Below are 131,297 nucleotides of genomic sequence, written 5' to 3' on the forward strand. Positions count from 1 at the left end.
CTTAAATTGAATCTAAATATACTTCAAATGAACGAACTAATTTATAAAAAGTTAAAATTGTTTTTTTTTATAATTTTTCATTATTTTATTTCTGCTTAATATACTGTAGGTTTAGATATTCAACATAAAAAAATATATATACTTAGATAATATAGTACATAATTACGTAATATACAAACTGATTTTAAAAGAATCATTGATACGGAACTAACTTTAAATTATTAATAATCTAAAATTAGAACAAAGGTAAAAAATGTAAGAGGGCGCTTCGAAAAACCTACGCATGACGTAGATATAGAATTATCTAAGGTTGACGTGTACTTGAAGATAGACTGTTTGTTTGTATGTGTAAGAGAGGTTCCTTCTGTTATTAAACATTACTTTGCTCAAAAGTAAACAAAAGATATTGGCAGATTAGAAGATAGATTGATATTTATATTAGATACTACCAAGTTTCTTGATCAAAGTGAGTTTTTTATTTAGGCTTAAAGTTATTCATTCCATTTAAGTAATCAATCTTTATTATTTTATATTTTATTAATTAATTTTTATTATTCGATTTTGATTATTTTCTTCTGAAACGATTATATTTTCGAATAACGCTTGTCTGAGTCAAAAAAACTTTTCTATATCTGGGTATATTCGTCATAAAAGGAACTGATCAGAATCCAGATTGTAAGACATTGCTCTAATTATTTGCTTTCCTTTTTATGTAATAGAAGTAGTAGCATTAATTGCTCTAGACATAAGTTTCATAATTATTACTGAAAATAAAATTGTGTAACTTATAAAACATTATAACATCTTTTAAAACTTGACTAAGTTTTAAAAAATGTTATAATTTATCTTATAATTCTAGAAAATTCAAGTAAATAATAATAAATATAAATATATAAGATATTGTGGTAATGATCTGTTTGCATTAATCTGGTATAAAATATGCTGAATTTTTACATTTTCTATCAGAATCATCAATTTTTTTTCTTTTCAGTTTATAGAAGCAGAAATACTTGTTTATTCTGAAGTTAATTTTACACTTAGTATAGTTACATTTATATCTGTATTTTTTCATATTTTGTATATCCTTATATATAAAATAATAAACAAATCATCTAAAATATTTCAGTTTCAAATAAATTTTTATATATTGTTAATTTGATCTACACAATTACATAATTAACAAATTAAAAAAATAAAGGAAAAAAAACAGCTGACTTTTTTGTGGATTATCTTTCATAAGTTGCAAGGTTATTTAAATATTAGATAAAGTTTTTAATAACTAATTTTTTTACTGTAATTTAGTATTAAAGCTAGTGCAAATTGTATTTAGAATTTTTATATAAATTGGAGTTTATTCTATAACAGATCATTTATTGAAATTATATTGATATGTTCTCATTTTTCATATGTTCTCATTTCTGATACAATTGCTCAATTTATACACGGAAAAGAGCATTTTTAAAAATTTGGTTACCAGATGTTAAATATTAAAACAACAGATTAATTACAATTAATTGTAACAGTTGAAAGTATGTTAAGTTTAATAGAAAATACTAAAAATGAAATTCTTTAAAATGTAAATTACATATTGATCACAAAACATATGACTAAAGCATCATTGAAACTAAATATATACAGTAGGCCTATGTGATTTTTTTTCTTGTGAAAGTAAGCCATAATATTTAAAAACATATTGCTGTGTGTAATCTACAAAACAAATATAAAATTTAAGTATTTCAAAATGTACAAAGTTTTTAAAATTATATAAGAATTAATTTTTTTTAAATAAAATGTAGTCAAATTGTTGATAAATACTGTCAGGAAATAGAAACAGTGATATACAAACAATTGGTTAATAAAAAACTGTTGGCAAATATTGAAAAAAACAGCAAAGATTTTTATTTGTGTAAAATACAATTTTCAGAATAATAAATCAACAAACTCAAGTGCACAAAGATGCATATTTCAATTCTTGATTTGTATCTATTTGATTCAAACAGATTTTCTTACATTTATTTTACATTTCAGATGACAGTTGCAAAACAGTTATTGTAACAACATTGCAAATATATTCTAATAAAGTTGTCTATAAACATCTAAAATTACTGATATAATTTGTAATATCTTATAAACTGTTATAGGAATATTATATTTAAATTTTATGAATATGCATAAATTATATTTGCTCATTGTAGTAATAAAATTGCTAAAAATTTTCATTTAAAAGCATTTATGGAAGCAAATGTAAAATCTTGATTAATGTGTTTAAAGTTTATATATTAAAAAGTAAAATTTATAAGATGTAAAAAAATTTGTTAAGATTTGATGATGGTAACAGAAAATAAAATAAAATTTCAAGTATTATAAGTGAAAATAATAACAAGAAAATAGCTAGTAAAAATTTTAAAATGTTAGATAAGAAAAAACTATACGAAAGTATTTCAAAATTCAAAATAATAATCACTTAAGAAAATTAAATGCTGTCTGATATTAATTCGTTTGATAGCACAAGTTTCATAAATTGTATTTTGTATTATTTAATCAAATTTATATATTACTGTAATTATTTGTAGATACCACAGTGATATATATATATACCCTGTAGAAAATTCCTAGAACAGAAGTAAAACCTTTGCATAACCCATATCACCACATATCCCACACTTTTGATGTTGCCATTGAAAGCATGACACTTACGTGTAAGCAGTTTAGAAAATAAATGCAGTTATGGTACCACAGAAGGAAAATAAAACATAAAAACAATGTTTTTGTTTATATTTTCATTAGCATTATTATAGATGTAATTATAAAATAATTGAAACAGAATACTGATAGAAACTCGTAAATATTGTTGTGTTGAAAATACAAAATGGCTGATGAATCAAACATTTATTTATCATATTATTTTGTTCTCTATTATTATTATTATTATTATTATTATTGTATATTTTGATAGTTATAATTATAAATGATAAAATAAACTTATTAAAATTATTTTCCATTTAATTTTTTCTGTCAATAATATGTAATTTTTTCTGTCAATAATATCTAATATTGATTTGAAAGTTGATCACTCAGCAATTATATGCCAAAAAAATGTGTTTCCTTATATGGTAACGATCTGTAGATTGTGTGGTCAGGCAAACTGTTAAGATTCTGAAATCTGTTTTGTTCATTTAGTTAGCATATTTCAAGACATGTATGTTAATGATTTTAATTATTAAGTCTTCAAGTTATACAGTTTTTAATTGTTTTAGCAATCCATTTAATGTTGGAATCAATTAAACCAGAATTTCCCCTAATTATAATCTTGTTTCATTATACTGGTTAATGTTACCAATTTGTTATTGTCATCAGTATAGGCAAGTATCAAAGTGATTACAATAAATGGATTCTATTGTATTTGTTTTATAAATTGTACAGTACTTGGCTATTTTTATTTATCAAAAAATGAAAATAGTACAGAACATTATGGAGTTGATTAATGGCCACTGTTTAAATGATAATTTAAATTCTGAAACTTTTTCCAAGGAAGAAAATATATGAATTCTTTTTTAGCAGTTTCATTTTGATTAGTTATTGTTCATTCAGATATATTAGTTGAAGTATTTTCTTGCTTGTTATGAGTTTTTTCTCATAGTAGCAAATAAATATAATGTTAATTTTATTTATTGTATGTTGTATAATCTAATATAAGGTAGAGAAAACAACAAAATTGAAAGGTAATAAGATTTTAATACATAGAACAGGATATTTAAGACAAAACAGAAATAAATCCTGTCAACTAGGAAAGCAGAGCATGAAGAGAATTATATCTATGTCTTGTAAACAAGAAAGAAAGCTTCAGTGTTAGAAAATAAGTATCTTTCATTAAAAATATATGTCTGAAGACATTCTAAAGATTATATTGTGAAAGAGCATCATTGTGAGGATAACTAATCCAATGATATAGAAGTTTACATCTACATGACTAGTTCTAATGCAGTTTAGGTCACTTCAGAATCTGTGGAAAAAAGAATTTTATTGAAACAAAAATATATAAAATTGGATTTCTCAATATGAAGTTTACAATTTAATATTAATAATTAAATATTAATATTTTGATATTAAAATACAAATACCTTTTAATTTTACATAATATATGCTTTAGGAGTATATATTTAGAATGTGAAAGTAAAAACAGACTAAATATAAAATTTTTAAAATTTTAATTTGCTAATCATATAATTTTTTCAATTAGTTATACATCTTTATCTGTTTAGTATCAAAAGAGATAGGATTACTTTTGAATAACTTTTTTGCTTAAACTTTCTTAACGTTTGTAAGCGTACAGTTGTAAAACAAACATCAGTAATATTAGCATAATGCAACTTAAATGTAAGAGATATATTACTAATAAAATATAACTGTTAAATTTTTACTGTTTAATAGAAATTTCCAGCTGTTTACAATTAACTCTAAATAACAGGTGTTCATTCCTTACCTGAATATTCTTGCTTTATATAGTCTCAATTTATGTTTTAAACAGCAGTTTAGTAGCATCACTGTTCAAACTTTAGCTGTTCAAACATCAGTTTATTTCAAAAATGTCAATATTTAAAATTCATTTTTGGATTATATTTTCAATATATTAGTGCTCCAAATTTTCATATATTCAATAAATTAATATTATAAAACATTCATTATATGATTGTATAAAAAATAGTAAATAAAGATTTGGAAATTACAGTATTACATTTGTAATAGTGATTTAAAATTATTAGATGAACATCATATGCTCTTTTAAATCATGAAAAACTAACATTTATTTAACAATTTAAATGTACATGATGCCTGTTAGTCAAGTTAATCTATTTTAATATTTCTATCAGATTATTTATAAAATCAATAATTTTATAAAACTGTATCTAAGAAAATAAATTAATAACAAAATTAATTTTTTTCTATATATCAGATGAAAAATGGCAATTTTTCAGCAAAATTCTTAGAAAAGTTACAGAAATTAACAGTTTTAGATTTTACAAATGTTTAAAATGGAAACAGGAAATATTTATAAAGTTTAATAATAAAAAAAGTCTCATATCATTCTTTTTATCTAGTTTTTTTAAACTTCTGAACAGGAAATATTATTAAAGACTAACATTTTACATAGACTGATATAATTTGGTTTTAGTTTTCTTTAGATAGTCATTACAGTATTTAGATTGATAGTAAATTTAGATAGTTAATTGTCTGTTGGATTGGTATATTGTACTTAATCCAAAATAAAAGATCAATGCATATTTTGAATGTAATAACAAATGTAGATGTACGATTTGTAGATACAATATACATGTCTGAATATTATATGAAAATCATTGATATTTGTGATTTTCAATTATTTTTTTTTATATGAATGATATTAATTTTGCATTTTTATTGATTTTTTTTAATAATGTATTCAATGGAATCAATAAAAGTATTTTCACTTGATGGAAATACTTTTGTTGATATATGGAATCAATGACACACAAAACCTTACACACATTTCTAGCAGTTTTTTTTGCAGGGTTTTTTGTGTCATTGATTTTAAATAGTTCTAGTTTGAGTGAAGAGATTGATATATGGAACTAATATGTTTGAATAATTCTTCTTATAATCACTTTTATAAAATTAACAGTTTTTAAAACATTTGTGATAAGCAATATTTTTATAGAAGTATCAGAATAACTAAATTTTAATGATAATATAATACAAATACAAAGTTTGAATAATACAAAATTTCAATAATTTTAATATTTTTCACATGAATCCTAACATTCATCTTTGTGAATGAATTTGTGACTATTTTTATATATCTTTATAAAGAACTGCTATAACCTAATTGATTTGGATATTTTTTTATATGCAACTATACCCTTTTACTAATATGAATTTACCCATATTATCATTTTATCATATGGGTAAATACTTAAACTGATGCAATAATTGGTGATGTTTTATTAATTTTAAAAATAATAAAATTAAAATTCTGCTAAAAGCAATTTTTTAATAGTTTTTCCAGTTTATATTTAAAAATACAATATGGCTGAAGGTGGTTTTGATCCTTGTGAATGTATATGGAGTCATGAACAAGCTATGCAACGGTTAATATCATTGGTAAGATTGAAATAATTTTATTTATTTATATATAATAAGTTGTTTTAGTTTAAACATTGTATTTTTTTTAAAAAGTATTTTGAAAATTATATTTAAAACTTTTAAATTCAAAAGTTAATTAGTAATAATTGATAAATTATAATATTTTATAAGTAACAGATATGTAATATCAATGGTGTGGCTTCTTTATATTGTTTAAAATTCAATTTCTTTAAAAAAGATCTTTCTTTCTTAGAAATAATAGATGAAACGTCACAGTTAAGAACAATAAGTTCAACCGTTGTTATTTTATCTGGACCGCATTTCATCAGAGACAAAGACTACAGGGTTTTATCTTCGTTATTCTTTATTTTACTATGCATTTCGGGTGCAATCTTTTGGTCTAACTTGCACCCCTCATCAGGTGTTACATTTCTTTTTTTACATTTAGACATTCAGTTACGAGGTGTTGGTGTTTTGTCCCCTAAGGCATTTAGAGAATGCCTTTAGGGGACAAAACACCAACACCTCGTAACTGAATTGTCTAAATGTAAAAAAAGAAATGTAACACCTGATGAGGGGTGCAAGTTAGACCAAAAGATTGCACCCGAAATGCATAGTAAAATAAAGAATAACGAAGATAAAACCCTGTAGTCTTTGTCTCTGATGAAATGCGGTCCAGATAAAATAACAACGGTTGAACTTATCGTTCTTAACTGTGAAGTTTCATCAATTATAATATTTTAATTATTATTTACATTTTATTAATACCCATATTAGACATTAGAAATCTATAAAATCACAGTTGTATTAATTATTGGTATTAGTCACTGGATTTGGTTGATATTACAGAAAATTATTAAAGGATAGGAATAAATGCAAACAAATTAAATATTCAAATGATCAGTAACAATTTTAAGTTTTCATTTCTTTGCTTTATTATGAAATTTTAGATAAAAATAATTTAAAATATTTAAATTTTTGAACTAAAAATATCAAGGATAATGATAAAATTTGTGATTTTAAATTAAAATTTTGTTAATTTTTTAAATGTATTTTGTCAAATATTTAGTAAAAGTATCGTAATTTTTTCTATGATCCACATTGGCATATATCCTTCAGAAAATTGCTAAAAAAAAAGATAAAACATCATATAACTAACTCATACTGTTGTATATCCTCATCCTTTGAAAACATGTCAACTGCAGTTCAGAGTGCATAGTCTCAAACATTTCATTTTTCTCCCGTTTCACTTTTTCGTTATTAATTCATTGTAGTTGTAATTATAAAATAAGTAAAACAATAATTAGCTTAGCTATAACACTTTCTAAATAACATTCTATTAGATTGTTACTTCTGATTGGATAATAGAAAGTCGTGTGGTTACTATGGAAAGATTTTTTTTTTAAATTTGTTTTAGAAATGTCATGATATGGCTATAATTTTTTAAGGTTTAAATTTTAAATTTAATGAAGTAAGTTTAAAATATGCCATTTGCCAAAATATTTAAAAAAGGGAAATTTCCTCGTCAAGCATGATGAACGTCATGTGGTCACTGGTGTCACTGCAACATAAGTGCGATTACCGATCCAAAATTTATAAAATGTTTATTTTATTGCTACTATTTCCACAAAATAAGTAGCCCATACTTTACGTCAGAACATAAAACAAATATAACCAAAATTTATCTGGATTGGATGAAAATTGCTATCTGCTTTGAAGAAATTTGATTATTCAATTTCCATACTTTAATGGAATATATTTGTTGTAGAGGGAGTTTTGGATATAGGGAGTTAAAGTACTGGGGTTTGGCTCTACATGATACCAATAGAAATGAATTTGGCATCAAACTTGAAATGTCAGGATTCTGACATCAGTCTCTTATACATTCAATAACAATATAAGGATATGTATATAGTAAAAATGTGGAGATAGCAACACTAAAATATAAAATAAAATTTACTGTTCATATCTACTTTTAATTTATTATAATTAAACTTCCAAATCTAATACATTAATTTCTATATTGTGTGTAGAGTCTATATTTTTCAGTTTTGCAGTTGGGAAGTTTATATATTTGTAAAATAAGAGTGGTGATGAAATCATAATTATTAACTAAAATGAAAAATTGGCACAATGGGGGTTTAGGTCTAATGAGTAAGAAAATAAAGGGACTAGTGTTTCACATTTTTTTATTTCACTTCTAGCCAATCAAAAATAAAGACAACATACAGAAATATTTATTAGCTGACTTCCTAGATTTCTGTATTTATTAGAGGATAAGGTCTCCTAAAAATTAGTTAAATGTCTGGATGTGAGTTCTTTTTAGTAATGATGGCTATTGTTTTTATTTTTTTGTTTTTTTTCCTCTGAAAACTGTTATCTAGAAACGAAATTGATTCTCATGTAGATAAAAGTTCATTTTACTGCAAATATATAATGGGTTAAGATTTCTATATTTTATGAAATGTGATGTCTTATAACATTACTAGCAGATGAACCTGGCATTACTCAGGCAAAAAGTAATGATAATGAAGATTAAGATTATTATATTATAGCTGATCTTACCCATTTTCACTGGGTGCAAGAATTAGGTCTCCCTCTTCAGAGACTAATTAGAGAATTTTTACATGGTCTAAAAATATGTTCGGTTTTCTGCAAAAATGCAAAAAACCCCATCCTAAAATAGTACAGTAAAGCCGAATTCTATAAAATAATCCTTAACCCTCTCCTAGGCGAGGATAATTTCCAAAAATCCCTTTTTAGTGTGCATTCTCAAGGCCTATCCTACTAAAATGCAGTCAAAAATGCAAAAAAAAAAAAAAAAAAAAAAATGATTAAAGTCATTATTGAATTTTAACTGAATAAGTCTTTAGTATTCAAAAAGATTTTTTAATTAAATAACCTATAAAATAAAAAAAATCAAAATTTTTCATTATAATGGAGAATTAACGTACTTGATGATAACCTTACTTGAATTATATGATTGATTTTAAATTCTAAAATCTAAAAAAACTTGTTTGGAACTTTATATTTTTTGGAAGTAATTAATAGCATTGTAATTGTAGAGATAATTTTTTTTTTTTTTTCAAATAGTGGCACTCTTTCCAAAAAGGTTGGCTACCCCTGATCTAGATAGTATAGAAAAATTCATTAGCTTATGATAAATGTTTTGTAGTCAACAGTATAGTTTTATATAATCTTGATAACTAAAGCATTAATTATATATTTAAAATATCAATTAATATCTTTTATAATTTTAATAAATAGTCTATTAAATTTTTACAGCTTCGCAATTCTCAGGGTTATTGTACTGATAATGAATGTTTTCAGGAATGTAAGTATTTTTATTTAAAGTCATCAAGCTTTTGAAAAAATTAAATATAGCATAATTTGCAATATTTTTAATTATAGGATATTAATATCAAAAATGAATGTATAAATGAACTTCACATAATTATTGTATATACTCAAAATGTAACATGCTGTTGAATCTAAGATGCACCTTAATTTCTGTAAGCTCACTTCTGAGAGCTTTTTAATAGACAACTGGAGACAAATTTTTGTCATCAGAACTGATTCTGTTGACATAAATTTATTCAGTATGTATTGCAAGTAAAATAAATTATAAATTAAGTTATATATCTTTGTCTTTACTGGTAACAAACTTGGAACCTTTTTGTTTTCTATGTTAGGTTCTAAATTAACACTAGATTTGATGTTCACATCTTTCCACTTGCAGTTGTCCTCAGTGTCATTTAAATCACTTAAAATGAACATTTCTTGAAGGTAATATTGTTGTAGTCACATTCCTGAATTTTAGTGTTGGTTTCAGGGAATTAAACTACACTACTTGAAAGAGTTCTTCATAACTTTTTCTGGGATATTCATCCAAATACTTATGATGTTAGTGTAATAGACTAATGAGCTTGAGGTATGTTGGCATCTTAAATATTTGCTATTATGAATATTGGTCTAAGAAAATCATTAAAATAACGCAATGGAATGGAATTAGTGATAGAGATGTTATAAGTACAACGCAAAAGGAAAAACACACATACGTGTTTACCAATAAAAACGAATTTAATTTTGCGATATATATATATATATATATACAGATTCTTTTTGGATTCCCGCTGTTCTTTTACTCGTTTACAATTGTCCTCGGTGATGGTTTCGGCGTTACAGGCAATCCAGGTAGTTGGTCTTATCCCAACTCCAAACCGACAATGATTCATATCTAATAGTCTCTCGTGCGATTCTTAATCTAATAGAAGGTAGATAGAAGAAGGGGAAGTAAGAAGAGTAATAGGATAGGGGTACCCAGTTTTATCGGCGAGTAGTCCCAGTATTGCTTCGCCTCGACTTCCGAGTTTTGAATGTTATGTTTTCTTGCAAATTGGCTGTCTGAGGGTTCTTCTCCCAATATATCAATACACTTCTTGATCCATTTTCTACGGTCTCCTTTCTTACAGTCTCATCGGATTCTACTCACGAGCTTTGCCGCCACACATCCGTCACCTCTCACGTCTGGCCCAAGAATGTCCACTCGAATCTCTTTTTCCCCTCCAGGCTCATTGCCGTCTATTGTCTCTCCCCTACCTCCTGGTGGGCTAGGGGTAAGTCCAAGTTCTCGGAAGTTCGAGACAAAGGGACAAAGACAATTGGAAGGAAGGATAAATTTATAGAAATAGAATATAAATTAAACCTAAAACTATACAGAAATAAAAGGCGTACAGCCACAGAGAAATAGGATGCATGGCACTAGAGACTGCTAATTATGATGTATTACAACAAATCTAAAAAGCCATTGAATCTAAGATGCACCCAATTTTCAGAGATATTAAAACTTGAAAAAATACAGTATATACATATTATAATTATAAATACATTCTATTTATAACTTAAAAAAGAATTTTTTACATTAATATTAAGGTAGTCATTGCATCTGGTTGATAATTGTATAAATTTATAATATGATGTGTAGTGTGTCTAACATTATCAGATCAATGTAAATTTGGCCAATTATTTTTTTTTTTTAAATTGATTTTTATGAATTTTAGAAAACTTTTGTTGTAATAATAATCATATTGGAGGGTAAAATGTAATTTTGTTGTTCATTTTTTTTTGCTTCATGATAATGTAATGACACTTTTAATGCTCTTAATGCAAATTTCTTTTTTTTTATAATATGTAGTATGCTTGTTTTATTTGAATCTATAAGATCGTGTATTTGAAATACACCTTATAGAATATCATTTTTTGTTTATTTATGGTTTTTTATGGTGTATAATTGAACATTTAGTATTTATTTAGAGTTAATGAATTTTAATGGAAGGTCTTTGTTAGTTCCAGGACCTCAGAATGTACAACCACACAGTGGAGATTTTAACTTTTTGCTTTTTCTCATGGGATGGATGGTACTGGCATTGGCATTGTATTTTCTTCGACCAAAATCTTTGAAAAATAGAGGCGATATGAAACCTTCTAATCAGGTATGAATTATATATGTATTAATGTAAAAATTAAAATATTTTGTTTAAATATAATTAAAGATATTTTATAAATTATTAAACAGACTTGAACTATAAAATATTAAACTGTATTTTCTATTCTAAATATTAATAATGAAATGATTGAGAATTTTATTTGATACATATAGAAAAATTAAATAACACCAAGCATGCACTACTAGTTTTAGTTGAGTAACTTTTTAGTTGAAAAAATGGAACACATTTATTTGAATGTGAGACCTTGCACTGGCAATTTTTTAATTGCAATAACTAAAAAATTACAGTATGCTCTATTTTTCAAGCATTGAAACTGTTGTTTTTTAAAATAGAACAAAGACAATTCAACTAGACAGTGCATTAGTGATTGTTTAGTTGCTGACTCACTGATAAGTCATTATTTAAACAATCATGCACAATCATATTCTCACTTATTCTAGATCCAGCTACTACTAATAAATTGTAAAGCTCTCTTTGGTCTTTCTAAAATCATTGAAAAACTTGCTATTGTATTTCTTCAAATTGTTTTACAGTTTGTAAAATTCACCATTTAATTAACAACCTCAAACTTATTATTGGATGACTCCAAAACCTCTAGGTTTTGGATTCAGGTGATTCTTTTGTCATCTGATTTTTTTAATCTTGCAACTTTTAAATAGTTATGTATTGTCTGAAAACTACTATAGAATTGAATCCTTGTCCAAAGTTATTTAAGAAATAAGACTAAAAATTCAAAAATAGATTCACTGATAATCTCAATATAAATTTTAAATCACAAAAAGTTTTTCTTACAAACAAAAAGGATGACACGGCATGTATACACTATAGTAAAACTTTTGTAAATCAGAATAGCATGGTACCAAATATTTTTTCCAGTTTGGCAGGTTTCCATTTTGAACAGATTTTAGTTATTTTTCTTTAATTTATAAATTACATCAGGTAAATGCCACACAGTTAAATTCATTTTTATAGTAAAATCACATATATGAAAACTTTTTATTACTTGGTTTCATTCAAATTAATCCAAAGTGATTCCCACTAAACTTGGAATCTCTGAATGTAAGAATTGAAAACTATTTGATTGCAAAAAGTTTTTATTTTCAAGAACATGTTTTAGATATTTGAACACTTCTCAGATGTTATCTTTATGAGCTCACACAACAGTGAACAAGACAGTTCAAGTACTAAAAACTGCCTGCTTACTGTTAGAAATTATAATTACATTACAGTATGGGTTGCTATGGAAAATTTTAAAAAATCGCTAACCATTTTGCCAGTTTTAAATTTTTATCACCATTTCAAATTACTTATCACCATCAGTTTTACTTACTAATTAATGCAGATGCTGGTAACCTTATCAGTTTGGATTCTGGAAAGCAAAAGTAACATGTTAAACTGTCATGTAGAAATAGGAATCATTTTTGAATAATTCTTTAATGAATAATTTCAAATAACACATTTGATCATAATGCTTAAACAGTATTTCACATTTTCTATCATTTCAAAATTTTTATTCTTTTAGTTTACTGTTCAAACATATAAGTGGAAAAAATTCCCAATCTGGAAATGCTAGGTGACATTGCATGAAAAACTGCCTTTGTTCTCAGTGTCACTTCCTGCTTTCCTGTTCAAACTTGTCGTGTGACATTATGAAATTGCTGAGTTTGTGGTACAGTACATGGGACTCCTATCACATGGGAGCTTGATTTTCTGCTGTTTTTCCTGAAGCATACTTTGTGATTCAATTTCACACTGAATATTAAATAAGTGGATTAGTTTTTATTGCCAGTATTATATTTTTTATTGTCACTTTAATAAAAAAGAAATATTGCCTAATGGCAATATATTTTTTTAAGCAGCATGATCACTGACAGTAAAACCAAGTTATTCTGTGATCTAGCAAATTGAAAAATTTTAATACTTTAATCAATTATTAACTTCAAGCTCTGTAATTATTGACATGTAAAATCAACTTATTCTAGAATGCTCTATACTAGATAGTTACTAACTATTCTGTATAAAGCAAATTGGCAGCACTGTGTTACCTTATTCTGATTGTTTTCATGAATTACATTTATTGCTTGTTTCCAAGAACTTGATTCTTGAAAGTATTCAATTCTACCATTGTTAATTTTATCAAAACCCAATAGTAACAAAGACTTTGGTCCATATTGTATGTAATGACAAGGTCTCCCTTGTCATTACATACAAGTGGAACCTTAGGTTTAGTTATATTCTTTTTATCAAAAATCTCTTTTTTTGGGTTGGACAGGTTTCTGCCTTATAGTTTAACATAGAAAATCACTCTGTTCCAAAGAATTTTTCTATTTTGGACAGTTTTCATTACATATGATGTGATTTGAACCATATATATCATATTTCATTATTTTGGATCTATCATAAAAATACAACAGTATTCATGCAAATAATAAGTCATATAGTGTATATAAAAATAAATCATCAGTCATTACATATGTTTCAATATTTTGTATGGTACATTAATGTATACAATAGTGAAAAAATTTTAACTACAGTTTTGAGTGCAATGTTATCAGGTGTTTTATAAGGCAAGGTTTGTTTATATGCAGATTTTGTTAGGAAAGAACAATAATTATACAATAGTATTTAAAATGTCTACTCGGACTTATTTTATTAACAGGACATATACTGACATCTTTGTTCAGCAAAAGTTAATAAAGCTTATCAGAAAAAACAAACATACAGGTGGAAAATAAAGACTGTTTTTTCTGATAAGCTTTCTTAACTTTTGCTGAACAAAGACGTCGGTATAATATGTCCTGTTAATAAAATAAGTTCGAGTAAACATTTTAAATACTATACTATAAGATAAGGACACAGAGGCGTATGATTTAATAATTATACCACATCAAAAAAATGTCTAAGTAATATGATGATCATAATTATGTCTTTAAAATTTGCATAATATGATTGCAATCGTAATATTGTTTATAAGCTTTTCATTGTGAGAAGTTCAGGTTAATTTTTCTCAAATATTGTCAGTATTGAAACAAGTATATTTAATGTGGTTCTTCAGTTTTATAATTGGATTTTTAGTCTTATTATTCACCATTTAAAAATTGATAATTAATGACTTCAAAAAAGTAGAGTTGGTCAATGGCCATATTTGGATTGAAAATTTCGGTTTAATATTAAATTTAATAAATAATCTGCTACCTAAATGTTCCTAAAATGCTACCTAATTTGTATTTAATTTTATCTATATTTTACTTTTATTTTTCTGTATATTTTAATGAAATATTCTTTATATATATATAATGTTCTTTAGATATATATATATATATATATCTTAGTAAATGTTTATTTAATTATAAATTTTAAAAATGTTGGATGCAATTGAAAAGATGATTTATGGATTTAAGACAGATTTGATATAGATAGTAATGGTTTATGACAATTAAGAAAAATTTTATTCTTTTAGAGTTCACAAATATATTTTGAAGTTTGTTTAAGATGTATTATAAAATTAGAAAGCTGATTTGAAAATGTAATAGTATTAGCTAATTCTAAACAACTAAAATGTCAATATTGGAGAAATATTTTAAAATTAGTCAACAGAATAAATTTATAAATAAATTCTATACTTTCATTTAGCATCTGAACAATAAAAATAATTTTATACTTTAATATTTGTTTTAATTATTAATGCAAAAAGAAAATATTAACTACTAAATATATTCATTATTTAATGTGTTAATAATTTCTTCAGTAAATATTAAACAGGTAGTTCATTTATGTTATTTATTTCATTGTTTGTTTTTTAATTATATATTAATAAGAATTCATATTACAATAATAAATTTTAGGGTCCACGTAATCCACCACCTCCCGAGACTGGCGTTCATTAATTATTTTTATGGTCTGCATGGAATAGTTTAAAGATGTGGAAAATATAACAGACTTTCATCTTTCCATCTTTTCTGAGCAACTGCATCACATGACTGCCTATCTTATATCAGAATCATACGAAAAAAATATTTTTAAGATCTTTTAATTATTATTGGAAAAGATTTGGCAAATGTAAATAACATTCACCAAATCTTTTGGCATTTATTTGATCTATAAATTGTGCAATTTAAACTGTATATAAATATATTTGACAAAATAAGAAAGAAAGAATTTTAAAATTTTTCTGTTATATTAAAATTTTACAATAAATGTAACTTTTAATTGGTTTTTTTTTTGAGTTGGGAAATATCTTGCATAAGATATCTTTATTTTCATATCTTTTTAAGCTATTTAATGTAATCATATTATATTTTAAAAAGTTATTTATTACAATGGTAGTTCTTATTGTAATATGAATAAATACATAACTGTTTAAACTATGTGTTTACTTTCTATTAAAGTTTATATTTTATTTATAACAGTCACTAGGCATTTAAATTTTAAATAGGGAACAATGAAAATATCAGTAAATTCTTGTAGCAAAAACTTGCTAAGTTTTTTCATAGTTTATTAATGGAATTGATGAAACTAATTCTTCTAGTCCACAAACCAATAGGTAAAGTGAAATAAGCCAGAATTAGTATTAATAACTACTATTAGCATAAAAAAAAAGGCATTTAAAACAACATGGCACTAATGTTTTATAAAGTGAGAGTTTGAAAGGAATTGCTTTCAGTTTTAGTCATCAGCACTGCTTGATTCTCTTGAGATAATGCCTAAATTTTGCATTTCTCAGTCATGGATATAAGACAGTACACATGGATGAGCTCAACAAATTTATTGCCTTTGCTGTGCATTTTATAGAATGCAATTGTAAATATTACAACAAACCTTCACCACCAACCAGCATATAAATGTACAATTTTATCTGGGGAAAAATGAAAAATAATAAAGGTTTGTAATGTAATATATCTATTTTGTACATAATTGATTTGTAAATGTCATATTAAAAATATATATAATATATATATATATAAATGTGTAAACTATATGTAAAATTGCTTTAGAAATAAATGCTTATTTGTACATTGAAAATTTCTTCCAAATACGGATGATAATGATTTAAAATAAGTTCTATATAGGGAAGGTTTAATGCATTGTTTGTGTTTCTGCATAAATGAAATCTTAAGAAATATGTAAATATAAAAATATATAATGAATGTATAAATTTATTTCTTGAAATTAATATATTCCATTTATGAATTATTTGTGCACTGTAGATATCAATTACTTTAATAAAAATTGGGATTTGAAGCAACTTTGTTTTTTTTAAACATTGATTGCTATAAAAAAAAATTACATACACAGAACCTTTTACAGTATGATAACACACAAATATCGACAAACAATTGTTTTCGAACCCCTTCTGGGCTCTGCATCAGGTTCCAAATGGTTTCTAGATGGATGTTCGATTGCTGTTAAATATCAGTTCGATCATAGGTTCGAAAGGATTTACAAAAACCACGTCGCACATGCGCAACAAGTCAGCCCATCCATGTATAACAGGTGACTAGAGTGTGCTGTGAATTAACTCTTGCCAGGCCGATGACAAAACCATCTCCTCTTTAAAATTTATGCACGTGTTGGTGATGGAGAATTTAAAGATGTGCATAGCCTCCAGCCATTTGAGGTGTTGATTGCTATTATCACATTAGTAATATACAATGGTCAGTCCTGCAGATGACAATGCTAATTTAACTTTTATAAGCTGTAAAGCTGCATAGACAGTGTTGAACCAAGAAACAGTATCATGTGACTTAGAAAAATAAATGAATTTGATATAATTTACAAAGTCATGTTTGTTAGTCTTTTCTGAACAATGTAGCATCATTTTCAGTTTTATTACAAATTAAAACTTTCTTTTATCTATGATGAACTTATAAGAACTGTTGAAATAATAATGTAACTATTGAAACAAGATGGCAACAAAAATGCAGTGTAGTTTGATAGATGGTCCATTTACTCTTTTTACCTTTGTACAAACTACATTCTCAAATATTAGTTCTGTGGTTCACCACTGAAGCACTGAAAGTAAATTGTTTAGGGACCCATCTGTATATTACTGTCCAGCTATTATGGCATCATACTAATTTTTATTTCATTCCTGGGTTCCCAGAGTAGTTGGCTGACACCTTAACAGCTTGGCCATCCATCCATTGGCAACCTTGATTACGGTCTCCTGCATATTGTTTTTCCTTTTAACTGACTGATATTGGTTAAAAGAAAATGCTATAAAAAATTTCCATTGTAAATTAATAAAATTCAAAACTGAAAATTTTATTAATTTACAATAAAAGATTTTATAACATATAGAAAGAATTGTCCTTAGAAATAAACCTCTAAATATAAATCACCTTCAAATTCATCTCTAGATAAAATGAAAACCTACAATTCAGCAAATATGTCCAAGAATGTTAAGTTTCCATATACTTTGTATATAGAGAGGTTTCAAGTCGACATCACAAATGACGTCATGAACATGCACAATTGTCTGACATCATCTTTGTGGTTTGTTTGTTTTATTTGTGTTTACACGCACTTTAGCTGGAGCTCGTGTTGTTTATTTGTCATGAATATCACTATGGTGAATTGTTGTGTAATTGGCATAATGCTAGTTCACTTAAGAACAAAGGAATATCATTTTTTTAAATTCTTGGCATTTGTCATCAAGGACCCCCAAATGAGGAGCTTTCATGGCAAAGGCAATCTGCATGGCTCTCGAGAATTAACCGGAAAAATTTCAATACAGATAAAGGGAATGTCAATATATGAGTCTTGTCAGAAACATTTCATTTCAGGTAAGCAATAAATCAGATTGCTAGTTATCGATAAATGATTAGATAAACTTTTGCATGAGTATCAAAAAAGTGTATAAGCTGGTTGCATAAATCCTTTTGTTAATACCAACAAAATAAAGTTAAATAATTTTAATAACTGCAGATTTTAGTTTGAATAGATAATAATTGTGTTCTAACTTTATTTTTCACCTTTCAATTTGTTTTCTTAGTGTCTGCATGTAATAAATATACAGTAGAATTGATATTAGTGTTAAGCAAAGATGCTGCTATCTGCTTTACAGCCAGTAGCATGCCTTCCACGGAAGTTGTGGAAATGCCACTTGCCTTGTATTTTCTAAAATATAAATACATATTGTGTGATTATTTTCATATTTTAATATACTTGGAAATTAATTTAATATTTTATTATAACCACATTATGTATCTTATTACAAATTTCTATACTACATATGAAAAACAATGATAAGATTGCTATTGTATATTTGAATATAAATTTGTGTATGCATATTCCCAATGGAAGTGCCGTATTGTCAAATACGGGATAGCTTCCACGGCAAAAATATTTGAATTGTAAATCAGCCAGATTATACGCATTCGCCCATATGCTTTACAGATCACCAAATTCATACAGTTTAGCTCATGGATGCTACACACCAAAATATCATATAATGCTTCCAATGATTCTATCCATGGGCCAGCACAGCTTCCCATCATCAAATGTCACCCCATGCCGCTATTACCAGATGATGAATTAGAAATGCATTTTGAACCAATTGCCCTTCCAGTCTAATTTATGTAAATAAAAGTGTATTTTTAAACATATAATCCAATAATTTCCATTGATCACTTACAAATAGCTAAGTTGTTATTTTGATGAGCAACATTAACATTTCTTTAAGATGCTATTTTTTACAATTTTTTTTTTACATTAGTAACGATCATTATATCACCTTCAAGTTGTTCCTAACAAATTCTTGTTTATTATTTCTATATAACATGTCATAAATTCTTTTTAATATTATTTGTTTAATATTAATAATTTTATATATAGGAGTGTGCAAAAGTAGATATATAGTTGAAAATCTGAGAAATACAAATGTTTGGTGTTCATTATTATTATTTTCATCTTTTATTAGTTTGTATTCCTTATTTGTGATTTAATTTGTACATAAAAATAAACGTTTTTTCTTCCTGTTTTCTCCCTGTATGTTTTTTTTTTCCATAATAACAATTGTATACCAGAACTTGCAACCCCCTGTATATTAATAACAATAATTTAATATTAAATTGTCATAATAATATATTATTGAAAAAGTTTTTTTACCCCAAAGGAAAACCTTCCTCATTGTATGATGAGTAATCACCAGACTGGATACCGACACAACTCATATGCATGGTATATGAGCATGGAAGGAGCACATAATCAGGAAAAATCCAGCCACTTGTAAGATATTTATGGCCCTCTAAAGATATGTAAGCTTTCATCTGTGAAAGACTGTAGTAATTTGTTGTCAAAACCAAATAGTTTATGATGTCACCAAATTCTACTAAAGGCCATAAATCTTGATCTACAACGAAGATTCTGGCTTCGTATGGATCAACACCTTGACATACTGTTTTATACAAAGAGAAAGTTTCATTATCTTGTCCTGTCAGACTGCAAGAATAGCCCACCAGAAAGACAAAGTTAAAAAAGATGCTTGTGATATAAAAATACTGCAGTTCTATTAAGTTTAAATAGAAAAAAAAACACTGCCAACTTGTCAAATAACAAACGGCATGCAAACTAAGCAAGCAGAAGCTACACCATTAACACGGCAAAGGGGTGGAGCAAGTGTGCGTTTTATCACTTGCGACCTTGAAACCTCTCTATTGAACAAACAAAATTTTACTTCTAATAGCAGCATGCTCTGAAATTCTAAGAAACTTACAAAGGGGCATCCAAGCTTTGACATTCTGGATTTTGCTGAAATTTTAATACATTTTAGTACACTCTTCCCATAAATGCATGATAACATGCAGGATTCCTAACCACCTGGGAAGTCAGGAATTTTCATTAGTTTTTGGAAGAAGTCATGGAAAGTTGGAATTTCTCTCCTTGGCTGTCTTGTTGATTTTGTTTGCTGGCGGTATATCTGACCAAGTGTAGCTGTCTTCAGCAAGAAGTAATGTGGTGCAATACAACTTATGAGCAGTGGTGCAGAATATTCTCAGGACCCAGGACAAAATAAAACCATAATTTATGAACTAATTCATAGTTATTACAACATAGTTTGGAAAGTTTGAGTGAAATCATATAAATAATTAAATAGGCCTACAATACAATTTGCCGTGCCAAACTAAACTGATAAGTTAACAAAACTATTTTAGATTAAAAGCACACTTTAATTTAAGCAGGATCATCATCATAGGATAGCATAAATAAAAATTTTATTTAACATAAGAGAGTTAAATCTACGGAGACTTCTTTTCATTTAACAGGAAATGATGTCACAATTTTTGGTTCTTTTCTGTTAATGGGATGCCAGTTGTAACTAACCCAATATGCAATACCATTGTCCACTAAGACTATTGCATTTAACTATTTAGCCCTTGTGACTGTGCCAGCTTCAAGTAGCCCACTTGACTGTTTGTGGAGTAATTGATGTTATATGGTTTTAGGGGTGGGGGCTTGCCTCCACATGGGCACCGAAGCACACATCTACATCCAAAGCATGTTGAATAGGCAGTATACTGATACATGTTAAAAACTGACCTTTGGAGGTGAATATCTCGCAAAGGGTCAACAATTCTGGGGTGTGTGAAACCCCTCATTCAGAGCTTGAATGAGGGGTTTCACACCAATTTGAATGTGGTGAGCTACATGCTCACCAAATTTCATTCAAATTGGAAACCCAAACATCTGATCCTCTCCTTGTGTCTCAAATATGACATGTCAGTACCATTTGTTATTTTTAAATTTTAAAACTTCTATATTAATTATGCAATATTGTGAATTTGAGAGAAAAATCTGTAATATTCTTAATAATCTAACATTAGTAAAATTGTTTTGAAATATTTTAATTTCTAAAATAATCACACCTCTGGATGTTGTGAGACATCTATTTGCTATACACTAATGTTTTGAGCCTAATGTATGGACCATTCTCAGGTGACATATTAGTCACAAACTGTTCCAAATTAGAATACAATATTATTTTAACTTTCTCCAAATCCCTCACAATTAACATTTATTTTTCATTTTAATAATTTTGATTATGTAACAAAATTCTGGTTTTTTTTCAATTTATTAATATTTTATAAACTTTGGGAATTTAAGGGACAAATTTAATAATTTTATACTTTTGTGCATAATTTTATTATTAGCAAACCCTGTATATAAATATAACCATAATACTGGTTACTCATGGTGCTGACTGGGGGTGACTCAGCACCATAGCTTATAAATTCCCACTATGCCACTCAGCCAGCTATCACTTTACTCCAACATGATGTATATATACAAATATAAACATCTAAAAACTCAATTATAATCAGTTTTTAGATGATGATGATGATGATGATAAATAAACAATGACTAAAAAAGCCAAGTTAGTTTTATGGTGGTGGATTAATAATAGGATAAATTATTTTCATTTAATAAAATATTTTATTTTCAATTTTAATAATTCAGCAATTATAAAAAATATGTAACCGTTAATTAGAAAAAGTAACCAACTAAAAAGTTAGATTAACAATAGCATATATGCTTAGTAAGTCAAATTCTATTTTATTTTGTTAATATCAGTGGCGTGCCGTCATTGGAATCGGTGAAAGCGCCGCTTCCACCAATTCCAATGACGATTTTCTAAAATATGAATTTTCATATTTTAACGTAGTTTGAATTAATTAAAATTAATATTTTATTATAATTGCATTATGTATCTTATTACAAATTTCTATACTACATGTGAAATAAATGATAAGATTCAGTGGTGTGCCGTGACATTTGATGACAGGGAAGCATTTACATATAAGAAGCTGACTTCCAGAGGCAATCAGTTAATTGTGCATCAGTGATGGTCTAGGGCAGGGATGAGCAACTCGAGGTCCTCAAGCCACATTCATATATTTTGCGGCCCGCGACGCATAAAATGTGAATAAATATATCAATTTCCCAGCTTAAGACCCAGCTCAATGAACAAAACCAGCTGCCATGATGCTTGCAAGTACGATGAAATATACGATAAGCACGAAGATCTTTAACGAGTTAGCAATACTGAAATACGAGCGAGATTTGTGCACAGATAATTTCTTACCACACTAAATTTAACAGAAAAATTCATCACAAAACGATTATTGATGCTAATGTGTGAAATTCCATTTAATCAATGCAAGATGTGTGATTACCAGAGCCCCTTCGGCCGCCAATTTAAAGAATTTTAATCTTTAAAATTGGCGTTTCCACTTCCCGGGACGAGGACCCAGGGGTTGGATTTGTGGGAAGCGAGTGTTCGGGTTGTTTCATTGTGTTGAATTGCATACACAGAACGAGGCGCTTGACATGTAAGTGCGTGAGTGCGAGAATTCGAGTAAAGGTTAAACGGTGTATATCTTCGTGTAAAGTGATGTTATGTCCATGCTGTGTGTGTGTGTGTGATCAAAGGACATCTTCGGCATGTCTAAAAACAGAAAAACAGTAAATTACGATACGAGAATAAGATGTGTTGAAAATGAAAAGAAAGAGTTCTTACCATCGGAGACTTCGGAAAATATTCACTTGTACGATAAATGGCCACTTCGTCCTCTTCGTGGTAAAGTTGGGGAGGGAGAAGTATCTCCCTCCCAAATGTTCCTACAAAACACAAAGACACTGAGAAAAGAAGAAGTTCATTCACTTATTATCTAAGGTCAACATTATTACCTTTATCAGCTAGTCTTTCTTCCCGAACAGTGTCATGAGGAGAGCGAAGGACCTGACCTAACCTAACCGGAAGCTCAATCCTCGTAACACCTGTTTGGGAAGAAAGGTCGGCCAAATGTCGCGTCCGGCGAGTAAATGTGTCACGTCCGGGTGGTCACAATCGGGAGTCAAATCCGTTGTCGTCTATCGAGTGTCACGTTCGGGAGACAAGTCCGGGTAGGAGACAGTCACGTCCGGGAAAAGGCGTCGAGTCCGGGTGAAAAGTGTCGAATCCGGTCAGAATGTCGCATCCGGGTGCAAAGGACGAGTTGGGGAAAATCGAAGAGGATCACCGCCTAGGCCAAGGGAAACGCAGCCACCCGCAGCAACAAAACAGTGGTCCCTCGACTTCGGCGGTGTTCTCCTCCGATTCTTCCCCGTTCCGACTTCCGAAAGACGATGACGACGACGTCGCGAGCGTGGACGAAGAGGCAGGCATCATGAAGTAATGAAGTAACAACGAAATCCAAGAAGAGGTCTCAGAGGTGTTGTCACTCCCTACTTCTTCCACAACAAGGCCTGTGGCTGGCTGATCCCTGACGACCTTGGCCAAGTGGAATGGACTCAGAACTCTCCCGCCTCCGGGAGAGTGCCACGCCACACGCACTGGGGGAAGGTCGTCACCACCCGCTGCCTCTCGCTCGACGGTCTCCAACGACACCGAACATTCGGCAGAGACCAAGTCCACCACCGGGTCCTCGAACGTCTCATCGGAGCCGTTCGAGGAACCCCCTCCCTCCGGCGCCACCGCATTCTTCCGTCGGAACCTCTGGCGAAACCACTCCAACATCTTCATTCTGGAAAAAAAAAAAAAAAAAGAAAGTTTAAAATTAGTCGATTAATTAAAACAAAAGCTTAAATTAATGTCTAAATTCTTCCGAGAAAAGCAAAATGCTCACCGCAGCTGCCTTTTTAAATCTAAAAGATTCGAATCCGACCATCGAACGACGTGCCGAGATGTCTTCTGGGACCGATTAACGCAGAAAAAGTCCAAGATTATACTTACGACGAATCGGAATTCGGATAGCTTGCGTTAGATCCTACCGGAAATTGCTAGAACGTTCCAACTGTATTTGCAGTAGAGACGACCGACTCGGAACGAAGAAACTCTTACGTGTAATTTGTATTTGTACGACAGTAAATTAAAGACACGCCGCACGCAGCCACGAGGAAAAGGCACTCGAGCCCAAGTCGTAACAAGTGTTTCCTTCTAGAGCAATTTACCCTAACGTGTACGTCACATAAACGCAACGACGGGCATTTAAAAGGGTTTCGTGCAAAGAAATTGCGAACGAGTCGAACAAAACACAAGACAAACGTACGAAGAGGCGAAACATGCCCACAGCCCAACTCGCCATTCGGGACACGAACGTTTAAGTGTCACAAAGCATTGGCAGAGGGTTACGTAAGTGTGGAAGATCGACTGCACTCGGAAAAGACCATCTTGTGGAAAGAGACGAAGAGCCTAAGGAAAAAAATTATTTGTGTCCAGCCTGTATAGACAACTGTTAAGTGTATTAGTGTTACGTGTGTTTGCGGATAATTAAATTCTCGCAAAATAAGCCGTTGTAATTAATACATAAATTCAATGGAGAAGTCGGAGGTCAAAGGGCGAAATTTTTGACCTGTCCAAGGAACATCCCATGCTTCAGAATACGGTCTCCGTCCATTAGACAATATTAGAGTATAATTTAGTTATAATACGATAAGTCTACGATGGAATTCGTATTTAAAGTTATTTATATAAATTGAATTAAAACTTATTTAATACTAAGATATTTGCAAATAATCCTTATTCTTTGACCGTGTTTATAAAATGTAAATCGATTAAACATTATATAAATTAATTAATTACGAAAATAAACTTAATTTATCCTTTGCGTCCGTCGTTTTCGGCGCTTCGGTCGCTTTCCAATGTGGCGGCTCGTTTAAAAGTCGAAAGAGATGGTAATTGAAACGAAAGAAAAGGCGATCCGGCCAGAATCTCCATATTAACGAAGTGAAATAAAGAAAGAAAGAAGAAAAAGAAGAATTCAAACGAAAAACACAAGCGACGGCAGATTTAAACGCAAATATGCAAAGTCCGAGCCGGCCGATGTCGTCTCCGAAAGTTGGACTAAACGAAGCGAAAATAAAATCGTACAGCTAGCTAAATTCTAATTAAAATCTTACCTGGTATGATGTTGGCGTCCAAAAGTCTTCTTAAAACCACTTCGGGTAACAGAGAACACTGAAAAAAGGCAAAAAACACACCGAAAACAGGAGCAAAGAGCGCACACGTCCGTCCAGCAAGCGAAAAACGTGCAAAGTGACGCAAAATCGTGTTGCAACAATAGAAACGGCAATTGTTGCCGTTTCTATGGAGATTAGAAAGCGCCTAACGAATTCGAATGCGATTGACGTAATGGATTCTTTTTGAATTGTAAGGCTAAATATCTGCATTTTTTGCGCTTCTATCCCCCGAGTGACGACGGATTGGGATCGAGAGACTCCCTACTACCCTCCGCCTTCGGTTTCCATTCTCCACAAGGGGTTAGAAGCAAGATTTTCTATAATCGAACGTCATCTTTACCACGCCACCCCCCAAAACTAGAACAAATCATTCCTCTCGTTCGTCCAGTATTCTCCGATCGACCGACAGCGCTATTGTTACTAAATTTCCTAATATTTCGTTTGTCCAACGCCATTTTAAAAGCACATAGGGAAGAACATATAAAATTAACACGAAATAAACTTGAAAATCTTTTAAAAAATATAATAAATCTTCCAATAAACTAATTCGAGCTTAAATTAATCCTTAAATTCTTCCGAGAAAAGCAAAATGCTCACCGCACTGCCTTTTTAAATCTAAGATTCGAATCCGAAGCGCAAACGGACGACCATCGAACGATGTCTTCTGGGACCGATTCTCCAAGTAATATTAAATAAATTCTTACGTCTAGGGTCAATATGGACTAAGACTTACCTCAAAAATCTTCAGTCTTCTCCGCAACAGTCTGCAAACCGCAAAAAAATCCAACGCAATCCAAGAGCACAAGAAAAGCACGTCCGACCACGACCAGAAACACAATCGAACTGCGAATCGTCATGTGTGACGTTTTTCGAACAAACGTTAAAAGACGCGTCAACAATGTTCGAATTACGTAAAAATTCGAATTTAAAAAATCAATTTTATTTTTTTTAATTAATTTATATATATTTTTTTTAAATTTTGCTTCAGTCATTTTTTTGTGTTCGGAATTTGATAAATAAATTATCTTCTGCATTTACATAGTGCAGAATGTCCAACGTGGAGATCTTTTTTCAATTCTACGTCTCGAGGCTTGACCATCTCCGAAAATCGCCCGAAATTCGTTTGAATAAACATCTTTTTCGTCCATTTTCGGCCATGGCAGGAAATAAATCAAATTCTTAGGATTTCGCCCAATATTATTTCGCTTTTCGGAAAGATTCCTCGGTCGCCGTCGGGGTTGCCGGTTTCGCGTATTAATGCAACATCAAACTGGATAAAGTTAATACAATAGTAATAGAGCAGACCTTCTACCTGGCAATGAATGTCAGGCTTCCGGTGCTCCACTTTATTTTCAGACGTTCTCTGTTTCGCTCAATGCTTTACAGAGAGTTGGATACACTATTGCGGTCGTAGCCGCTACATTTTTTTTTACCGACATATATTCGTATTTTGTTACATTCAGCATATTACATTTTATATATTTAAATTACATATTATTGAAACAATTAATATAATATGTAGATTTTTTTTATAGTTCCATGTTGGCTGTTTTGTACTTTTTGTACAAACATTATAAATAAAAATAAATACAAATACAAAATGTAAAATATATGTGGAGTTTTTTTTTTTTTAAAGTTAATGATAGTATTAAAGAGTCTACATATGTTTTATGTTTTATTTAAAAGTACTTGAGATATTTTAATTAAGGTTTCAGAGATAACCGCTATGTTTGCTTGTCGTATATTGGCACTTCCTATTATCATCGTATTTTCATATTACCACTATAGTATCGAAACGTTTCTTTACCTGTACTAGTATCACTGTCACTGTCACTGAGTAGGTACCTCCACAATTTAACACTTTAATTTGTAGAACTTTCACTTATAACACAAAAAGTATCACTTTCTTGTAGTACTTTCACGTGTAGTTTCTTAAATCACTGTACAACCATTCCTCTTGCTCCTCCGTCGTATTTCCCTATTATTTGTAGCACTTGTAGTACTTCCAAGATTATTTTGTTTTTCATGATATCATCTCATTCATACCACTTATTTCATTATCACTTCCTTTTCGTTTTGTGGGTAAAATTAGATACACTTGTAGTACTTGTAGTACTATTGCCTGTTGTTTCTGTTAGTTGTACTATTGTTACTAGCACTGTCGTCGTATTTCCACGTTTCATTACTTCTTCGTGATGGTATATGGGACGATTATATTCTGGTTTTATAACATATTCTTATAAAGTTTATAAAGTATGTATAAAGAGTGACGTTATTGATAAGACTACTCTTTTTTATTGGCCAAGTATAACCTTCTTTATTGCTTATTGTTCGTAGCTCGTTTCTAATATTTTCATATTTAATACACTCAAATAAAAGATGTGTCGGAGTTTCTCTGTCTCCGCATATTTCACAAGTGCCATCGTTATTATGATGGAATCTATTGTGGTACTCTGCAAAGTCACCATGTGCAGTCATGAATCTTGTAAATTTATAATTTATTATAAAGTTCTTATTTTTTATTCGCTGGTGAACATCAGGTAGATACTCAAAAAGTTCTCTTCCTTTTGTTGATTCTGTCCATCTCTTTTGCCATTTTATTATATATTTGTTCTTTATTTCCCTTTTTATATATCTTTCAGATAATTTCTTGTATACTACTTTCATGTTTGAGCTGCTTGCCTCTTTTGCTAGGCTGTCTACTCGTTCGTTTCCAGGGTCGCCCATATGTGCTTTTACCCAGCTGAAAGATATATTGTTTTTATTTGCTAAGATATATTTTCTAATGTTGTCGATGAGTTCGTGTTTGTTTTCGTCGTCATTCAATGCTTTTAATACGGAAAGACTATCTGTACAGATTGTGATTGTTATATTTTTCATGTTGTTGCTAATCCAGCTTACAGCCTGTTCTAAGGCTACGAGTTCTGCCTGATAGTTATTGCATCTTTTATCTAGTTTGATTTTCCTGTTGTATTGTTCTCTATTATTTGATATATATATGTATGCAGCTCCTACTCCTTCTGGGGTTCTCGAGCCATCCGTATAAATTCTATTTTTAGTTAATGGACTATATTCTTTTATTTGTATCTTTTTCCACTCATATCTTTTCAATTGTTGATATCTTTTGATTTGATATTCTATTTCGTCTTTCTCTGTTAGTATTGCACCATATGTTATTTTTTCTTTTAAAATTTTTCGAATATCCCTCCTTTGACTTATTTCTAAGTCCATTGGTAGGAGGCCTGCCATTACACATAATGCATCATTAGACGTGGTTCTATATGCACCTGTTATTCGTAGGAGAAATTTACGTTGGAAGCTTATTATCTTTCTTTTCATATAGGTCATTTCTGCTCTATTTCCCCATACTTGAGCGCCATATGTAGTTATTGGTATCACTACGCCTTTGTATATTTGAGTTAGTGCAGTGCCTCCTGTACTCCATTCTTTTTTTGCCACTTTGGTAATTTCTTGAAAAAGATTGCCAACTTTCTTTTTGACAGATTCAAGGTGGGCATTCCATGACAATTTGTTGTCTATTGTCATACCTAAGTATATTATTTGATTAGAACATTTTATGTTTTTGTTTTGCAATTTTATCGTTGGCTGTCTTTTATCCACTTTGCAAGTCGTAAACGCGATGGCCGTAGTTTTATCGGGGTTAAACTGTAATTTGTTTCTCTTTCCCCAGTTCGCTATCCTCTCCAATATGTTATTACATTTTTTCTCGATTTGCATCCGACTGTTTGCTGAGCAAACCACCAATATATCATCCGCAAACGCTGTTATTTTCGTTCCTATTATTGTCTCAGTATTTAAAAGGTCATTTAGTAGGATGGACCAGAATGTGGGGCCTGAACACGATCCTTGTGGGCATCCCATTGTCATTGTTTTTTTCAATTTTTATGTCAGCACATTCTATGAATGCTGTTCTGTTATTTAAATAATCACATATTAATGAATATATATTACAGGGACAATTGATTTCTTCTAATTTTTTGTGTAGGAGCGGCCACCACGCACTGTCGAATGCTCCTGCTATATCTAGACTGAGAGCTATTGTCCATTTATTATGTTTTCGTTCTTCTTCATTATCATTAATTACTTTAGCGATGGCATCTTCCGCCGATTTTCCTTCTTGGAATCCATATTGATTTTCGTTTAGGTACTGTCTAGAATTTAGCCAAGTTGTGAGGCGTATACCAGGGGTGGCCAACACGTAGACCGCGGTCGACCGGTCGACCGCAAAGGTTTTGAAAGTAGCCCGCGAAGCTAAAGTTGAACAATTTGCTTTCACTTAAATTAATGTTTAAAAATCTTAGTCTATTATTGTAAGAATAAATTATCGAATTGTCTATGCAACGTACCCATAATGTTTGTATTTATCCCGATGAACAATGCAAATAAATGTTAACTTTTAAATTAATTGTAGTCGCAACGCATGCGCATATAAATGGCAATCGCCAAATTTTGAAAAACTTGCTGCACCTATGCAATGTCAGATTTCGTCCAATTAAACATTTTTATTCATTTGATTATTCACAGTGTATTTTTTTAAGTTAATAAGTATTTCATCTCAAAAAATAAAAAAATTATAATTAACATTTTTTTCTTTATTTGCTAAACTTTTTTGTGTATTTAGTTCTTTACATTGTAATTTTTTTAATTTAATAAATACTATATTATTGTCCTTGATAGAATAAAAAAAATATAATTATTTGTTTTCTTTACTTGCCATAATATTTTTTAGTTGAAATTCTTGTTAATTATTTATTAAAATATTTATGAAAAATTTGAAAAATCCTAAAATTGTTTGCCCATATTCATAGTCGCCCGCAGACTATATTTTACCGAAAAAGTAGCCCCAAGGGATAAAAATTTGGCCACACCTGCGGTATACGATTAGTTTGTCAAGAACTTTGCCCATTACTGGTAACAATGAGATTGGTCTGTAGCTTTTCGCTTTCAATTTATCTTTATTTTTCCCTTTGTAAAGTGGCAGAATTTTAGCTACCTTCCAAGGTGTCGGAAAGATGTAAATTGCTCTAGAAGAAAACACTTGTTACGACTTGGGCTCGAGTGCCTTTTCCTCGTGGCAACGTGCGGTGTGTCTTTAATTTACTGTCGTACAAATACAAATTACACGTAAGAGTTTCTTCGTTCCGGGTCTGTCGTCTCTACTGCAAATACAGTTGGAACATTCTAGCAATTTCCGGTAGGATCTAACGTGAGCTATCCAAATTCTGATTCGTCGTGAGTATAATATTCGACTTTTTCTGCGTTAATTGGTCCCAGAAGACATCTCGGCACATCGTTCGATGGTCGGATTCGAATCTTTTAGATTTAAAAAGGCAGCTGCGGTGAGCATCTTGCTTTTCTCGGAAGAATTTAGACATTAATTTAAGCTTTTGTTTTAATTAATCGACTAATTTTAAACTTTCTTTTTTTTTTTTTTTCAGAATGAAGATGTTGGAGTGGTTTCGCCGGAGGTTCCGACGGAAGAATGCGGTGGCGCCGGAGGGAGGGGGTTCCTCGGACGGCTCCGATGAAACGTTCGAGGACCCGGTAGTGGACTTGGTCTCTGCCGAATGTTCGGTGTCGTTGGAGACCGTCGAGCGAGAGGCAGCGGGTGGTGACGACCTTCCCCCAGTGCGTGTGGCGTGGCACTCTCCCGGAGGCGGGAGAGTTCTGAGTCCATTCCACTTGGCCAAGGTCGTCAGGGATCAGCCAGCCACAGGCCTTGTTGTTGAAGAAGTAGGGAGTGACAACACATCTGAGACCTCTTCTTGGATTTCGTTGTTACTTCATTACTTCATGATGCCTGCCTGCCTCTTCGTCCACGCTCGCGACGTCGTCGTCATCGTCTTTCGGAAGTCGGAACGGGGAAGAATCGGAGGAGAGCACCGCCGAAGTCGAGGGACCGCGGTTTTGTTGCTGCGGGTGGCTGCGTTTCCCTTGGCCTAGGCGGTGATCCTCTTCGATTTTCCCCAACTCGTCCTTTGCACCCGGATGCGACATTCTGACCGGATTCGATACTTTTCACCCGGACTCGACGCCTTTTCCCGGACGTGACTGTCTCCTACCCGGACTTGTCTCCCGAACGTGACACTCGATAGACGACAACGGATTTGACTCCCGATTGTGACCACCCGGACGTGACACATTTACTCGCCGGACGCGACATTTGGCCGACCTTTCTTCCCAAACAGCTGTTACGAGGATTGAGCTTCCGGTTAGGTTAGGTCAGGTCCTTCGCTCTCCTCATGACACTGTTCGGGAAGAAAGACTAGTTGATACAGGTAATAATGTTGACCTTAGATAATAAATGAATGAACTTCTTTTCTCAGTGTCTTTGTGTTTTGTAGGAACATTTGGGAGGGAGAAGTATCTCCCTCCCCAACTTTACCACGAAGAGGACGAAGTGGCCATTTATCGTACAAGTGAATATTTTCCGAAGTCTCCGATGGTAAGAACTCTTTCTTTTCATTTTCAACACATCTTATTCTCGTATCGTAATTTACTGTTTTTCTGTTTTTAGACATGCCGAAGATGTCCTTTGATCACACACACACACACGCATGGACATAACATCACTTTACACGAAGATATACACCGTTTAACCTTTACTCGAATTCTCGCACTCACGCACTTACATGTCAAGCGCCTCGTTCTGTGTATGCAATTCAACACAATGAAACAACCCGAACACTCGCTTCCCACAAATCCAACCCCTGGGTCCTCGTCCCGGGAAGTGGAAACGCCAATTTTAAAGATTAAAATTCTTTAAATTGGCGGCCGAAGGGGCTCTGGTAATCACACATCTTGCATCGATTAAATGGAATTTCACACATTAGCATCAATAATCGTTTTGTGATGAATTTTTCTGTTAAATTTAGTGTGGTAAGAAATTATCTGTGCACAAATCTCGCTCGTATTTCAGTATTGCTAACTCGTTAAAGATCTTCGTGCTTATCGTATATTTCATCGTACTTGCAAGCATCATGACAGCTGGTTTTGTTCATCGAGAACTGTCTTAAGCTGGGAAATTGATATATTTATTCACATTTTATGCGTCGCGGGCCGCAAAATATATGAATGCCGCTTGAGGACCTCAAGTTGCTCATCCCTGCCCTAGACCATCACTGACGCACAATTAACTGATTGCCTCTGGAAGTCCGCTTCTTACAGAAACACAGCTTCCCTGTCATCAAATGTAACTGCACGCCACTGGTTAATATGTGCAAAGTTGGTCAGGGAAAGTCGTGGAGTTTAAAACAAATTTGAGTAGAAATCCTGAACATAACTCATGCTAATGAGTAGTAGCTTATGAGTAATTGTTTAAACTTTTGCAGGCATTACATATTATTCTATTAACAAACTGAAAGAAGCAAGCATGGATGAGTGAATAAAACACCAGGTCGAAAAGCTCAACATCATGTGTTCATCTTGCTTTTATTCAACTTTTTATCACAATTTTATTCTGAAGTAGCAAATCCAGTGAATTGTTAGAAAATATATTTGGCCCAAAAATACTATTTTATAATTTAATAATTACAAAATAGTATTTCACAGAAGGCAAGAATTGCTGGTGCAAAATATACAATTTGGTTCCATAAAATGGGACCTTGTATGGAACCAAACTGTATATTTTGCACCAGCATTTACACCCCACACCATAGCTGAAAACTTGATATCTTGCTTCAAGCAGTTTTGGACAAGTCCTTCATTGCAGCATCTCTTTGTCCAGTATTTCTATAGAGGACAAGAAGGGTAAGTCTTCAGATCAAATCACCTTCCATCGTTTTCTATCCAGGACAGGTTGTCCTTGCCTCTTGCATACTACTACTAACATTGAACATGGGGTTCTGCTTACTTGTGTAGGTAACCTATTTGTCCTGTACAAAATGTAACCATCTATATATTCAAAATTCTGCTGCCTCCACAAATGTAACAGGTCAGTATTTGATGAGAAAGAAAATGCAAAATGTGATTTTCCCTGGCAATATTCATTGGCAGTCTGTTCCACTGCATCTGAAAGCAGCAATAGTATTCTGACAGTAGATTTGTTCAGATATAATAAGTCCAGCCAAGCAATGGCTGCAAATGTAGAGTGCACATTAATTTGCCTCTACGTTTTGAATCAAATGTTTCCAAGAATACATTGAGATGCCTGTTACAGTGTATGTACCAATTTTTGTTGTAGAAGAGGACTTCATAAATCCTAGGGGAGAACTTTGTTTTGTAAATTGCTAATAATTCTGCTTTTCTTACTCTGTATGATAATTACACACTGGATCAGGGCTGGTGCTACCACAAGGGCAAACTGGGCCAAGGGCAGCAAATTTTCATAAATTTTCATGAGTGAAACTATCATAGTAGTGTAAGTGAAATTAAACTATTTTAAATAAAATTAAAATCATTCAAAAATTTCTTCCCATTTCTAATAAGTATGGCATTTTAAAACTTGTTTTTGTTTTTTTTGTTTTAATGTAGAGGGATAAGGGGCTTCAAATGCATGTCTTGCCCTGGGTGGCATAAATGCTAGTGCTGGCCCCCATGCAGGATATATATATATATATATATATACAGTACATTTATTGCTATGGGTAAGGTATTTGGAGAAATTTTCTGATTGACCGTTTATATGCTGTTTGAATATGCAAATTTGTAATTTGATTACTGGTTGGAGAATTTTTTTATTAAGAACACATTTATTGTAAATATTTGAGAATAAATTTATTTAAAAAAGCATTTTTAATAAATGTCCATTCTTATCAGATAACACAGATGAACAGCATATGAACATAACATAGGTTTTATCTAAAATTACCAAACCGGTTTTTTGAAGGTTGACATGACAGGCCACAAATGGAAAATTCCTAGTAGTACTGGAAATGTTTGTGTTCTTCCCAGGCCCTTTTTTCCATAAAACTCACCAAGCTGATAAACTTTGTGAGATACATACATATATATATATATATGTATGTATATATAAAACAAAAGCTATGACTTTTTAGTATTCCTAGAGTGCAGTGTCATCCTAACTTTTAAGGTGTTTACCAGAAAACATCCAAACTTTAAATTAATACATGTTCTTTCCTACAGATCAATTAACACCTCTTTGTGAATGTCTAAAATCATTTTAAATACATCTATATGAACATCTTAAAAATATTTTCACTCTAAATTAAGATATGTTTAAAAAACATATTCACATAAACATTAGGAATTTTTAATAAAAATATTTTAATAGTAAACTGATTCAGTTTACATTTTGCTGGAAGCTGAAGAGGTTGTGATGTGAAGACATTACGTTTCCAGTGATAGAAAAGTACATTTTGTTAAAAATTCCTAAATAAAATAACATAGAAAAGAAATAAAATCAGATGCAAATATACAGATACAGTAATACCTTGGTTTTTGTCAAAAATTTTCTGTTTTCATCAGTTGCCTCGGATTTCATTGGCGTGCCCATGACCTATCTGCTAATTTTGCAAAAACAAAGGGTTATCCACACATTTTCCCCCCTCTCTCTCCTCTCCTCGCAGTCTTCCATATGCCAAGAAAAGTCTTCAGAAAGATAAATGCCATGTTAAATGTTCATTTATTGTTTACATTAGTCTTTTAATATTCATTTTATATTAATTTCTTATTGTTTTTTGTATTAAACACTATATTTATTCTCACTATATAAAATGTATTTAGAGTGTTTAGAATGAATTAATTGGATTTATATTGATTCATATGGAAAAATTTGTCTCTGTTTTGGATTTCACCAATTGTTTTTGGATGGATTATCAACAAAAACTGAGGTATTACTGTATTCCAAAATCCAAAACATTGTTGGGTCTCAAGAATTTTGAATAAAGGATTCTCAACCTGTAGTTCTGTTTATTAATGCAAAGTTTAGTGCATGAAACAGGCTTGAGATACGTCCATGGGGACTTATGGCTGCTTGCAGCAAAACTGTCAGAACTTTTCATGGCATTTGAATTTCACTTCTGGTATAATGTCCTCTCCATTTTCCTCCTCACATTTGGAGCCATCTGGTATAAAATAAGACATCATCTGTAACTGTCAAGGTTGTTTTTGGTCTGCAATTACCTTTGTTCAGTCATCTTGCTTGATTTTCTAACTGCTTCTCAGAATACTTTAGTGCAGACATCCTTTTCCCTTATTATTCCACTTGTATATGTAAGGACTATTTCGAACTTTCGATTTAGCTTACAGAAACTAGTCCACCTTACAGTGGCATAGGTTAGCTGTTACACTTCAATCATTTTAACTCTTTTCTTCCACTTCCTACAGCTCTAGCTGTAATTAAGAGTGGAAGAGAACAACATATATTTATTTTTTATATTATTAAATACTATCTTATGTTGTCCTTTTTGGAATGCCTTTGCATTTAAAATATTCCATATAAAAATGCCCTTTATCAAATTTCTAGTATAAAACTTTCCAACGATTTATCTATGTTTGTATTCTTTTAGTTTTTGGTCTTTCGTCTTATTACGTCTTCCATTTCTAAACTATTTTTCAAAAGAAATGAGCATTCAGAATTAAATAAGTAACTTGTGCAAGCATGTGCAGAAAAAAATAATGTTATATAGGGGTATAAACTAAAAATTAGGAATGATGATAGTTTTTACATGAAAAGAATCATAAAATTTAAAAACTGTTTAATTAAAATAGATATAAACATACATATACTGTATATGTCATAGGCAGAAATATGATATCAGATTTTAACAAATGCATTAAAATACATGTTTACAGTTTTCTCTTTTTATTTTTAACTTATTTCACCTGTAAGTTAAAAAAACATATAATTTAAGTTTTAAGATGATCGTTTGTGCTTTATCTTTAAAAAGTCAAAAAAGATCCATGTCTTTTAAAGAAACTTAATAAAAACAACAAGCATACTCTGAATCTCATTTTAGTTGTTTAAATCCTGACCTTTTTCCTCACTTTGTTGAGTACGTCTTTCATTTTTTCATAAGTTCCGGTAGAATTTGGCAAGTTTTCGAAAGGCAAGTGTTCTGAAACTCCGAGAGAGAATTTCGAAGGATTCGGTAAATTGTTGAATGGATTGTGAGAAGTTACCACTGGAGTTCCTTCGATGATGGACAGCGAATTACTATATTTGATAGTTCTTTCCACAGAATTTTGGCTGTTGTCACTAACCGTGTCGAGTTCTTCCAACTGCAATGACAGTTTTGAATCCTGAGATAAAGAACAGTCTTTAGTACTATCACTAGTTTCTGACGTTTTTTCTAATTCCAACATTATTTGCTGTTTAACTTCTTCTAAATCTGAAAGACTCAAATATGTCATTCTACTAGATGATATTTTCTCCTGATTTGAAATGATTGAAAAATTTTCTTCTGGTGGCGGAGGTGGAGGTAAATCCAAGGAGCTGTCAGGTGGTAACGGAGGAATAAACTTGCACATTTGGGTTTCTTTCTCATCCAGTTCTACCAGTTCTGTTCCTGAAAGTAAATGCTCAGGTTTTGAGTTGAAGTACTTTATACCAACTTTATGTTCAAATACAAAATATATATTCTTATAAAATTGAAAACATCGTTCTTATATTATTTTATTTCAGAACATTATATGTTTGTATTCAGAACGTTTTACATATCTGGATTTATACATTTACTGTAACATTATAAAACATATTTTATTATGTGGATACAAATTTCTGTTAAAATTTATAATAATAAAAATCATATTTACTAATAATAATCTTATGCTGTTTTGTTTTTTTTTTACTTTATCATTATAAATTTTAATAGAAGTTTGAATCTACGTAATTTAGTTTGATGGCTTGAATCTTAATTTATCCTCTATTTATATGAGAACAACAAACCTGGTAGTTTTTCAGTATGAAAGTGATATAAATAATGTATTTTTTGCTGTATTATTATTTTTTCCCTAATCAAGACTAATTCTTTATTACCTAATTGTTTTTTAAATTATAATTGAAATAAATACCAATATCATCTACATCCATATCTTGGCAATCGTGATGTAGCCTCTCAACTTTGCGTTTTTTATCAGGTTTTACGTCAAGTTTTCTTTTTCTGTATGGAACCGCTTCCTAAAAAAATATCCATATTTCAAAATTTATATTAAAAATAATTTATTAGTTATATTTAAAAAAAGCTTACAGGTGCTTTCATTTTTTTCTCTGCTTCAGAACGTAAATGACAAAATTGCATGGATGGCATTTTTAATGTTTTATATTCCTAAGACATTCGAAAATGGATTAATAAAAAAACTTTCAATGAAGAAATAAATTAAGAAATAAAATTAGAAATAATAATATAAGATCTTGCACTTATATACTTTAAACAAAAAACCATGTAAGATTAAAGGACTCTTTTAAAAGAAAATTTTAAAACATTTTATCTCACAAATTGCATTTTCACTCAAAAATATATTTTTTTAAAAGTTCTTATAATCATCATCATTTATATATTAATAAGATAAAAAGACATTACATCAATGACACAAACATAAATTAGATCATTTAAGAAATTCAAAAAACTTTCTGCATCCTCTTTGCTCTTGGATTTCTGAGTGAGGCCCACCTCTCAATCGTAAAACATGCAATCAGTGAGGGTTCAGCCCTTGACACTATGACAATTTTTAAAATGTCTCCAACATGTCTATAAATCATAGAATTGATTGACTATTATTATATTGTCACATGTTAGGCTTACTGTTATAGATGGTGATGCACCAGCAATATCTGAGATACATACATCCCTTTATTGACATTCAACACATTTAAAAAATGGCCACAAGCAATTTTTTCTTCAATTGTACAGTGGTGCCTCGTATAATGTATGCCTAGAATAATGGACGCTGCAAACAACAGACTTTCTGTTTGGCCGTTATGTGACTTGAGCAATGGACTTTCCGTTCGGCAGTTACGTGAGGCAAACAAGTGCTAATGATGTTTCCACTCTTTTGCCGTTGCCAACGACAATCTGCTATTTTTAGATGTTTTCCTCTTGGCTTCCCAGAATAGCTTCTTGATGTAGGTATTTTAGGAGCCTTTAAAAACAGTTGCTCTTTGCTGCAGAAGAGTAATCTGTTTTTTCCCGCCCCCTTCTTCTTCATGAATAGCCCTGACGGTCGGGCTCCTTCACCACCTGAAGTACAGAGCTCCTGTTGGGATTCGGCTTGCTCCCTTGTTTATTATGTACAGTACATCACCTCAGTGCAGGGTATTTACATTTATTCAAGTGTTGTGCAAATCATGGCTTCTAAAAAAAACAGAAAAGTGATTTCAATTGAAACAAAGCAAGAAATAATCAGGAGTGAAAGTGGGGTAAAACAGCAACCTTGTCAAAGAGTTTGGTCTCAGTAATATCACCATCAACACCATTTTAAGCAAGAAAGACGTCATCAAGTAAGCAAGGTTGCCAAGGGAGTCTCCAAGATCTTCCATGTGAAGCGTAGGTCTTCACTCCATGACGAAATGGAAAGGTTGTTGATGGTTTGGATCCATGACAGGCAGGTGAGAGATGATATCTCTACCCAAGAAGTTATCTGTCAAAAAGCCAAACTCATCTACAATGAGTTGAAGAAAAACATTCCTTGAACAAGCAGCAGCAGTGGCAATGAAGAAGAGGAGTTTAAAGCCAGCAGGGGTAGGTTTTTTAGGTTCTGTTCAAAAAGCTGTACACCAGAGCTCTCTTCATGAAGGTGTTTGAAGAATGTCAGCTTTGTGGAGACATGACTGTCTGAAAGTTCTGGAAAGAGAAGTTTGATGTTCTTGTGGCAATCAGACTCATCCAGAAGACCCTCAATTCAGCCTGGAAGAAGTTTGTTCCTGAATGGACCCAGGAAGAACCAGCTGAGGATACAGAATTGGTGCAGGAGGTCATCTCAACAGCCTGAGAGTTGGAATTGGAGGTGGAGGATGTGGAGGAGCTCATTGAAGAACACCAAGAAGAGCTGAAAACTGAAGAGCTCCAAGCACTTCTGGCCCAGGACGAGCAATCCAATCAACCAATTTCAACTGCTGCCATCAAGGACTTCTTTGTCAAATGGGGAGAGGTTCAGGAGTTTACCAACACTCACTATCCAAACACAGCTGAGGCCAACAGGATCAATGATCTCTACAATGACACCCTTGCCCGTCATTTCCAACAGGTGTTGAAGAAAGAGAAACAGACCACCTTGGACATGTTTTTCAAGAAGCCAGCTGCCAAAAAACAAAGGATGGAACAAGAGAAGTTGACCCTGCAAGCCCCAGTAGCATCTGAATCTGACTCCAATTAAAAAACAATAAAAAGAGACCTGCTACAATTGTAAAAAGTGTGTGTCTGTATGAATGTGTGAAGAAAGTGTTCCTCCACCTTCTCCTCACAACATCTGACTACCCGGCATAACTGGTGACTGCTCCATTTTCATTTTTTTTAACGATACAGCACTGTTACTTTATGCTGCGGAACGAATTAGATATTTTAACATGTATTTCTATGGGAAAATGCATTTCGTATAACGGCCTTTTCACTTAACGGATGTGCACCTGAAACAAATTAAGTACGTTATATGAGGCACCACTGTATTTGTAATGTGATTTGGAAGACTACCATGCATTGTGTTTAAAATGTTTATGTAGGATGTAGTTAATATACCATCAGCTGAAAAACATCATATTGACACACACATACAGTACATTGTATTAATTTGGGTATTAAAAACTAAAAGATAATCTACTGAGATTAACTGAAGAGTTCTTCTGCAGGTATATACACACAAATTACACATGCTTTTGATTCATAAAAAATAAATTTTTAAACAATAAATATTCATATACATTATGTTGCAAGTATAAGAAAATTTATATGAGCTTTTAATTTATAAATTTATTCACTTTCAAATTCATAAGAAAACAATATTAGTTTCATCAAACATGCATGCTTTTTGAATAGCATGAATGTATTATTTTTATTAATCATCACTATGTAAAAATTAAACAAAATTATTTAAAATAATGTATTTATTTCACATGGTTAAAATTAAATACTTTCCATTTTCATTAAAGTATGAAAAATTAATTATAAATGCAAAAATATATTTAAATCAAAAACTTACATCTATAAAATTCTGAGGTGCTGGAACATTAAATCCGGGATAACTAATCAGTTTTTTTGGATCATATTGAACTAAAATATATAATTTATTATTATTGACTAAAAGATCTGTATTAAAGAAAATTTCTTTTGTTGAGATAGCTAGAATATTAATGTTTATAATCAGTCTAAATTATAACAAATATTTTTTAAATGTTACTCCCAGTTTTGCAACTTATAGCTATTTGAAAATAGTGTACACTGTATGTTTCTATATTCAACGATGAGAAAATGACATTTTTAAATGGACCATTGAGTTCTTTGTTGAGACTAGTGACATCAGTGCTGTTTCATTGTTGATCTAAACAGTCTCAACGTCTCGAAAGACCGTTGAGTATTCAACAAATTAACATAGCGGCTTCCATGAAAAAATAAATTTCACTTATAGAAACTATCCATTCGCTCTTGCTGTGGATACTGTAATAGCGGACAGATTAATGAACAATCTCTATATGATGAAACATGTGATTGCACAATTATGTTGGATAATTTGGTCAATATTGAAATATTAAGTTTTTTTCATAAACAAACTACCTTCACGAATTTGTCCAAAATTGATTACAACCAATATTTGGCCCTCTTAAATTTTCCTAATGATATAAATATTCAAGAAATTCAAATTATTAAAGAAAGACCCAATATACAAGAAGATGATAGAGATAAGGATTCATTTGAATAATGGTTAAGCAAGTTACTTTAATTATTTAGCAAAACAGTCACAGTCATTGCCTTCTCCTTAATTAAGTCAGCCATCATGAAATGTTTCTTTTTTCTACAAAATGTGACATCAGATCGTTCAATGCAGGGACTCAACGGAAAATTCACCGTTGAGTCAACTGTTGAATATAGAAACATACGGACAGTAAAACCTCAATTATGTTACCACCTTCAGGGTATATAGTTTGAGTGAGGTGGCCACCCAAATGGGTTAATGAAAGAATTGATATAAACAACTAAAAGTAAGTGAAAAAAATACAGTAAGTGAATTATATAATTCATATACTCTATAATAACAGTATGTGAATAACAATACTGTACAGACATGTTTGACATATGATGGCCAATGCAATTGAGGAGAAACTTAAAATTTGAATTAAAGCTGCTCTACTGATGTGTTAATAATCTTTCTTGAGACTTTTTTATATATACCATCTTACATCTTGTGCTTTTAGTATACCCATTTTACTTGCAAAATGCCCCACTGTGTCTCCTGCTACTGGTTAGGAGGAAGAAGCTGTTATTGAGAAACTTCAGATAATATCTAAGCAGGGTAATTGCTCGTGAGTTTGACAATCAATGACAGCCCAAACTCATGTTACATACTGTATAACATTGCATATAGCCTATTTATTTTTGACTTACAATGTGTTTTTCAGAATGTAACCCCATCGTAAATCAAGGAGACTGTAATTCAAACTTTACAAGATTATGTATTAACACTAATCCTGTATTTCAATACTCTATTTTTTAAACAGAATCATTTATTATCCATAGACAGATTCAACATCTATGAAATGATAGTAAAAGTTTTCTTCCAATAGTGAGACTAGTGCTCTTTATCATGTCTTTCTTAATTATCTGCAATAAACAGAGACCAAGATTAAAACAATTCACCTGTTTATGCATTTCAGATTAGTATTTTCTAATCCCTCTTCAGGCGCAGGACTTCAGTGCCTAAGGTTGTTTTATCCATTCCATTTTAATACTTTTTTGATATATTGTATTTTAACAGGAGAATTCAGAAAAAAATTATTAAACAGAAGTCACTAGATACACAGAATTGTCAGAAAAATGTGTTAATAATTAAACCAGCTTTTACATCATCTTGTCATTATTTTTTTGTGAATGATGTGTCAGTGATGTAGATCAATATGTAATTATCTTTCTTCTTACTAAATTCTACAACCAGATCATTTACACTACACTTAACAAATTAAATTAAGATTTATTTTATTTGATGATCATCTGCAAGATCTCATCAAACTGTTCCAAAATTATAGCAACAAACCTCAATTTGTTTAAAGTACTTTAAACCAGTGATTCTCAAAGTGGGGGTCGCAACCCCCAAGGGGGTCGTGAAAAATATTTGGGGGGGTCGCTGAAAAATTGATGCCAGATCAATTTTTTTCAAATATTTTATAAATTTACTATGGATTCATGTTTAGAAATAATAGAAATAAAAAATATATAAAATAATTTTTACTTAAATAAATTGCACATATAAACAATAAAAATAATATAAATATTTAAATACGAGCCTAACCCCCTCCCTCCAGGATGTTTTTCAACACATACTTATTCTTCGGGGGTCCTTTGAAATTTTTAAGGGCAGAAGGGGGTCGCGGTCCAAAAAGTTTGAGAAACACTGCTTTAAACAATACATTGGATTTAGGAGTTCAGGTTTCCTTGTTCTGTTGGCCACATAAATAGAAATAAATGTCACTTTTGGACACTCCTATCTTGGCTACTTAAATGAGATGGCCACAGATAGAGTTTGATTTATATTAAAACTTATGCATTTTACAGGGGAATTTCAGGGGTGGCCATGTAAGTGAGATTTTACTGTATTATAATTTTGAATGGAACTGTTATTGTCATATCTATGAACATATTGAAAATTTTATTATACTGATAATGATGGATTTTAAATGATAAGCATCATAAAGCATTTTTAATCCAAGTTTTTATAAATGAATAAATTATTTTTTTGAAAAATATATAATAAAATAAGATTTATTAATATTCTTCAAATGTAACAAATATAAATTATAATTGAAATAATGAAGTTATGCTTCTATAGAATAATCATCTTTCATCTAAATTTATAAGTTGTTTTGAAACACTTCTTCCAAAAAATAAAATGATGATTTATTATATATATAAATATAATGCAATATAATGAATTTAGATTGATATGAATAAAATGTACTTACTTCTTGGATAATTACATTCTATTTCTCCATCCTCTTTAATTTCACCTTCAGCTAAAACAATTTTTTAAAATTTTATTTAGATTATCATCTTTATTTACAAATATATTTTTAAATGTGTAAAAATTTCCATACAAAATTCTGAAACAACAATAAAAATAAATGAACAAACATTTAATATATTTCTTTTCTAAATTAATATATAAAATAACTATACAGAAACAAAAACAGAAAAGAAGAAAAATATGCAGCAGTTAAATTATTTATTTGTTAAATGAAGCATAGTTATGCTTCATTTAACAAAGCGGGTGCCATGGCATCCGCTTTGAGAACCACTGCTTTAGAGTGTGGGAATAATTGGTAGTGCCACTCATTTGATTGGTATTTCAGCTCTGACTAATAGGACTTGACCCATGTTTTGTCAATTGCAATAATCTGATAAAGAAAAGATTCTTCTTTATGCTTGTAATACTGTAGATGAATTTGAGAAGTTTCCATCTGTTGCAATTTCTCTGCATGTCATTCAGAGAGTGAGGCACCTATCTTTGCAGCAATTTTGTCATGTATGCATTCTCAGCTTCTTTGTCAAGGTGTGGTAAATACCAAAAAATGCAATTTCTACTTCAGCACTCATTTCTTGGCAAAATGGCTTCCATATGTTGTGAGTGGATGGTCATCATCATGCATAATTTCAGTATTCTCCCATTTTCTTGTCTGCAGAAAAAAACTGCCCCATTGGCCAACAGTATAATATGACAATATAGCATTGCCACATGCCTCATGTAAACTTTTGTGACACTGCCATGCATTTTGTCTGTGCACAACTTAAATTTTGATGATATACAATTATTCTTGGTAAGTGAACATTGTTTAGGCTGGTAGAAAAAATGCTTAAATATTTGACATTATCCTATTTCTAAGTCACAAATGTAAGAGGAAAAAAAATACACAAACAGCCAAGAAAAAATATTTTATGATCTTTTGACAATTTTCAAGGTTATGACCAATTTCCAGTGATGTTGCTAATGCAAAAAAAATAGCCTCTGTAGTTTCAAGCAGAACTATCAGTTTCATTAATATTATATGTTTAAAAAGCTTAAGATTTATATTTTGAATTCTAGAAATAAATTTAATTGCAGTTATACATGGGTAATTCGTATATTACATACATTTGGAATTGTAGTCTATTTTAAATCTAATGGACTAATGATTAAATTTATTCACAAAAAGTGTAATATATCAAGCATTAATTACTAAAAAAATCATTGGTTTTATTTTGGTAACAGAGAATGACTGCATCAATTATTTTTGATTGTTAGCAAAAATTACTAAATGATTTTACTACTACTATGGAAGATAAACATTTAATACATACGCTTTCCTTCAGAATCATACATCGTAATGCCTGAACTTTCTACTTCTGCCATTTTCAACCATCCTGGAGGATATCCTAAAATTCTCATATGATATATATACAATGGTAACTGGTAAGATTCCAAATCTAGGGCTTTACGAAGATTTTCACTAAATGTAAACAAAAGAACAATTTCAGATAAAAATTAAAGATTTTTATAAAAAACTTGTATTACCTGATAACTCCTGGTTTAAATTTTGGATTTTGATCTGAATCTTCATGATAACGACCAGCACTATTTAAAAATAAAACAATTATAAGAAATTTTCTAGTAATGCATATGCTAACCACAAAAGATGACAATCATTTTCAATAATGATATAATTAGATACAAGGTTTATGCTGTATAGTGCCAAAATTGCCACTTGACAATATTTTTATTAAAGTGGCAATAAAAATATAATATTGGTAATAAAATCCCTAGTCCACTTATTTAGACATTCAAGGTAAAATTGAATAACAAAGCACAAGTCAGGAAATGCAGCAGAATGCAGAGATTTCGTGCAATGGGAGTCTCATGCACTAAACCAGTGATTCTCAAAGTGGGGGTTGTGAAAAATATTTGGGAGGGGTCGCTGAAAAATTGAGTCCAGATAACTTTTTTTCAAATATTTTATAAATTTACTATGGATTCATGTTTAGAAATAATAGAAAAAAATATATATAAAATAATTTTTACTTAAATAAATTGCACATATAAACAATAAAAATAATATAGATATTTAAATACAAGCCTAAATATAATATTCATAAATTTGTGCGCTAATTGGGGAATCTCCCGAGTTCCACTCTCTGCCTAAACTACCATAGAACAGCGTTGTCATTTGGAACGGTGTTTACTAGCAGCATTGCATCTGTAGGCAAGTCGAGTTAGAAATACAGTAGAGCGTCGATTATCCGAAAACCGATCAACCGAAAGCGTTTCAGTCGGCAAATTTGAATTTCTGTTAGTGCTGTGGCGCTGCAATATTTGGCTGTCTTGGGATACTCCAATATTATTTTAGTTGATATGCGTTTTTAGCTGGCAGCACTGGCGCAACCATGAGAGGGTACTTAAGGATGCGCCAAGTATTTGAACGAGAATTTTTTCCCATCGTGAGTGGTAAGTTTTGCTTGTTTTTCTGAGGACTGTGTTGTGCTGAATCGGAATGTTTTGAGACTAGATTAACTTCTGAAATATAACTTTTTTTTGTTTTTATATTTTTCAATATATTTATTTTGTTTGTGAAAAATAAAGAAATAATTAAAAAAAATTTTGTTAGTCTTAACATTGACAAAAATTCAACGCAAAGCGACATGCAACGGAGAGAAATTTCAACATGGGATAGATTAATTAAACAAAAGAAATTAACTCCTCCTGAATTTAAATTGACCCCCTACCTCCGAGATGTTTTTCTATACATACTCATTCTTCGGGGGTCCTTTGAAATTTTTTAGTGCAAAAGGGGGTTACGGACCAAAAAGTTTGAGAAACACTGCACTAAACAACGTCATGACGTCACATGGCAAGTTTGGACAGGAAAGCAGATGTTGAGAATTGAAGGCAGTTTTCTTGCAATGCTGCCCAGTGTTTCCAGATAGGTGATTTTTTTATCAACTGACATAAAATTTGGAAAATTTTTTGGGGTAACACTTTTTCACTTTGATCTTTTTCTGGTTGACCAAAGAATAAAAATTTTGATATGAAAAACCTATGAAATAGGCTTATTGCTTAAGCATTGTGATCAAATATCTTATTTGGAATTATTCATTAAAAATTATTCAAAAATGTTTCCTATTTCTAAGAGACATCTAAACACGTTGCTTTCACTTTCCAGACTCCTAACTGATAATGCTACCAGCACCTGCATTAATTAGTAAGTGAAACTGGTTGTGATAAATAATTAAAAATGGCAAAAAAAATTTAAAACTGGCAAAATAGTTGGCAATTGTTTTTAATTTTCCAGAGTGACCACCTGTAGATATATATTAGTTATTTATATTTTAAGAAATGATAATAAATTTAAAGAATTGTAAAATCAACTGTCATCATAAGATGTGACTTTAGTAAAAGAAAAACCCTGTATCTTATATGTGAAGTTGTGATCTCCTATTTGGAAAATTCACTAGCCATGAATTTTCCAAATAGCCTTCAGTAGACTAAGTAATCCTTACTTAGCCCAATTCTTGAATATAAAAAGTGTTATAGTTTAATTAAACATTTTAATTAGTTTGTTATTATTTGCTATAGCTAAGCAGCTTTTTCAAGTATTCGTATAAAATACTTTAAAAGAAGTAATTTTTAATTAAAATTATTAAACTCCTCTCTTTCCCTGATAAATGAAAGCATGACTTCTAATTTCATTTTATTTAACCAGAATACAAGAAAAGTTTTGAGAACAAGTGCCAAGTGCAAGGGATGGCTTAAATTAACAGACACTAAACACTTTTTTCCTAAATATCCTGTACTGAAATACGAGTGAATCTTATATGCTGTAAAATACAATAATTTTGAAAAATTTGTACTTTGGTTTTTTTAGCTTGTAAATATCATAATTGTGTTAGGTTAAAAAATAATTCATAAACAATAATTCAATTTTACAGAAAAAAAATAAATTTTGGAACGGAGTAAAGATGTAACTTTGAAGAAAAATACTAAATGAAATGAGAAGCATTTTTATACATAATAAATTATTGGATATTACAATCATTAACACAATGTTATAATAAAATACCAATATAATTTCTAATTGAACGCATTTAATTTTTAAATAAATAAAAATTTTAATAAAGTATCAAATTTAGTTATTTTTTATTTTCCACTATTTTACATTTATTGAGAAGTGCTAGTTGGTACATTTTCTTTCTAGTATTTGTTAAATATATAAGTATGATTGATAAATCAAACAACAATATTTGGTAATTATAATAATAATGACTGCATAATTTGTGTTATGCTTCTTATTTTCAGAATTCATTCTGTGTCTATAAAGTTATTAAAGAGATATTATGTTAATGAAAATAATAAATTTTTCAAAAAATTCTTTTCGATTATAATTTTTGGTCTATTTTATTCCCAAATGCAAATGTGTATACATACAAAATGATAACAATGCACACTGCTATTCTCAAAAATTTACACATCAACTATTATTATAAAACTTTAGAATAATATAGAGGAATAATTTATATAGATATAAATAGAATTTTGTAGCATCAAGTAGATTAATCCGTGTTAATTTTTACAGTTTAAGCAGTTTTTAAAAATTAAAGTAACTGTAAGCACAAAAAAAAATTGAAGAAACTCATAAAAGAATCATTTGCTTCATGATACTGTAAAATATCACATCTATTTAAATTAATTTGTATTCAAATTAGAAATTCTTGAGAATTCCATAATCCTGCATCTGCAGATGTATAGGAATGCTTCCGGTAATTCAACAATCCAACAATTCACCTCCAGATGCAGGATTACGGAATTCAAGAATGTGCTAATTGGAATATAGCTGATATCCCAACAAGAAAGTAATTTTTATTCATTTAAGCAAAAAAAACATTCTCTCAACATTCTTGATATACCTTTTTATCTTCCACTTAGGTCACTGAAAATTTTTATAAAAATGTTAAAATTTATCTGAACAAAGCAGTTTCTTCAGTTAAATTTTTCTGTACATTTATTTACAGTATGATTTCCAAGACAATTAAAACAAGTGACCAAACTAGAAAAGAAAATAAAATTTTATGCACTTTATGTTTAAAATAAAGAGTGAACAAAATTGAGAAATATGTAAAATTATTTTCATATAAATGTTCTCATAACTAACAATACAATTCTGCTTTTATTCAAGTCTTATTAATGGTCTTTAATAGAATGAGAATTTTATGTCAGTAATGTAAATATATAAATTGATATAAAATTTCTCACTTACAAAAGAAACTTTATAACTTCAAGTAGATTAATCCATATTCATACAGTTTAAGTATTTTTTCAGGATTATAGTTCATATATTATCAAAATCAATAGTAAAAATGAATAAATTCACATGAATAATTTACAGTACTAAATCTTAATATCAGGTTGAAAATGAACATAATGAATTTATTAAATAATCTGGAACAATTATAAAAATTATCACTATAAACTTTATAATGCACTAATCATGGATTTTTCTTGTTTGATTAACATTTGAATAAGGTAACAAATCAACCAAAGAAATTAGAGACCAAATAATGCACATTCAAAAATTAACATTTTAAATTATTATTGTACACCTCTATCCACTCCTTACTATATTAGTATAAAAGAATTCCTACTTCTACAACTTCATTCCACCTCAATATAACAATAAGAGCCTTCTTTTACTGATATTATACTCATTAAAAATAGGATCTCATTAAAATCAAGAATCTACTTTACTTGAAGTACCACATATATGTAAATCATATTGCAAAAAATACCACACATCTAAATATTTTATCTTTATTAATTTTTATTCTTTTCAATTTATAATCATTGTATTTTTTCTTGTTCTACTGTTTTTGTATTATTTTATTGGAATTTGTTTTAATATTTATTGTATGGGAAAAGCACTTATTGTCTTTGTGACATCTCCCAAAAAAATTAAATTAATAAATACATAAACACTAAAAGTACTTACTTTGTTCGATTTTGAGAAAACATTTTCCTATTAAGATATATTTTTTTACGATCTAGTTTTTCCGTACATTTATTTACAGTATGATTTCCAAGACAATTAAAACAAGTGACCAAACTAGAAAAGAAAATGAAATTTTATGCACTTTATGTTTAAAATAGAGTGAACAAAATTGAGAAATATGTAAAATTATTTTCATATAAATGTTCTCATAACTAACAACACAATTCTGCTTTTATTCAAGTCTTGTTAATGGTCTTTTCAGTCTTCTATTTATATACAGTGATCAGGCACTTTTCTGATTGGACTAACTTATACTAATAATTTTGAAATAAAAGTAATATTAAACAAAACTTTATTTTCTTTACTGAAATTAAATTAACTCTATATTTTCCAATTATGTTGCCAATAAAAGCAAAAAGTATAAAATCCACAATACAAAATACATCAGACATAAATTTAAAAATATATAACTTTAAATTTATTTTACATTTATTGAAAACAATCAATTATTTACTTTGTTCTTTTTGTCTCTGTTTCTTCTAATGAAACATTTTCTGAACTTACATCTTCAACATAATTTTTATCATAACTAAAAGTTAAGGTCAATCAACAAACATCAATTAATATTTCAAAATCATATATTACCATATTTACTTGAATATAAGACAATCTCACACACAGGACGAAGTGTGACTTTCAAGATCAAAATAAAGAAAATTATATTTATTAATACAATTCTAATTTTATTTCGTTTAATCACAAATAAATCATCATCAAATGCATGTAATTGCACACATTGTCCTGCAAAAATTACTGGTATTTTAAAGTTTAAGGAAAAATCTTGTAAAACCAATTACATAATTTGTTTATGTAAAGCTGGACAATCGGGAACCTTTTTTGCCAATTCTTAATGGTCGAATTCACTTTTCGTTGATTACACTTACGAATTTCTTCAAATTCTGATTTCCAAATAATCATCTGTTTTCACGTAGGAATGAATTAAAACTTATATCAGGTTCCCGTGTAATTTTGGAATTGAATTCAAAAGCTTTGCTTTTCCTATTGCTATTCGTCTTTACTCCTGACAATACACAAGAATGATTCAAACGACCCAGATAAACTACTTTTGTTTTTAAACACCAGGTGAGGATCCGGTAAAAATGCAAATACACAGTTTACAAAAATTATACAAAACCGAAAAGTATCCTTCGCTTGCACGTATAGGACGACCTAGGTTTTTGAAGCAGTGAAAAATGGATAAAAACCTCGTCTTATATGCAAGTAAATACGGTAATTCATTTTTGTTATTCTTAAAAATTTTTAACTGCATGATTAATGCATTTACATTATTTTCTAATAACGTATTAAAAATATAATTTCAATGATATTATGAAGCAATGATATTATGAAGCAAGCATATTCAAGATTTTATAAATCGTGGAGAGTTCGTGCATTAACTATGCACTAAACGTTATAACTGCTTATTTATTTGCGAATTTGTTATAAATTACAAATTATTCTGAAAGTGATTTATTTCACTTATATACATTGTTATTAATTACATATATATATATATATATATATATAAAATTAAAATTTAAAGAAAACTGACAAATAATACAAAGAAATTTAAAACTATCATTTCATTTAACCCCTTCTGGGTTCTTCTTCAAATTTAATTAATTCCAAAAATAAGCTGAAACTTTTAGAATCATTCATAAATATAAATTCTAAACATTAACCCTTCTCCCTTTCCCCCGCGAAGGATTTCTGAAAATCCCTTTTTAATGTGCATTCTCATGGCATACCCTATTAAAACACAGTCAAAAACACAAAAAAAAAAATGCATTTAAAATAGTATAGTAAAAGCCAAGTTCTCCAGGATAATCCTTAAACTTCTCCCCGCAGAGGGGAATTTCAAAAAACTCCTTCTTAATGTGCATTTTCATGGCATATCCTATTAAAATGCTGTCAAAAATACAAAAATCTGCATCTAAAATAGTACAGTAAAAGCTATTTTTCAGGTTAAGCCTTAATCCTCTCCCTCTCCCTCTCCCTCTCTCCTGCGGGGGAATTTTGAAAAATCCCTTCTTAGTGTGCATTTTCATGACGTACTGTGTATGAAATTTCACCTCTTTAGATTCAGTGGTTTGCTCTGGGTGATGAATCAGTCAGTCAGTCAGGACATGTAATTTTATATATATAGATTTTTTGAATCTTGTTTTTTATCTGCACATCGTGATCACCTAAACTGTACACTGTATTACATAAGTGGGAGTTCAAAAAATGTTATATTACTTGTCCTTAAAATAACACTCAAATTTAAATAATATATAAAAGAAAACCATAAATTAGTACAGTTTTGCATTATGCTTATTACTATTGAAAAAATATACATATAAAATTTAATATGTTAAAGGATACACAGGGATACCCCAAGATGACGGTGATTTTGTCATATTGTCTTCTAGAGGGCAGACATCTAAGCAGAAGTTCTGATATAACTGAACTTGATTTCCTTCCTTTACAAAAATCAAATATAAAAATTTCTATGTAGTTTGATATAAAGTATGCAGAATATAGAATATATTCATATTAATTAAAGTAATGACACCTTAATCAAAGCTATAATTTTATTATAGAAATTTGACTTAACAGCATTTTCTATCATCAAAAGAAAGAAATATACATTTTACTTAATAGGAAAAGTTATAAAAGTAACTAGATCTAAAGTAATTGAAAAATAACTTCTTTAATTAATACCATTTTTAAAAATTACGGTTTTCCCACCAAGCGAAATTCACAAACATAGATTCTGTATTATGTCACTCTATAACTATTTGAAACAAAGTATAAAATTTGCGCGTTGCCCTGTAGCCGTATCGGTTTCGATACAGTTGGATAAGCAAGCCAATGGCATGATCCGTTTCATTTAAAACGGACCATGTCATTGGTTTGCTTATCCAGCCGTATTAAAACCGCTTTACTAGGCAACAAGGCTATTGTTTTGCGATAAACAAACGCCACGTGCTAACGTGTTGCCAGATTGGACGATTTCACGGCGGAAATTTAGATAATTCTTTTAAAGAGATTCGTGATACGCTTCTCATTTTATAATTTCACTATTATTAGTTATTATTACATTTATAAAATGAATTTATAATTTAGAAGCATTTTCTGCGTGACATGTGCAATTACATCAATGTACAGTACGGTACAGTACAGCTAAGCTAAGCTAATGTAAAGCTAAGAAAAAATGCAGCAAAAATACTGAGAATGAGAAATACTACTATAAGAGTAAGTTCAAATCGTACAGATTAAAGCAATTCCAATTAGAATACCAAGATAGTGTATTAACACGAAATATAGCATGACATGCATGTAAAGCTAGTAACTATATACGAAATGTAGGGTAGTGCATGATATGAAATACTAGTTGCTAAAATTTGCTTATTTTTCCTATTTATTTATAATTTAATAATTTTTCATATTTTTCAAATATTTTGTTGTGAAATGTTATAAAATTACAAATAAATAGGGAAAATAAAGAAGCAAATTAATTTATTCATATAAAATTTATTATAACTTTATAAAATTTCTCGGTATACCGTATTTTACGGACTATAAGACGCACTTTTTTCTTCGAAAAATTGCCTCCAAAATTCAGGTGCGTCTTATAGTCCGTAGCGTCTTATAGGTATTTTTTTAAAAAATTGCTTAAAAGTTAAGGTGCGTCTTATAGTCCGTAAAATAAGGTACATTTTTTTGTGTAAACACTTTCAACAGTCAGTATTCATTTCCTTTTACAAATTAAATCAACGTTTAATCGAATGTAGTTTTTCGTTTTATCTCGCCAACCTATCAGAGTTTAGCTTTGCTTAAAGGCCATTTTTAATGGCGCTTAATTTAAGCAAAATTTAATAAAATAAAATTAAAAACACACGAAAATGAATGAAAGAATGTCGACTCAAAAAGTTATTTACAGAAGTGTTTTTATACTGAGCGGGATTTTTAATCACCACCCGGTAGTTAAAAGAATCGACCCAGTTTAGCAAGCCCATTGTGGATTCGGCCAGGACCACAATGGGGCAGCCGGGTGACGAGGAGCGGAGCCCGATATATACGGACTGACCATCCCCGAAAAATCCTTGAGTTTACGACCCGCCCGGATTCGATTCCGGGTCCCCCAAAGCAGTAGGCTGCCACTCTAACCGCTCGGCAATCTGGCCGTCTACTGGGCGGCAGTAAGTTCAATAGCCGGAATAACGGAGAGCTAATACAGCAAGAGCGAAATTGGGCAAATTTTCGCTTCTATTTTAAATGAAATTATACAGTAAAATAGACGCAATAGGGTTAGCGTACGTTCGACGATCTTCAAAATAATGTATGAAACTAAATTTAATTCATACTCAAGCTCCTTAACGAATGGAAATAATTTTGCTTTACCATATTCTAGATAGAGGCTCCTGATCGAAGATGCAATCTCTACTAAAGACGGTTTCAAATGATTTGCGATACAAAAAAGCGAGCTGTATTTTGAGACAAAACCAACGGGAAAATGCGGCAACAAATACAGCGCGATAAAGTTTACCACATCACAATACCGGCCGAATGACCGAGCAGTTTGTCTCCCTGCCTTCTGCTCTGGGTACCCGGACACGAATCCGAAAAACCCCTGGAAATTTTCGGGATCTTGGTTATGTCGAACCCATTCCTCACTACCAAGCCACTCCATTGTGGGTCTGTCAAATCTACGATGGGCTTGATTAAAAAAAAAAAAAAAAAAAAACCTTAGGAGTATTACACCTGTCCTCTACCAATTTTGATGAATTTTGGCACAAAGGCAGTCTCTGATATGATAATGCGACCATTCAAACCGTTTCATTCTATGGGCCATAATGATCAAGTAATGAATAAATGAATGTGGAACTTCTCATGGCGGACGAGTTACCGAGTAGTTCGGTCACGCAGGCGTTGATCTCCCTAAGAACAGCAGCAGCAGCAGCAAGAGGTCGATGACGTATTTGTTATCTATGATGTGATTTTGTATCACGTATTAAAATACCAACACAATTGTTATTTGGAAAAAGAGTAGTCTAATATTAACCATGATTAAATTTTTAAATATCACGAATCATTTTCACATTAGTTCACATTGAGAAATAAAGCAAACCAGAAATCAAGTCATTTCATGCGGCAAACTTATTTTATTTATTATCCCAATCAGGATGGCATCTAATACAGTAGAGCGTCGTTTATCCGAATCAATTGAGGACTGGAGTTGTTCGGATAACCGATTATGTCCGAAAAAATATTAACCTATGCTATGTTGAAATTTTTCTCCGTTTCGTGTCGCTTTGCGTTGAATTTTCGTCGATGTTAAGCCAAACGTAAATTTTTTAAAATAATCGTGGCTATTGTATCGTTAAAAATGATTTCTTTATTTTGTACAAACTAAATATATTGAAAAATATAAAAACAATAAAATTATATTTTGGAAATTAATCTAGTATCAAAAACGTTCGATTCAGCACGACACAGTCCGACTGGAACGATTTCGGTTAACCGACGTTTCGGTTGATCGGCTATCGGATAAACGACGCTCTACTGTATATTCCCAATAGTAATTATTTTGGTGATTACATTAATATTAATTAATATCCTTTACTCGAGAATGGAAAAGCGGTGCAAAAATAATGGCTTTCAATCCATAATTGGCGCACACACAAGCACTTGCGACAGTGGGCACATTTTATAAATCTATTTTGATCGCAATCTACAGCATCACAGACAAGACTATCGCTCTCTGTAAATGTGAAACACATTTCCTTGACGCTAAGGAATTTCTATCAGTGGGAATATCGTGAGTATGAATCATAGGTTTGAAACTGTCAGCAGATAATTGAAAGCGCAAGAGATTACAACTTGATAACACCTTTTGTGTTCCAATTGTCATCGTCGTGCGCCCTTTAGTTTTGGGGAATACCTCTAGTCCTGTAAGAATTTCTCTAGCAAGATATTTTAACTGCCGATGAAAGGTGGTGTTAAGAGGCTCTACCAGAATTGTTTTCTGGTACGATTTTAAAAGTAATTTCTGCTGTACTGGCAACCTGATCTATGAATTTTGTATATGAATCCATACTTCAGTGTCCGTCTCATGAATCTATCACATAGAAACTTTTCTTTACGTTTGGAACTATAGTAGAACCTGTTTAAGAAGTTCTCGCATAAGACGTCCAAATTTTCCAGTCCAATTTACACCATGTGTTAAAATTTTCCGCATAACAATTTTCTGTATAAGTTTTCCCCGTATAAGAAATTCCAAAATGTCTGTCAAATCGACGATATTTTACCCACTTAAGAAGTTTCAGTTGGAGACAAATTGTAATTTTTTTTTTCCTCACCATAACTTTACAACTTAAAAAACAGCAAAGTTTTAATAAAGCTACTCCAGATAATCACCATATTGTAATATAATAAGTTGCAGCTCGTTTCATCATTATTTTTAAACCTCATTTAGCGTTAAATGCGACGGAATTAAAGCATTTACAAGGCATGCTGATTTACAAGAAGCATCTCATTTACCTTAAGCTCAGCCAAGGAAGCAATTTCCAAAGTTGGCATGCATATCCACATATAAATGGATAATTTTCAGGTTTTTTCAGAAAGATTGATTCTAGATTTCCTAATCATTTTTCATTCTTAATTAAGGTATGTTTATTAATTAATAAATGTACCATGCTCATAATATAAATTATTAATTGTTCTAAACTAAAGTAAACTTTAGAAAGTACTTGAAAGAATCGGAATCGGGAGAAATTTTTGATATCGTCCATGCCTAGTTGTTTTAGATTTGTGCATTTTTTCAAAACATTAACATTAAATGCACAAGTCCAAACAAATTAATGTTTAAAAAAAGTAAAAATTAAAATAAGCTTTATTTAACACAATGATGTCATACACATTTCAACCTCAGTAGCATGAGGTGACATAGATTGATGATAGGGAACACTTAGGTGACACTTTGATGATAGGGAAGCTGTGCTGGCCCTGGATACAATCATTGGAAGCATTATACGATATTTTGGTGTGTAGCATCCATGAGCTAAACTGCGAGGTTTGTGCTCTGTAAAGCACATGTGCAAATGCCTTTAATCTGGCTGGTTTACACGATTGAAATATTTTTGCCTTGGAAACTATCTTTATTCGACAATACAGCACTTCCATTGGGAATATGCATGTATGAATTTATATTCGAATATACAATGGCAATTTTATCATTGTTTTTCACATGTATATAAATTTGTAATAAAGTACATAATGCAGTTATAATAAAATAGTAATTTTAATTAATTCAAAGTATGTTAAAATACGAAAATAATCGCATAATATGTATTTATATTTTAGAAAATACCAGGAAAGCGGTGCTTCCACAGCTTCCAGGACAGCACGCCACTGTTCAACCTGTAGTTCTTATTTGAGTACATTGTCTCTGGCCATTGTTGGTTGAGCTGGATTCACAGGTGATGACCTCTAAGATAAACATTTTACATGCTTGGTAAATACAAGTGTTAATTGCAACGTATTTCTACTTTTTCTTCCTTTTGTATCTTGGATCTGCATTTGCACCTGCATTTTTGTATTTCTTGTGGCCTTTTAGCAATTTCAACTATATAAGACAATACAAAATCTATCATATGTAAGAATCTTATACCATAACTAGGGTTGCCACCTATCTGGGTTTGACCTGGAGACTCCAGGATTCAGTGAGTTATCTCCAGGCTCCAGGGATAATTAATATTTCTCCAGGTTGTGCAACTTGAAATGAATATGTACAAAATTATATGCAAACCGTCGCGTATATTTCTTCCCTCATGTACCGAATTACTAGTGTGGTGGTCGTTGGCTTAAATACATAACGTCTATAACTGGCATAAGCGCAATGCTGCTGCATGCTATGTAATTGTACTCTCTCTTGTGACTGTTCTATCAAGAGATGTCTATTGAGAGTGACATGATACAGCCTACATAGGGAACAGTTTGACAATCAGTGTTCATTTTGGTTGATGATTAATGGTAAGTTATAGAAAATAGTTACTCCTATCGTCTCACGCTCTAGTCAGTCTCGAGCAGGTTAAATACCGTTACATAACGGTTCTGTTGACTCTCGTGAATTTTTTTTTTTTTTGATTTTCGGATGTTTTTTAAGCACGAAAAAATTTTATCGCGATTTTAATTAACTTTTAATGACGCACGATTAACGCTTATCATACTTTACGGACTATAAGACACTATGGACTATAAGATGCACCTTAATTTTTAAGCAATTTTTTAAAATGCCTATAAGACGCTACGGACTATAAGACGCACCTGAATTTTGGAGGCAATTTTTCGAAGAAAAAAGTGCGTCTTATAGTCCGTAAAATACGGTAATTGTTTTTTATAGGATTTTTTTAAACAAAATTTCATTCCTTGTTCTAAAGTTCTAGTGCACAGATTTTACTTCGGTAAAGTTATTTAAAGTTACTTTCTGATGTCAAAAACGACATCCAATAGTTTTTTAATTTTTTTAATTAATAGATTTTATTATATATACGTTTAATTAAGTCGGGGGGTCGAAAATCGCAATAAAAAGTGTAATTTTTGAAAAATATTTAGAAATATACGGCCAGCTACTGTAATATTCACCCTACTTTAGACCCTTTACCTCCTGAGACTTCTATGGAAACGTCCCCGGTTTTTTTTTTTTTTTTTTGGTTTCTTAAATCGTCGTCTCCGGGCTAGACTAAGTTATGAGGTGGCAACCCTAACCATAACCCAAAAACATGAAGAGCAAAGATAATTTTGTGTTTAAAAACACTTAAATGCCTTTCAGATGTTATACTTTGCCTTATAATTTATATGAATATGTAAAAATAGCTATTGAACCAAAGTGACATTGACATTACAAAATGAACTGATGTTGATTTAACAATAGTTCTTTTTATCTCTCTATTTTTGTAAAATTAGAAAATGTACAATTGCCACCAACTTACCTTCTTGCTTTTTAATTTTAACACATTCTTCTTCTGTGAATGTTAGAATCTAATTTTTGATGCCTTTTACCTGACAGAATGCAAACATTAATTTCCATAACCTTCTGCCTAGATGCAACATTGTGGATTGTCATTATAGTCACATGACTCAGCTTGTAATAATTGATATTTCATGACTTGTGCATTTTTTTCTTTTGTCTGAAGATATGTATAGCAGCATTTTCCACTAAAGGCTTTATAAAGAAGTTCTACATTTATTTTAATTTTTTTTCTTTAGTAAAACTTAATCTATGAAAGTCCAGGATAAAGTAGCATATATAAACTGAAATTGTAAAAAAGTAGATTTGTATTGTTTTCGCACAATGGTCTTCATATATTGAATCTACTATTGCCATATTCCATACTGTAAGATATTTACTAAAGTACGTATTTACACAAATGATGTTAGTCAGTATTATCATTGCAGCAAAAGCACACATTATTCTCTGCTGGAATAAGAATCCTATGATATTACAAGCCTAAAAATTTTTGTCCCAAATAACTTATAAACATATAAAATTTTTATTGAAAAAATTTTAAATTATGTTTTTTATTAATTGTAATGTTTATAAATGTAAAATAATAAAGCAGTAAAAATCTGTTAAAGACAAAGAACATAATGTCTAAAAAAGTTTGAAAAATAAATTAGTTCCAATTAATTAAAGAAGCAAAATTCATAATTAAACTATACATTTTAGATTAAGTTTAATTATTCAATTGTACTATACTTTGTACTATAAGAGACTCATAAAATATTACAAAATTATTATAATAGGAGTCTAATAATATCCAAAGCAATAGATTACAGAGAAATCTATTTGGAGATAATTAATATAATTCACTTATGCTTTTCAATACTGTACTGTCATTTTAATTTATAAGATTTTAAAGTATTCACTACATAAAGAAAGATATCCATTTAAGTAGAATTCATTAATATTTTAATATCATAAAGATCAATTACATTTAATATAACTTGTATTGCAACTGTTTTCTCTTAAAATTTACCTAAAAAAATAACAGATTTTAATTTAAAAATATAAAAAATTTCCTTACTTTTTCATCAAACTGGATTAGTGCATCATCCTCTTTTGATAAAAGATCCCTCAAAAATTTTTCTACTTCATGTCTATATTTTCTATAAATCATAGTAGAAGATACAGTTTAAGTATTTAATTAATTATAGTTTTAACTATGTTAAATTCATAAAATTTTTCAAGAGAAAATACAAAATATTAATAAATTCAATTGATAAAATATGTGCTACTCAATTTAATTTCACAGTCTTGTTAATTACAATTTTTGATAATATGGGTATAAAGTTCAGTTATATTCTATAAGTTACCAAAATTAACATTTCAACAAAATTGTTGTCAAATTTACAATAAGTAGATAAATTATATATACAGGGCATCCACTTAAAAAAACAACATAACATTGTTTCTTTTAACAATACAGTAGTCACACATTTATTAATTATTATTTCTTTTTTACAAACATTCATAGATTCTAATTCATTTAAACAGATCTTGCTATTCCTTGCTGCACAAAATTAGAATTGCATTCTGTAATTAGAATTTTTACTTGCAAAAGAAACTGTTCCCTACAGAATCATAAAGAAATTATTGAAATTTATGGAGAAAAGTCAATTTTACAAATAACAGATATTGATGTGGTGTTCTCAGTGAAGGCAGATGCATAAGTTTGAATAAGAACTATAATGAAAACTGTGTGCCTGCTGAGTTCCAAAACAGCTCACTGAAAACCATAAGAAATGTCAAATGGGAGTCAGTTTGCAAAATTTTCTGCAATACTGCAAAGAAAAAAATTTTCAGGAGGACATAGTGACTAGAGAAGAGACCTGGGTGCATTACTCTACCTGAGTGTAAGAGAGATTCCACAAATTAGCACCACTCAACCTGCTCAACCTCAACATTGTCCAAACCTGCTGAAAAGTTCAAACAAATTTTGTCTACCAGGAAAATCATGGCAAGTATTTTTTGGGACAGCAAAGAAATTTTGCTAGTCTATTTTTTAGAGAGAGGAAAAACAATTAATGCATCTCATTATTGAGAGACACTAGATAAACTTCGAAATTCCATCAGACAGAAAAGATATGGAAAGCTGTGACAAAAACATGTATACTTACTGCACAATAATGCAATTCCCCATACTGCCCCCTTCAGACTTCAGACTGGCTAAAAAAGTATGGATAGAAAATAATAGACCATCCTACATAGTCTAGACTTAGCACCCTCTGATTTTTACCTTTATGAGTCACTTAAGAAACTTCTGGTGACTTATACTTCTCAAATGATTATGAAGTTAAAAATAGAGTTATGGATTTTTTCAAATTTTTTTCAGAAAGGAATTTTTGCCCTTGTCTCCCACTCAAAAAAGCATTTAGAAAAGAATGACAACTATGTAGAAAAATAGCATAGACTGTATACTTTCAAATACCTATTTAATGTGTTAATGTAATTTGTTAATAAATTGTTATTAAAGATTATACCTTACTTTTGAGGCATGTCTCATATCTGTATGCCATTACCATATTTCCTTAATTGTTTATTTACAAAAATATTCTCACTCTTTGAAATAGCTGTTATAGATTTATATTAGAATTATTATTATTATTTATTTGATCAGTAAAACTCTTATTTCTATATCAAAGACACAAAATTATTGTTTTAGTTCTTCTTTATACTAATAAAAACCAATCTCTGACCTTTATCAAAAACAATAACAGTCAAAATTGGATTCAATACAAAACACAATATGAAATTAATTCACCATTCATATTGAATTAATACCAGGGCTGGTAAGCCGTGTAAAAATCTACCGACTCTGACTCATCATCTGACTCCGACTCTGACCAGAGGCCGACTTGTTACGAAAATAGACCTGGAAATTCTGATGTCATCACATGACCTCAGAATAAGATTTAATAAATAGAGTTCTAATAAAGATAGAACATAGAAACTTTTTATTCCAAAGCTAAAAGACTACTCTAAATAATGACACAGTCAATATATAAATATGTATTTGATAACTTTTACTTTCCTGGCTGTTATATATAACAGAGGAAAAGTGTAACAATTGGTCAAAAAGTGACCCCTCCTAAATTTTTACATTTTTGGACTCAGAACACTTTGAAATGTCAAGATATGCAAAAGATTCATTTTTTTTCTGTATGTATGGATGTTAGACTATGTGTAGAGCGTAATTTTGTTCACCCTGTTTGAAACCTTAATAACTTTTGTGGTTTTTAAATCAGAGTCGGAAATGGTTTAACACAGTAGTTATTAAGCTTTAAAGTGATTGAATTAAATTGTACCCCCTACACATTCCAACATCTTAATGGATTTTACTGCACTATTATAAAATTATAAAATGACAAAAAGCTTAATTTTGAGGGTAGAGAAGAGTATTATAAAAAAAATTTAAATGCTCATAACAAGTAAAATAGTCATTGAGTCCAATCACACTGAAGATATGACATGACTCCTTGTATGTCTCAATCCCATCTACCTTTAATTAAGAACCAAAATTTAATAGCATTATTACCCCTTTATACAGAAACTACTGTGCCAAATTTAGTTTCTCAAACTTTACCCATTCTGAGATATTGTTTAATATCTCAAAACAGAGAATAAAGAAATTAAACAAATTAGATGCCAACACACATACAAATTTTTTCCTTTATTTGAAAATTTTTGGGTTCAAGAGGTCTCTAAACGTGTATATTTGCAAAAAACTCAGAGGGTCAAATTTAACATGATTCCAATACTTTTCTGTTTTTATATACATAACAAGTTGGGAAGTAAAAAGGAGACAGAGTCGGCGGATTTTTTGATAACTCCGACTAAAACACCAAAACCCCAACTCCCGACACCACAGCCCCAATTAATACATTATATAATCACAATTTAGTAATTTTCGAATATCAATAACTAGGTCACATAGGTTTTTCTCCTTTATGCAATATACAAACTAGCGTATTGATTTTTGTTTAAAACTTAAAAACAATTAATAGATACTTCATACTTACACTATAAAAATTAAAACTATACTAAACTAAATGAAACTGTACTTACTTAGCAAGAACATTATTCTTAAAAGATATCTGTATTGCAGAAGAATCATTAGGTACCTTCTTCCTACTGATCAAATTATTTATTTGATTTTTTAATTTAACATATAATTCTTATTAAGAAAAATAAATATATTTATAATTGGTAACAAATTTAATAAAAATTTTATTTAATGTGCTAATTTAAAATACTCCAAATTTAAAACAATTGCCAGATTAAATCAAGTTATATTACCACTCCTATTAATAATTACTTACTTGGTATTTAAATATTAATAGTAGCAGTAATGTAGCCCATTTTATCCAGCAATCATTTGGATTTAATATAATTATTGGGTTTTGAGATGTTTATGTAAATATTCAGATATTCACATGTATTTAACTACATTAAAATTAAATTCTCATCTTTCTGTTATAAGGTGAGTTTATTTTCTTAATATTTTACTTTATTAACTAAAAGCATGGAAAATTAAAATTCATATAAAATAATAATACTGTGAATGCAAATTATGTACAGTAGAAGTTCAATAAGTCTAGCATCCAATAATCCAGAAGTGTCCAATAATAATTCAGCATAACATGCATTCCATACATCAGAACATGTGTTGACGATCCTGGGCAGAAATACAGCACATGTCTAGAAAGTAATTATTATAGTGGCATTCTGTTAACCCGATATCCAGTATGCCAGCAAATCAGATAAGCAAGCATCTCAAGCTCATTGTTGAGGGAGTTATTGCTGCACTGAGTAGGTCAAAGTTAAGATTTTCCCGTAAAAGCATTCAACACGTAGTTCTTGGAAAGGGAGTATGAGTTCTCCTTTTACAGATGAGAAATGTCAAGAGTACATGATGCTGTGCTAGTCAAAACCAGTTAGCTCATGCATGATTATTCTAAAGACATTAATGCATGGATATGATATGAGAAACAAAAATATTTACAATGCTTAGAATCAATAATTATCATGAAAACAGCTCTAGTATATTTCTGCTGTGTATGTTAATAATTAGAGTTTATCTGTATTTATATGCAATAAAAGTGTACAAAGCACAAAGTAAGAATAGTGTGTTCTTGTTTCAAACTAACCAAGGGTAGGAATAGTCTGGAAAAGTTAAAATGGCATCTTAAACAATCATAAAAGGCAGATTTATATACACAAAGATATGTAAAATTGTGACCAGGGGGTAAAAAAAAAAAAACAGGAAAACTTCCACCATCCATTAAGGTGGCATATTCAATAATCCGATACTGCATTAGTCCTAACACTGCAGGGTTTTAACAATGTGCATATGAATCATTTTAGCTTGCATAAAGTTCAATCTTCACACCGTATAATCATGAACTGTATTACCTTCAGACTGATTAAACACCATGTGTAAACAAATTAGAAGTACAGCTTGCATTGGTACAAAATATACAGAAATGTCTGCAACATTCAGATTGGATGTAACTTACTGAATTTTACAAAAATACAGAATGTCTGGTAATCCAGCATTTTTGATATTCTGCTCCCATAGGTGCTAGAATATACAAGGTGTTTGAGAAAGATCTACATTAATATAAAATTTCATTTAAAAAAAATGGTCTATTGAAATGTGGTTTATGGTAAAAAAAAACATTAACTCAGTTTTTATTACAAAAATTAAAACAAATGCTGAGGTTGTTTTATGTATATTCAGTGATCCTCAACATGTGCTTCTTTAGTTGCATGAAGAATGTCCAATTGATAACTGATTTGTGTCCAAGTGTTGATTTAATTATTTTGCCAAGTTTACTTATTTACAACTAAATAGCAGAAGGTATGATCTTTCTTATACAGCTTTTTATGTTTTTTTCAAACTTTACCAATTACTAATGCAACATTACCGATGTTATTTTTATGGTATTTGACTGAAAGTATAGGACCTTTTATTCATGCAGTGATATTCAATTGCTCATATTCCTCAGTTGATAGATTTGAATAAACATGATTTTTACTTGTAGTTGTTCTGATAAGTTTGAACTATTCAAAAGCAGTTGAATATCTGTTCTGTTCATAGTTTTTAATATTCATTTCTTTCATTAAATGATTATTATTGCTGTTAGTTTAGAATTCAAGATCTCATAAAATCACAAATTATCATTATGAATGCAACTATCCTTTCATATTATTAACATTTACAAGTGATATGTCTGAGAATGTAAAAATTTGTATTATAATCTGTTGTAAGAATTCAGTTATTAAAACACAATAAAACCATTTCATTATTTAATTTCAGGTCCTTTTAACCCAAAAGTTATTATATAGAATAGTTTCACTGAGTTTAAATAGTTAGATAGATTAAAATAATAGTTAAGCTAGGATAGTAAACATCTCTTTCATAAACAACAGCAGGATCATAGTGGTACATATATAACTATAAAAATGTTGAGATTAAACAAGTAGAACTAACTGCATAACTAATGAATAAATGTATTGGATTTTTTGGAAAGTAATTTCGTTTTTTTACCACCAGAGGAATTAGTTGCATTTTTACTTGCCAATTTCATTTTAAACCACATTGTCATTATATATTTTCACAGTTGACATTTCAAGACTTATTTGTAACAAGTCAAAAGGATGCAGGCATCGGGGCATACTAAATTACAAATAAAAATAATAATATACTGAATATTATACTGTAAAAATATAAAATAATTTATATTGTTAATTAAATTAATTTAAATAATAGCTAGGGGTGCCCCTAGTGGCCATTTTTGGCATACCGTGACAGAAAGAAAGAGACTGCCCATTTTTTCAGCTTTATATAGTAGATAAATTTTGTTTGGTTCTGTGCAATTGTTGTGTTTTTTTTTTTTTTGGTGTTTTATCAAATATGGAAAATTGAAAGCAGCATTTTTGGCATATTTTGCTTTTTTATTACCAAAAAAATAAAAATTCTGTTCAAGCAAGAAAAAAATTGTGTGACACATGGAGATGTGTTGACAGAATGACAATACCAAAAATGGTTCACAAAATTTCGTTCTGGCAATTTCAATTTCAATATTGAAGATGCACCACGTTCTGGAAGGTCAGTTGAAGCTGACGAAGACAAAATAAAGATACCGATTGAAGCAAACCACCGAATAACAACACAAGAAATTGCTAAGAAATTGAATTTGTCAAACTGAACTGTTTAAGATTACTTGAAATGACTTGGTTTCATTTCAAAGCTCAATATATGCATTCCACATGTTCTTAAAGAAACATAACTCTATCATAAACCTTATAACCAGTGAAAGTCTATTTAATTTCCTACAGCAAACGTTTTCGGATTCCACTCTGGGTCCAGTCTCAAGCCTAAATTCTCTTCAAAACGGTTTTCGACCAATCGAATACTTATTACTCCGAATCGCGTGCTATTCGAAAATTCAAAAATGTTCCATTAGCTTCTGTAGAAACTACCCGAAAAAATGTTTTTCCTGTTCACTTTATAAATCTTAAAAAGTTCAAAACTCCCTGGTTAAAAGGGCGCACACCCTCAGCGCCACACAGGAAGCGCTGCAGTAGGAAATTAAATACTTGCAGGAAGTGGCAAAAGAGCACAGTTACAGAAGATTGGTAGAGCGACTAGAAAGAAATTGTAAAAATGGCAGCCATCCCGATACTTAATGGAAATAATGAGAAAGCAGCGCAAAATATCGTACCCCTTTCGTACAACCCACTCTTAGCACCTTGTACAGTAAAATTGCCAAAAGACAAGGGATTAATACAGCGTAGAGGCGATGTCCATCTATGCTTCAACTCATGCGGAACGATAAAGATAAACCAAATAGGGACAAACTTCCAGGGGTGTACGCTATCCCAGTAATGGATAATAGATGCAATAGGGAATTGGTGTACATTGGAGCCACCAAAAGAGCGGTGGAAGTAAGATGGAAAGAACATCTAAAGGACATTGTACATGGCAGAGCTAACACCTCACTGGCAGTATATGCATCAGATCCAGAAATCATCCCAGACTTCAAGGCCACGAAACTATTGGCTACCATAAAGCATGCAGATCAAATTTGATGGTTAGAGCAGATTGAAATTTATAAGGCCTTCCAATCACCCCAGCCGATCAATGCAAAAGATGAAGTGAAGTTATTGCTAGCATGGCAGGCCCTACTGCAAAAAGAGAATACGGAGTAAAGGAAAGGAAAGAAACTTGTGGTCTTTTATTAAAGAGTTATGAACTTTTTAAGATTAAGATACAAAGTGAACAGGGAAAACAATTTTTCGGGCAAAGTTTCTACAGAAGCTAATGGAACATTTTTGAATTTTCGAATGGCACGTGATTCAGAGTATAAGTATTCGATTGGTCGAAAACCGTTTTGAAGAGAATTTAGGCTTGAGAATGGACCCAGAGTGGAGTCCGAAAATGTTCACCGTAGGAAATTAAATAGACTTTCACCAGTTATAAGGTTTATGATAGAGTTATGTTTACAACCCAGTGTTTATAGGAGTTTATTTGTTCTTAAAGAAAGAGATACTCTGTTTGTGGGATTTTAAGGGAATCTTTTTTTTTTTTTTTTTTTTTGAGATTCTACCAGACAATTCCACAATTGATTTGAAAATGTACTGCCATCAAATGGACATATTGAGTGATACTATCAAACAGAAAAGACCAGAATTGATCAACATAAAAGGGGTAGTGTTTCACTGTGATAATGCTAGATCTGACACAAGTTTGTCAATTTGTCAGAAACTGTTACAGCTTGGATGGGATGTGCTACCATGCCCACTATATTCAGCAGATCTAGCACCCTTGAATTATTATTTGTTCCAGTCTTTACAAAATTTTTTAAACAATAAAACATTTACTTCAAATGAGGATGTCAAAAATCAAAACTTTTATGAAAGTGGAATCATGCTACTACCAGAAAGATGGCAACAGGTATTTGACCAAAATAGTGAATATATAATTCAATAAAATATTTATATATATTATAAGAAAATTGTTTTTTCCACAAAAACAAACAAAAAACAAAATTATTTTCCAAACAGCCCAATATGTACAAAGACAATTTGTATGATAAATCTCAATTTTAACAGAATTCAATCAATACAATTATACGATTGCTTTAGGCATAACTAATTAAGATAAACAACTAAAATTTACAGGATAAAAACAATATTTATGTTACTTTTAATCATTGGCATAGCCAGGATTTTGTTATGGGAGGGGCCCTAGTAGAGGCTGTAATTTTCTGGGGGGGCACCAGGTTAACTGGGGGGCTGTAATTTTCTGGGGAGGGGCACCAGGTTAACTGGGGGGCCGTGCCCACCCATGCCCCTTCCTGGCTACACCCATGCTTTTAATCTAAAGGATGCCTTTTCCTTTTAAAAAAAATTGACACATTAGAATTCGTAAGCAGCATTAATATTGGTTTGTAATTTTTATTATTATATCTACTTATTAATGAAATAATCAATCACGTGATATGTTTTATAGTTACAAATTTTTATGCTGTATTGTTACATCTCATCTGAACAATTTATATGAAATTTCATTAGAACAAAACTTTTCTATGTATTACATTTATTGTGCTGTAAGTTTTGGATAGTTATAGGACAGACGAAAGGATAAAAATTTAGAAATAAATGCTACTTTGAATTTTACTATAAATAGATTGGTACAATTCTAGGTCCGAATGAAATGGGGGAACCTCCTCTAATCACAAAAGTCGCGTATGTATAGCAAATATAGAAAGTTTCGTTTTAAATTTATATTTTGTTTGTATCACTGAAAAATGCTAAAAACTACAAAAGGATATTTTCTTCTCGTAGTAATTCCAATTCTTTTTGTAATTTTTCATCGAAACACTTGCGAGTCGATAACTGTTTGTCGGATGGTTCGTTGCAAGAATCGTCACTTCCGACAGAATCGATAACAACTAAATAGTCCGTAGATTCAGGAATTAAAAATTCAGAATTTGATTTATCGTCGACATTTTCCACCTCCTTCGAACATCTCCCACCGTCGATCTCTTTTCTGGCTTTCGCCATTTTGAACTCAACCTTTTATAAGGGAAACATGTTGCCAACTCACAACATACGGTACGTCATTAATCTAGCATATATATTCGCTACAATTATTTTTTAATTATTACAAAATCACACTGTACTAAACTGATTAAAAAATTCTAAAATAATATACAGTATAACGAAAGTAGTCAGTTGGTTACAGTAATAGAATGAAGATTATTTTAAAACTTTATCAGATTGTTCTATACTGTTAACTTTTTCACACCGTCATTATTAAAATTCGATAATGATAGGAATATCTAGTTTTTCTCCAATTGCTCTTGTTATCTTACAACTGATTGCTCTTGTTGTCTTACAACTGAAAAAACTTCCGACACTTAAAAAACTCATTTCACTCTCCACCCTGTGGGCATCGTAAAGATCTTTTTCTCCGTAACCATTGTAGGTTCGGTAGGGCCTGCAATAGCGTCGAGCGGGTGGTCCTCCATAGCGGTAGGCTGATGCCTTAATCGCATTGTCCAACCGGCTATCGGCCCACCAGTGACCAAGCGGTCTTCGTTCCCTGAACACTGGGAATTCGGTCATGGGTTCGCGCCTCGCTCGGCCACGTGGAGTTTTCCGGGTTTTCTCCACGTCTATAATGCCTAAATAGGGGCCAGTTTACCTTAAAAGACCTCTCGGAAGGCAACCCCCTAGGCAGATCGCCCAAGTGTTGCGTTGCCATAACTTAAACAACAAACGAACAAACCAACCGGCTATCAAGGAAAAATAACAATAGCATACGGGAAGATGTTGTCAAAGTTGAATCAAAATCTGTAAATATAAAAATGGGTCTTAACTAATCTGTTTTACTTTTTTGGAACTGAAATATTGGATGTCCATAATTCGTCTATTTCGACAATTTTACGAAAAATTAGTTATGCTTTATGATAACTTTTATAAAAATGTAAATGTGGAGAAAAACTATGAAAAAATAGTTAGTTTCAAAAATCATCGAAGAAAAAATGCTGTTGTATTCAACATAATTATAGTAAAAGTTACGGAAATAATCTTTAAATATTAATTGTTTGTATATCTAATTATTTTTAATGTCCTTTTCGTAAAATTAATAGTATGATAGAAACCGCTCAGGAAAAAAATGATAGTGTCTCAATTCCTCTTATTAGAAGAATTGCGACACTATTTCATTATCATCCTTCAAATAAGAAGAATTGAGACTATATTTTTCAAAACAAGTTTCATATTACGCTCTCTGGAAAAAAGGCGTCTACAAGAAGAAACCAGGATTAGGAGGAGAAGTTGCCTCTTCTGAGATTTGTTCTTTTATCTTTGCTTTTTTTGAGTAATACTTTTGTAAGGCATAGTTATTATGCAAGAATAAATTTATTATAATAGTCATTATATCGAAGTAACTATAGTATGCTTCGACTAAATGGCCCTTCTAACGTTAAGTCGTATTTGAGAGCTGTACTATTCGAAATATTCTACGTCTTTTTAGGATAGTTGTAGTTTTCTCTTGTTTTAGGTGCATGCTTATTATTCACTCTTATGAAAATAAATAGTATGTAATGTGAATTCTTATCCACATTATATCTGTTATTCACAAATCTGTTTGAGGAACAATTTTTGTGAATCAATTGGTTTAGTTGATCTGAAGCTTATATACTTGCCGAGATAAAATCTTGAAGAATCCGTTGCTACAAAACAAACGGATTTCAAGAAAATTAGAGTCATTCGAATTTTATGAGTAAAATTTTATAATTATACTGTATACTATATTCTTAGAAATAAATTTGACATATTCACTAACTTATTAGGAAATGAAATTACAGAAAAAAAACAATAATTAAACAAAAATGGTCATTTTTATAGTGTTTATTCATTCATTTAAAACATTGAGATTTTTTAAAAATTCTTTTTATCTTGCGGGCACTAAGAGGACTTTTATTCCATGGTCATCATGGGTTCTGCCAAACCCATTATAGAGGCGATAAAATAGTGATGGATAGGACTGACATTTCCAGGATAGATCACCTAAGTCAGGGATGGCGAACCGATTGCACGCGTGCCCAAAAGTCGCGTGGCAAGTAAGAGAAATCATCTGGCACGTAATGTATCATATGATTTCTGTTTTTTTCAATCATTTTTTCTGTTGATCACCTGATCATCTTTTTTTTCAATCAGATTTTTTACATTTATTCGATTTAAAGCGTATTCGTTTAATTTCTTTAAATATCATTATTAGAAGTCTAAGACTTTGGCACGCATTAACATCTTTAAAGCTAAGTATGCTTACAATATGGCACGCGGACTCAAAAAGGTTCGCCATCCCTGACCTAGGTTATAAAAAATTTCTAGATTTCTCGCAAAATTTTAAATTTATTTTGTCAAACGTTTAATTTCTAGTATCAAAGACAAATTGTATTAAAGAGAATTTCAATTTACCATATTTTAAGATTCAATTTCTAATGATTTTTTTTTAAATCTCAATGTTTACATTTTACAGGTGCTGGTAACGAATGCAGATTAATAAGCTTATAACTTTCTGTTCTTTTTGTGATTTATTTCGTATTTTATCATCAATGATTCAGGGCCGGCCATCGGGGGGGTGCGGCGGATGCTACGCACCGGGGCCCCGCGATTGAGGGGGCCCCAACATTATCAAGAATGCAGTATTTTTAGTAATTTTTCTGAAGTAATTAATGTATTAGCAAGAACAAAATCACGCTTTAAATAAACATGCATTAATATATGTTCGTGTTTGTAAATTTTTTTATTTTAGAAAAACATTTGGGCCCAAATAGTTTCTTGCACCCGGGCCCCTTTATCGAGAAGGCCGGCCCTGAATGATTGAATTTTCCAACTAGTAGCAAGAAAATAGTAACTTTACTATCGAGAAAGCATAAGCATTAAAGGATATGCCGCCAATTTTCGGACATCTAGAAGCATTTTTAGAGACGATATCTCAATTTTTGCAGATCGAAAGGTAAATCTTCAAGAAACTCCAAAATTACTTTTAATTTTCACTTTGTTTTTACATCAAATTCGATCGTAAATCACCTGCGTGTTAGAACGTTCTAAAAAATAATTTTAATCCATTTATGTGCCAATGTAATTTTTGGAATTACATATCGAATCACTCACTAACAATCTTCTACAGTTTCATCGATTCAATTGTAATCTTGCTTTATTAAATCGTAGGTTACTAAGCAAATATCCACGAATCATTTTGAACAAAATGTTCGGGATAAACTAATGAAAATAATTTATAAATCAGAACCTTTCGTCTTCAGAAATGTAAAAATGATGCTTCTCTTATGTTAAATAAAGATTAAATTCAATTTGCAACTAGTTGTTAATATACTGTACATCAAATAAAAGAATTTTCATAAACGAGAACCATCCTTGATGATGTTAGCCTAATAAGTTAGTTTCAAAGTGTTTGGAACCATGGTAATATATTTGTTTTCAATTGAACGCAAATTAGCGACGCGGCCAGAAAGATATGATCAATACAGAACATTTACGAACGAATACTGAGGATTAGGACACCCCGACTGTCCTACTAATTAATGATATACGTACAATTTCATGAAAATCACGAATAATTCGACCGACATTGTTTGGCCAGCAAACTGTTTCACAAAGGAGAGAGTGATTTGTGGATAAGACAACTTCATGAACAATTCGACATATACTTGCTTCTGAGATCTCATGCATGTCTTCAGCACAGTGAAACTGTGTCCCGAGCCCAAGCTAATGCAGTTACAATTAAAGCACAGTAACAATTAATGTTACCATTAATTGTTACTGTGGTGATAGTGGAAGATTTCTTTCAGTGACACGAGCAAAACGTTGTTGTATTCGGTACAGTTCTAAGCTGAACTTTTCAAATTTTAACTTGAGCCTCTTGTTAGATTAGTACGTGCTTTCCATTTAAGAATATGAAATTCTAGGCTTAAAAATCCTTACCAGTCGCTCAAAAACTCTAATTTCATTGTCACTTGAATCTGAGTCTTCCATCTTTTAAATTCACCGTCAACTAGTAGATAATTTCACTAATACTATTAGAATCAAGAAACCAATAACATTGGCATAAACTTCTTAATTATATTTATTTGTTTACAAACTTTATGAAACAAGCTCATAAATGTATACATGAAATAAACTAATATTTTTTGAAACTCAACATATTCTTATCGGTACTAGTGAATCTTTATCCCAGATAGTGGCGCCGCCCTGGCGACAAACATCTCAACTAGTAACTGTATCCACTCAACAGGGTTGCCAGATTGGCATTTTTGATGCCAAATTTGCAAAATTTGGCTTTTTTTTCAGTCTGATTGGCGTAAAAAATTTTGTTTGGCTTTTTGGTTTTTTTGGCTTTTTTCGAAGAACATCATGATAATTTTATTTTTTAACAAATCTGATTTTATTTTTTTCAGTAGGCATTCTAAGTTGTATATTATTAAAAGAAATGATCTTGGATCAGACTAATTATCTCTATTTCCATTTTGCAACTCCAATAGTTCAAGAATTTGGAAGGTTAAATGACTTTTTTCAACAAATTAACGCAGACCCTTAATAAAACAGACCCTGCAGTTGCATGAAAGTTTATCTTACACTACAAAACTTTAAAAAGTAGACTTTATGATGGTAATTATAAGAAAAGTATTTCTAAAGTTGATTTTGGAATGAATTTTTTGAATGAATGAGATAAATACCTGCAAGTAAATAATAATGATGAAAAAATCATGCAACAATTTCTAAATATCGAAGAAAGATGTTTTCACATGTTAGAAGAGGCTTTAAATCAAGTTCAACAAAGGCTTCCATCGGCAATGAATTTATTTCAAGATCTAGCGCAATTAAGCCCAAATATAATTTTAAACCAAGCTTTACGACCAAAGTTTTCTGAATTGTCATTTTTGAATTTAGCACAAGACAATCTTAATATGATTGAAGAGCAATACAGGAAAATACCTTTTGTCAATTGGATAGACGAAGATTAATTTAAGAAATGTGGAATACCCAATGAAAGTGAGCTTTTTTGGCAAAAAATGTTACAAAATCCCAATTCAAAGAACTTGCGACTTATGCCCTCAATTGCCTAATAACACCCATTAGCAATGCTACAGTAGAGAGGGTGTTTTCACTTTTAACTCATTTTAAGAATAAGGCAAGGAATGGAATGCAACTTTCTCTTCTAGATGCAATTATTAGGATTAGGTCACAACTTTTGTCTTCAAATATATGTTGCAAAGAATTTGTCCCTTCATATAAAATGTTAGAGTATTTTACTTCTGAGAAACTGTATTCCTCTGATTTAGTTTCTTCCCTTAATCATGAAGATATGCTTTTTGAAAAAGAAGCATTAACATAATAAAATAACATTCAAGTATAATTAAAGTATAATGTATATAAAATATATGATAAATTTTGGTTTTCTGGCTTTTTTTTTTTTTTTTTTTTTTTTTTATCTTAGTTGGCTCTTTATAAAAATTTAAATCTGGCTACCCTGCCACTCAAAACAAATTGACTCGGCCGGCTAACCTACCAACACACGTTATCAACTTTGTTTTGTTATTTCAACGCTGTCAATTAAAAGTTTGCGATAATGTTAAGAAAAAGTTAGCAAACAATTAAATTATCGTTTATTTTAAAGTATATTACATGTTTACATAGCCATTTACATTATTACAAATTACTGGCATATAGTTTGCGGCTGCCATATTTCCGCAATTGCTTTTAATAGCTTTCAAAAGCATTTTCTTGTCCCAATGACTTCTTCCACAAACCCAGCAAGGTAAGACTCCAGATGATGGCGAGCGGTCTCTCGTTGTTTTTTGTTGCGCCACTTAGCGGAGCCCCAGTCTTTCGATGTTTTGAGTGTGAGCACCCGTTGTTGGATCGACGAAATTATATTTATGATTTACAGTAAAATGACTGTAACCCGCTGTTTCTAATTCGTCCGTCCTGTAAGCTCGCCAACAGTCGGAATAAATTGTTGATTCTTGTTCAATGTGCTCCACGATTTTTGTCATTAGTGTGGTTGCTTCTCTATTCGGATCTGAAACGAGAAAACAATCACCAGTTTCTCGGCATATTCCGCTAAATATCCACTGTTGTGGAGTTCGGTTGTTTCAACAAATGTATAACACATACCTCCCTCAAAAAACTATTCTAGTCTATAGTTGTTTTGTTGCAAATATTTAGATGTTTTCGACACCACTTTATAGACGTTACTTCCTCCGTCCAATGGTAAATAAAACGTACCGCCGTTAAAAATGGTATTCGTGATCCGCTAAACCAATTATTGGAATGGATGCTTATCATTACATCACAGCTACTAACGGTGCATCTCCAAACGCCTTTAGGTACATTTAACTTCATTTCATAGCCATTTTTGCATATTCGAACATTAGGTAAAATACCTTTCTCTTGAAAAAACAATATAGATTCTTCCTCGGTGCGTGGTAAATCGTATAACGTAGACATTTTTTCTTTCTCACAAACGTTTGGAAAACACGTGTCTATTGGTAGGTCAACTGGCCGAGTCAGTTTGTTTCGAGGGGATACAGGTACTAGTTGAGATGTTGGTCGCCAGAGCGGCGCCACCATCTGGGATAAAGATTCACAAGTACAGTACCTTATTATCTAATAGGTAATAGAATATACTCATAATATAAGGATAATAAGTTTTATGAAACAGACCACTGAATAAAGTAGATATCATTTCATAAACAAAAATAAAAGATAAGTCAATTTTTTTAGTATGTGAATATACAAAAAAAATTGAATATACTGTATATATAAGAAATAAATAAACATATTTAAAAAAAATAACTTTCTTATTTTACTCAACAGATGGCAGCATACTATTGGAAGGCACCCCTCCTAAAAGGAAACATACCAAATAAGTAATGTTGGAATATTGTTTATATTTAATATCATTACGTTAGACTAATAAAACGACACAGTGTGATCACCCAACAAATCCTATAAATTAAATGATAATATAACATAGTTAATTTTTATGAACACAGTAAAATTAATATGAATACAAATTTAATTGTTATGTTTAAACCATTTTAAAAATAGAACTTTGGTAAGTAATTTTTATTCAAATTTGAATATGAGTTTTATGATTTTTAATCATTTAAAATGATATAAATTGGATTTAATTATTATACCAAAGTTAAAAATCACAAAACGTTTTTGAAAAAATCTTCCTAAAAATTTTAAATTCGTGATACGTATCATTTTTTATTGTATATTTTAAATAAATATTTATTTTACCTGAATTACGGCTCTATCCGTGTTCGTACCGTACTCAGAAAAAATAAATAAAATCTCCGTACTTTTCAACTGATCTCACAGTTAATCGTTAAACCAATGTATTTTCATTTTGCTTCTCTAAGGAGAAGCAAAATGAAAATACTTTAAGTTAAGAAGAATGCAATAGCCTATATAAATCTTTGTAAAAAAACCTTTTTTCTTCCGTATATTATTAAATATATAATTTATATATATTATTAATATATGTTAATATATTATTAATATATGTTATATTACATATTATAGGTGGTGTAATTAGAAAATTTAATGGCTCGAAATTCAAGCGGAAAAAATAAAAACGTTTTCATAAAAACACTGCTTTAAAACGGGGTGATATTTTCCAAAATTTTTAGAAACCTTAGCCTATATTATACTGTTAAAACAGCCGTCTTCATTTGCTAAATGCTATGTAGTTTAGAAAAATAAAATCTGAAGACAATCAATAAAAATGGTGATAATATGGTAGTAGGAATGAATACTTTTACTTCTTCATTTTATGCTGAACAGTTTTTTCATTGGTTTCTTCGTAGTGGGAGGTTATCAGTGCAGAAAAATTTATAACTTTATTAATTGTTATATTTGTAAAATCTAATAAAACCGTGCTACTGGATTTCATTTTAATTAATTTTTTGCGCAAAATTCAAACTTGAAAATGATTAAAAATATTAGTTTAAATTACAGTAAAATTTCTCTAACTCAAACGTCTGCAACTCGAAAAAAAAAAAAAAAAAAAAAAAAAAAAAACGAAGCACTCGGTAGGTCTCATAGGGATTTAACATCTCCAACTTTTCCAAGTGAAGTTTTTCATGGAATCCCGGCACCGATTTATGTTACTTTCAACTTCCCTGACTCAAATTTTAATATTTATTCTATCCAAAGTGATCCTAATTATCGGATTTCCATGAAATTTTCAGACGATTAATTGTACCTACTCTACAACATCAATTTTCAGACAACGTTCTTGCAAAACTGTTCAATTCCATTAGTTACATTGAAAATTTTGCTGAAAGGCGTTACATGGGCTGTGAAAAACGATAAAAACTATAGTCTTTTCATAAGACAAAAGAAGTAAACATACAGATCTAACCATAATCGGCATTTTTTGCTCTATTATTCTCTAACTTGAATCGTCTGTAACTCAAAGTTTTTCCTGCCCTTTCAGCTCCAAAGCTTCGAGTTAGAGAAGTTTTACTGTATTTAAGTAGTGAAATCAAAGAAGCAACTTTTAAAATTTTTATGAGGTGTTAATGCACTCACAGTTATCAGCATTTTAAAGCTCTAACTAAACAGAACAATACTACACACATATAGCTTTTATGGATGTTTTATTTATCTGATTAATATATAAGACATAATAAACACTATTTTTTGTTTACTCTTTCTTATCGTACTCTTGCCCCACTATTGGGGCAAGAGTACGATAATTGTGAGACAAGCGTACACATGTGATTGTACCAATATATCTTACATTTTTATATTAACAAAGATTACAAACGCATACTTCTGATCCTTCATAACTAGTAAATTCTTCGTGCCACCAGTTTACAACTTAAGGGCGATTGAAACCCATTGCTTCAACAACACTTGTAGCTTATGGTTGGCGAAGGGATAAAGATGGTTCATTAAATTTCTCTGCAGTATTGAGAAAGCTCCTTGAGTTGTTCTTGGTTAAAATTTGCTTAAATCTCCAAAGAGACGTTAAAATGCAATGAGGATCCTGCGATTAATAACAAATAGGCAAATGCGCCAAGTATATTTCTATATTTCCATGTAAGGAATACTTCTATTTAAATTGAATTTGCTGACCTTAATTAAATGAAATAAGTTTAAGTAAGCAAGCAAGTTTAGCCAATTCCTCTTTATTAATATTACTAAACAATAGTTTGTGGGGGTTCTAGTGTAACATGAAAAGCACCTGGATAAGTTAATGTCATCGTGTTTGCAGCGTAAACGAGTTGCATTAGTAACAATCGAAAGAACCGATATACCTTACACTTTAAAAATTGTTTTATTTACATACGTATTTAAGGCAGAAACTGAATTCTAAACACAGGAAAATAAGATTAGGACATAGAAAAACATTTACCTCAAATAACGAACAAGCCTTAATCTCGACAATAGTAAAATTTTGCACTGTAGATGTACTATACACCGTCAGCATTATGAAGTGATATGTTTAATGTTGTCAACGTGTAAAACAAGACCAAAAAATACAACTCATATTCTTGTCTCTCATTCTATTACGTTTATATCTCACTATTATACCTTTAAAAATAATAATAATAGCGAGGTTGAGGCCGAAGTTTTAAACGCGAAAACGTGTACGTCGGATGTTCAGCGCCGCTTTCCTGTAAGCCTAGAAGTTTCTGTAAGTTACAGGAAAGCGGCGTTGAACGTCCGACGTACACGTTTTCGCGTTTAAAACTTCGGCCTCAACCTCGCTAATAAGTATATCTTATCTGACTTGATGGATGTTTGTCTCAGTTAATATTAAAGCAAAGTGAAACCTGAGATTCATTTTATATCTAAGATTAATTATTTTTATAGAATATATTTTTTGCTTGGTTAATTGTGAATCTTGGATCCGAACATAATGCATTTTTTTTTTTTTTTTTAATTTGGTTTTGATAGTTTTCCTAAAAATTAAGATGTCCAAATTTTAAAGTTAGAGTCGTTCTTATACGATGTACTGTACGTAAGCTTATATTGTACGATTGAATTTAGAATTGTGTGACAGACCATAGAAGCTATGAGTACCCTCTTAGGGAATTAAAATTCTATATATTATTTTATTAGAAAATTTTTAATAAAATATATATATAAACATAAATAATTTTTTCATAAAGTTTGTTGACTTTTTTATGAATCTAATTATTTTCAAGGAAAAAAGATACCTTTTAACATAATTGCTTGAGGCGTTTAAACTTTAAAATCCGGCCTTGGTCTTTCTTGAATTTTGATACTCTACGCGAATAAATATTATAAACAAATAAATAAAATAAGACACAAATTTTCTACTGTTTCAGTTTACATAGGCTATGTGATTTTACTATGTTTATCATAATAATTATTTTTGATTGTATATTCTATAACATCTTTTAAATTAATTTGATCAGTTTGAATAATCAGGATAATGTGATAATTCATGTATATATATACTGATTGATTCAATATGATTTTACTTTATGTTAAGATTTGTAGATTTTATATAACAGATAAAAACTGAAAATACACTTTGTTTATATAAGAGCGCATTCACATTCTCCCACTTGCTCCCACTGTCCTTGCAAACAGAATGTTAATATGCTTCTTTACCCTTAACAAATGTATCTTTCTCGTATATTGCGGAAAATAAGACATATCTTTTTACGTAAAAAACTTTTTGGCATTCATCTTCGTACATTTTATGTAATTTATTTATTTATATTTTAACGCATTATATTAAAAAAAACTAAACGTATTTTGACTCTAGAGATAGTTACGTAATCTGTAATCATAACTTGACTCCTACTCACGTTTCGATCGGTCATTTCTGACTTAAATTTTTAACATATCGATGAAAAAATTCAATATAATCCAATGCTTTTCTGCTCTGTTTCAATTGCTTTCAGTAAAGTTAGTCGTCAAATAAAGTTTATATTCGATAAGTTCAAACTACAATAGATATAAAATTTGAATTTCACAGCAAACTATTACCTACTTATAGGCTATAATTATTTAAGTATAAAGGCACAACAATATTTCTAAATATGTTAATTAATAGTGTGAATTTATTGATGATCAAATTTGAATACAGCTCGCTATATATTTCAAAATTACTGAATTACTTTGTATACTTTTAATTTCTAGATTAGAAAAAATAGTTCCATAAGAGTAATTATTGCCAGGAATGATTTTTTTTTCTATTATTTTTTAAATATTATGATTACTTTTAATATTTGAATAGCTCGAAAGATTGCAGTTCAAATAAATGAACATCGGTGTTTTAAAGTATTCAAGCTTAGCTTTCAATAGATCGAAATAACAGTATTTATTATAAAAAAGACCAAATTCATCATCGTCTTCGTTGAGTATTTATTGATTTTCTCGTATAGCATCTTTAAAGGATTTAATTTTTTGTGAAATATTTGAATAGGAATAATTCGAGTGTACAAGAAATAATTTTTTTTTCTCTTGCAATTTTCAAATTAATTGTGAAATCGGAGAGAAAAAACACGAAATTATATGAATTTCATGAATCTGAATAATTTTAAAATCTACTTTTATATTTTAAATGCAATTTATCAAAGCTCTGTAAAAGATACCTATTTTAAGTTAGACCTAAGCTTGAAACTGGACTTAATCATAATAATTAGAAGATTTTACTAAACGATATATTAAAATTTTATATTAAAGTGATATTTTGATGTGATTAATGATGATGATTTACGATCCATTCGCTCACGTTTTGAAGCTTTTATTTGAGCCACCTAATCATAGTAATTAGAAAAGTGAACAAATTCGATATAAAATACACATATAATCATAGAAAAAGGCACTTACTTTTTCATTTGGTGTTAAAAAAAATTATAGGATCAGCATTTAATTAAGGTATTAAAATTTCTGTAATTATAAAATGTTAATATCATTTAGTCAGAAATTAAATAGATTTATCTTAACATGTAATGTATAATCGATAAAAATTACAATTAAAAAATTTATTAATCATAACTTAAAGTATATTAAGCGGTCCTTTAATAATATACATTTGTAAAAAGTGCATTCATCTCCGTATTCGTTAACGCGAATTATAAATAACTAATGAAAAACTTAACATTGTGAAATTACCTTTTAGATCATTTCTATTAAAAGTTTCGCGAATGCGAAGATTAACGAGCTTTTCGTATATTAAAACAATATTAAAAGATAGCTTAATATACCCTATCCAATTTATGATACTGGAGCCAAATGTGGTAAAGCATGCAAATGAATAAATCTTTATAAATTTATGCTGTTTTGATTTATTATTTCGTTAGGTTTTATTGTAAAGATAACAATTATATTAAAATCCTATTGGAAGTGTAATGAAAACTAATAAATCTCGTAAAATTGAAAAAGTTTTTAATTCATTTTATGATACATTTTAATATTTAATACAGCTCTAAATTGCTTATTCTAATAGATATTTTTAATAGATTAGTCCCTTGTACAGTACGTAGAATATCTCAATTTTAATTACATTTGGGATCATCCGTAAATTTCGTAATTCTATTTATATACTTTTCAACTATCAACTCCACCCCTGTAACGATCCGTAATGCTGTCTCACAAACCCAACCTTAAAGTTACGTAACGCGTAACCTCACCTTGATTGTACTAAGTAACTAAGGAATAATACACAACACGGGGTACTGAACGTTATTTTATTAATTATGCGTATAACATGCTGTACAAAGTAGTAGCATAAACAGTGCATTCTCTGTGCAAAACTTCAGAAACAAACATGAATCATTCTGTTACCCAAGGATTGTGGCCTTAGCATTACGTAACGTTTTTGTAAGGTGTTTTTGCAATCCCCAGATCTGTCTTATATAATTTAATGTCTTACGGAGCTTCTCGACTCTAGTAGAAATTATTAAAATCTTTTTAAAATTTCATTGATAGCATTTATAACCTTATTATTTTTATGATGCGACTTTGTTGTGGGAGACATTTGGAACAATAAGTTGAGAAAAACCGAAAAGTTTAAATAAATTATTCTATTTATTTTATAGATTTTTAGTTTTTTATAGTCTACGTCGCTATCGGTACAACTGCACTAAATTATTCTCGATGGCGGTGAGAACATACCTCGGCCAATGTCACAGATATGCATAAAACGTTAAGCAATAGTTATTTTAATAGTTTTCGTCGCTTCATTCGTGACACGCCTTTAGAAAACTATTTAAGAATAGTTATTATTGAATGCGTGTTACTAATGTATGCAAAAAGTGTGTGCAAAATTGCTCACTAATAATGGTATTTAACTTGGTGGAATCATTATATGATACTATAATATAAAGTATAATTATTAAAAGTAATGTATAAATTGTAAAAATTCGTTAATAATTAATAAAATTACAATTTAGTCATATAGTTTAAAGTTGTACTGTACTGTACATGGATAATGAGATGAAATTTGTTAGATTAGTTTTAATTTTTAATTAGGCCTACTCGTGAGCTGTTGATATAGTTACTTTTTAATTTGCTGATTGTAAAAATTATTTAATCTTCAATAGAAGTAGTTAGCTTAGCTAAGTCCAGATTAGATTCCAGCTGAGACTCCTAACAGAATTCTTTCTGTTTCATTTCAGTTTATCACCTCCTCCTCATACACATCCTTTACTAAGGAGGAACTTAACTCATCCTATTCCTCAAAGAATAGGAAGAGTTAAACGTTAGCGTGCCTCAAACCGAGTGGAAACGGGACACCTAACGAAGTAATCTGACTATAGCGTATTACTTTATAAAATAATTCTATAAACGCTACAGTTTTAATAGGCTAATTTAATGAAATAATTATAACGTTCTTATATGTATACTAACCGGTCAAAAACCTTTCGACTCGAAATTCTAACTTGTAGTTGAAACAAGTGCACGAGAATTCCAGAAAGTTTGATCTGACAAGGGAGGATAATCGAAGGTAACCGCCTAATTTACATTGTACAATGACGTTGAATCGATGATAGCGAAGATTCGACACCTTTAACGTTTTTACGAATTTAGTTTGATGTCGCATCCACTAGCTGCTGCCGTATCGACTGGCTTGAGCTTAGCCTTAGACTTACTTTGTCCTTCTGTCTCTAAGGTACCCCCCTTAATGTTCAACTGGAAATAGAATGGAATTAACTATTTTTTCTGCTTATTTATTTCTATTCTTTATAATTCAAAAGAATAAGATAAGTTCTTTTAAAGTGTTCGATATTGCAGAATCTTATTTTTTCAAAAAGAAGAAGAATAACAAAAAAGATTACCAATAAATACAATAAGCTATATACCTGGTATAATTAGTATAAAAATCTACAGATAAAGAATAATTAACTATTGGTTGCATTTATGTATCGACCCTGAAAGATATTTATTGCATATTTTTATATCAAAATAAAATATATAACTATGAAACTTAATATATTTTATTAAGTTTTATGGTTAAAAATTATAGGATATATTTAAAAATTAATAAATCATTGTTTTTAATTTTCATGTGTTGTTGATTAGATTCTTTTGTATTATTTGGAATAACTTGTATTTGTTTGAATATGATTTGTGAAAATCGTCATTATAGGCCTAATTATGATATTGTTTTACACACGAATTTAATGGTGTTTAATCTTTCTCATAATCTGCGTAGTTTATGATAGAACAGAAGAGGGTATGTTTAAATTATGCTCTCAAAACATGAATAATAAGTTATTATAATCCTGAGTGCATGGAACACTTTAGTTAAGGGAGTAGAGTGGGTTGACTTGCCAGAAATTTTAAACAAATAAAAACACTAGTACCAATTTTTAATTTGCCATCGCTGAAAACTTAATTTGTTAACCGTTTTGCTTTCTCTACTCAATTTTATATTTCTTTGTTCTTGCTTTACGAGAACTTGGGAGGTCAGTCTTCTTGCTCAACCGACTGTTATGCTCAAAATTACTATTTAATATAAATAAAGTCTTGAAAAATATAAGTAGATTAAGTACAAACGAGTTACCAGTCAAAGAATATTTGTCTTATGATTTTATTCTTACACAAAATAAAATGCGGATTTTTAAGTGTTTATTTATATTTCTGGTTTACTGGAAATTTTTTATCGATTTCATAAGAAAATAATTGGGAAAAGTTAAGTAATATTTTTATTAGTAATATATTTAATTTGATTAAATGAAATAATAGTTTCGATATAAAAATAAACAAACGAAAAGTTATCTCTATATCAGATGTAAATGTGTTTTGATCTGTTATAAGAAATGATTACGAAATATTTATTTTCCATTTGTTTCAAGAAAGAAGTGTAAGGTCTTCCTGGTATCATGATGAAAAAATGAAATTGTGCCAAGTTTGGGAGGAGAAGTACATAAAAATAAGAACTGAGATGAATTTAAATTTAAGGAATAACCTTTGTAAATTAGTCACTGAATGTATAACTTTATGAATAAATATAATTTTATAATAAAAATTCAATAAAAAAAATACCTGTATATTGCAACTTTTCTCAATTATAATTAAATTAGAAATAATTTTTAATAAAATAGAAATATTTTGGTGTTTTTCATCAAAAATATGTTTGAAAATTATTCTATTTTGAATTTATAGATATTCTTTTGCATCAAATTTAAAATTTTTAAGTGAAATATTGATTTTCTGGATTTATTTGTAGTCTAAGATGTTTATATTCACTTTTTTACAATTATTATTTAAAATAAAAACTAAAAGTTTTGCGATTATCGAATAAATTTTTTACGAATGTGAGAAGTTACTTGGATAAATGACATTTGTTTCTGGTATTCTTAATTCTAAAAAAATGATAATTTGTTATCATTCTTTGAATGAATTAAGTTAATGGGGTGCAATTTAGATGGTTAATACCTCAGGCCCGGTCTTAATAGGGTTCATTAATACTTCTGAAAAACGGGGTGAGTCTTATACGCCGCCAAATACAACGGTACATAAATTTCGTATTCAGAGAGTTCTACATAATACATTTTGCCTCCGAATTAAGATAAATCTTTATTATATCAACGGTTCATTTACATTTATATTTGTTATATTCAGTGTCAATATAAAATTTTTATGAAAATAATTTTCCTCTTAATAGTCTGAAAAGAGTTTTTTCCCCGAATAAACTGCATACTTATGTTAAGTAGAAAATGCTTTTAATATAATATAATATTCTTATATATATATATTGCTTAATATTAAACACACTTCAGTGTTAAACATTATATTTATTCATATATCAAATATATAGTGAATAGATTATGATTGAATTAATTAATGGTTTACTTATTAAATAGTTCTTGCGTGTGTAGCTACAATAAACTTTTTTCGATACTTATACTGTTTTAATGCAATTATTCTATTGCGATTATACAGTAAAATAATAAGCTATATTATAATAGTTAAATATATAATTTAGTTTTAAATTAATAAATATAGTATGAGAACTTTCGAATTGCTTTCTTTTAATAAGAATATATTACCAAAAATAATACATTTTTCAAGCGCTTCCTTTGGCATTAGCGAAGTTGAGGCCGAAGTTTTAAACGCGAAAACGTGTACGTCGGACGTTCAGCGCCGCTTTCCTGTAAGCCTAGAAGTTTGACAATGGCGTTTGGAAAGTCAGTGGAATCATGCTCGACATTCCAAACGCCATTGTCAAACTTCTAGGCTTTCAGGAAAGCGGCGCTGAACGTCCGACGTACACGTTTTCGCGTTTAAAACTTCGGCCTCAACCTCGCTAATATTTTCATTTTCAATGAAAGTTTTCTCTTCTCACCTTCTTTCTTTTTATGTATTTTATTTACAAGAAAATAAAGACGATTTTAGTCTTAAAAGTATAAAATCCTGAACGTTTTACAATCATTTAAAAAATAATTTTATAATAAATAATAAGGTGTATTTTAATTCGATGTAAATTATATAAGTAAATTTAAAAAATTATATATTCGATTTGAACGTAATTACTTACTATATTTAATATTTGTAGGAATAATAATTATATTCATTAACGATGCAATTACTTAACGTGGAAGTTCCCCAAATTTAAATGCATCGCTGCATTTATTGATTTTGCATTTCTCCTTCAGACTTGGCACAAATTCACTTTTTTCTGATACCCGGAAGGCTTGATATTTTCTTTCCTTAAACAAAATGGAAAAATAATGGTTTATGTTATTAACAATATTATTTAATGTGAAATATAAAAAAATATATAAAAAATTACTTGGTTTTGTTTTAAAATATTTTTAAATATAAAAAAATTTGCATCAGTTTTATAAAGTTGTTTAATTGATTTAACTGAGAAGAAAGGGTACATAATTTATATAAATATTTTCTAATTTATCTGTGAATTTTAACAGCTTATATAGTTTAAGTAGTAGTTTGGAGGTGACCATTATCGGAGGTTCAACTGTATTTACTTCTTTGTATGTATATAAAATAAAAATCGTGAAAAATAAGTGCTCGAAAGCGTCATTTTTCTTTTTGATATACTCGCACTTTTCCAGTAAAAATAATTGAAAATTACCATTTTTTGTTATGATATACATTAGATAATGAAATATCTTTAAAATATCAATATCATTTACGCAAATTATAAGACTTATTAGCTATTAGAACCATCCTTATAACCGCGAGATCGTCTCAGTTCGTGTATTCAAGGGATAGATCCGTTTTAAGTGTTATTAAAACACAGAAAAACTTTATAGTGTGATTATTATAATATAGACTCAAACATTTTAAAATAGTATAAAATTTTAAATATATATTATAAGTATGATCTATAAAATAAAAGTATAATATGCAATATTAAAATTTTCTAACAATTTACGTCTTTCTAATCGTTTTTTTTTTTTTTTTTTTTTTTTTGCAACAAATTAGAGACATCAAATATACAAATAATTGTTTATTTTTACCTAATGATGAGACTCGTAATTATTCTTATTTTTTCGATGATAAGAAGTGATAGTTTTATTAAACCTTTAGAAATTTGAACTGATAATTACAATAGTTTTTAAATGATAAATTCATGAAGAGCAGAAGGAAAATAGGTTAATACTAAACGACGGGCAATTCAGAACATTTGAATAGTGACAAATTGAAATTAAATTAACGCCATTACTTGACTTTATAAAAGGTAAAAACATTGATCAACTTTGAATCGGAAATTTGAGAAAATATTCTATGAAAAAATTCATTTAATATAATATTAATTTTATAACTTATTTAGTATTATAATAAGTGGAATATAATAGAATTTATAGTAGAAATATTTATTTCACTAATATATTACAACTATGCCTGTTAAATATCTTTATTTTTAAGCTTTTTAAGTTTAATTTTGGAGTGAATGACAGCATTATTTTATACATTACATTCGGCTTTATTCCACATAATATTAATTCAATTTTCTCCTTTAATTAAATAAACAGTTTACATAGATGATGCCGTTAAGGACCATTCCGGCTTCGAAAATATGAAATAATTTCGAACACAAGTTTTTTATTATGGGTAAGTTTTTTTTCATATAACGGAAATTAACAATTTTGCAACGTATTAATTTGAAATTATGGTTAATGATTGAGTTTAACGATTAAAATACAATGTTATATTAAAGTATAAAAAATATTAGCGTAAAATTATTATGTAATTATTCTATTATCTCGTATTTGTTTAAGAAATTACAATGAAAATAATGAGATAAATCAAAAAGGATTTTAACGGAATTAGTTGATATTTCACTACTCCCCCCCGTTAATTTGTATGTCGATGAATAAGATTGGACTAGCAACAAAAGAAAAAACTTAAGTGTTAGTCGTTTTTCTTTTTCTTCGAAGTTTTTGTTCGTGAATAATTTCCATATAATAGACACCTGGAAGACTTCAAAAGAAGTATAAAGGTCACCATTTCTACTATCATTGTCTTCGTCAGTTCGCGTATAAACGACATTTCTTAGTATCGAGGATCGCATCGATACGTAAATGTCTCATTAAAACTTTTCCTGTTAATTGTTAACTAGAAGATGGTTTCTGCGTAATTTTCAAGGTTCTGTCCTCCGCCTTCGGCTTTTATTATGGGGATACTGAGAATCCCATTTTTCTTTAACTATGGATTTTCCTTTCATTTTATATAATTATAGGAAAAAAAAGATCTTCGTTGTAAAATATTAAAACGAGCAATATTCACTTTCAAAAATGTGTGATTTATTAAACTTTTCATCATTCATTAAGAAAATTTCTTTTCTTATCTAACTGATGCACTAAAAATAGAAAATGAGCTACTGCACTTGCAGTTAAGGAGGAAAGGATTTTGCTTCGGCCGACGAGCTTAATCTGGCGTAATTTGGCAAATGATAGATGGAACAAATTATTTTAAAATGTCATCGATCTCTATATGATTGAACCAGTCCCAAATATTTTCAGATGCAGAGTTTATTAGAGTCAAGTTCAAGGTCGAAGGAGGGAAGGTAGGGTAGCGCGTACGGGTCTGACGACCTTGAATGCATCAGAGAGTTTAAGCTCCTGCTTTCTATAAAGAATGATATATTTTTGTTTACATTCCGATTACTATTTGATTATCGTCACGATACGACCAAATTATTTTTTAATTCATTTAAGAATCCTGCAATTAAGTAATTATCAATTAAAAGCCATATCTGTGTCAAGTAAACTGATGATAACATCTCGCTGACATCATCGAGAAAAAAAATATTTTATAACAAAATTAGCAAACTGTAAATCTGTAGAATGGTTGTAATGCACTCGATCAATGAGAAATCGTTTTATAAACAATAAATTTCATTTAAAAAATACGAATAAATACAGCGATAAATGTAAACACAATACAATATTAAACTGGAATTAAATAATTTATTTTTTTTTTTAAGTTATTTTCGACTCATCTTTTAATGTTCTAAAATATTAAAGTGTTAATAATAACTTACAATGTCATCTTTAATCGTTTCTAACGATAACGAAATTATAGTAATGCGTATGCTGTTAACTATTTTTCCAAGAATTAGGCTAATTTAATTCCACTGAATTAGTCCTTAAAACTAAATTAGTTTTCAAGAAAAATGTTTATTCATATTTTCTCATAAATATACTACATAAACTAATTGTCTTTAAATAATACAATTTTAATAATTTATACGTGTATTTAGTCTGACTGAAGATCCACATTGTCATCATTGGAGTCGCATTTTGGATAAAGGATAATTAATTATGATTATCCTTTATCGTAATTGAATCGAAGTTTAAACTTTTTCACACTTTATTTATTGTTTTATACGTAGAATATTTTAAATAAAAGTTTAATATCTTATCGAAAGTAGTTTAAATTTTAAAACTTTTTGCTGTACGTAAGGGCTGTCATTTTAAAATGATTTAAATGATCATAATGTTAATTAATTAATCGGTATAAAATTTAATGAACAGAATTAAAACTCAAGTTATTATAATAAAATTTTGTTCTTTTTATGCCCAGAATCATTCAGCCAAATTACAGCTAATAATTCCATCCAGCGTATATACTGGATGGAATTATATATTATATGTTGGATGGTGTAATATATATGTATATACATGAATATATAATATGTATAAAGCAAAAGAAATAAATAATGGAATAAGAAATTATTGAAAACTTTGATAATTACATAGGGAAAAAAAGAAAAAAAAAGGAAAATCTTATTAAATCGCTTTTGTTTGTAAACGTGGGCGAAGTTTTTATTTATGGTTTTCTTTCTTTTTATTCAATTTATCAAATCTGTTATGATTAATGATTTTAATGCTAATTTATTTCTATAAAAAAGATTTTAAAATAATGTTTTTTAAACCTCTACGTTTCAATTAAATGAAAATATTATTTATTTGCCTAAGATAAACACAAAAATAAATATTCATTTAGCCTTAAAACATTTAAATATAAAACTTATAGTTAATTAAATTGATTATTGTGAGATTTTCAAGTAAATATCTTCTAATATTTGTTTAAAAAGAAAAACTCAAGATTTTTATATATTAAATTTAGACAAGTCGTACGCTCTAATGTATTAAATTGGCCGAAATTAGATTATTATTTTAGAATCTATTTTCCACTTAACCCCATATATCCACAATAGACTTTTATTTTATTTTAAATATTGTGAGTTTCGTATTTTTTTTTCAATCATATTAAACGCTTATGAAAATCTTCCTAGTTTTCTTTTCCTCTTTTTTAAGATTTCTAGATTCCATTTCGGAAAATTTAAAATCAAACAAGTTCCAAGTTGAAGGACAGTTACGAAGGTAGATGTAGGGTTTTCTCGAATTATATGCCATTGTATAAAAGTATTCATCGTGTCAACAAATTCTTAATGTCATTATTGTAAAGTATATATTAAACATTACTTAAATTAATTGTTTTATTCCATTCATTCTAAGAATTCATTGTTTCTAAACTATATAATGGATGGCGAGCGACTACAACGTAAGTTATAACTGTCCAGATTATCCAATATTTGGTTTAAATAGCGCTAAAAATTATCTTTACTAATGATTTAGCGTAAGCAAATTGAGTAACAATTTAAATTAATTGGTTCAATCGTCTAACGTGACTTTTATACAAAAATCATTTCTGTGTTTCGGGATTAACAGGAATTTCAAGTTTCTTATAAAGACTTATAATTTATTACTATTATTTATGTTACGATTAGATTTAGAATGTTCTCCTGTAAAATAAAAAGCGGAATTATATAATTTATATATATATATATATATAAGCGAGCATTTAGTTTTACTCCTGTTCATATATTTTGAGACATTTTATCACTCTCTCATCTTTTATTGAATTATTCAATTTGTAAAAATTCTATTTTATTTTATACTATTAAACTCGTTCTAAACGTTAATATAAGTGTCGTAAAAGTGCGCAAAATTAAAAAAAAATAGAATGTTTTCAAAATTATTTTATTTATTATTGACAGATGGCGCCACATATTTCCAAACACTAGGAGACAAATTACGTAATAACTATATACTGTGTCGGTGTTTTTATTGTAGTAAGGGAAATTAGCGAATATCGAATGTCTTATAATTAGCTTAAAATAGTAATTATTATATATAATTAGGTTGTATAATTATGCATCGAGGTCTTAAATAGCAGTAAAAATTCGAAGTGAATCTATAAATAGATTTATATATGGGATTTAAAGATGTACAAAAGTCTTCATATTATTTTATTTATTATATTAAGCTTTAGTAATATGATGTAAAAGAAGTCAATAGCATGTACACCGAACATTATATAGTACATCGACTATTCGAGATCTTTACAATAATTTATTTATTTATTTATATTTATATTCATGTAACACCTAAAAATATAATATCTATGTACATAATTAATTCAAACACTTTATATTTTCCTTATTTTTCGCAATGTTTCTCAAAATATAGAACGTGAAATAATTCAAGTACTCTTCTGCGAAAAGGAACTTTCAAGTTTCAAGTTTTTATAATACAATAAAGAATTTTTATTTATATTTTAACATTAATTATAGTTTATAGTAGAATATTAAACCAAATTTTAATTTTATTAACCATAATGCCGTATTCCTAAACCCCGAAGGCAATATGGACGGTTTAAAACTGTGTTTCTGCGGCTTATACGCAAAATAAATGAAAATATAAGCTACTTAGTAAATTATAATTTAGAAGAATTTCTTAAAATTTAAATTTATACATTTTTATTCTTTTATAAATATAATTTTTTAGACTTTTAAGCTTCGTTATATAACTTAGTAAAGCTTAAGTTAAAGAGTCGTATTGTTCTTTATTTTTGTTATATTTTAATAATTTTATATAATCACACAATAATTAAATAATTTAACTTAGAAAAAATTCATTCCGAGCCAATTAAAAATTGTCTTTTAGTAATTAATTTGTTTTGTAAATTGAATTTTGACTGATGTTTGATAGATGAAGTGGAAAATTCAGTGAAATTTCTAATTAATTTTAATGAAAAGTAAAATGTGAAAGAAGAAAAAAATAAATTGTAAATTTAAATACAATAAATTGGTGTAATAAAATATAAAAATTGTATTTTTCAATTAGTCTAAATTAAAAAATTTTTAATGTAAATCAATAAGAATACATTCCATTTAGTATTGTATCGGGTATCTAATATATGAGTTTTTAATAGCCTAATTTTTAGCATTTTTTTTTTAACTGATGCTGATTTAAATAGGATAGAGCTGAATTTTTGTAAATAAGCTGTATTATCAAAGAAACGAATATAAGACGATATGAAAGAGAGCTTTCACAACACAAAGATTTTTTTTTGTATTTTAGTACAATGTAAAATATTTATAATATTAGAACTAACTATAGGAAAGTAATAAAATATTTTAAATATTTTTTTCCATTTCTATAACAAAATATTTATTAATCGTTGCCTAATTTAATAAAAGTAAGTCATGTTTTGTCTGTTTTAATCAGTCGTAATCATTATTGACAAATCCGACCGAATTTATAACATATTTATATTATCTTTGAGTAGAATAAATGAATAAGATGCTGATAGAAAATTAAACAGTCGACGTTTTATTGTACGGTTATCATTTATAATTTTCCTAGAAATTTAAAATGAATAAATAAGTAGTGATAATTTATGATTTAAAACTCGCTTCTCTTTTAAAATTAAATTAAATATTTCTCGCTGCCATAACAAGAAATTAATAAAACTGACGATAATTTTTCTTAAATAAAATTCAATTTAATTTTAAATAATTTCAAATCTTATCAAATAATTTATTTATTCTCATAAAAACATTTCTGTTGATATTCAAGTTTTCAATTACAGTTTTGTGTATCAGAATTGAACAATATTTATTTATAAATCAATACTTACAAACTTAAAACCAAGAATTTACATCTGTATTTAACAGCATTATTATTTAACCACATAATTATTTAAAATTTAATATTAAATTTTTTCATTCTGCCTTAAATATTGCGAGTATATTCGTACTTACATTGCCCTTTTTATAGATTTTGTATGAAATTGTAAGGGCCGCGATGTACTGATATTTCAATGAAATGCAGATTTATGAGATGTCCGTAGAGTGATTTAAATTTCAGAAAGCCAGTTTTGAAAGTGGATTACTAGGGTCCAGTAGGTTTCAATTCTTACGCCATTAAATTCTGTAATAATTTAATATAGTAGTTAATTGAGAAAAACATCATACAATTTTCCAGGTGCATTATTTCCGCCGCGGGCCGCCGGAAATAGCTTTTCCTATTGTATCCTTAGGCTTTCGAAGCACGCGTGGGAAATTAAGATGTAGGTCTGGTTTCGACCTTTCTAAATTTATCCGAATAGCGATTATTTCGGTCCAGGTGCGTAATCGGCCCGATTTTGGCAATAGAAAGAAAATTCTAGTCTGGAAGGCGATTTTCCATCTTTAGCCCGGATCGAGTTCTGGTCGATTCAAGGACAAATAGATAGATCAGATGCGACGGGATTTTCCTAGAAACAGGATTAAAGAGAAGATCGTAAATTTCCGAGTTTGGAATTCTTTCCGCCGAGATCCGTCCGACTTCGGGCTCCTTCTCTCGAGCGCCGACCCGGTTACACGCTGTCATAAAGGAAAATATTTTTCATATTTAATTCGTAATTGGGGACACCTTGGAGGTGATCGGAGGTCAAAGGTCGCATTCTTCGTCGGCTCCCGTTTCCTCCTTTCGATAACTAGTCGGACAGCAGCGTTAAGCGTCGATGACGTCCGTATGACGTCGAGATATGACGTAAAAGTAGAACATGATGGAGTACTTGCGTCTCTGATGATTCATGAGTAGATAGAGACCTTTTCACCTGCGTTTCATTTTTTGAAATAAACATTACGTTTCGACGTGCCTACGGGAAGTGCCAACGATGTAATACAGAATGGCCATTTATGAATGTTCAATACTTCAGAATTACGATTCGATGCAAGACATTTTTCCCTATCGAAAAGCCGCCAAAAATTTAATTCCAACATTTTTTTTTTCTAAAGCATTTTAATTGTACGCTTTAATACAAGCGCTTTTCTGTTTTAAGTGTACAAGATCACACAGAAACGGCGCCTTTCTCTGGCTGAGTTTATCGCCATGAACTAGAGACTGAATTGCAATATTCTAAATAAAAATTTATAAAATTATCGGCATTATAGTATAAATAACACACAACAGATGGCGTAACAAAATAATATACTTGCCCTTTTAATTTTATACAAATAAAACGAAACGAAGATATTCAGTTCCGAAAATAAAAATCTTTTATTTAGAATAATTTATTAATTTTTTTTTAAAACGGGATTTTATATTATTAAATATGTGATAACTGTTTTAATAGACGCGATTGGTAATTTGTGTCTTTCCGTCGTTCACGGTTTGCATAATAAGCGATCGCATTTCAAACAGGTGAGATGAGAAGATTCGGAACCAATTAATCATCACAACTTGGCATACATAATTTGGGTTACTTGAACGAATTACCGTAAACACGAGTGACGAAAGTAGAAGATCCGGGTTTGGAGTACGTTAAAGTTCTTTTACTCGAATCTTAATTTTAATATTAAATAAATAAACCTGAATTCCAATCTGCTCCAAACACACGAATAAGTTGAGGTGTTTGCTCGACGCGTAATTTGACCCAGAAAGTTTGTCCGAAAAGATACGTAGTTACGTAATTCTTCGGACTTCCGGGTTTGACGTCATCATATTTTCAATATTTACGATTCGAACAAGACTACCAGTTAATATTTATTTAAAAAAATATCTCATACAGACAAGGTCGTTGGATATTTTTGTTTACTCGGTCATCTATGGCGGATTTAATAGACGTTCGGCCTCACTCTTATCGTTTTCTCTATTTATAGACAGACAAACACCTGCCATAAAAATAATTGGAAGGAAAATCCTGGCAAATTCCTTTCTGTAGTCATGGAAATCGGAGACCGTGGCTTCCTTAAAACGTGTCCAATGCCAGTCTCTAGATCGCAGACTACCTCTTATCAGATAGTTACCTGATAAGAGCTACCCTCTCTTATCAGATAGAGGTCACCAAAGAGTTGGTGGTATTTACTTCCTGGATCTCGGAGACGATCGCAGACCTTGTTTCCTTTACGCTACTTCTTGTTTACACGATCTGGCGTTAAGCAGAAAGGAAGAGTGACCTTTGATATTTCTTCTGCTTATATTACGCTATTCTCTTCAAATATATTACAAGGTGTAACCGATTCTTCGAATTTAAATTTTATTCGAATAAAAATATCTGATATATATATATATATATATTATGGAAAGAGATGGCACTTGACCCTCTTATCGCGGAAAGATTATTTTGGAATGATCAAAATATTTTGACTATATGGAAATTTTTAAAATAGATATTCGATCCTAGTACAAAAGATCGAAAACAGATAGCATTACATAACAGGCCACACTTTAGAACAAACAAGTTATTAACTATTCGAATCGAAAACGCCAGTTTCTAAAGCAAAGGAAGAAGTGAAAACTTCTCCCAAACTCGCCCCAGTAAAGTCTGGATCCCTGTCGATTTCGGGGGTACTTTTTGGGAGGAGGAAATGGCTGAGATCGAATCGATCCAGGAAACATCTTCCAAAGGAAAAAGTGGCCTTGAAACGCTTCTTTCCCAAAGTAGGACACGGGGACAAAAAATTGACCAAAAACACCTGTTGGACGATGCCAATAAATAGAATATTTGAAAAGACCTATTTTCGGATAATTTGTTTCTTTCAAGAAGCAAATATAAAACCGTTTTTCTTATCGTAAAAATCTCAAATCGCGTATACCTTTCTCATCTTTTCGATTATCTTATCTCATCCTGCCATAACTATTTTCTACCTAAGGGCATTATAAAGTTCATAAGTATCCATTTGGTGAGTAGTAAACCCCCGAAGTCGTAGTTCGTTAATATTTTCGAACTGTCCCCAACAATGCATTAGAACGTCTTCTATCTATCTACTATCTTGTGAATAGATCGTCAATAGATACATATATAGAGAAGCGTAACAAACAGAATTACGATTTAATACATTTCTAATATTAAAAAACTATATATAATGGAAAATAAATTTTATTAATTTCATATGTATATATGTGCTAAATTAAAATTTTATATTTTTTTGGAATCATCCATTTTTTACGATAATTGATGTCAGTAAAGACAGGTTTATGTGATTTCAGTGATTGATGATAGGTTTATTACTCAAAATCTAGGTAATGTTCAACGTTATCTAGTCATAAACATTGTAAAAATAATAATAAAAAACAGTACAAATAAAACATAATATAAATACTTTCAGCAAATTCCACACATTTTAAAACAAATTAATCATGGTCTTGGTTTACCAAAATTCTTTCAATGACAAAAACATAAAATATAAATTATTTATAAACAATTACAAATTACTCATTCCAGTTTAATGTACCTAAAGTTTTACACTATTTTTTTACTAGCAATTTTATAATTTAGTTTTATGATTTATGAGTCAAATATTACATTATAAATTATAAAAAAAAGGATACAAACACCATCTGACAACATACAAGCAATATCGAACAATTTTAAGATAGTTTTGCATATTTATAGAAATATTATATTCTTATTCTTTTATTTTTATCGTTCGTATAGAGTTTTCTAACTAAAAATAAAACATTCGTATAAAATTATATAATTTAAACTGGGAAAAGTAATGTGATAATGAAGTACTTGGATAAATAGATCGAGGTCACTTTCATAATTAGCAGTGGTTTTTACTTGATACTTTTCTCATTTAAAAATTCATTAATGCTAATAATAAATTAATCAGATCAACTGTTAGTTGAATAAATATTTATAGTTTACTAATTATTAAATACAACAAAAAGAAACAGTGTTTGTTGACGTACAAAAAGTCAACAAACAGCATTTACACGTTAAATATTGTAAGAGAATAATAATATATTTCAAATCAACACGTTGAATAGTTGCATTATTATGAATAGTTTTGAATGTATAAGTATTCCCGAACGTTGTATATCTATTACAATTCCAACAGTTAAAAATACATATTAAACAGAAGACAATAATTTTCTGTTTCAATATTTTCAGAGTTCTCCAAGTCTATGCAATTGCATTTTAACCTAATTGAATCAGAATTATGTATAATTCTTGCATTTAAGAGTTTTTTTCTTTAGAAAAAAATTATAATATTATAATCTATAGTTATAAAAAACTTAATATAAATCTAATTATCAGTTTTATAATTTTTATGATTATATTTGTTGTAAACAAGATTTTATTCAGTATTTTTAAGGTTATTTTATAAGAACTTTTGAAGTTATTTTAGTATAAAATTTCCACTAATTTCACAACTTTTGGTAGGTTTTTTTGAAATTTAATTTTTGTTTAACTTAGTGCGTTTTATGGCAAATGAGTTTGTTCTTTATTCATTCAAGTTTAGATCATAGATCTATCAAGAAACGAGTTTTCGTGCCTGCGAGGTTTTTAAACAAAAAAAACTTATACTAAACTAATTCTAAAGTAAGAAAAAAAGAAGAGAGATAGGGTCAAAAGAATGAAGATCAATTTGCAAATCTACAGACTTATCAAAAGTTCAAATTTTAACTATTCGTGTTTAATAACTAAAATTCGGTAAAATTCGATTAAAATACTGTAGTTAAAATTATAAAAATTAATTCACAGTAAAATCTTTAAATTTTATTTATAATATATTTATTTATTTATTTAATGTTGGTAAAAATGTTTAAATAATTGATTAAGAAAATTCTAATTAGAAGTTTTATGCTAAAAATTCGGTGGAATTTATTGTAATGGGGAAAAAAAAGTAGATTTGCTAAAAGTTAATGCGTAGAAAACCCAATTTATTATTAGGTTTAATCTAAAAGGCTAAGAATCTTTTGAAGGTCAATCTGGAAAAAAAGAAAAGGAAAAAAAAAGAGTGCAAGATAAACAATATGTCCTTGGAAAATCACTGAATCTCTGTCACAATTGCGAAGATTTATGGTCTTACATATATATATACACACAGTATATAAATACTTACGCATATGTAATTTATTTTACCAGAAAACTATATTATAATTTTATAAATTATATGCTATTATTAATGATGATATTCCATAGCATCATTAAGTAACGTCATATAAGTATCATATGTATCAGCCTAGTTTAATATGGATGATGCATTCGAAAAGTAGGCTACGTTGCTATATATTTTTGAAATTTTTACAAGAATTAGGTTTACATACTTCTTATTATAATCAGAATATATTTCCTGTTTAAATAAACAATAATATCTGGATTGTAATATAAACTACTTCATATTCTATTTCTTTAACAATTTTAATATTTATTTTAGTATTTTTTACTTAAAATAATTAACTTGCGATATTTGTTTAGACTATATTTCTTACATTCAGTTTAAAAAAGACATCGCGAATGTTAAGTCTTGTTTGGGTTATAATTTATAAGAAAAATAAAAATTAATTATATTTAATAAATATTTATCGTGTTTATTGTTTTCTGTGTAATATAAATTAAAAACATCAACTAAAAATTATGTAAATTACAAAAATAATTCATGCAGATTTAAAGTTTTATAGAATTATAACGTTATTGAATGCTGTACTAATGTATTAAAAACAGAAATGCTAGAAGCAATTTAAGTATATTTTTAGTTAAATATCAAAAACAAGTTCATATTTATAGTCACACACGTTTTATATGTAGAGTCATTGTGAATATCAATAGTACATTTATTGTATTAGGCAACATTCTGTTTAAAATACTTAAAAATATATAAAAATTCTATATTATTTATAGTGTATAATAAAATAACTTTTTACAATCAGTTAAAAAGTAAATTTTTAATTTAATTTTTTAAATTTTCTAACTATCGTTTTAACAAATTTATTATTAAATATAATAAAGTTATGAAATTATAAACAACAAATTAAATATAAAATATATTTTTTAACTCGGATATGTTAAAGGAAATATTACGAAAATATTTAATTAATTATTTTAAAAACAAGTTTTAATTGTGATTAAAACGTTTATTTAATGGTGTGCGTGTGTATGTGTGTATAACTTATCTTACAATCGACAAATTAAATATACGAATTAAAAAGCTATTCATAAATAACTGTTATGAAATTTTATAGGAAATTTGATAGTATATTTTTCTATTAGGTTATGTGTTTACATAGTTGTTATAACTTTTATAATCAGATTCAACGAATCAGTTGACCCAGTAACATAAAAATTTAGCATATAATAATATATGTACTTTATTGTATAAATTATAAATTCAGCATTTATTCCGTATTCTTTTAAATTTTATTTGTGATTAATTCGACTGAACATTTAGATACACAAATGTTAAATGTATTAATTTGCAAAATTTTCTCGCAAATTAATACAGGAGGATAAAGAATAATAACATTATAAATAGCCGAAAATAATTAAGAAATGCATTTTCATCTTATTTTTTTTATATTGTTTTTATAAATAAAATAGCAATAAATTAGTGGGTGACTCTGCACTTTTTACTTTTTAAGATAATAACGATGACGATATTTAAAATATTCTGTTACAAAATTTAAAAAATAATAGTAATAAACAAAAGACAATTTTAAAATTTGAAAAATAATAATTAATCAATGTGAGAAAATTCATATATTGAGGGATTATGTATATCTAGTAATGATAAATATTCGTAAATGTCTAATAATTATATAATTTTTCTTCAGAAATGATAAAAATTATTGTTTACAGGAAAAATGTGGAGAAAATTTAAATGAATTATTGGAGAGATTACGTTAAACACATATCTCAGAGGTTATTTTTATCACACGTTATGTCTGACACGTGCTGTTTACTGCATTTTAATTAAGATACGATCTAAAGTTTGGAATTTTAATTTAAGATTTAAAATTCAAACTATTTCTTCATAAATTATTTTAAATTAAGATACTTCCAGTTACCATGCGAAGGTTTTTTTTTTAATATTAAAATATATATTCTTTCCTGGATACGAATCACCTCAAGACAGCTTGTAATATAACGTTTCTTTATAAAATTTCCACACAAAAAATGAAAATATTTTATTATATTTTTAAACAAAAATTATAGACGAAATGATATTTTGATAAGAAACTTCAGTCTTTAACTGAAACTATTAAATCTTTAATGATGCAAAACAAATATGGTAAACGAGGGTGAGACGATGAACACGTGTAATTACCGTATAAACTAATATGTAGCGCCTGTTAATATATTGTGATAGGTGAAAGCCATGCTTGTTATTTCGAACAATTGCTGTAAAATTAAGCGAAAAAAATCAAATGTTCTGTTACTGACTTGCAGAACGTTTTACACGTGTTCATGTTTTCTGTAGCCTCGAAGATATTAAGTTAATATTAGTGGGCGACTTTTCTTTCTTGTGTATAATACTTTAAAAGTTTGAATAATAAATCTAATCTGTAATCGGTCAAAAATAACAAAGTAGACTCTGGTTCTGGCTTAACAATATACTTTTACCAATTAACCCACACCTGTAAGGGCGAGAGGGTGAATTAGCAGAAAATTATATTTCGTTATTTCGAATCTGTTTTTCGGAAAACACTATTGTTTTGCTCGTTATTGTGTTGTTTGGTATGGTAAGATAACGCCAGTTTAGTCAGTTTTTGTAAATAAAATTGATTTTTTCAATCACTTTTTTCCCGTCATCTCACCCTCGTTTATCTTAACTGAAAATATTCTAAATACAGTATTCGATTTAATAAATTTCACTACTGCAGCATGTAAAATAGAATATAATTGCTAATTTTATTTGAAAATTATATATAATATTTTTTTAATTATCTAATTTTAAAATATTAGAGGTTGTCTGTAATTTTTTCTCATACGAATATACACATAAAAGAATAAATACAATAGATGAAAACTTTAAAAAGAATAATTAAATTAAACCAAATTTCGGTTTAATTTCAATAAAATATTTAGTTTTAATTTTAAAATATAATATTAGAATCTCCATTATATTATTTATATACAATTTTATGTCTGCATGCTGTCTAAATATTATATCTGATGATAATTTTTTTTTTCTTTTGAATTTTTTCTTTCTAATATGTCTGATATAGATAACCGACTTCAAGAATTTATACATTATAATAACAAAAGCTAAGGATAAGTAAGTGTATCGATGATATAATACCCAAACAATCTCATATTATGTAATTGATAAAAGAACATTTTGTGGAAAAACTGCGACAAAATGTTACTTTCAAGTATAATTTTGATAATTACAGAAAAAGTTGTACTTTATTCGGGTATATGTAAAAAGATCAGAAGTATGAAAGGAGTTTAGAAAAAAATCTAAATGTGAGATCGTACCCAAACAAATGAAATTTCTATAATTATAGACATTGACTCGACCGTCACCTCTCTTCCTTTTTTAAAGATACGTTATCATTCAACTCAAACACTCGGACTCGGATACCATCGAATAAGAAAATACATCTTTCTGGAAAGTTATTTTATAATTTTTATCAATTTACCCAATTCGAAATCCATATCTTTTTAATAAAATATTTATTAAATATGTAAAGTATGACGTGTAAGATACATTATATATTAAATGTATCTAACTTGCCAAGTTTTATATGTTAATAGATTCAAACTATACACTATCTTTGTCTTTATCTATTATTAATAAAGATGGATAATTTATTCAAAAGTACGAACTTGTTTTAATGATTATTCAATTTACGAGACGATTCATTGCGAACACGTTTATTGAAGCTGGCATTTATACTAGATTGTCTGAGGTATTTATATATAATTTTCTTCTGGAAGGAATCAATTGTAAATTACGTGTCGAGTTATTTAGTACTGTCACCGTCGTCTGCGCCCTTGAAACGAAGGCCCAGTTCCTTAATTGGGCCACCAGCACCACTTTCTCCGGGCCCAAGGTCAAGGCGTCAGTCTTCTTCCGAACTTCTGTGAGAAAGATAAACAAGCCAGGGTTAATCATCCTCGATTTAAAAAATTCCAGACGGAATTTCTTCTCACACAGGCGGAGGAAATGTCTTCTGTCGTATTCTTAAACGAGGCACTTGAAAATTCAGGAAGAAAAACTAGAATCGAAGAATCCTCTATGAAAAATATTTTACGAGTTTATCAACATTATGAAAAATTATATGCTTCGAGCAATTGAGAAAAAAAAAAAAAAATAGAATCGTGACTAAGTTTTCTAGATAAGTTCGAGAAGGGCTAGACTTTATTTAGTCTTTTCCTGGTTATTTCTGCTTTTGCTTTCGGATATTATTCTTGGTTTAACGGGAATAATATAATATTACGCGTTCCGTAGCTTCACTTCCTGGTGCGTAGAGAGGGCGACCAAGGTTAACGCACTCGCAATCAAGGTCAATGGACCCCTGCTATGACGTCATTTAAGTTCGTTGTCCAGTTGTCACCGATGTCGTGTAAGATGCGATCCCAGGTGTTGATTCACGCCTAAAGGTAAAGTATGAAAGAAAACCAACAGGGTTAAACACGAACGCAATGCGTAATACTCCAAATCCATTAAAGTTAGCATTCGTTTTCGTCGTAGTTACCGAAAACGACGAAGGACGAGGAGGTAAACATTTGTAAACAGGAAATGTCTAAAATGTCACAAATTAGTGAGTGACGAATCACGTGATCGGTTCACTCACCTCCATATTGTTTTCCGGTTTATGTAAGTGTGGGTCACGGATCCTCCGACAAGGTCCGCAAGATGAGAAATTTAAATGCAGTTTGTATACAATTTCAAGCTTATTCGATGCCGTTTCGACGTCGTTACGCGTTTTTATTAATTTCGTAATCGCAATCGAAATGGAAGTTAGATTTCAGAGAGAGAAAATATTTCTGAAATTTCGAAATTCGTTACAAATCAAATACATAATCTCATATGTTAAGCTTTTGTATCTAATCAGAGTCTTCTTAATTATCACTAAAAATGTTTAAATTTTCTTAAATGTCAAACATTTTTGATTTATTATCACGAAAAATTTATTACTTTACGATGAGCTAAACTAAAAATATCGGTCAAATTTCAAATATTTACTGCAGAAAATATAAATTCAGAATTGCTATACTAATGTCTGTGCAGATGTTAGTTTATGGTACAGGCCCTACCTCAGAAAATCTTTAAGAAATAAGCTTATTTCAAATATGCCGTATTTTTTTTTTTTTTTTTTTTTAATTTTGCTTTAATATCTAATCTATTCGACGTAGTAAACAGTGAATAATCAATTATTAAGCATAAAATATTAAGCGTATTCGGAACAGAATTCATTCCGTGTGCAGAAAGAGTTAGATGGATTAACGAATTCAGCAGCTTGGAAGGAACGGGTTACAAAATGGCTCCGGTTGCACCCGAAAACAGATTTTAACATTCGATAAGGTCTATTGACATTTATTTATAACTTTTTTATCGGTAAATGTGTCTAAAACTGGTTAGGACCGATAAGGGGCACGGAGAAGCTGAACATTCATTCTTATCGAGGTTAAGAACAGGTTACGAGACGGAAGATGAGAAAAAATTATTTCTTATCAGGAAAAACTTTTACTTTTAACAAGTTCCAAATATAGTTTTTGTTTCGTTCCATCGATCGATGAGACTTTTTCCACAGTCACGGGACAGAAACTTCTTTCGGCCTTAATGACGAAACGAAAAATTTTTCTCACACGCCCGAGGAGATTTCGATTCTCATACAAAAACACACGAAATTCGATTGATAATAAACCTTACTGGATTAACAAATAAAGAAAAAAAAAATGTATTGCGAGACCTCGAAGATAAACCCGATCTTTATCGACATTCGGAAAGTGAACTTCGTTCCGAAAGAAACATAAACAAAGTCGAAATTACTACTTGAATTAACATCTCAAATCTGTTCACTTCCGTTATTCTAAATATACCATTTATAATCGATGTAAAGAATAAATAAAAGTACTTTACTATGGAATAAATTAGATTACAAGTTTAAGAAGTCTTTCCTCAGAAGCTTGTAGAATTTCAGACGAATCCGAAATTTCGGTAAAACATTGACTAAACCCCCCGAGGAGAAATTCGATTCCGATTTTTGAACGACTTTAGTATCTGATAATTAGCAGTTCCCACTTTACGAGTTTTTTATAAAAAGTTTAAAAAAAAAAAAACGCATTAAATTGATTGAAAAACTGGGTTTCCGTTCCGAACTGGTTGGTCTTCGTACTCCTGGATATTCGAGAATGGAGCCGACTTATTCGACAAAAACTACTTGATTACTACTTACCGAACATGTAGGCCTATAAATATTTTATTTTCGCGATGACAGAGAGCGGATTATATTTGTTTCATGAGAAAATTCGACTTCCGCAATCGTTGTTAATCGCAAGTTCGAACGTTTAACCGTTTCGAAATGCATGAGAAATTCCAGTTGGTACATAATCAATTACCTGAATGGGATAAGAAAATATGTAATTTACGTCCATTTTTATTTTGTTATATATATTACGTAGGCTTAATCGATCAAAGTTAACATGATCGATGAAAATGACAGTAGTTATAGGCTATCTACTTACTGTAATGATAAACTTTTTGTTACGGCAGTTACAACGACGTACATTCAAAGAAATTTCTCAATTACTCACCGACGAAGAATGCCATTAAGTTTCATTTCATAAAGAAAAAAAAACGTATTAATTTACTACAATGACGTAAAAACACGGCACTTAATTTATTTATTCCGTCGACTTTTCACGATTCTACAGATATTTTATATAAAATGTATTCTATTTAAAAGAAAATCATAAATTTCTTGGCAATAAAAATATATTTATTCACTCTGAATTTTCTATAAATATAGGCCAAAGTATTTTTGAGAAGAGATGCCTACGCTTATGCAAATAGAGAGATGACAGCACATTTATTTCACAGAATTGGCCTCGGAAAACAATTATAAAACGAGTTTCAAGGAGCCGAGAGTGAAATATTGTTGAAAATAATCGAGTTATACGTAAGACTATTAATAATTCTTATTCGTGTACGATATCGTTTCGTTCTATTAAAATTATAGTTTAAACCCAGACTAGAATTCTCCTCCGTGACATTTGTTCTTTATTTATACTGTGAACCTATTAAAAATAATATAATACGGTAAAAATAAAGGGTATACATTAGTATTCGTACGGGTCAAGCAGAATGTAAGAACGTTGAATCATTTATGTATTATTTTTACATTTAAATGAGATGTGTACATAATTTTTACTAAGGTATGGGTGCTGTTTATATATATATATATATATAACAATAGCCTATTTACTGATTTATCGAAAAAGATTATTTTACAACTCATGCAATTTTAATTAAAAATCAAATTTTCAAATGTAATGATTTACTTTATTAATAAATTTATTTAATTATAATTATTATACATCATTTCTAGCTAATGAGAAACATAACTGTCATGCTATACAAGTATGATAAAGCTATATTTAATGACTAGAATTAAATTTGAATTTAATTCTAATCATTAATTATTGTTTCTTATCGTGTTATAATTTACTGTCGTATTTTATATTATATGAAGTATTTGTTTTCTTATCGAATATATTCGAATTAATTAGTGATTCTGATGTAAATGATTCGTCGTTTACAAATTTAGAAATGTGGAAAGTCATTTTTCGTGCAAAATTTTCGAAAAAAACATATCGAAAAACCAATTTTTACTATTTTAAAACTGTTATTTTTCTTTTTGCAATGCAATCAGTTTAAAAAAAAACTGTTCTTTTTTTTTAATAGATTAGAATAGATGAAGTCGTAGATTAGAATAGATGAAGTCTGTATGAAAGTATTACACTACAATCACTGAACGAAGAAAATATTTCAATTAAATAATCTACGTCAATGTTCCGATTTCGTCAGAGGTCCAGAATCAACATTCGTAATTAGAATATTTCAAATCGTTTCGAAGGCTTTGACCCACACTTACAATAGACAATATATCAGAACGGACTCGTGTATTTTTTTTTTTTCGCTTCCAATTACGTTTACAAATATTGTTGAACGGTGTCGTCGCACAAACCACATCACAGATCCTTTTAAGCACCGCGAAAATTCGTTTGGTGAAGACAATCTATATAATCTAAAAATACTACTATTTCTATTACTGAAAACTTTCGTCAGTTTCGCGTAAAATGTTTCCAATTATATATCATCATTGTAAATGCTGTTAAGAAATCCGGTTTTGAGTATTTCGTTCCGGATGTCATTTTTCAAATCATGTTAAAGATGAATTTTTCTCTGATACATGCCATTGAAATGTGTCATTTTGGAATTCAAACTGTTTTATATATATATTAAACCCAAGTATGTCAGATCTTGCGAAGGTCGCGATGACGACGAATAAAGTAAATGCGAAGAAAAAAATAATAATGCAATATTTAAAAAAAAATCGAGATTTCATAGTTATTATTTTGTAATATTTTTTGTAATAATTTTTTTTCAACTTTAACTTTGTTTGGAAACATTACGAGATTTAAGTTAGCATTGAAATATATCTTACTAAAATTAATCGAAATGAAATGGAATTGTTATTAAAGAATCTGTAAATTTATTAAATAATATAATATGATGGGCTTAAGAAAACATAAAACATACCATTAATAGTTTAGTTAACTTATTAAAAACATAATTATATATATATATAAACTTGATCTGTGAGTGAATAATAATGTTGTGGCTATGTTGTTTTTCTTATACAAATATGTGTAGATACATTTTATTTATGTAGGAAAATAAACAATTGGGAAACTCTTATCTTTAATATTTACTAGATTCTCCGGTGAACGAATCATTAAATCAATTATCAAAATATATTTCATCATTCAAAGGTTATACTGGAATGCTAAAAGAAACATTGTTATACTTGAAACTAAATTTTTCCTGTGAAATATTTCCCAGAGATTATATGTAATCGTATTCGAGTGGTGGATAATAAATTACAAATTATTAATTACTGTGTAGATGTTTTCTTATCTTTAATCTAAAAATCTGTTAATACATAAATGATAGGTTAAAATCTAAACAAAAATGTCTGAAAATCAAACATTGATAAAGCAGATTTTGATGAAATTTGAACACGATTATAATCTAAAATATACGTTCGAAGTGACAAAACTATTTTTATTAATGTAATCGTTGTAAAATGTTCTCGATGCCAATAGGAAGTTGTCTACTAGTGATGATTATTATTTTAATTTTATAAAGTGCTTCTTAAGCTTACTTCAGAATTTACCACTGTTGATCTTATACGCGATTCTTAGATAATATTTCACGAATAAAATGATAAAAGCTACTAAAATTTATTTAGCTTTCTCTTATAGTTAATTATTATTTGATGATTCCGTTGAATTGGGGAAAAATTAAGTGTAAAGCAGTAATATAAAAGAAATTCTAGTGATAATTTACGCTTTTATATTTGACGAGCGAATAAAAACGAGAATTTGTTTAATGTTCTTTCGTCTAGTCGTGTTTGTGAATGACAACTCTCGTTTGTAGACACGTAATTTTCTTTAAATAACCTAAATCTGATTATCTACCAGTTACGGTCGGGGCTTAAATACTATTAACGTTGCTAGTGATTCATAAGAACTGGTGTGGAATTAAAGGCTCGGGTTAATTTGAATGTCACGTCACGAATTTCGACATCCGCTCGATACATCCCGATCCATCACTTTTCCGAGGACGAGTTTTCATTGTCTGAAGGTTCGATACCTCATATCGAGTATATTTATATCTCGACACCAACCGGTTTCGGTTCTGGAAAATGTCACCTTGAACACCACGTGCCTATCTAATGCTGATTTGCGCTATATATAGAAGCCATTAAACGAAAAAAGAAGAATGACTAGATTTGATTAAAATATGAATATAATTCGAAGAATTTTAAATACTTTTGATACTCTGTTCTTCCTTTCTGGAAACCGCATTATCCCAATGCAGAATGCAGTTTTCACAATTGAAAGATTTCCATTTCTTTGGTTAATCTACTTGGGCCGAGACAAAAGTAGAAATCTTCGTTTTCGTTTGCGGCGCCCAAAATACATTTTGTCTTTCGAGTTTCGTGTTATTTAAATGTTGGAAATTTCAAAATGTAGCGCGGAATTGCAAGACAGAAATTTTGTTATGGTAAGAGATGGCTGCAAAGATCTTCGGATGAAGATAACGTCGATTGCGGGCGAATGAGGTCAAGCAGAGGGTGGTCTGTCGCACGTCCTTCGATCCGGTGTTTTAAGGCTCCCTGGGAAAAGACATTTGATGGACGCAGCATCTTGGATATTGTATATGATTTTGACCTTCAGAGAGCTATCTCCTTGAACGAACCAGCCTATTTTGTCAACCGAATCTTTATATTTGAAAGAAACTGGGGGTCAAGGTAATCTAATAGAGAGTTAGTAGTTGGAATCGCCGAAATTTCGTAAACATTTTGGAAGTTAGGACAAGGTTGGAATTAAAATGAACGCATCTTCTCGCCTTTTCGCAAAATTACTAAATCCTGCAAGATTCACCAAAAAATTCAGGTCGAGGTTATCGAATTTCGTCAACAGATTATTCGTAAAATACTCCCTTTTCTGTCTGTATTTCCGGATTTTTATTAAAATAAATTACGTTTCGAAGTCAGAAACATTTTTATTAAAGTAAAACTTCGTGTGTGTTTTGAAAATTGTATGAATTTTCAATTAAATTCCGAAAATTTATTGCTCGGAAAAATCAAAAAGCCGGTTTTGCAAACGAAGAAAAATCATTTGACGAATTGAAGAAAGAAAAAATAAATCGAAACCGAAATCGAGCAATGCAAGAAGTTGGGATTTGTTTGTTGTCAGTAGAAGGCAATAGTCCCCTCGATTTCCGAACTTGGAAAGCGCATGCTATGGGATTCCATTATGTAACCATTACATCAAGAAGGGCCTCGGAGTAGGTCAGGTACCGGTTTTGGTGTCACGGTCAAGGTTGCGGGGTCGCACTACTGAATTACCCCGCTGAGCCATAAAGCCGAAGACGAGTTGACAGGTTTCACCTGCAGATGGAGAGATAAAACTGGCTGTAGGTTGCCTGGCTCCAACTAAAAACATGCTTTGTTTGTTTACAAAAGTCTGCCCGAGAAAATACACTCGGTCTGTCTTCCTGATGAAAAATTCCAATATTTATTATTCGCCGTTGAATTTCAAGCGATCGTTATTACGTATTAACATTTCAAGTGTTAAGAATTTATTCAATTTATTACTCGGTTAGAAAAACAGTTTATAAAAACTTTAATGTGAATTCTTCTGTCAAAGACAATTTCGTTATATATTATAAGAATGAAGCAATTTTCCTGTTAACGTTAGACGAGTTCGACATTTAACCTACCTGCAAACAGTGAAAGTTTTCGTGATTTACTATCTATGCAAAACATGATGACGTCAATACACTAGTCACGTCGAAACACAGACCATAAATTTAATCGGGTTATCGTCCCGACGTAACGATATAAATAAACACGGGTGGAGACATCACCTCCTCTAATCTAGTCAATCGGCCAAAATTAAAAGAAAATTCACCGTGGAATACCGGAAGGCCTACGAAAAGCGAAAGACTCCGGTTTGTGCATTTCGAAAACTGCGCTTACGGTTAAACAGACGAGACGAGACGATTTATCGAAAATAACCCAATTAATCGGCACGACACGCATTATTTTTTTGTCAAATGAAAGAAAGAAGTCTCGTGTTTATTTATTTATTGTTTGAAACAATTGTTGAAGTAATTCAAACCCGGATCGGATCGTTTCGTAATTCTACTAACCGAGACAACTATCAAGTTCCAAAAAATGATAACACATAGCCCGACCCCGGACTACGACACGTGACATGTGGCGGTGACGTTTCTATACCGTTTGCCAATCACGTGCGCCGAAATAATTATAACAATAAAACATGAAAAATGTCCATCCGTTACACGTTATTGGAACCCGGCCCGTCGTACGGCAAAAGGAAGTAATACAGTTGCCTCCCTCTTCCAACGGAGAGGCATACCCTCAAGCCACGTCGTCCCGTATATAAGAAGCGACAACGCCGCTTCTTCTGCAACGTCATAGAGCGGGGTCGACATCGAATGATGGCTGCGGTTGCTGTATGCGGGCCCGTCGGTCGTTTTGCGGTCGCCCGTCAGACAGATCTGCGCCGTCAGATCGGCCGCCATGCTACTTGCCTGTACCATCAACTGCTACCTACCGAAGGCGAATCCGCCTGTCCATTCCATCAGCCGGCCAGGAGTCAGCCACAGCCGGTCAAATCCTACCAGCAGATACCGACTCCTCGTTCGCGGTTTTTGGTGGGCACACTTTTGGATGTTCTGGCCAACGGAGGCGCGCCGAAAATTCACGAGTACAGCGACAAGCGGCATCGCCAATTCGGACCCATCTATCGAGAGACTCTAGGCTCGGTCGAGGCCGTGTTCGTGGCAGACGGACAGTTGATCCAACGGGTCTATCAGAACGAAGGCAAATATCCCATGCACATGGTACCCGAACCCTGGACTCTCTACAACAAAAAGACGGGCAAGCAGAGAGGGCTCTTCTTCATGTAAGTAAACCTATCTTTTATACCGAAATTTATACTTAACCTATCGAATTTAACACGGTTCGGGGGTAGAAACGAAGATGAACATCCGCTCGACGCATCCGGATGGAGAGCGGATGGAGGAACTCTCGCGTAACTTACTCCCAGCAACAACTACGAAGAAGCAAAATGCTTCTCGATACGCGAGCGGGAGTCCCCGACCTTGATAATTGGACGAATCACGTGAATAACCTTGCGATTAACGCGGGAATGTCTAAAGTTTCTTTTCTGGCAAACTTTGGACGTTCCTGTCTTTGCAAAATCCCGGGGTCGAGACCTCAAAGATTATCACCTATACTCGATTTTTAACTTATTTCGTAGTGACACGTGAATAAGTACTGTAAGATAACGAAGAGAAATATATATGTATATATATAATATATATTTCTTTAGGGACGGCCCATTGTGGAATCAAAGAAGAAGAAGTCTGAACAAGGTGTTCTTGCGTCAAAAAACAGTAGCCGAATACGCCGACGTTTTCAACGGCGTAGTTACGGATTTGCTCAATAGATGGCGCTTTATACGGGACGAGAACAAAGTTGTTCAGGATTTAGAAAAGGAACTTTACAACTGGTCGGTGGAATGTAAGTAAATATCAATATTTTGCCAACAATTCCTTCGATTAAAAGATAAATTTCACCCATAAAACGGTTAAGAAGAAAAACTTTGTCAAATTTCTAACTTATTTTATTTATTTATCAATTTTTTTCTTCATAAAATGCCTTAAAATACTCCTCCGTATTTACCCGACCGTTTAATTGGTTTAATTTTATCGGAGAATAATTTTTTCGTTTTTAATTTTCTCAGTTTTCGATTGCAATACGAGCCGACGCTGTTGGGCTTCTCCTCTTAACAACCGACAATCACAAAGTATAGTCATTTCCAGGGGCAAATTTATCTTAACGTCTGTCTCAATTTTTCAGCTCTCGGAACGATGATTTTTGGCCGAAGATTGGGCTGCGTCGACAGCGATCATCGCAAAGACGGAATGCACGAATTTGTCCATTGCGTGCAACAGATTTTTAGAGAATCGGCAAAAATGACCATGATTCCTCCACGTTTGGCCTACATGCTTAAATTACCCGTTTGGAGGAGATTCGTTCGAGCTGCGGATAAAGCATTATATCTGGGTGAGTAATCGAAGTACGCACAGTTACTTCATACGTTATTATGTAGTAGAGTTTTGCCTGACTTTCGAAATCTTTCAGCTAAGGATTACGTGGAAGAAAACGTGGCCGAAATCGTGGCCAAAGCCGGATCGGGCCAGACGGTAGACGGAGTTTTAAGTCAGCTTCTGCTACAGGAAGATATCAAGGAAGACGAAATCGTACGAATCATCATCGATCTATTTTTGGCTGCTGCAGATACGGTAAATACAAAAAAATATAAAAAAAATTATGCATTTTTAATCTCGTAAACTTTAATTAATAGTTTAATTTTTATCTTTAGACATCGCACGCCACTCAATGGGCTTTATATTTGTTGGCAAAAAATCCGGAATGCCAAGAAAGACTCTTTCAAGATATTCAAAAAGTAGTAGAACCGGGAGAAACGATCAACGAAAAGCACCTACCTCAACTTCCTTACGTAAAAGGAGTCATCAAAGAGGCACTCAGGTATGGATTGCAAATGGAATAAAATCTCGAATATAATTTCTTATAGATTAAAAAATATAATATCGATTCTTTTCTACTAGATTGTATCCAGTTGCCCCTTTCTTAACTCGCGTTCTTTCTCACGATTTGGTGCTTGGAGGATACGAAATTCCAGCTGGGGTAATTTGAAATTTTATTAAATTAATTTCCGTAATGCTCGTAAAACTTCATAAAAACCTTTAAATTACAGAAATTGATTCTCATGTCTCTTTATACTACTGGACGGGACGAAAAACAATTCGAAAATCCCAGTAAATTCATGCCAGAAAGATGGATTCGTCAAGAGCAACAAGATGTTGTCAATACACACGCGTGTCTCCCATTTGGAATTGGTTCGAGATCGTGCATTGGAAGAAGAGTAGCCGAAATGAAAATGCAATTTCTCATTGCCAGGGTAATTGTATAGAAATAATTAAACTTTCTACTAAAAAATATATGTTTATTTTCTTCGTCTAATTCGCTTCGTTTATTTTAGACTATTCAGCAATTCAAATTGAAACCGGCCAATAAAAGAGACGTAGATATTCACATGAGAATGATCACTACCCGGATGAACCAATTACACTTCAAGCCGAAGACAGAACGTAACCGTGAAGATAATTGGAGTATTGACAGAATAACTAAAAGAAGCAATGACGCACGCCCAGTCGTAACACGACGAGGTGAAGAAGCTGGTAAAGATGATCCTGCCAGAGATTTTTAGTTACTCAGGAGAATTTAATGTCGAGAAGAAAGCCACGGATTCGATGATTCGGGCTGGAATAAAAAAAAAATGCATTTACTCGAGCAAATTTAAGAAAATAATTATCTCCTTGTTTTTTAAATTGGTATTAAAGTTAATTGCCTGGGACTCTTTTACATCTCAGACCCAAGATGGCTGCAGTATTAAATATGCAATATACCCGTTAATATTTCTATCCGAAACCTGTGATAAAAAAGAGGGCCCATCCATCGGCTCCTTCCAGTTTTTTACGGATGAAAGTCATTTTTCGAAGATTCTCACCGCAGTGTCGACCATTACCGAAAATCAAATCAGGTGAAACTGAAGAATCGAAACTTGACCGTTCCCGACCCACCTCTTCTTCCATTGAAGACCTTTTTTTTTATTTTATTTTTAAGACCAAGAAATCGTTTTGTTGATCTCGTCTCAATACCTCAACTCAATAATTCGTAGTCTTAATAGGTGTGTCCTTTGTAGTTAACACAATGGATATTAATTTATGAGTTTTTTTTTTAAAAAAAAAGATTTTTTATCCTTAAATTTGATGTAAAAAGTTATGTATTGTGTCAACTCAATATTTGGAAGAATTTATTACATGTTAAAATATTTCTGTACATTTATATAAGGAAATATAAAGCTCGTTTCTGACTGTAATTTTAGTTTATCTGAAGTTTTTTCCTATGTTTCAACATTGCATCGCTTGGCTCGCAGTCTCGTCGCCATTAAAATTATGACCTAAAAAGGGCGTTCGGGTTGTCGTATATTAAATATTTCGCCCGTTCTACAAGATTAAATAAAAGTTGTTTCGAAGAGAAATCAAAATTCCGCTTGCAGAGTCGTAATTCAAAACGAACGTTGAGCAAGAAAGAGAGGAATTACAGAATTCAGTTGTTATGACCTTGATTTTTAAAAAAAATCGACCGTTTCTACCGGTCAGCCGGCTTTCAAATTGAGAAAATATGGTCATTTTAATTTTTGTTTTCGCGATTTGAATCATTAAAATAAAATTGGAACCTTAAACGACTATTACAAACGACTTGAAATTTGAATGACCAATTGTTCAATTTTGCCATTGAATCACTATTAAATTTAATTCTTATAATGTTAGCATTTGATTTTTTTCCATTATAAATAATATTAGCGCTTGTCTTTTCAACGAAACACGGCAATATTTTGAATACGATTAAATAAAACTACATTAAATCGCCGTAAAACTAAATTTTCTCGACTCCTAAAAAAAATATTTCTTTTCTTTCTAATAATATTCAAATGAACATCGTTCGACAGAAAAATTATAATTTTTTTTTTTTCTTCCTTTGAACAGATCATTTCGAAATTTTGTAATTTAAACGTGTATGCACTAAACTCTTGATTTCAAGTAATCTCTATATAAATTATACACTTAACTATTTATAAAAAAATATAGTTATTTCATTAATCTGATTATATAAAATCTTAATTTCGTAAGATTAGATAAATTTTTCCAAGAAATGACTGTTATATTTTACTTTAAAATATGCAAAGCGTGCAGTTTTCTTCTTCGTCTCTTTAAATTAGGCAATACACTTATACGTTTTATATATAAGCTTTTTATAGAAAACAAGTTAAATTAAGGAGAAAGTGTTCTCGTTAACACGACTATAAGAAGGAATATATAATTTATAGTAACGATAAAAAGTTTAATTCTACTTAATTCTGCGAAAATATGGAATTTTAAACGTCTCTCTTTTCTTATATTACGAACAAAATAATCTCATATTTTGGAATTCCTTTTTTTTATTACACTCTTTTTTTAAGGAAATTCTCCCCCTCCTCGCAGTAAGATGGGTATTTTCCACCCTACAGGCCCTGTAAAACCTTTATTTCGTGTCAATCACAAGTTGGTCTAGGCCGATTAGTGAAGAACAGGGTCCAGCGAATTCGGATGAAACACTCAAGAATGCTTCCGAGATTCGAACCCAAGTCCCCAGAGCGGTAGAACTTTAAGCAGAAGCTTCGGTATTCAACCGTTAAATATAGAACTTTAAACATATCAAATATTGAATTAATAACTCTTAAATGACACAAAAATATTCAAATAATACGAGGAACGTTTATAAATTTTACGGAAATCTTCACGTATGAGTGAGTTCAAGTTTCAAAAAATGCTTTGAATGCTCAGATACATGATAAATGGATGCACTGTAAGCCTGTATAGAAAATGTTTACACAAGACTTCACAAATAATATAGACTGTCATTGATATTGTTTATTGCAGATTGATCTCCTTCTCTAGATAAAACACGTTGTGGATTTTAAACGTAATAATTAAGAAATTAAAGTTAAAATAATAAAAATTATGTAATAATAATTTTAATAAATAACTCTTCTTTATCTTTTTAACCGAATTTAACTTAATATTATACAAAAAATGCAACGATTCACATCATTTGATTAACTTGTAATTCGAGACAGGAAGACGTTGTCCTTTTTTCTGTTCGTCGATATAATAATAAATTTAAACGATTTTATTATTATATCGCATTTTAAAAGTCGAGTTTCAAATGGAGAAGATGCTATTTTGTGTATTATCAACGCGCCTTTCGATCATCATTTTAATAAGGTTAAGGTTAAAGTAAGGTTTAATTACCTTATTAAAATACTATTTAATCGAAATATTTCGTTAATAAATATATAATTTTCATTTATTATATCCTTTATACTAAGTGGAAGATATTTATAGCGTATACTTATACGTGTATAAGGTATGTACACTGTTGTATATACTCGCAAATCTGTTTCCGAAAACAATACTAATCCAGTTTGAAATTCTCACTTTAAATACATGCCGCGTGTTTAATAATCGTTTTAATCATTATTTTATTAATATAATGATATATGTTTATACGTTTTCTTCTTTTCATTCTTTTATTTGTCAATTTTAAGGTGTACTGTACAGTACACATGTGTAGATGTATGTTTATGTAAGTTATGCAGAATTATACGTTTCATTAATTTATTCTTTCAAAATTTCAGGTTCTTTTATATAATTAATGGATGAAATCGACGACGAAAGGTATTTTGTTTACGTATTTTGATAATTTTTTTTGCGTTTTTCAAAAAATGGTCGACGGTCGACAACTAGAATTATGATTAGGTTAGTATTACAGTCATTTCGATTTTCAAAGTAATTAAGAGAAGTTGTAGTGGTCAATCTAGATTTATTTTTTCATATGAATATTTATAAACTTGAAAATTCGAACGATAAACAATTATTTTTTGTCAATAATATAAAGAGGAGAAAACGAGTCGATCATTTTTCTTCGCACGATATTCCTCTTCGTATAAAACTGTTATTTAATGTTTTGATACGTTTAAAACGGAGAAATAATTGAAAAAAATTATACTTTATGGATCGGTTTAGAGATTTTTACGATTTCAAACGGTTGTAGCAATATTTATTAAACAAATTTATTTATTTATACGAAGAATCTGATTTAGATCTGGATATTTCGCTAATGATGTTTACTCGTTGAAAGTGTGATTGATATTGAAAAACGAAGGTAAATTTGGTACCAGAAAGCGAAATATTCGTATAAATTAAACGATTGTCCATTCTTTTTTCCAGTAAGAAGTAAAAATCGGGTTAATGTGAACGAAGTATAACGATAAATGAATCGGATTTAACCTAAGCTTAACCCAAAGCGCCAGTTATCTCGGCTTGTTTATGTTTAGCAAATCGTTCGATCAAGAAAAAAAGAGACTTACAAGGTTTATTTTCTTTCTCATCTTTTAATAAAACTAACATTCTTGACAGTCGAATAAAGAATCCAAGTTCAAAGTCCCGGCGATAACGCATCGTAAATAATTGTGCAATAACTGCACCTCACTAGTAAAGGCCAACAGAAAATAAACAAACGAAATGAAACATAAATGAAAAAACTGCAATCCACGTTTCCACGAAACAGGTAAAACTATAAACTTTTATTGTAGTTTAAAAGAAACTTTGTGAAAATGAAAAATTAAAGTGGATTACGGTTGGAATGGAGATAAAACTCGAGCATTCTCCAAATGAAGCAAACTGGAGTGCTGAAAGATCTCGACAAACAATGAATATGTTCTCAACTAGGAGTTCGTTCATCTCTGTCCTTGAGCGCTGTCAATCGAGCACATTTGACCTTCTATTATCCCATATATCACCTCTTTTCTTCTTATCGGAGAAAAGATGCCCCGGATGAATCGAGCCGATTCTCCTCCGATAAGACGTAGAGGGCAATTTAGACCTTCCATTTGACGAGGAACGACGTTTTGTTCTTCTTTAACATATTTATTCAGTGGGAGAAGCTGTATCAAGGTTGATGGGGCTGTGATGAGAAAACAGATTTTGTCATAAAAACATCTCTGAAAATCGTAGCCGAATAGAGGACGTCTCGTCCTTCGCCCTGACCTTCAACATAGCACATGTAGACAGGAACGAATGAGAACCGTCCTCATCCGTCTTTATAATTAAGAATTCAAAAGTCTCGTTTGGACGGGGATGATGATTTTTCCATTGCAGACAATAGTATCACGTGAGATAAAAATGGAAGAAAGTTGGAAAGAGAAAACCGAGATGGGTGGACGGAGTGATCGAATTGACAATTGTGTGAGACGACACGCCTCTCGAATTGGACGAAACGATCGTCCCGTATTCGTCGTGCCGTCCAGGCGGGCCAACGACATCTTTGACCTTGATTCGACCGACGAGATTCAATTAAGAGATTTGTCGCCACAGCCAAGAATCGAGAGAAGCGGGGGAATCGAATAAAATAAAAAAGAGTGTGAGATTAGGAGAGGGGCAGGAGGCCTCGTCGACTTGACCCTGTTCGACAGATAATTCGAAAGAAATCTCTCTAGAGAGTGCGTGAGGTTCAGAAGAGGAATCTTGAGGGTCCTTCGGGGAAACCTGACAGGAGAAAACTCTGTTTCTCCGTCATTCATGCGGATGTTTACCAAATTATGCTCCAAGACTTTTGACGTCATAGGAAGTCCTGTGTAAAATCGTCGAAAAGAATCTTACTAATTGTGTATTAGATTCGAGAATCACGACTTCGCAGAAAATTTATTCTTGAATTTCACACCTGCAAATACTTCGTTTAAATTTCTATTGTAAATACATTCTTAAATTTAAAATTTCACAGAAAATAAATAAAAAGTAAAGCAACTGTAAAGCTTACGTGACTTTTAGCTTTGATTATTGTTTGATAGTCGTGTTCCAAGAAGAGCATTTAATCTAGAATAAATGCCAGTTATAATGTTAAATTGAACTCGTACAAAAATTTATGTAAATATAACTTTTAAATTGCAACTTAAGTTTTCAAATGATTTTTACAGCAATTTACATTTTCTTTATATAATACTGATAAAAGAGTCTTTTAGAACATGATACTCGACAGTCTGGCAGGAAAATTAAAATAATTCGTTAGTACTTGCCATCTTTGTATAGCCTATTTACGTAACTTTAACCGTAAAGACTAATTTGATTCCAAATTCTTGCTACCATTAATCATATTTATAAGTGTTTAGGGTTCTATATCTTCTTCATTTTTAAAAAAAGCCATTCGAATTGTAAATTTGAGTGCCTTAATTGATGGGAGTTTTATCGGAAATTAGATCGTAAGATTGATAAGGGTGTAGTTAGAGAGGATATACAAAAGTTGTCCCAAGGTGTATTATTATCGAATGAATTTTAATGTTCTTAATAATAGATATTTGCGAAATTTAATAATTAAGTTGGGAGAATATTAAACCGATCCCTATCCAATCGTTAATACTGTAATTTTTTTAACGACACGTAAAAATAAACTAATATTTTCACAATGTTTTCATTGAGAAACATTAAAAATAATAACTTTTTTTTAGTATTTTATTTCATATTTGTTAAATAACTTACAAGATATTATTAGATAAATAATCTAAAATTATCAAATAACTTAATATATTTATATTTATCTTATTACCTTGTGCAGCATTTATATGTAAGTAAGCAAGATATACTTAATCTTGCTTAACTTGGATATAAATGCTGCATAACTTTGGTACAAAGTTTATATATTTTTATTTTATTTAATAATATATTGAAATAATACAGATATTATTAAATACATTTAGTTTAAAATTATATTAATAACGAATAGAAGAATAGAAAATGAATACCAATATAAGAAAATTTCGAATTAGTTGGAGAAAATGACAAACCGAATTTTGTTTAAAAATTACAAAAAATAATTTAATAAAGTATTTCGTTAATAATATTTAAAAACTTAATAAACAAAGTAATAATGTAAAATTCTTTTATTTATTACGAATTGTTTAATATAATCAAAAGAAATTAATTGGAACGATGTTCGATGAACGAAATAAATACAATGTCAATAATAGAGAAAGAAATTTGTTATAAATTGCATTTATTCTATAAAAAGTGGAAACCACGAAATACATTGGAAAATAATTAAAATTTATTCCGAAAATCTAATACTTCAATTATTTTATCATATTTTCTCCATTATCGTGATTAATATCTTATTAAATCAATGAAAAATGAGAAATTCCCTATCAGAATTAATAGTATATTTAAATGCTAATTTTATTCTCGACCTTATAAATATTTCGCACTTATTTGCTCGATTAGTGAGGAAAGCCTATGAAAAAAATGGAGGGATGTAATAGAAGTTACCAGAGAAAACGAGGGGCTATAAACTTTTAGCTGAAGAAAGCTGAAGGAAGCTGAAGAAAGAATGGAGTGAACAGTCTGGAAAAGGATGATTTCTATAGTTTATATTGCGATATTCTGAAGTTGAATTTATTTTTTAAGAAATTTAGGAAGTGATTTACGTCGCGATTTTCAGTAATTAATAATGCATTTTCTTTTTACTAACGGAACAATATGCTATGTCACGTATAATTTAGTTTATTGTGTTGATGGTAACTTAACGTATTCTAATAATAATAATAACAAGTATCGAAATTGTAGAAATGTTCGATAAGGCTACATTTAAAAATTAAAAGCTTATAAAATTAATGTATTATTAATAAAGGACCATTAATTCTTATGAAGACGATATTTTAAATTCTAAATTTGTAATGTTATATTTTCATTTATAAATTTTTAAGTTGCATAACCTTACTAAAAATTTATTATATAATAGGCTCATTGTATAAAAGGTGTGCTGAATAGGAACAATATTTTATTAATCTTAAAAAAAAACCTATACATTTTTAAGTTTTATTAATTCAAGAAATAATTCCAAGCATATTTCGTATTGTCGTGTTTATACTGTACGATACTAGATTTAAAAATAATTTTCGAATATATTTCAATTTGCAGAAAAGTACCGTGGGTAAATAATAAGAAAAGCATCAGAAAATCAAGTTGATAAATTTAGTGGAATTTAAAAATCTCAAATGAATAGAAATTAAGTTTTGTAATTCATTTAAGTAAACTTCACTTTCAGTAAAAACAGCGTAAGGATCAGAAGAAAATTTTGTCACAGTCTCCTTTATATATATCGAATTTTTTTAATATAAGTTTTTCTATAAAGTTTGCTTAATTTACAAATAATTCGAATGTACAACAACCAAAATATCATGAATAAACCAACAGATATTAAATAATAATGAAGAATTTGGCTAATAGTAGTGTTCGCTTCGTGAACCATCTAATCATTTTTAATAGTCTCATTACTCTTTTTTAATGAAAAAATTGTGAAAATTAAACATTAATAATTTTCTTTACGTAAAATAATTCATATATTTTCTGTTTTTCGAGGATAAAATCAACAGGAATCAAATCAGGAATAGTGACAACACGAAATTGGAAACCTTTCTATTTCAGATTAAGGTAACATGCAGCAGCCTAACAATAAATGAAGACCTTGGGCAAAGATATTAACTAATTTTTTTTTATTTAAGTTTTTGGGAAAATCACTCTAAAGTTTCGAATTTGCTCTGTATTTTAGGACAGATTACGTGTCATTATTGATATTAAAGAATGAGAAACCAGCCTAAGGGAAATTATTGTAGAAATTTAACAAAGGAATCGAGTTAACACGTTCTTTGTCCTTCAATTCATTTTGCACGAAAATCCATTAAAATATCGAGAGAGAAAAACTATTTTGATAGTAAGAATTGTCAAATCGATTATTATTTTATATCCTTTTTAATTACACGATTTAATTCTTTTATTTAAATTATAAATATCATCTTTACTATAATCCTTAATTTCAGATAGTAAAATTTAAAATAAAATAAATCGATATTCTATTATTTAAACACGATTAAAAGTAAAACCGAAAATTGAATGTCAACAAAATACTTTCAGTTTTAATAAAATTGTAAAATTTTAATTTTTAAATTTAACATTCATTGTAGCGTATTTGTTAAGGACGCTTTCATTACAATCTGTTCCTAATGGAGCATTTAGTTACACATAATTTAGTTTTAAAATACAATCAAATGTCTGAACAACGGCCACTGACGGGAACATTAAAAAATGCCGTTATTTGGATGTATTACGTTCCTGAAGAGGTGGCTCTTGTTTGTATACGGTATATATACATGCCTCTTATGTTTGTATTAATATACAGTATATACAGTCGAACTTCCAAGGGACACCTCTAACTGGCGGCTACACTATAAGAAAATACATATACAGTAGAGCGTCGATAAGTGGAACCAATTGGGGACTGGGGTCCTTCCAGTTAATGATTTGTTCCAGTTTCCGACTTTGTACGAAAAAATACATTAACCTGTCCGATGTTCAAATTTTTCTCCGTTGCGTATCGCTTCCTGTTGAATTTTTCTCCGTTGCGTGTCGCTTCGCGTTGAATTTTCGTCGATTTTAAGCCTAACGAAAATTTTTATAATAATCATCGAGGCTATCGTATGAATTATTTAAAAATTAATTAAAAATTATTTCTGCATTTTGTACAAACAAAATAAATATATTAAAGAATATAAAAAACATGAAAATTATACTTTAGAAGTAAATTTAGTATCAAAAACATTCGATTCAGCACGACACAGTCCGACTGAAAATCGTTCCACTTTCCGGCCATTCCACTTACCGACGTTCCACTTATCGACGCTCTACTGTATATTCTCTTATAGTGTATCTCTTATTCAACAGATAAAGCTTTATTGGGATTAAATCTGAATAAATCCCAAATAACCGCAATAAATCTAATAAAAAAAAGGTAAACATTTCATTAATTTTTAGGGAAACTTTATCTAGTTTCGTATTATATTTAACGTGAATAATTTATAAAATTAAACAAAGAAATTACCTTCTTGATAAAATTTTTTATATTCTACAACAAATATTGCTTGATTTATTTCCGTTATAATTCAACGTTTCGTAACATCAAATCTATCAAGATGCAATTAAAACTGAACAGATTATCTATTAGTTTTCAAATTCTCTATCAACGCCATCTCTTTCTATATACAGTATTTGATTATTTATCAACTTACAAATGTTTAGATATTTGTTATTTTAGAAGTCAGTGTTCTTTCTATAATTGTAAATATATATCCTAAGGATGAGATACCTAGAGGTTTATTCGAATAACACTCAGTAGAACAAATCACAAGTCACCATTAAAGTGTGTAAATAAGTTAAGCGTAATCATCATTAAAGTGTATAAATAAGTTTCTGTTTATCATCGCTCTCATACGAATGGTTTCGAAATTCGAATATATTTATGTGATATTTCTATTTCGTGTTAAAGTGTGGTTAATTGGTTGTGTTGTAGTCAAAGCCGGAGGTTCTCCTAATAATTTTAGTCTAAAATATAGAAATAAGCATCTCTCCCATATAGTTTGGGTGAGATGTTTAGTGGATTTAAGGGAGAGATGTATATTTTCTCTGAAATATTTTGTTATGAACTTAATTAAATTTACTAATTTTACATGCTTACTGAATACAGAAGGGAAACTACAGCCGATAGAAGAAAATGGGCTGAAAATTTAGTTGTTCCAGCTGAAACAGTATATAATAATCGTCTAAATTACTATCAAGCTAGTGAAGAATTTAACATCCTATATTGTACTCTTCGCAGAAGATAGTAATTTATCAAAATTAGCGAGCAGTTGGATGAAATTCAATGTAAGATATTCAAAATAAAAAAAAGACTTGTTTATCACATAAGTCACAAAATCGAGACAAATAAACCGATTGGATTCGATGAGCAATGTGCAAAAAATGGAGACATGAAACATGCACGTTGTATATTGTGAAGTGTGACGAGTGTGGAAAATACAGAAAGCACAAATTTTTAATTAAATTAAGTGTTAAATAAAATAGGCATCTCAATCTTAAGCATTTAGGTACTCTCCTGCAGGTACGGGATAGATGCCCAAAACCGACAAGTATCATTTCGTTGCTATCACTCTATTACGTTGAGTTTTTAACTTTGCTCATTTTTATTAAAAGGATAACCCTTGGCTGTGAACGCGTTACATATTTATTTCTCCTGGAACCCACAGTTAAGCGAGTTATGTGCGTTGATAAAAACTAAAGGCGTTTCACTCGGTTTTACTCGAATTAAAAATCATAAAATAGAATCACTCGCTGCAAAAGTGATATTGTTAGTTTGGGGCTCCTGCATATTATGGGCCTAAAGTTCTATCAATGAGCTCAGGATTTTGATGGTCAGTTCAGCTTTCAATTAGAGTCCGGAATCGCAGCTTACAGCTCACTTCGGTTCCAGTCCATATTCAGAATTTTCTGTAATTCGGGGTAATCCACTTCACATTATCGAGACTCTACTGTGCATTTTTGCTAGAAACTTGTATCATTTTAAAATGTTATCCTTTATTACTTTTAATAATTCTCTTAATCTAAAAATTGTTTATAGTACAATTGCTTAATGCTCGAGTAGTTTTTATTAGAATGTTCTCATTTTAATAACAGATAAATTACATTTATCTGTTATTACAATAGATGCAATTTCGTTTAAAATATGGACTTTCCCGCGATACACCCCAGCTCGGCTCGGCTCGGCTTTCGGCTCCAATTCAAAATTCACGACTTCGCCTGTCAAGCCTAAATTCGGCTCGTTATTTCCAAATAGCTGAGGTAATAAGCCGAGCTTTGCCGAAATCTATGGGTCTAGGGGAGCCATATTTCTAAATGCACCGCCATTCAATCTCAATATATTTTTGTTGAAATTGTCAATCCACCGACGAATATTTTTTTTCTAAAATAACATATTTTCTTCTTAGTCTTTCTATTACGAAGTAAAAATATTTAATAAGAATGTTACTAAGAATTTCGATCGGTTGTTAAAATTTTTAATTATAAAAAACTAATTGCTATTCATTATTTTTCAAGTAAATATTAATTGAAATTTGCATAATCTGCTTTTGTTTTTATTGTAAATTTATATTAATAGACAAGTAAAACAATTTTTATACATCCATATAAGGACTGTTACGCAAAATTTTGTAATAGCCACTCGCCATGCAACAAATCGTAAGGCAGTTCGAGAAAATTTTTCTTACATCCTTTTCCTAATGGCGTTACGGAATGAATGCTGATTATGAAAATCTTGTGTTTTCAATCAATCTTCAGTTTATAAACGAACTAAACCTTTGCATTTTACTTCGAGGTGTTCTGTTAACCAATTATTTAATCTAAATTTCTTACAGTTTAAAATCTGTACTTTAACAGGGCCGCCCAGAGGGTAACGGAAGCCTGTGGCAAATTAAATTAATATATTAAAGGAAGTAAAGGAAGTAAAGGAAGTAAACGAAAAACAAAACAAAACAAAAAAAATATATTGTATAGTGGCCCCTACTTCCTCGGGGCTCAGGGCAATTTGCTCCTTTTATTCCTCCCCTGGTATTTAAACACAAAACAATATAGAAAAGCAATTATAAACGTATATCTATTTTAAAATTTAATAATTCTAAATATTAAATTCGTTAAAATATTTATAAACAGACTAACTATTAAAAAATGCAGCTAGCGAAAAATACCACACTACTAAAGATTTCTTAACTAAATATCAAAATATGAAAATACAAAAGAATATTTAAAGTTCATATAATAAATAGAATACGTTTATAAGGCTATAAATAAATAAAACTATTAAAAAGATATAAATTAGTTTTATTAAAATGAAAATATTTTGAGCGCAAGTTTACGTAGGTCCTGTTTTTAATTTCTTTTAATAAGGAACCGAATTCCACCGCCATAACTTCTATTTAAATGTTTTTAAAACGATTGAAATCATATTTTACTGTATAAACGATCATTAAATGAGATCTCTTTATTTTGTAGTTACTTTTATGTCTTTTAAATTGATAACTCTACACAGCCGAGTCGGAATGTTATTTTATAATTTTATTTTGCGTCATTACACAATCATCTATTTCAAGAAGGCATTTTTGTTTTATTTTTTCCCCTTGTCATTTAGTCGAGTTATTCGTATTTCGATTTGATAAGAGATTAACCAATAGATAAAAATCACTTGTGAAAAATTCTCCTACAAAAAATACAAGTGAAAACTTTATTACTTTGTTAAATTTAATTTAAATATGCAAATTTAAATGTTGACATATTTTCTAGTTAATATTTTAGCTTAAAGAAAGTAATTATTCCACTATTCAAGTACAGTCAAGTCTTGATAATTGAATTAATAATGAAGATGAAAAATAAACTTATTGTTATTTACATATATTAATAAATTTATTTATCATTGTAATAGCCAATTAATTGATACAATGCATTTAAATGCAATTTCTCTTACAGTCGGTGTGGACGGAGACTCGATCTTAGTTGCTACCCGCTATCGATGAGTGGGTTGCTTATATTCTTGCATAAATCAAAACAGAAATCTGAAGCCCTTCATTTCGTACTCATATCTCAACTCGAAATGTTCACGAATGCCGTTCGCGTTTACAGTCGTTCGGAAAGCGTTGCGAAACCAGATTATAAAGTATTGTCTGGTTTCAAACATAAATCTGATGGCTCCACACAAGCTTCTTAAATGATATCTTTAATTTTTATACCTTAAACAGAAATCTCAAAGTTCTTTTCTTCATTTTTTTCTTTAATTATTACCATTTCTATTTGTTTATATTTGATATCACTCTCGGTTCAACGAAGATGAAACGTCAATAACCATTCGTCATTTTATTTACATCTGATGTAAAGATGTAATTGTTTCTGTTTCGTAAGTTGACCTATAGAGTAGTTTGACACGCTTCGTCTCTTCTTAGATAATAAATCTATTTAAAAAAAGAAAGAAAAAAAAAAGTCAATGGAAGAAGACTAGGAAAAAAAATCCGCGTAATGTCTCCGTGTAAATCAGTGGCGCCATCTTTTAGCGTAAAATTGTTACAAACTATAAATATAAAAATTGGATTATAATAAATATTTCATATATATATAAATCACAATGAAAATTAATTTATTGGTCTTGTCCACTATTACGACCGTGATTTATCCGGTTAAACGTCATTGACATAACTTTGGGACAAAGATTTGTTTTAATGCCTTTTAAATCGGAATTTAGAGGAGGAGTTCAAGGTTCGTCGGAACAACTTCTTCTATACTTTAATGCGAGGACAATGGATGTACAAGGTCAGAAATATCGTTTCAGGGTCAATGTAACATTGAATTGGGAAGGCAGTTGACCCAATGAAGCCAGAACATTTTATTATGATGTCATTTATCCGAACAAACCAATCTCCTGATATTTTTTCTACCTAATCATCCATGGTTCCCACGGTGTATCACCCTTATCTTATTTAAATCTATTCAAAATATTTGGAAAGAATAATCAAATATTTCTAGACCCGTGAGATTCTTCATTCTTAGAAGAAAAAATCACAGATACAGACAAACGATTCTTGCAGAAAATAGAAAATGAGAGATTCGCCTTGGATTTTTAAGACACGTTGCTCTATTTTTCTGTTCATATACTCGAAGTGAAACATTTATAAATGGACAATAAATAGGGAATATTTCCCCTATTTAAAGGAATATTTTCCCTTTCCTAGTAATTATTTTCTTTCTCGTACATTGATAAACACAATATCTACAAACATTCTTTAATTTAAATGTAGTTTCAGACACTAAATCTTATTTTATTAACTAAAAACAATAAATAAATAAATATCTTTAATGCGTAATCCTATAAAGAATGAGCGAGAATATAGTAATGAATTGATTATAAATGCCAGGCTTTTACTATAAATATTAATTGAATAGTAAATCTTCGATCAAAACGATTTACTTGAATTTAAAAGAATTATTAAAATTGATTAAATCTTAATAAAGCATTAAACTCTATTGATATATGACGTAACTAGTACTTAAAACATGACGTTTATCGCTCATCCGGTTTTCTTTCTTTGTACTATTTTTTAGTGTTAATAATCTACTATAATTTTATTATAATGACTGACAACATGATTATTTCTCATCATTTAGAGTTTTATTTATATACTTCATTTAAATATATCTATGTGAAATCTATACAGAATCGTCTCGTGTTCGAAATACAGCAATTTTGTTATTTAAGTATAAGAAAATTATCAAGTGGATAGCAACACTATTCTCCGCAAAGTAATATAATAATAAGCATACTAGTTAATGAAGCATTCATAAAAAAATAAAAGTTCAGAGTCCATAAAATTACGCAGAAAAGGTCAAAGTTCTCTATATTGTCAAGAGAACTTTTCCATTAAGCAAGGCGTAGATTTATATAAGATTATGGGTCTAATTCTATTTGGAATATCTAATAGTTAATCTAAATCATTTTTTCCAATAAATTCTATTTACGTCACAATTTTTAATTTCGTACAACTGATTACCAGTTTATTTATACGGGGTATGTTTCATAGTAATGAAAGAAATCGCCGTATTAAATTTAAATTCCGTCAATTGTCTAAATTTATAATTTGTTATTTATACCTTACTCTTTCAATGTGTCTGTATATTACACTTATGTTAGTTAAGCAACTTTATCAATGCTTTATTTAATTAAGTAATTTGCTGATTATATATTCAGTTTTCTATTTTGAAATGTTATTGTAGAAACTTAATGACTAATTCTGACATTTTAATTTATTTATATTTAACCAATCCAAGTAAATAGATTTGTCCATTGACTCCCGAATAAATCGATTGATCCCTCACAGGGATCGCTGGCAACCAGATTGGGAACGACTAATATAGACCATAGGTTTAACTGTATATTATAAATAAACTCGCACCGTCATTGTTTGAATAAAGGGTTTAATATAGAGAAATCAAAATTGTTTTCAATTTTTATTGTACGAGAGGAAGCACTTGTTGTCTATGTGACATCGCCTGTTGATTGATAAATAAATAAATACATTCAGGTGGCTTGTTAAGAAAAATGATAAAATAAATAGTTCATAGTTGAAGTTGTAAATAAATATAAGCCTAAATATACCTTGGAATTATTTATTCTTTATAATGATTTATTTAACAAACATTTGAGTCTGTTCTATAGCCTAAAAAATCCACAAAACTAGTATACAGTTTAATCAATTGTTTTATTGACCTAAAGTTAAATAAATACCATTTATTTTAAACAAAGATTTTAAAATAACTTTTAAGTTAAATTTTATATGCCTCTCCAATATGGGGAACAAATTTTCTAGACGAAGTAGAGAGGATTCATCTAATTGCTACTTACTTAAACCATTCCTTTCTGGATTCCGCTATTAGACTGAAGCCTGAAGTCAGGCAGATTTCCACAGATGCATTTGGAAAAGGTGTTTATGGATTTAAATCCTGACCAAGCCATTTAAGAAACTTATTATTATCTCCACGGGTCTTGGTCCTTCTTTAATACTAGAATCCGCCAATAACATGATAAACATCTAAAGTATGTTGAACTTTCAAAATTTCATCCCTCATACAAGACCTGCTTGTAACACGATGTTTTTTCTTTTGTTATATTTTAAATTGTGGGTTAAAACTATTCAGTAACTAAGATTAAATTCTAGACATTACATTATAATATATAACTTAACAAAAGTAGTTAATATCCATGTTTTAATGTAAATAGATTTGCATGTTTGTGTTCAGATCCTTAGGGTGCGACAATGCAGATGCGAGCGAGCGAGAATATGTGGCGAGAAAAGGCGAGACGCGATAAATATCAAACCCTGTCAGATATGTGCAAGAGAACCAAAAATTCGCTCTTGCCAGCGATATTTCTCGCTTCTCGCTTGTGCATGCTTTCAATAAAGTATAAAACCAAATTATTGTAGAGTTAACAACTTTCAAACCATTAAGTGGTTAAATGACAGCAATTTGTTATTAGGAAGGTCAAAGCTATAGAAAAAACTTAACATAGGACAAAGCAGAGCATATTTTTTAGACTGAAAATAGTGGCTAGTGGACCGAGACCTGACCCATTGAAAACTTCAATAGTTGATAACACCTTGGCAAATAATAATAAAAATTTTCAAATATTCTATTTAAATACTGTATGTGAATTCTAATATGTATTATATGTATATATGTTTTTAAAAATTACGTGAATCTTCTACGTCACTGTTTTCTTTGTGTCACGATGTTTCGAATGGTTCCAAAAAATAAAATAAAATAAAATAAAAATTGAAAGGTAAAATAGTAAAAGTGAATGATTTTTACAATAATTGTACAATAATTTTTCATAGCAAAATTAATTCCAATCAGCAACACTATATTGAAAATGAATATCAGAAAATTTTCATGTAGAATTCATGGATTTACAGGGCAGAAAGTTTGAAAATCTTTTTCTATAGAGTTTTCAGACGAATAATAAGTATTTGGGTCCTCACATTGCCGAATTCCTCCACAAATCACTTGCCTGGTTATGATTACTCTCTTAAAAATTTAAATTATAAAAATTATCTCTTTCATAAAGAGGAAAAAGATTCGTGTAATAACTGTAAACAATGTGCTCTGTATTCGCTATTATATAGCTAATACATAAGTCTTAAATAAATTTAATTTTCTAGCAATAATTTAATATAACGAATAGATATTTAATTCAAAATAAGTTTGATGCCTTTAGAAATACAATAAACTTATAGAATTTCTGTGGGTTGACGATATAATAATTCAGATGAGAATATCTGTCATAGTTTTGTAGGTACAGTAAGACCTCGTTTAGCGTTTAGGATGCGTTCCTAGACGACAAAGCGCTAAACGAGGTCACATAGTAAATAGGGAAAGGGGAACACGTGACCAAAAATAAACAGATTTTACTTTAATTTTAAGTTATTTTTATATTAATTTACATAATAATTTATGTTATATAACACAAATACATGAAAACAGAAATATAAAGTTCATTTTGTAATGAAGGTTCTGGCTCTTCTGAAATTCTTGACTTTTTTGCAATGAACTCGTCTAGTGTCATTTGTTACTTTCTTTTTCTTTCTTTAAGCAAATGTCGTTAGCAGGAGATCGCATCCAAAACGTCTCCTATTGCTTTTGCGCTCCTTTCAAAATCTGGATCATTCGCTACAGTTTGATCAACGATTTCGGTTATCGTTACCAAACTTTTACTAAGAAAATCTGAAGCAAGTTATATGGGTTCTTCGTTTTCAGAATCGCTATTGCCAATCTGCGAATTCTTGAAGATCGTCATTGGTAAGGCTCTCACCAGAAATCTGCAGTAACTTCTCAATATCCTGCTCATCAACATCTAGTTACCTATCGATTACTTTGACAATTTGGTCAACGATAGTCTTTTCTCGTCGAGAATCCTTGGATACCTTCAGACATACCCTCTTTCATGAATTCATCAGTTAATTCTTGCCATATTGCCTACAGCATCCATGTTATGTTTCCCCTCAAAATTGCACCAAACATAGATTTAAGAAAAGTACAGCGCTACGACGAATTGCCACCTTTTGCTGATTAATCGTATTATACACGAATCAACGAAATGTCGCGAAAATTTGTATCAGCGTAAATTTTGAGCCTTTTTTTAGGCTTCGAGCAGACCTCGTTATATCGAATCAGCGTTAAACGAGGTCTTGCTGTATTCTAGAAGATTTTTTTGAAAAATTTACCAAAATTTAAAAAAAAAATTATTAAATAGGTATATTAATATTCAAAGAGATGAAAAATAAAATATTTTAAAATTTATATCTTGTTCGAGTATTTACCACCGATAATTTTTTGGTGTATGTATATACAGTACTTACATACAGACTGCATAGAATTTTAATACATTAAATTGAATAT

General features: G+C 30.1%; 4 protein-coding genes and 2 long non-coding RNA genes across 6 annotated transcripts; 4 read left to right on the forward strand and 2 right to left on the reverse strand.

Moving 5' to 3' along the window:
- Positions 1–277: 277 nt before the first annotated feature.
- LOC136981528 (small integral membrane protein 14) lies at positions 278–16,872 on the forward strand. The gene is made up of 5 exons (XM_067277835.1): positions 278–466; positions 6,035–6,138; positions 9,406–9,454; positions 11,467–11,612; positions 15,473–16,872. The coding sequence occupies exons 2-5, from the start codon at positions 6,064–6,066 to the stop codon at positions 15,512–15,514; spliced, it is 312 nt and encodes a 103-aa protein (XP_067133936.1). The 5' UTR covers positions 278–466; positions 6,035–6,063; the 3' UTR covers positions 15,515–16,872.
- A 10,774-nt stretch (positions 16,873–27,646) lies between these two features.
- On the reverse strand, positions 27,647–29,132 carry LOC136982512 (uncharacterized). The gene is made up of 2 exons (XM_067279011.1): positions 27,899–29,132; positions 27,647–27,804 (listed from the first exon to the last, which is right to left on the reverse strand). Exons 1-2 carry the CDS (start codon positions 29,130–29,132, stop codon positions 27,647–27,649), a joined length of 1,392 nt encoding a protein of 463 aa, XP_067135112.1.
- Positions 29,133–31,676: 2,544 nt separating this feature from the next.
- LOC136981884 (uncharacterized) lies at positions 31,677–32,297 on the forward strand. The gene is made up of 2 exons (XR_010881800.1): positions 31,677–32,052; positions 32,125–32,297. It is a non-coding gene; the product is annotated as an uncharacterized lncRNA (long non-coding RNA).
- A 3,953-nt stretch (positions 32,298–36,250) lies between these two features.
- On the reverse strand, positions 36,251–68,937 carry LOC136981537 (zinc finger CCHC domain-containing protein 8 homolog). Its single transcript, XM_067277847.1, has 13 exons — positions 68,663–68,937; positions 62,891–62,991; positions 59,850–59,931; positions 52,144–52,241; positions 50,234–50,308; positions 49,720–49,833; positions 45,258–45,317; positions 45,044–45,192; positions 43,672–43,722; positions 40,701–40,771; positions 37,757–37,834; positions 37,581–37,686; positions 36,251–37,075 (listed from the first exon to the last, which is right to left on the reverse strand). Exons 1-13 carry the CDS (start codon positions 68,894–68,896, stop codon positions 36,531–36,533), a joined length of 1,764 nt encoding a protein of 587 aa, XP_067133948.1. The 5' UTR covers positions 68,897–68,937; the 3' UTR covers positions 36,251–36,530.
- Positions 68,938–110,023: 41,086 nt separating this feature from the next.
- On the forward strand, positions 110,024–113,707 carry LOC136981715 (cytochrome P450 315a1, mitochondrial-like). The gene is made up of 8 exons (XM_067278067.1): positions 110,024–110,641; positions 111,071–111,261; positions 111,601–111,807; positions 111,886–112,046; positions 112,127–112,293; positions 112,374–112,452; positions 112,523–112,726; positions 112,808–113,707. The coding sequence occupies exons 1-8, from the start codon at positions 110,172–110,174 to the stop codon at positions 113,033–113,035; spliced, it is 1,707 nt and encodes a 568-aa protein (XP_067134168.1). The 5' UTR covers positions 110,024–110,171; the 3' UTR covers positions 113,036–113,707.
- A 1,710-nt stretch (positions 113,708–115,417) lies between these two features.
- Positions 115,418–118,228, forward strand: LOC136981199 (uncharacterized). Its single transcript, XR_010881662.1, has 3 exons — positions 115,418–115,493; positions 116,069–116,108; positions 116,850–118,228. It is a non-coding gene; the product is annotated as an uncharacterized lncRNA (long non-coding RNA).
- Positions 118,229–131,297: the final 13,069 nt, after the last annotated feature.

Source organism: Centruroides vittatus, unplaced genomic scaffold, assembly GCF_030686945.1.
Source record: "Centruroides vittatus isolate TY-2023 unplaced genomic scaffold, ASM3068694v2 contig_1168, whole genome shotgun sequence".
In the NCBI taxonomy this organism is placed as follows: Eukaryota; Metazoa; Arthropoda; class Arachnida; order Scorpiones; family Buthidae; genus Centruroides; species Centruroides vittatus.

Bases quoted from the DNA above. Each gene is read 5' to 3' on its own strand.
- LOC136981528 (XM_067277835.1), top strand. From the start codon at position 6,064: ATGGCTGAAGGTGGTTTTGATCCTTGTGAATGTATATGGAGTCATGAA. The intron at 9,455-11,466 runs GTAAGTATTTTT...GGTCTTTGTTAG, and splicing joins TAATGAATGTTTTCAGGAAT to TTCCAGGACCTCAGAATGTA. The intron at 11,613-15,472 runs GTATGAATTATA...AATAAATTTTAG, and splicing joins ATATGAAACCTTCTAATCAG to GGTCCACGTAATCCACCACC.
- LOC136982512 (XM_067279011.1), bottom strand. From the start codon at position 29,132: ATGACAATAGACAACAAATTGTCATGGAATGCCCACCTTGAATCTGTC. The intron at 27,805-27,898 runs GTTATACTTGGC...TTATAAAACCAG, and splicing joins AACAATAAGCAATAAAGAAG to AATATAATCGTCCCATATAC.
- LOC136981537 (XM_067277847.1), bottom strand. From the start codon at position 68,896: ATGGCGAAAGCCAGAAAAGAGATCGACGGTGGGAGATGTTCGAAGGAG. The intron at 62,992-68,662 runs ATCCTTTTGTAG...TAAGAATTATAT, and splicing joins AATTACTACGAGAAGAAAAT to GTTAAATTAAAAAATCAAAT. The intron at 59,932-62,890 runs GTAAGTACAGTT...TATGATTTATAG, and splicing joins AAGAATAATGTTCTTGCTAA to AAAATATAGACATGAAGTAG.
- LOC136981715 (XM_067278067.1), top strand. From the start codon at position 110,172: ATGATGGCTGCGGTTGCTGTATGCGGGCCCGTCGGTCGTTTTGCGGTC. The intron at 111,262-111,600 runs GTAAGTAAATAT...TCAATTTTTCAG, and splicing joins TTACAACTGGTCGGTGGAAT to CTCTCGGAACGATGATTTTT. The intron at 112,294-112,373 runs GTATGGATTGCA...CTTTTCTACTAG, and splicing joins GTCATCAAAGAGGCACTCAG to ATTGTATCCAGTTGCCCCTT.